The sequence below is a fragment of the Paramormyrops kingsleyae genome, chromosome 2 (genome assembly GCF_048594095.1).
Source record: "Paramormyrops kingsleyae isolate MSU_618 chromosome 2, PKINGS_0.4, whole genome shotgun sequence".
NCBI lineage: Eukaryota > Metazoa > Chordata > Actinopteri > Osteoglossiformes > Mormyridae > Paramormyrops > Paramormyrops kingsleyae.
The window spans coordinates 33021118-33165296 of NC_132798.1; the positions used below are offsets into that span (position 1 = coordinate 33021118).

A 144179-nucleotide genomic window follows, 5' to 3' on the forward strand; every position below is an offset into this window, starting at 1 on the left:
CTTAATGTTTGTTAAGCACATATATCTTATTGATCTTGGCAGTAACATCATGTTGAGCCTGTTTTGTGGTGATAAACCCGTGTTGTCGTTTAGGGCCGAATAAATAAATAATTTAGGAGATGTTAGAGGGCTGTATCAAATGTGGAAGGGCTATGTTTGTGAAGAAAAGCAGTAAAAATATAGGCTACGGATTTTCTAAAACGCAGAGCATTCACTGATATAAAATGCTCTAAACGGACATTCCAAAAGCTTTTCCGTCAGACAAATGTTGAAATGTACGACCGGAATTATAGGCATCCAAGATTTTTGTATCTTATCAGGCACTGCAAACGACTGCGCCACCTATGGATTAAGCTGAGAATTCCCCGTGGAATGTCACACTGGGTGCATGTGGCTATATGGGTTCGGCGGGGACTCGTTCGTTCGGCTCGCTGAATTATCTTTGCATGATTGTTTCACCCATATTCATGTATTTACTCATTTAAATATATTGAGGTCATGTAAGTAGCTCCTATACGAAAACAGACCATTGAAGATAGGAAAAGACGATACTTGAAGGCTAGTAGTTATTTCAGTCATTCATTGTCTGTCATTGTTATTTATGATAATTAGCAGAATTAGAGTATTTCAACAGATGTCTTGCCAGAAGTTAATTGAATTGGTCATGTTGTGGATTCCATTTTTGCATGTATAGAGAAAAGAGGCATAGGCTATGTGAATTTCACTGGTTTCAGCTGATACGATTCGGGGATGGGGCCCTACAGCTGACTGAATTCTCTTGGGGTTAAGCAGTGGCACTTACAGGTGTCCCTTTAAATGATCAGTAATTAGCCACAGGTGAATGAACAGACTGGTCGCTTTTAGGTGCCTGTTTCGGCTCTAAAAGTCATGCAGAGGAGGACCTACTCAGACGTACAAACTCCAAATGGGGGAGGTGTTACACTGTAATTCCTGGCTTGTTTCCAGGCAACAAAAGGTATTTTCTAGAAGCACTGCAGGGGACTCAGCAGAGCAGCCCTTTGTGGAGATCAGTAGCCGCTGCTTCCTTAAGCGTTCCTTCAGTCACTGCTTGCCCCTTAATGGTTCCTGCCCTCCGTTGTTTGTCTCCAGAGAGGAGATGAAATCTTGGAGTTGCATTTCAAACGACAGTTTTATCTGGAAAATCTTTGCTGCAGCAGATAGATCTTAAGGGTAGGTTACTGCTGAGTAACAGCTAGTGTCAATGTGTAAGGCAGGGATCAATGACTAAATGTTCTGACAAAACCTGGAAAAATGTAGCAAGAACGTGTTTCCCGTATAACAGGGTTTAACTTTCAATGTAAGCGATGCATAATGAAGATGACCATTCCCACCTGTTATGGCCTGGTTGATTGTTAGGTCAATAAATGCAGATTTCATAGAGATCACACTTGTCTGTTTTGTTTGCGCCATAATATAAAAAAAAAGAAAAATAAAGATCACACCTGAAAGTGTGGAAACCTTGAATCGTTTCACCAGAGTCAGCAGTCTACTTTGTATCGTATTTCTATGTTGTTGGGAAAACCAGGTTTTTTTTTCACGTCAAGGTGAAAGGCAGCTTTACCCAAGAGTGCTGGAGAGTGGGATTTGTGGGGTGCTTCAGTACCCCTTCTGGATATTTTTGGTAATGTGGTGCCAGAATACTGATTGGGCAGTGCCCATGGCTATAGTTTTTATCAAAGAAAAAAATAACGTTATATTAATTAATCTCACAGTGGTTCAGAGGTGACTTTCTGACTATTTTTCCAAAATGTCGACTGTTGATAACTCCCAATGATACAAGAGAACTTCTGACTTTCAACGCCCTGAGCTCAAACCGTCTTCCTTCGCCCGTGTCTTTACCCAGGAGCTCTTGCTCAGAAGCCGTCACCGGACCCGTCCATAATCGCCCGAGCACCTCTGCCAGAAACACTCTCCGTCCGCTGGCCGGCTGAACGCACCCACTGACATGTAACACCTCTTGACGCTCTCTTACATTTCATGCCCCGGTGTGAGATTCTGCGTTTCCTTATTCTTCACAAGAATGAGAGGCAGGGATGTGGTAGCCTCACCCCCCCCCCCCCCCCCCCCCCCCCCCCGCAGTCTGTCCTGATCGCCACCACAGAGTCAGCCATCCTACCTACAGATGAGTCCATTTTAAATATACCTTTAAATTAAGGGTCACTCTTCAGGACAAAATATTCAGAACCCTGTATTTTTCAGACTAAAGAGTCTGTTTTTATACATCATGAAAATAAGCGAGTTACTGTAGCCTGGAGCCAATCCCAGGAAGCACAGGGCATCGCCTTGGGCAGGGCGTCCTTCCTCTGCAGCCACACATATATACAAATAATCACACACTATGGGCAATTTAGGAATACCAGCACAAAACCTAGGTTTACTCACAACCCATTCATTCATCATAGCACTTTCAGGCTATTCAACTTAGCTAATAATAATTTTTAAAGTAGTAATTAAGTGTAACTGTTTGTGTAATGAGGGGCCCGCGAATAAGGATTTCTTCATTAGCCAGGTAACTTAAGTCAAATATGAAGGTTGTCCAATCGGAATGTCTCTTACCATTCATCCTATTGGACACATTTAGCTTAAGTTATCCAGCTAACTGGGAAACTCGGGTTTGCAGAATACCCCCCAAGTGATGGAGAAATTCACCAAATATTCCTCCATTTGTGTTTTAAAAAACAGCAAGAAAAAGCCATAATTCATAGATTTTTTTGTAGATCTGAAAGTAAGGGATTGCAGGTCCAAAAAGTTTAGACAGTTGTAATTTATCACTGCGGGAAAATTGTTCTGGGTATGAGTATGGTAAGAAATACAGTCACTGGCTGAATATTTTTTTGTTGCCAGAGAATTGACTTCAAAACATATTTCCTGTAGTCATGTAAACAAATAACAAATAGCTTTATTGTGAAAATTTGGGATACATGTCTTCGCAGCAGCAGTTATTAAATGAGGAGCTCAACATGTCAAGTGAGCTCTCACATCAAGTCACAAAAAGCTGAATTATTTTTATTTGTGTATTAAATGTGACACGACATAGCTTCAGGATTTGCTATATTATTAAATTACTTAGCAGGTGGTTTTGTTCATAACAGCATGCAAATATGGCAATTTTACACTCTATTTATAAAGCCGGATGTTTTCAGCTATTTCAGGTCAAATATATGGCTGAAGGGTACAACTGGAGACTGGTTTTAGACTTGGATACATGGCCTTCTGGTTAGTCTCCTCGATGTTCGTCAGTCATTTTCGCAAACAAACATACTGTGGCTCCATTTTTAAATAGGGGCTCAATACAATGAACTCTAAATAAATGTGCTAAAGACTGGCTGGAAGTCTCAGAAGGGGCACTGCTGTTGTACCTTTGTGTCTTCCAGTTTAACTGACCTGTGAAATACCCAGAAGTTTTAATGGGAAGTGCATGTAGGTTACTTCTGATGAATGTATTAGCTACTAAACACACAATATGGGGGGTGGGGGGGGGGGATCAGACTCCCCCCCCTTCCACTGTACTCAGGCAACTTTCCTGCATGATGAGCACATATATTCAATGCATGTTTTTACTTGGAGCATTTACACAGATACACAAACACACACCATATGGAGAAATGGTGTGTACTGAATAATAATCATTTCCATGCTAATTTCTCTCAGGTAATAAAATCTATGCTATAAAACCCTGTCCCGGGAAATCAATTACACCACAATGGTGTACTAAAAAACCCCACCATAAAACAGAGTGACGGTGGACATCTTCATGAGTCATGCCCAGGGTTGCTGTCTGTGCTCCCTTAGGCTCCCTACACCAAATCAGGCAGGAGTGGGGGCTTCTCCCGAGGTTTCATTTGTTTTTCCATAAAAAAAAAACAAATAATAATTACAGCAGTAGCAGGAATGGAGGTTAGACTCATTGTACCTTGTTATGATTGTCCTGTGCACATCGTTACTCTGTCATTACTCCATGGAAACAAAAATAAATTGAAATGACATTTTCTCCCCCCAGGATGGTCAAGGCTACAGTTCTCAAGACTTACGAGTATTAAAGGTCACAGCAAAGTCATCCTTATTAATCCCCAGCCATGTTAACATCCCAGTATGAAACGAAACAAGAGTAAACCAACTCTAATTGGTCCTGACTGACCAGCTGACCGAATGGTGATGTCAGCAGCTGTTCTCAGCCAATCCAGTCTCTCCCCATATACAGTACTGATGTCTCCTCGAAACTACTACATCTTGTCTTGAGACTGAGCAGAGTAAAGGGTGCTCCCCAAGTAAAGATGGAAAAGCTTAATAAAATCCTTCTCTCCCAGTACGCAATCTACTACCTGTTGCACAGAGAAGTACTACCACACTGAAAGGCCTGAAACTGATGTACACTAGAGACTTGTATCTGCTGAATTGGGTGCAGGTGCATTTTGGGTAAACTTGTCTGGAGCCGCAGGGGTTGACCAACGTCTAACAAAAAATAAACACAACAAAAGTTTCAATCTCCAAAAGATTGGAGAAATAAAAATCTGCTTCCAAAGAGGCTGACTAAACATATGGTGTGAGTTTACCTTTTTAATATTACAAGGGCTTTAAAAATATATATTTCAAAGGCATGAAATATACTGCCCTAAGCATCTGTTATGAGAATGAGGATGAAGAATGGCTGCTGAGAGCCACCAGAGAAAATAAGATCAGAATATGAAGAAGCATAGCAGTGACAGAGCTGATCTTTCATGGCGGCCTGTGGCAGACTCCCAGCCCTGCATCAGGCCTCCCTGTTCTGAACCTTCCTTTACACATAGCTGATGGATGATCTCATTTGCAGTAAATCTCTCCGTTGTTAAACCCAGTCATCGAGGCCTGTTGCCCCCACTGCGTAATACCTCAAAACCACGTCCTTGGAGTATTTGTTTTGTCCTCTGGACTCCTATGTGCACAGGGATCCAAGATCTTACAGGCACAGGATATGCACAAATCACAGGGCACAGTGTGGGGTAGAGCCAGGATACGATGCCAGTTTGTAGCAGCCACACGTTAATTCTAGGGTCACTGATGTGACCAGGAATTTTCAGCCAGTGGAAGAAAGCCAGAGTACCAAGAAGACCCCCCCCCCCCAGCTGAACCCAAATAAACCGTGGTTGGGCTTAACCCTAGAAACCCAGAGTAATGATGGAAATAACTGCTTGAAAACCAAAGATGGGTACAGTTTGCCTGTGCTGTCACGGAGTTAGGCAACTCCCCAGTGCTGGCTTTGCCTGCTTGCCCTCAGCTAAGCCAATCAGCCCACAGTGCACAGTAATCCTTCCCAGCACGGACTCTGAAGCCTCATTTTTCCCCCATCGCTAGTGACGGCTCCACCTGCTGAGCCACCGTGCCGCTCCATCGCAGTCAAAATGCAAAATAATGAATCTCTGCAGTGACTCCAGCGAAACCTTACAAACACCTGCGGCTGCGATGAATCAGCTAGGCTTGAAATTCATCATTTTTAAAGGAGAATGAGGTAAAGATATGTGGTAAATGGAGCGTTCAGTTCGATATAAATATCTCCAATGAGTCTCTCCACGGTTTCAATGGACAAAAGAATCATAAGCAGGGTGGAAAATCTACCCCTGTTTGTTTTACAAAAGATTTTTGACAGGGTATGAGCACGTTTAGAAAACTGAGCTGTTTCTCTTATTGTATAAGAAGTTTTAAAGTTTGGATTTTAGGTATAAAATTAACAATGACTGAGAAAGTTATTCTGTAGAAGTTCTTGCATTTAACACTTTTATTTGGGTCTATTACCCAGAAGGTTGATCTTCTGATGGAATCAAACCAAACTTCAAGTAAACATGTCAAATATCTGCAGCTGCCCACATTTTCACTACCCAGTTACCTGGACTTTTTTCAGTAAGCTTGCCTTGAAATTTAAGAATTGTGTGAATAATTACTTTCATCAGCTGAGTTGTAGTACATTGTAAGGGTGTGTGATAGGGACACTTGTGCAGATCAGGTTCAAGGGAACGGGTTTTCTTTGGGAAGCACAAATCAAAGTCGGCAGTCTGAGTCGGAACCAGAAGGATCAAAACAGAATCCAAATCGGTAGGCAAAGACGGTGGTTGGGGGGCTGGCGAGAGTCAGGCAATGCTGGCGGTCAGAGGGCTAAGTACTACTCCGCATTGAATGGCAAATCAAAGGTTGGGGGATGTACGTCTGGTTATCTGAGAGAGAAGCAAAAACCGGTGTCTAAAGGAGCAAAAATGAAATGAGAAAGACCAGACAAGCAGGATAGAAATCACAAGGAAACTGCTCACACTCTCAGTAAGCTAGAAAATCTCTGTGAAATAGAGAAGTCTATTAGAGACTCCCGATCACAGCTAGGAAGGGGCACGGGCCCAAATGAGAGCCACCGTTTAATTAGGGTGCAGGCAGGATGAGGCTTCCCTTAGTGGGTGGGTATTGTGGACAGGAATTCCCTGGGGTCGTGCTCGTTGAGACGTAGATGTTGGCAGGGCTCCTCCGGGCTGGTCTCTGACAGAAAATGGTCTAAGAAGTTTTTTTTCAATCAAGCCAACAGTCCGCTGGAAGCATGACATCATGGATGCGGCTTACAAACTGTGACACCGTGAGTGTGGCCTACGATCTTCCGGCTCGCAGGCCTGCTTGGAGAGCTGGCTCCCGGATGGACTCTGAGTATGACCACAGTTTACATCTTGCTTTTATTAAATCAGGGACATTTTCCTGTATCCTATAATGTTAGCATGGCCGTGGGGGGGTTCGGGCAGCCAGTCGACCTTGGACCCCAAGAGATTGTTTTTAGTTCCACTCCTGTTTTGTCCTGAAACAGTCTTCCCCTTTTCTATATTTCATACCCCACTTTGAATTACGAATGACGTAGTAAGATGGTTGGCCACACATTCCTGTCAGGTGCTTTGGGATGACTATTTTGTGAAAGGTGCTGTGTAAAAGTAAATAGAACTGAACAGACAATAGATGTGTGTGCTAAATACGCTTAACGTTAAAAACACGTACATCAACTGTTTTAACAAAAAAGATAATAATCATCCTGATTATTATATTCAATGACAGTAAGCTTTGTGACTGACAGAAAGCTAATAAAAAAAATCCACACTAACCATTATTTAAGGCGTATATCTATGCTGTCTGAGTAGTCAATGCAACCAAGTCACCTCTGTGTAATAACCTGGTACTGAGAACATGGGCATTTTGGCAAAACGGCCCCCTCTCACCACTGTGTCTGGTACCTCACAATGGCGAAAGCTGATTAAAAACACTGCAAGTTACATATGAATAAATGACATGAAAAACAATCGGCTGAATGAGTAAACGTATTGGACCAAAAGCTACCCCCCCCGGCACACGTGTTTCCACCGCGGTACCGGCTATCAGTGTCACATCCGCACTGCAGGGTGACGGAAATTTGATTTTCGACGTGTTGTTCATCATTTCAGCATCATAGTTCCGGGACCATTAAAAGTAAATCTAGCATCACCGCAAGAAGAAGACTGATCTCCGATTAGCTGAAGATAAAGAGCCAACGATGAAATGAAGGTCTTTAAGTGCACTGCATAAGGAGCCTGCGATTGGCAGGGTCCGGGAAGGGGGTGAGACATTGCACAGCAGACTGTAGCGGTCTGGAAAAACCCAACTACGTCTCCCCTGTAACATAGCGAATACACAGGAATTCATTAACCCTAAAGTTGCAGCATAACAAATACTGTAATTTACACTTAAAAGAACATGACAAGGCTTTCAATATGGAAGGAATTTAAAGAAGTTAACCACTGATTTCCAGCAATTACAAGCATCCTACATACTTCAACTTCAAAAATATACTAAAATGAAAGGCTTTTTTTCCTTGCCTTATGGGACTTCAGTCCTGCTTCTAGGACCCTGATACACACTGTCCCAGCAGAGCACTTCACACCTGCACTTAATGTCTCCCATTGTTTTTGAAGGTCACTTGAGGTCACCCTCCGATTTATGAGGCACTGCTGGATAAGTTAGCGGTCATCTCTGGCATTTGAAAGTTGCTTCCGCTCTAAGCCTGGCTGGTATTTGGTCTTTTCCAGTGTCTCCTGCTTCATCTTGTCCTTGTTTACTGCTGTCTTAGAAATTTTAAGCCTGGAAGCAACCTGCCGTGTAGCCTTCTGCCAGCAAGACCAGGATTAAAGCAGGATTTAAAAATGCTGATTTCTAAAAAATACGGAGTGGTCTTTTAATTTTTCCAGAGCTGTGTCTGAATATTATTTATATAACTTATTAGGTTTTGTAGCCTGTTTGAATGATCTGAGTCCATATTTCTGTTTATGTAGTTTCACTGTGAAGTGATCATTTTTACCCATACATTTCACTAGTTTCCTCAAACATGGGACAGCCAGCTTCTTAGGGTGCAAGGATCCATCACTTAATCACCCTTAATTTGGTGGGCCGGCATTGCAGCGTGGTGTCGGGGCTGTAGAGGCGCCTCCGGAATCTACCAGCGCAGCTCGACGCCATTAATACCCTGAAACTAATTAGAGGGAGAAAAGGTGGAAGAATCCCATCTGAAATCCTCGCATCCACCGAAGTGGATCTTTAGGTTTAATTAGGACAGAGCCCCGCTTGGGTGGCTTACAAAACTTCAACACTTATATAAAATTACCATCCCTTTGGCATCATCTTGCAGAAGGGCCACATTCTGTATGGTGCTGCAAATTAATTATGACTTTCGAAAATAGTTCTGGATGCATATGGGATGCTATGAGAAATCTGGATTTTTTGCAATCTTTTGCAATGTCACTGCTTCCAGTGGATCTTGACTTATCTGGTCACGCTGTTCATCTGTCACCTGCATATCGCTTCTGTCGCATCCCGTGGGCTTTAATACCAAGGACGAGCCCGTCATGATGAATGACTGAAAGAGCTGTTTAATCTGTTTTGCAGCGTGTTTTCCGAAGGGGGGGGGGGGACAGAGTACTTAGCCAAACACCTGTCAGCGTGGCGTTTCAGGATGATAAGTGCACCTGCACATTGCTGCTTGGAAAGAAACACAGTAAACCTTCATAATCTGTTTTGTCTGTGTCCCATTCAAAGAAATGATATAGCACATTTGTTCTCAAAACTAACGACACAATGTGATTTCAGAGTTAAGTAAGACATAAACTGAAACCTGTTTCCCTGGGGGAGTCTCCACATACCCCCATTTAAAACAGCGAATTTAATTAGCTTTATTTTTAAATATGTGTGTACATTTTGATACTTCTCGTTTGTGACCATGTTGCACCTCTCAATTGCATTTTAATGCTGTTTGCACAGAACCAAAAAATACTGGCCTTTCCTATTTCAACACAAAGCCATGAGGGGGCGCACTTCTGGGGAGAATACACAGACCACGGCCAGAGTCATCCACCAGCTATTTGCCATTTCACCTCCAGAGCTATAAATACAGATAATTAGTATCTCCTTCTCTATGGACCAGGCAGCTGAAAAGTTGGACCGTGTGTCTCTGTATCATCACCCGGTTTCGAAATTCTCATCGCATTGGATAACAGTTTGTGTTGCAGGAGTGTTAGTCTGGATGGGCAGGATATATAAATGGGAGGGCAGTTGTATCCTAGCTGAGTTCAGCATTTGTTCTTTTACTGTCATTACTCTCCCATATTACTTTGTAATTTTCTGTCAAAGAGCACTGAGAGGTGTTCTCTCCTCTAAGAACCTCCCTTCTTCTCCTTGCCTGACGATCTGTAGACCATGAGTGGCCGTGACCTGGTTCTCCCCAGCCCTCAGTTTTGTCGGGATGTGAGGTGGGATCCCTCTCAGCACTGGCTCTCCCCGAGCCTCGTTTTCGGCCAGGAATTCGCTTCACCCCCATTCTCTGACACGGGTGACCTCACCTGGACCCGGCGGTGCCTGGGCAGTTCCTCCTGGCCTGGGTACACACTCTCTCACTTCCTCACCCCGTCCACTCAGGCACTGCTCTACCCAAGCTTCAGACTGCTGAAGCAGTCCTGGGCTGGATTGTCCGAGGTTAGGAGCAGCCAGGGAATGTGGACCATCAGCCTGGACGTCAACCAGTTCTCGCCGGAGGAGATTACGGTCAGGATGAAAGAGGGCTGCTTGGAGATTACAGGTACAATTCATTTACACGCCTGCTTCACAATTCTGTCTTTATTAAAACCTTTCGCACACCTGCTCAGGCTTTTTTTGCTCTGTTTATGGGACGAGACAGATGGGCCAAGGTTATCGAGGCAGGGGAAGGATTAAAGCAAAAACATCTCTTAATTAAATGAGGCATCGTGTTTGCTTTTTTCACTTTCTGGGGGCGATTCCACAAAGCAAGATTTCTGACTTAGCTGCAAGTCATGATTATCCAATAAGAGTTTAGTTAAGGAGCATTCCTAAAGGACAACCATGATCCTATTGGGCAGTCATTGCTTCTAGGTTAAGTTAACCCAGCTAACTGAGAAGCCTAGCTTTGTGGAACACCTCCCTGATATGGACACTCGTTTGTTTGCAGGGAGCCACGACGAAAGACGGGACGAGCATGGGTCTGTGACCAGGTGTTTCACCAGAAAGTACAAGTAGGTTTTTACGTGTGCACCGCCATTCACGATACTGTACGCATGATCAGATAATCTTAACCCTTGTCTTCTGTAGCTCTTTTCTATTCATACTCACCTTTCCATTGAACGTTTGCTAACTGCAGCCTTCCAGACAGCACTGACCTTGAGCAGATGAGGTCCTATCTGTCCGGAGATGGCGTGCTGTCTGTGGAGATCACATTGGCTGCTTCAGGAGACCTGGCCCCCCAAAAGACTGTCATACCTGTCCAGGTGAAGGAATAAACGTCCCGGGAAGCTTTCGCATTCTCCATCGCTCTGGATGCTGCTTGTTTTTTTAAATATGACTAACAGCTACGTTTTTTAAAAAGGAGAAATATCACCCTTTTAAACTAATCTGCAAATTCCCCGTTTTAGATTTCTGTTTCACTTTGAGTATTTCTTATAAGCACTTGCTGTTGAGAAATCTGTTTATCATCAGTTCTCTAACAGGTTTGGAGTTATTTGTGTTGCAGTGTATAATTTTTATAAACTCTTAATAGTCTTTAGGGGATTTGTAATTATAAATACAGATATTGCCTTCAGATCTGTTGTATTATCCAGTTGTTTATGTTCAGGTTCATTAGTCTGTTTTAAATGCCGCATTTTTATCTCTGTCATTTATTTATTTACCTTCGAAATGTGCATATAATTGGCTTCAGAGAAATACTTGTGGAGGGATTTGGCCCTTTTCACAGTCGTCTTCAAGGCGGAACAAGATGAATGATTTAAAACGATGCCTTGAGGCCGCCTTCACGTGTTCCTGCTCGTTAGGCCTAATGAGATATGCATCTCGTTTCTCTGCAGGTAGGAGAGAGTCCTGCGCCTCTGAAAGAGGAGGGCGAAGAAAAAGTGGAGAAGAAGAAGGTGGAGGGGACAGTAGAGGGAAGTTCCAGTGAGGACAAAATGAGTGAGGTCACAGACTCACCCACCGCAGCTACACAGGCGTCCGGAGAGGAGCCAGGAGTCGAGGAACCCCAACCTCAGATTCCCGGCGTTATCTCAGCCGAATCTCCTGGGGGGCAGCAGGGCGAACAGCCAGCTGGCACTGGGGAGGGTGCAGCAGGGCCCAGTGACCAGCAGGTCCCCTCAGAGCAGGTAGCTGGGGACCAGGATGTGGGGGGTTCGATCCAGAGACAAGAGGAGCAGCGGTCCTTTGGTGTGGAGAAGGATGACACCCAGCAGGAGGCCTGGGGACAACCGGAGAGCCCGGAGCAACCAGGTTTAGCCCAGAGAGAGCAGGAGGGGATAATCCAGAAGGAGGCTGCTCTACAGGCCTCTGAGGAACCTCCAGCTGAGGGTGTGGAGCCAGTTCCCAGCCAATCAGACACATCCCAGCACCCTGAGCTGGACGTCCTGGAAAAACAGGACGCTGAGCCAGCAGTGGAGCAATTCACAAAGTCCTAACTGCACTCAGGGCTTGCCAATCCACCTGCCGCCTCCACCACTATGGTCTGCCCTGCTACAGCCAAATGTCTTAGACTAAACAGCCCCATAGGTTAAAAGCATGGAGCTCCAATGCTTCTCTGGAGCACTAATAAACTGATGCGAATCACACTCCAGCTACTGAAGTGTCATTCATTTCCTGCTGTGATCTCTTTGGCTTGTCAGCTTCAGATTCCCGCAGAACAGACAATTAAAATTGACTTCTCCCATTAGAAGTTTGTTCTTTGTGATTTATTGTCTCCCAAGTCAGCTTTGTTCATATGACAGTGTAGCACAGTGATCCCCTTTTGATATCTGATACAGCTCTGGGCTCATTTTAATGGAAGTATTCCAAGATCCTGTACAAATCCTATATAGAGGGACATTACTTAAGATATTGTGGGCAATCATTTACACATTTAAAAATCAAAACAAAATCATGCACAAGTTTATTATAACTGTAAATGTTACATATTTCTGAAAATTCAGTTTTGGGAAAAGCATCTGTTTTTGGCAAATTACATGTTAATCATGAAGGTTCCCTTCTCCTGTCACATGTTCGGGTGGTGATGCAGCCCCTATCACATGATCTGTTGCCCAGTAACTGCTTCCAGATGCCACTGAACAGAGGAGAAAAGCTGCAAATGTGATGGTGTGCAAGTGAAAAACATTTTATTGCATGAACTATACAGAAACATCTCTCACAAAAAAACAATCATTCACTCTGCACAGAAAACAACGTAATCACAGTCCAGTAAAAAAGAAAAACAAAGCCAAAAATCCAATTGTAAGACCTCCACAGTAACTTGAACCAAATGGTCCACCAATCTGATCAAGAATATACAGTGTGTAATAACCTGAGCTGGTACACTTAGATCACACACAGAAATAAGGCAGAATTGCAACCATTACCATAAGTAAGATATACCGTAATAAGTCATAATAAACCCCACTAAAATATGAGCTTATACAGTGCTGAACTGTGTGAATGCTGCATGAAATTTATTGAAATAGGGACAATAACACAGAGGCAGAGGCCTGAAGAGGAGTCTCAAGCAAATGAAGCCTTGGCAGATTTCACAGGGTTGTTGCAAAGGGAAGGTGTCCATCTCTATGCCTGCGTGGATTGAGCCCAGGACCCCCCAGCATGCCGTCCTGCCAGTAGGGGGTGCATCGATTGCTGGTACAGAAAACTGAGGAGCCGCGGGCGAGACTGTGGCGAAGTCCAGACAGACATGTACTCATCTACTCAGCTGGGAGTCTCTAAGTGGGGGCAGTGACCCCCCTGCTAGCCTGCAGGCCCCACCAGGGGGCCCACACCGGCCCCCCCATCCCGGAATCAAGCCACGGTCGTCTCCTTGCTTTTGAAATCGGCCTCCGCTCCTCCGTCACTGGGATACTCCTCACTGAAGCAGTAATACGGGGGGGTCGGGTGAGCTTCGATTATAAGGACGCCTTCGGGGGACAGGGAGGCGAAAACCGTCAGAGGGTCCACATCACTGGGAATTCTGGAAGGATGGAGGAGAAGGCGTGTAAGTGCGTGACGGTGCAGAGGCATGACGTCTGCAAATGTGCAGGAAAGCAAATAACATGTTATTAGGCTGGGTGCAGGAAGGCACACTATTCCTGGGACAGGACAATCTTCTGGGACATTCCCATTAGTCAGTGACTTTGATTGATAGCCGGACAAACCCAGAAAAGGTAGAGGAGACGGAATGATACATGACTCAATAGTGTTTCTCCAAGTACAGCTTCTGGGTTTGTAATCTAAAAAAATATATATATCTCCAGAGCTTTGGCATACATTTAAAATGTACGCTCTGGTTTTCATTTCATTGAAACGTCCTAAAAGCATCAGCTGCTGGAGAAAGGGCCTCACTTTGGGTGAAAGATGTTGGAATAAAGTCAGACTGCAGCTACAAACTACTTCCTGACGTAAAGTTTATCACCCGGAGTTTTTCTAGCATATTCTCACATTTCTTTCCTAATTGGCCTGTATCCTCTCTCAGGAGGGAAGGTAAAAGCCAGGCAAGCTGATTCACATCACGTTCCCCCATATTAATTGCTTACATAAATAGGTTATTAACGTAGCATATTACGTTCACAGCAAAGATTTTCACCTTATGACAAAGCACTTATAATAAGACATTTATACAGGTGGCCTTCAGAATAATAAAGCCTGTGATGGTTCTGCTTGCTGATTACCTTCACTAACCTAACTACTGCACGGTTGCTTCTACTAACAAAAACAGAGAACACCAATGGGACAGTCCTATTTACCTATTTTCCCTTTACAATAAGGAATGCATGCCAATGCAGAAAGCCACCAAGGTCTAAATTTGTGAATTTGATAAGCACTTTTAATTAACTCTGATATATAATAGTTTTAATTGCTGCCATAACATGTCGAGCCTTTTTCCTGCTTCTCCAGCTGACGAGGCTCCAGCGGAGGCCGAGTAGGAGCCCAAAGAGGGCGCTGGGAGAGCTCCTGTGCTGCCAAGCAGAGCGAGTAGCAGCCGTTAGCTCACCGCTAACAGGCCCTGCAACTCAGCCGGCCGCTGGCAGTGCTAATGTATTTTAATGCCAGCTGGGCAGAATGAGGGAGGTAGGTGAGAAATGCCATTGTGCTGGCAGTTTTATTGACGTTTTTGTGAGCATACATCCTCTGTGTTTGGGGGGGTGGGTGTGGTTATTAATATGACTTATATTTACATAAAGCTAACATTACCTTCACAGATAAGTCATATCACAGGATTTAAACAAATTGAGACAGCTTCATCTATTTCTAAAGTAAAATTTTTAATCAATAATGTTAACATAAAATACTAATATTCCCCGTTTGGCCAGCAGGCGGTGCTGGTCATCCTGTCCCTCCTGTTGTCAGTCTTTGTGTTTTCCTCTGCTCCTGTTGGCCACATGGCTCAACACATGCAGCTGCCTGTCATCTCCTCTGTCTTATGTTTGAATCCCACCTCCTCTCATTTTGTAGATTTTGTTCCCTTGTGTTTCAGTTGTATCAGTTTTCTAGTCCCTGTGTTTTCATTTGTATCCAGTTTTGGATTTTGCCCTTGATTGTGTTTTTACCTGTCAGTTTTCCCCATTGTTAGATTCTGTTTCTAGTTTGAGTTTCATATTGTAGTTTATTAGCTTCACCTGTAGCCTGCACCCCCCCGATTGATTAATTGACTGTTTCACTCCTGCTTGTCATTACCCCGTTCAGTTTTTGTATTTAAGTTCCTGCCTGAGTTTTAGTGGTTCATTGTTTGCGATAGTTGGATGTTAGTGAAGTTTTGAATATTCTGTTTGTAGGCTGTCTTGACCGTTTTGTAAATTTAGTCTTTGTTTATCCCCCTTTGTTTTTGATCCCTCTGGGTCCTTTTGGTTTTTGTAGTGCTCTTAGTGTTTTCTGTTTCGTTTAATAAACCCCCGTCTGGTGAGCCGCAAGTGGGTCGTCCACCTTTTCTGCCTGTATCATGCCACGTCCTTGCTCCAAACCTGCCCAGATCCATAACACTAATTTACCATTCTTGAGATTTAACTCCCACAAATACACGCATCCAAGTATTATCTTCTAAAACTTTACTGCTCAACATAGCATTTTTTTTTGAGGATTCACATAAAAACCTCGGATCGCCGAGCCCAGATACCCGTGGCACTGGAATCTTCCTATAAATACATTATGCTTCGGAAGAAAGGCCTCAGTTTGGGACAGACCTGGAGAGAGGGGGGTGTGTGACACTTCGTCAGGCACCTAATAAGGCCTAGTAAGCCCTAATAAGGTCTGGCTGCCCCTCCCTGGAAGAGGCCAAGTTACCAGGGCGCTTAAATAAACTCAGGAGCAGTTTTAGAATTGATGTTCTGTCTGTCTAATTACCACGAGCCCTCTAGAATTCGCACGCGGAGTCGAAGGCCACAAGGAGGTATTACCCCAGGGGAAGGATGGCATTATTTTTGGGATCATCTGGAAATGAAAGGTATGTGCTACAATCTCACCTAAATAAGGTTTCAGAAAGTCAACGTCAGATAGCAAAGTTATCATCTAAAGTCACGTCGCTCGTCTTCCTTATTATGCGGCAGGTGGCAGTGACCTTATCTGCCCGCTGTGGGATTTTGTTAACCCCTGGCTAATTTTTTTTTAATCACTCGCATTGATTCTGTACCATTGTGCTGCTTGACAGACAGGGGAAGCAGTCCTGCCCCGATAGAGAACAGGCCTCCTGGCACACCCACGGACTCAACAGCTGGGGCCACTACGATCACTCGCTCCGGACCTCAAAGCCAGCGGCATGATGACTTGCCGGACAAAAGAGTTTTATGCCTGTGATTCACTCCAAAAATGCAATTGCTGCTGGGGGAAGTATTAGGACACTGCTGTTGTACCATTGAACTAGGCCCTTAAGTCACTCCAGTGGTTCAACCTGACTAAAAGTGAAACTGTAAGTCACTGCAGAAAAACAGATATGAATTGTCAGGTAAATCATTTACCAATCAGATTCTTTAAACCAGTTCTGGCTACATCTCATACCAGTTTACATGTTATTCCTCCTCAACTGAAAGGTGTGGTTAACTGGATACTTCATGGCGTTTCAGCTGGCAACATTTTGGTTTTCTGCTAAATGTTCTTGCCAGCCTGTTGATGTTCTCACAACAAGTGACTGTCCCAGTGCTTTCATTTTGAAAGGAGGGGCCTGGCCCCTCGCACTGCTCTGGGATTGAAGGTCCCTGTTCAGTGCACCATGTGAAACACAGACAACCCCCCCAGAAACAAATTCATTTTGAGAGGCCAGTTAATTATTTCTATCCCTCTGGATGTTTTTTTTTTGTGACAGTACCTGGAAAAAGACTGTATCAGTTGAGATGAGCACAGACCAGGGGGTGTAGAGCAGATGCTCTATAATGATCAAACAGGAAATTACCAAAGTTGGAGAAATGGGCTCGAGATGACACCACCTACAGTGAGGATTAACAGCTCTGTTTGCTGTTCCAGTGCGATTAAAATTTAAAAACCGGCCACGTGGAAACGAGTCTGTGTCTGTGATCGACTGGGAGAGATACAGAAATCTCACTGCTGAGCTACAAGATGCTGTACATAATTAGATCATCACACTATCCTTCAGCTCCATTCCATTCATTTATGTACAGCATCTTTCCAACTCAGACACCCCATGGCTCTCAACAAAAAAGACTGGTTGTCTTAGGGAAACAAATTACATAGCATTTAGCATAAACAAAAAAAAAGCTGAAAGACTTCAAAGGAGAGGAATCAAAAACTTGAAAAGACAATCCAGAGAGTCCCACATCCACGCATCGGGGAAATTGCGGATTTGGACCCTAAAATTTGTTTACTCCTGACTGTTAAATGTCATGCCTGTCAACTAATTTTGAGTTTTCCCCAAAAAAAATTCACATCTTTGATTGGCTGAAGTGTCAGTCTCAGCAGGTTTGGCTGAAAGCACAAATTCACGTCAGTGTGCTTGGGCCACAAGCAATATGGAGCCAAAATCAAACTTTTGCAAATTAAACAAAACATGAAATATCAGTCACAAAAAACAAGATGAATACAACTACTTTTATGAAGTAAGACTCTTCATTATGTTTATCAGACTACCAGTGATCAAATGAATTATATCCAAATGGACTATATTTTAATATAAGCACAAATAATATTGTGACTTATTGATATGTAGATTTGCCGGACCCCACATGAAATTTATTTCAGGCTACTGCCCTGAGTCCACATGCTGGTCTGCCAGGCTGGGCAGTAGAACCTGACGTGTCATATTATAATGTAAGTAGGTTTTCCATCTAATAGTGCTTTGCCTCTGCTATCAAGAACCCAGCTGTACGCAAGGCAAAATACGAACTGATGGTTTTCCATTGTGAATTATGCGAGCCGTATCTGAGCCGTAACCATCTCGACATAGGCCTGATTAAAGGCTCGTTTATACTTCCAAAGTAAGTATAAGTACTGTGTAGCCGTGGACCCAACCCCATAGCCTGACACGCACCTCCCAAGAAATGCAACTACATGTTGCGGCGACACAAGAAGTGTGATTGGTCCGCTTGGTAGCATCCATTTTTTTTATGGGAGCAAACAAAGTGTACATCCCTGACTGACACTGAAACACTATTTGTATCTAGAATTAAATATCCCATCCTAGGCATCGTTGCAAAAGGTCTACAAAGCACTCAGAATGACCAGTTTCACTTACCTCCATTAAGTTAATTCATACTTTACACGGCTAAAAAAAAATATGAAGTAGTTCAGACATTAACTTTAGAAGGGAAAGTGCACTTTGTAGCAGTTCGACATATTTCCAAATTTGTGTATTAGAAGTTTGGAGCAGCACAAATGTAACCAGATAAATTGATACTTTGTTAAATGTTTGGTTTATTCTGTTTCAATTGCATGATTGAAAAGTTGAATATATTGCAGGGTGGCAAGACAATAAATGCAACATCCAAAACTAGCTGTATCGCCTAGTGTTTTAGCAGTGTAATTGCAGAGCAACACAGATACACTGACGCACAAGTATAAATGCTCACGATGGCATAGGCCATTTGCGTTTTACTAGCAGGGCCGAAATCGTGACTAATAGCTTTTTCCACTGACATGCAGGAACTGAGCTGTACCTGAGCTGTTCCGCAATGGGACTAGTTACAGCGAGATTCCAGATCCCTTCAGCTTTCTATTGCAGAAGAGTCAGCTTGGTAAAGGCGCTGCCGTGTTTGGAGAGCAACAGTTACATAAAAGCGAATGGAAGCTTATTTACTGTTCACGCAGTGTACATCATTATGATGTACTATGTGCTAATTTCCACTATCAAGTCTCTGAGAATCACCTTCTTGCGTTACCATCAAACAATAGTGAAATTACCATTTGCTTGCGTAAATTTGCATTACGAATCCATTCTGTTTAGCTGTTCTGCAGTACTTAGTTTGTGTAGGTTGCAAATTGGAATGCATCAATACATCACGATGTGTCATACTACTAATGATATATATGGTTGGTTGAAATACATGGAGACATCGGTTGTTATGCATAAATTATTTGAAGGGAAAAAGGACGTGTTCTATATATTATTAAATATTAGTAGTATCGCAAATCACAATGTATTTCTGCATTCCCGATAGCTCAAAACTTAAGGAAGTACAGTGGTACATCAGTTCTCAAACTCATTAGAACTCGAATTTCTTAAAAGTTTCCCTAACCCTAACCCTAACCAACCATGAGTCACGTGGCACGTCTCTCAGCGGAAACAAAGGGTAACGCTTCAGTCTCAGCCTCGCGTTCGCGGTGATAGCATAGACAAAGGTGCAGACGGGGAATACGGGGTTTAATTACAGGTAAGGCAGGCAAAACGCAGACGGAGAATACAATGACCGGACTGGGGAAACAAACTGAAACGCGGACGAAATACAAAGGACTAATAACAACAGCCAGAAACAGCTGATCACATGGGGATTCCACACAGGGTTAACGAGGGGGCGTGGCACACGGAAGGAGCGGACGATCGGGGCAGGACACATTGTTTTACACATTGTTTGGATACATTTATTTTCTTACTTTAAAAATTACTGTTTTGATAAATGTGCTTAGATGTGTTTAGTACAGTATATGCTTTTCTTGTTTTGTCCGGTTCATTTTGCGTTTAAATGCTAAAAAAAAAAAATATTTCGGTGTATTTTTTTGGGGCCAGGAACCAATTAATTGGTTTTCCATTATTTCTTATGGGGAAAATTCGATCAGAACTCGAACTTATTAGGATTCGGTCCGGAGTCCTGAACAGATTAAGTTCTGAGGTACCACTGTACTATAGAACAGCTGAACGGAAAGGATTCCTAATGCAAATTTGTGCAAATTAATGCTAATTCTATTAGCATTTGAAGCTAATATAAAATGGCGATTTTCATAGATGTGCTAGTGGAAATTAGCACATAAAAATCATAGGGTGTTTCTCAATACAAAGAACACAAAGATCCTATTTGCAGTATTGGCAAGACCAGTCTTGTTAACTTGCCTTCCAAGAAGAAACTTGTGGCTCAATGAATCATGGGATTGGTGTGCTTTGGTAAGGATGCAACTGATGTATTCTTAATATTTGGGGTGGGGCAAGAACAATATCTGGGGATTTTTACTGCCCTCTGTACTTCTGTTCTTGAGTATTGGAAATGGTCTTTGGCAATGGAAAAAGATGTCAAACAGCTGCACGAGAACACAAGTAAGGTCAAGTACGCATATTGAGATTCAATCTTAGTCCAAAAACTGAACCACTGTGTATGTCCTCATGAGCAGAAATCCCATCCTCTTCCGATAAATAAACAACCACTAACCAAGTTATTACAGCGAATGAGCTGGTGATAATTAGTGTCTTTGATCTTTCATTCTAGGAATGAATCATACTTACTGAATTTTTTTGGTGAAGTTCTTGGTTACAATGCTTCCCTCGTTTTGCTTTTCTTCATGTTTTCCTGCACAGAAATCAAAAAAGAAAGGAATGTGAACAGAAATCTAAATATTCAGTCTCTCTAGATAACAAGGGTGTAACGATTCTCCAAATCCACTGTTCGGTTCAGACCTCCATTTTTGTGTCATGATTCGGTTCATACCTCATTTTTTGTTGGGGGGGGGGCAAATAAGGGAACATGGAAAAATATGGAAAAACACTCAAGATCAACTTCATTTCAGGTTAGGGCTGTCATGATATCAAGTTCATTGTCATGGTACGATTATGGGCAAAAGGATTCACGATGACGATATTATCGCGATATCTCTAGAAAATCTGAACAAAATAATTCTAAAATTGACACCAATTAAATTCTTCTTTACCTTTGTTTTGGGAAATGAACTATCCTCAAAATAGTGAGTGTAGGGAGGTGGAAATTCTGCAATCATAAACGTATAAAAGTATAGGAAAACAACACTACTTAATGGACAGTGAAAGGACATCCAGGCTGAAGCCCCCGTTTGCGCTTACTGTTCATCGACAATTCCTGCAGACTGGGGTCTTTATCACCCCATCTTTTTCACAAAATCCTGTAGTGACACCATTGATTTTTATTTTAACATCAAGTTAATTTTATGGACTGTGTGTAAGAGATCTCCAACAGCCCACAGTGGGATATTCCACCAGATATTTTGAATTTGGATTCTTAGTGTTCTCTGACTGTTAATAGTTAAAAAAAAGTAAAATAAAATTACATAAAAGTTCTGCATTGCACTTTTTTCTGAGTGCTTGTTTATGGGTCTCGTTAGGTACCACAGTTATGCTGGGGTGACCATATGTCCGAGACGACTGTTATGCTGTAGCAAAGTGAGTACATTATGCCAATAGGACAAAATACTAGATTAATTCATGTTATTTATTTTTTCCCACTTATTTCTGATCACACTGATTTGGAGTGATATAAATATGAATCTAACAAAATACACCAAGCTTAATATTTTGTTCAGAGTGACAGTACTTTGTCCAAAGCTGACTGTACGCCAAAATACCCTGTCCCTGGACAGCAATTTAAACTGATGGAAATACACTGCTCGAAAAAAATTAAAGGAACGCTTATTAATCAGAGTATAGCATCAAGTAAACTAAACTTCTTGGATATTCATCTGATCAGTTAAGTAGCAGAGGGGGTTGTTAATCAGTTTCAGCTGCTTTGGTGTTAATGAAATTAACAAGAGGTGCACTAGAGGGGCAACAATGAGACGACCCCCAAAACAGGAATGGTTTAACAGGTGGGGACCACTGACATTTTTCCGTCCTAATCTCTTCTGACTGTTTTTTCACTACTGGTAGCATCAGGCGATACCTGGACCCTACAGAGGTTGCACAGGCAGTCCGACTCCTCCAGGATGGCGCATCAATACTTGCCATTGCCAGAAGGTTTGTGGTGTCTCCCAGCACAGTCTCAAGGGCATGGAGGAGATTCCAGGAGACAGGCAGTTACTCTAGGAGAGCTGGATAGGGCTGTAGAAGGTCTTTAACCCATCAGCAGGACCGGTATCAGCCGTTATTGTGCAAGAAGTAACAGGATGAGCACTGCCAGAGCCCTACAAAAGTTGGCCACTTGTGTGAATGTCTCTGACCAAACAATCAGAAACAGACTTCATGAGGGTGGCCTGAGGGCCCGACACCCTCTAGTGGGCCCTGTGCTCACTGCCCGGCACCGTGGAGCTCGATTGGCATTTGCCATAGAATACCAGAATTGGCAGGTCCGTCACTGGCGCCCTGTGCTTTTCACAGATGGGAGCAGGTTCACCCTGAGCACATGTGACAGACATGAAAGGAGAATCCGTGGAGAACATTATGCTACTTGTAACATTGTTCAGCATGACCGGTTTGGTGGGGGGTCAGTGATGGTCTGGGGAGGCATATCCATGGAGGGACACACAGACCTCTATAGGCTAGACAACGGTGCCTTTACTGCCATTAGGTATTGGGATGAAAGCCTTGGACCCATTGTCAGACCCTACACTGGTGTGGTGGGTCCTGGGTTCCTCCTGGTGCACGACAATGCCCAGCTTCATGTGGCGAGAGTATGCAGGCAGTTCCTGGAGGATGAAGGAATTGATACCATTGACTGGCCCCCACGCTCGCCTGACCTAAATCCAATAGAACACCTCTGGGACATTATGTTTCGGTCCATCTGATGCTGCCAGGTTGCACCTCAGACTGTCCAGGAGCTCAGTGATGCCCTGGTCCAGATCTGGATGGAGATCCTCCAGGACACCATCTGTTGTCTCATTAGGAGAATGCCCTGACAATGTCAGGTATGCATACAAGCATGTGGGGGCCACACAAACTACTGAGTATGATTTTTGAGTTGCTGCAATGAAATTTCGGCAAAATGGACTAGCCTGCTGCATAATTTTTTCCACTTTGATTTTTGGGGTGTCTTTGAATTCAGTCCTCTGTAGGTTGATCATGTTCATTTCCATCAAACGATGTGGCACCCTTTCATTCCTAACACAATAGTGACAATACTCAGTCCATATCAGCATAGATATCTAGTATGATTTTTTCCCCCATTGAGATCTGATGTGTTTTCAAAGTGTTCCTTTAATTTTTTTGAGCAGTGTATAAACTAATATTTATGATAAGGGATTTTTAATTAATACTGTTTATCCAAAACTGTAAACAGTATTTAAAATAACAAAGAAACAAAAAATCTTTTCAGTAAACGAAATCATTAACACCAGTTGTCGCTAAACAATAAAGGGACCCGTTTAATTTGTTGTAATTGTAAAGCAAGTGCTTTACCATAAAGTGGCAGGATATTTTTATAGGATGTTTCGCTTATTTGACTTTTGATTTGAGAGGGAATAACTGCACCCCACGCGCACAGAAAAATCCACTTTTTGGCCACTTTTTAGATGTTTCTGGCCCTTCTGGACCAATATGGCAAGTCTGTCTTTCAGTTTGATGCAATTAATAGGTGTCGAAAATACTGAATTGTTACATGTTTTCGTAATCAGCAGCTTATTATGGATGAGAGCAGCACATCTATTAGGAATCCAAATCATATGGCAAATCAATTACATACTTATGATACTACAATCGGCGTCGTATTCTAAAAAAATATCAGAAATACAGTAATTTCAAATTCGGTACAATTAATTATATCTCACTAGTGAATCACTTATATTACTGCACATTTTTTACTTAACAATTAAATTTATTGTTTAATTGAATCCACGACGATTCCACTCCCAGTAGTTTCATTAACATGGCATTAATGCAGCATTATGACACACTCTGAATTAGGATTATTACAACGATAATCACGGCAGAATTATCAATCTGGCGGGTTGAAGCTGTTTTATTCAGTACCTGTTTCAACAAACCAGTGCAAAGGCCAGTTTGCTGCAGGAAGTGCTGGTGAGCTATATAACCTTTTGTTACAGATTAACATTAATTTGGCGATTTCCTTAGATTTGCAGTACAGCATGTGACCCGCCTTTCGATGCAGCGTCAACATTCACTGCGTTTTACATTATAACTGTTTACTTAAACATTATTAACTTTTAACTGTATACCTTTTAATATTATATATATATACTGGAATGTGAATCAGATACTTGGCGCGGGATTGTTTATGACATCATATGTGTATTATCATCATGATATCGATATTTCATGTTTTTTTTATAACACAGTTTCCGTCATTACCAGCATATCATGACACCCCTACTTCATATAAAATAACTATGTACGTTTTTTAACACTTACAGCTGCGTGTGTTTTGTCTATGACACGAGTGCCATTCCTGCACTGCACTGGATAACCGAGATGTTCCCACACAGCTGACTTGCCTGTGCCTAGGCGCTCTGCGATCTCAAGGTCATTATCTATCTTGAGCTATGGAAACTAGCATAGCTTTTACCGCAGGCGCAATCGATCATGATTGGACCAAAATACACACGTGACACATGCAGTTGGAACAAAATAGATGTAATATGTAATATTTACAAAATATCCAGCTGGTCTTATCTTTAAGTAGATTAACAATTTCGTGATTTGCATGTGTTATAGTGTTAATTGTGACATGAAAAAAGGAGGGGGTGGTTCTTTAATTGGAGTTCTTAAATGGGCCAGCCCAACAACCAGCAACACACACGCACACATGGTGAGTAACTAGACATTACACGATCAGACAGGGACCAAGTACAAACAGGCACACATGACAATCGGGTCCACAGTTTAGGTATTTACTTAACAAGGACAAGGGGCTATTTACACCCCTCCTGGCTATTGACACCCCTCCTGGCTATTTACACCCCTCCTAGCTATTTACACCCCTCCTAGCTATTTACACCCCCACTATGCGGAGGCATCTAGCCGGTGCTACAATACATTTTGCAATCTTCAGAATAGTGCTGGGCGATATACTGGTTCTGATGCTGGCTTTAATTTACCATACAATACGAATTTTTGATATATCGTCATACAGTTGCATAGCTGGAACAATAGCTGTAATGCTTCAATACACAGCAAATTATATAACATTGTTCGCTGATAGTAATGCTACATGCAGAGTGTATTGAGAGGGGACCCCTTTTAACCATGCGTAACCTTCTTACTAACCGTTATAATATTACAACACAGCAATTCTCCATATATAATTGTTCAGCATTACAGTATTTATAGCTACTGCTTCAGTCTGTGCCTAAAAATGTGGATTACGTGTAATATACTTAGGTCTGCAGTTAAATACATATGGGTAAAGCAAAATCCCTAATGTTATCGATTAATCACAGTAAAAATTATTAGGTAGTCTCATTTGTATGATATTTGCAAGAAAATTGTGTGTCACTTATATTGTTACACGTACAAACAATGGGTGGAGTAGCTTTTTCAAGGTGATGTTGTGCTCTGCACCCATTGGCTTACAGATGTAGGGCGTTTCAAAACTCAAAACCACGCACGTGTGTGCACTCACGAGCAAAGAACCCAAGCTCACGTCTAAACAACACTGGCTCCCTCAATAGAATGAGTTTTGAGACTTTGGAGGCGGGAACAGTGGTTGATATCTCCATTTCTTTGATTGGTCCCTTTGAATCTTATGATTGGCTGAAGAAGAACAAGATGATAACTGACCAGTAGATGAGAGAACAGCCAGTTTCACGCTCTGTCATGATGTTGGAACAAGGAAGTCTTACACTAAGTTAACATCTTTCAGAGATCCTATTTTAATGTTACATATTGAAGATGGTAATTGGAATCATACGTGTGTGTACTTTAAGCAGCAATTGAAGGTTGGTGCAGGATTGCTGGAATTTCCAGCTTCATCTTACTGTATGTAAGTCACTGCAGAATGGGCCACTGTACAGTAAACTGCATTGTGAACAACAAGGCATCTTTCTTCCTACAACATCACAGAACCAGTTTAAATCCTGGGAGCAGCGATCCCCTGATACAAGTCATATCTCGGGCTATTGTTAGAACTGACAAGTTGGGTTAATATCGCACATTCAGTGCACATTCACAGGGTAATGTTGTCCAAAATGTACAGCATTGATATGTATTAATTTTTGTTTGGAGTATAAAGCATATGCACAGAACATGGAAATGGAATAAATCATAGGATTAAGCATGTTGTAACATGCTAAGTATTCAGATAAGTGATAGCTTTCCAGCATTTTTCATTGCCCATTGTACAGTTCTCCATTGCAGGCCTGATGACTTCTATTAGTCTAATAATTGAAATCAAGTTCTTTATTGTGGATGCAGTGGCAACACGATCAAATTCTTAGCGTGTTTACATCTGAATGGAGACACACTTAAAGCGATAGTAACTAGAAGTATAAAAATGCAAAATATACACGCTCGTAACAGTACACACATATACTGTATATTATCATACAGATATTACATTATTAAAGTTTGGCAAATGGTTGTCCCTTTGACTCAATAAATTTATGTTGTGAACATCAGCAATATCTTCTAATGTTTTTGTTTTGTCAAGTGCCTGTTTTGAAAGGCTATTTATTTATTAAAATGTGTGTGTATATATACAGTGCTTGAAGTGGGAAAAATGGTGCCAATACTCCCCTTATTCATGCTGGTGTGTTAATTGGCCAGTATCACCAAATCATTAAGTATTACATTCCGAATCATATATGTATGATTCCGATTACCACCTCGAACAAGCAATATTAAGAAAGGATTTCTGAAAGATGTTACCTTAGTGGCTGCTTGAACATGTAGAGAGGAAGTGATTTCTGCTCATGAGCACATACACAGAGGTTCAGTTTTTGGACTAAGGGTGAATCTCAATATGCGTACTTGACCTTACTCGTGTTCTCGTGTTCTCGTGTACCCGTTTTACATCACATTCCATTGGCGAAGACCAGTTCCCTGCTCGCGAGTGCGTAGAGAGGATGGGTTCCCTCGCGAGTGCGTAGAGAGGATGGGTTCCCTCGCGAGTGTGTAGAGAGGATGGGTTCCCTGCTCGCGAGTGCGTAGAGAGCATGGGTTCCCTGCTCGTGAGTGCATAGAGAGGATGGGTTCCCTGCTCGCGAGTGCGTAGAGGTGATGGGTTCCCTGCTCGCGAGTGCGTAGAGGTGATGGGTTCCCTGCTCGCGAGTGCATATGAACACATGGTTTTTGTGTGCGTGGGTTCTGAGACTAATTAAACTTGACACTAATTAGACTTGCCTGTCAAGTCTAGTAAATACACATGATTGTGTGCGTGTCTCGTGTTTTTCGTGGGCTCGGGGGTAGGGACAGAGTAGCGCTAGTTGTTGAGGGGGAGGCAGGTATGGGAGTGGGAAAAAGTAGGACAAACAGATTGAAAGAAGGATACCCAACAACTCGCCGGACACAGGGCTGGACAACAGGACTGTCCAGATGAAACCCAGAGGAGTGGTCACCCTAATCACAGTACTCAGATGCTACTCCTCACTTTAGTGCCAGCTGACCTGCTGTTTTCATACTTACATCAGTGGACAAAATTGTGGAAACGCTTCCAAGTTTTAGAGATTTCAGTGCTTTGTTCAACTGCTACTTATTTAATCATCTGATGTATGTGATGCCTGTAAACTGAATGAAGTTCTGCAATCTCTAAAAACTGGAAGTGTTTCCACAATTTTGGCCACTAGTGGACGTAGCGACGCCTTTAAGGTCAATGTTACAGAAAGTGCAGCTTCAGGCTTCTCTTCTTTGACAGAGGCTTAAGCTCAGCCACACATCTCCATACCTCAGCTGCTTGCCCCCCCCCCCCCCCCCCACCCCACCTGTTGCTTCTAAATGTCAGAAAGCCCCACCTCTATGCTGGCATGTGATTTGCAATACTAACTCACCATGTGACTTCTTGGAGAAGGTCCTAGAAAGTAGATCCACAGAGAATACAGGCGAGGAGCAAATAGGGTCTGTCTCCTTAGTCATTCAGAATACAGGTTTCAAATTGCAGAATGCATGTCTAACGTCTTACGCTTCCTTGCGGTTGCAAAACATGATTTCCCAGCTGCAATGTTCACCTAAACATTTTGTACTGTGGTTATTTTCAGATAATAAGCACTCTAAAAATAGGCACTGCAACACAAGTTTGCACATTCGGGACACATCTCACTGAATTTAATCTGATTGTATAAACATCCAAAAAACCTTAATGGTCCTATGTTGGCTGCTCATGGCATTCCATTCCCACCTCCACTTCCAGGCTTGGTAGATTCCAACCCAAAAAATATACATAACTGTTCATACTCTGGGTATAGACTTAGGTAAAAACAAAGAGGAGATATCACCCTATGAAAATATTGAGAGTATTAAAATGTACTACATACTGTATATTGTACTGTAGGGGTTGAAATAGGTACATCATCTAATTATCCATATTGCTAGTTGAATCTATCTATCTATCTATCTATCTATCTATCTATCTATCTATCTATCTATCTGTCTGTCTGTCTGTCTGTCTAAATTCGGTTCAGCTTTAGATAGTACCTTTCTAATAACATATTCCCACCCAGCAGTATGTAACAAATACTTAGAACAGGGGTAGCTAATCTTATCCAGAAAGGGCTGGTGTGTGTGCGGGTTTTCGCTGCAACTGCCTAATTAGATTACTAATTAGAGGACTGATTGGCTGAAAGAGTCCTCACACCTGGGTTTGAACAGCTGACCTACAGGTTATCCCAAAAACCTGCATACACACCGGCCCTTTGTGGATAAGATTGGGTACCCCGACTTAGAAGAAAGGCATCAGACAGACATACCTGTCCTTACAGTTATACAGTATTATAAGTCAGAGCAGGACCCAAACTCTCCCACGTTAGTTATAGCAGAAAAATACTGATCCAAAGAGGCTCGTCTACTTGGCTTTAAGCCTCCAAGTTTGTAGAATATTCTGAGCTTCTAGATTGTTCCCTTTGTGTCTCACTTAAGAAGTACACTCTGTGTAAAGGGCGCACTGGATTTACATGTGTAATATAAGGCTGAGTTAATCAGCAGCCGACCAGGCTCTGTAAAGACCTGTGGGCTCCTCCTGGTATGTATTAAAAGCACAGCGTGGGCCTCTCGCTCTCACTGCTGAACTGCAACCTACAACCTTTTTACTCAAATTGAAAACCCACTGGACAAAATCCAAAGTATTACGGATTCATCAGAAAATATAAACATGTATATAATCACATATAACTGTAAGAAACACATGCCGCTAACTACTGCTCTGAAGTTTTCTAATGCTTATGCAGCATAGTGCTGATCAGACAGTTACCTCTAATGAGCTCCACCTAAGACAAATAAAACCATTATAAGCACACTGTCTCTGAGATGCAAGTTATTTGATCCCCCAGTGTCTCAGGTCGGGTCTGAATGAAACATGACAGTAGAGCAAATGAGCAAAGCCAACATCACCCCAGCAGCTGATTTTAGAAATGACAAAGCTTAATTTTTATGATCTAGCCTCCCAGATTTTCATACAGGGACAGGGGCCTCTACTAAACGGCTAAGAGCCCAGCCAGGGAGTGCCTGCTATGACTCCGCCCCTCCATTTGGCTTCTGACAAATGAGATAGTCATGGTACTGTGCCTCTGAACAGGGATTTTGCCTTATAAAACATGCACGTTTGTGTGTGTGGCTACTACATTAACTGTTCTTAAATGACATACGAATATTTTAAACGTACAGGCAATTCACTGTCCAAATCCGTTCGAATGGAGTGTCAATAATAATAATACTAATAATACTAATAATACTAATAATAATAATAATAATAATAAGAAGAAGAAGAAGAAGAAGAAGAAGAAGAAGAAGAAGAAGAAGAAGAAGAAGAAGAAGAAGAAGAAGATGGAGGAGGAGGAGGAAGAAGAAGAATAGACATTTTTTTAAATAAAATATAACCAATTTAAGGAATTTATTTTTAGGAATTAAAATTTACTCACCAGAAACTTCCACAAAACCATCCTTAGTTTTGACGTTAAGCTCCTCCGGTTTGAAACTATGTACATTCACGCACACTTTCCAGGGGTCGCTAGGAAGGGCGACCTCCGCGCCGCGGGGCTCGCTGTGCGTGGCGCTGTACACGGGAGAGTGTTCCGCGTACGCGCGGGGAAAGCCGGAGCGCAAGGAGCCCGACCAGGGAGAGCCCAGGCGGCTGCCAAGCCGGGGACGAGCCCAGTCGGGCCAGTCCAGCGAGAAGTCGTCGGGAAAAGGTGACATGCCGAAATCGTCACCCATGAATCGGGTCTGATCCCTAAATGGATCTCTCGGTACACGCTGCCTGCTGCCCGTTGGATAAAAACCTCCTTCTTCCATTTTTCAGCGCTGGGGTTTGAGTTAGACTTGTAAACTTTATTTATTTTCTCTACAAAATAGACCCCGTGGATTGAGTTATAAATATTCTATTGTTGGATATTTCAATTAATAGTCAATAGAACTCATAAACTCAATAGAAAGGATCACCAACTTCTAAATACTCTCTGAACACGTTGGGAAGTTTCTTCCACGAATATACTGCACTCTCCCCGGCAGTTTCCCGGAATATATAAACTTGAAGCTGAATGTGCGCAACAGCTGATAGGTGAATCAGGACAGCCCCTGACCAATTTTAGCAATCTTCTCCGTGGCGGTCCGGGACAGCCCCCCCGCCCCCCAGTCTCTTTGGGATCCACCCCACCCCGATAACTCATTAGCTTTTTAATAGAAACCAGCTCAAGGCTTCAAGGCCACCCGTGAGGCAACGAGGGAAAGACGGAGAAATGACATCACCGTCCCGATAAATCAGGCTCTCTCATGTCCCGGACGCACGTTTTCTGACGTTGTGCATGTTTGCTGAAACAGCAATGCGTATTACCTTCAAGGCTTTATAAAAGGAAACGTCTTTTCAGCATAATCTGCTTATTTTTGGACATTAAATAAGCAATTGCAGACTGCGGTGATGTTGAAATAGCTTTTATTTTGGAAATTGTACAAGTTCACAAAATTGAAGAGGAAGACTATTAAAGGGGATTTGATGAGCATGTTGTAAACATGAGCGGAGTAACGTTAAAGCCGATTTGACACACTTAAAATGCACCAGTAATTAATCTAAATTCATATTCATCCCAGTTTTTACCATCTTGGTAGGCTGCTATCGCCTACTCGTACAATAAGTGACAGAATGTATATCTAATTGAATTATGCACTTAATTTTTCAGAGAGTTTATGTGCAGTGTAGCACTTTCTTTCAAAACAAAGTACCCACCAGCAGTTTCTTGGACCCAGACAGTATCTTATGGTTTTAATTAAGCATAATCGCTGGCGTAAGTTCACAATTTTAAGGGTTATTGCATTAGAGACGCAAAGCAGATCTATGAAGTCACCATCACTGGGCAGACGCTATTTACACAGGGAAAAAACCTTCACATTAATTCTGTAGTGCGCGTGACGTGGAAGGGATATTAAAACCCCCGTCTCCATTTTCACAGATGTGTATTTACACAACAAAAAATATGTATTCATATTTCCTTCATTGTATACATCATATCTAAAAAAGCAAATAACGTAGTCCACTTTAAAAGCATCGTTGTATTGTGCCATGAAATATTTTGTTTTTTTTTTTAAACCTCAGAATGAATTACTGGACAGACCATTAGTCAATATCTTACACATAATGTAGCAATCCTCCTATATACAATGCATAGGGAGTGCATTTTTTTTCCTCATCAACTTGGTTTAGTTGAAATTTTCCATACATGAAGAAATTACACGCACTGGGCAAACTATACTGTTTGAAAACATTCATGATCACTTGCCCGGTGTGAGGTCCGGGTAAGTTCGTGTTTAAAAGCTTCGAAAAAGAACAGTCTAATACGTACTTTCAACAACAGATCGCCACTTGACATCGATTGGCATCACCCCCAAGGATAATGACTCTTAATGCATTTTCAAAAAACCCTGAAAAAGCGGTAGAATCACTCTCACGTGCTGCAAGTCTTCGTTCAGTCTGCAGTTTGTCACGGTTCTTTCAAATACTACTTTTTTCAAAAATAAATATCGACATATATATATATATAAAAAAACACGACTGCATTCCATCACATATAAAAAGCCTGAATAAATTACGGAAAATAAATGTGAACCATAAAAAAAACTAATGTGCATTGAATAACTTCCTCACATAAATAAATTTAACCTTCATTTGCCTAGTAATCAACAGAAGGTCAGAATAAATAAAGTATATAAGTAGATTCAGGGCAAGATACACATCAGATAAACTCAGCAGCTTGAAACTGTATGGGCCAAGTTTCTCTGTTTTGATTTATCAGTTCCAGAATAGGCCGATAGGATTATACAAATAGAATTAATTAAGCAACAGCTAAATGAAACAATGAAAAACGGTACAAAACAAGTGGTTTTCATCTTTGAGCGACCAATAACTTCCATCCAATAAATAAATAAATAGAACCATAAATAAAATAAATATGAAATAAAAACTTATCTCAATTACTTAATGCTCAGTCTAAACTACAGTCTGGTGTGCTATTGATGAACACATTATCTTAGACACGATACTTCCGGACAGCAGTGGTCACCTCCAGGTGATAATGCACTGTAATTTGGCTGATGAACACCTCCAGAGTCAGGCAGTGGCTTACAGCCTCACTGTCTGACACCACCACTGAGCAGTGCCCTAAGAATTGCTCTCTTCTCTACAGCTTCCACTCACCGATCCTGCCCCAGAGTCCATCTGGACTATCCCCACACTGCTTTAGGATGTCTGGGTGGGGATTCTCCACCACCTACAGCTGCTGGACGCCTCGCCTTTACATCCTAACCAGTCCTTTTCACATTTAGCCGGTGTAGAGTGACATTTTGGTTCTCATGAATATAGAGCAGTGTTTTAAAGCTTTAATTCTGGCTTGGATGACCACAGTAGTTCATTTTTCTTTTATAAACCAGAATGTGCTGTAATGTAAATACTAATAAACTTAATTAAAATAAAAATATATATAAAAATATAAAACTGGAAATAAAATATATATGAGGCCCAAGGCACCTCAAACAACGGTCAAAGCTGGGGAACTCTGACAAATTCACAGCACAAGAAGTATCAAAATGCTAAATATTTTGGCCTGGAGAAAAGAAACAATATCAGTGTTCTAAGATCGTAATGAAATCATTCACACGTTTATAACGTCTCACCCTCCACTGCGTCTCCAGTCTTCAAAAGAGCCTGTTTCCCAGTTTCCCCTTCGAGCAAATATATTGAGTATCAGTTTGGTATGATATCGGTATCAGTCTGGCCATGGGTAGTGTTAGGCATCAAAACTACACAAAGAAATTCACCATGTAACTGCCTGGCTTAATAATTTAAGTGGTCGCACTAAATTTTAAGTTATGAGCCATAACCGAGGTTTTCCACCTTCCTTAAAGCAGCGAGCCTGACTTTGTTGTGCATCTGCACAATGACAATACAGTTGACTTTGACCCTCGATTACTAATGTGCAATCCCATAAGTAACGAAGAAATAAGGATGGCTTTAATATTTCTTAATATTTTTTGCAATGTATTAGCCAGTTCTTAATACAGCCATTCATCTAACGAAATGTCTCTGTGAACCCTCTAGAATTGCTACACAGACTCCATGCTGAAAGCCGCTCGGGTCTGGATCAACATTCCAGAAGGGTGTCATTTTAAGGGGGACAAAAGACCGACTGTACATCCTTGCTTCTTCATCAACAGCCAAAACATACACCACTGTCCTAATACGAGACACAATGACGGTTAAAACAAGGGACCAGAGAACACTGGCTAATATCTTCTACATCCGAAGCATACAAGCAGGAGAGTCAAAAGTTTGGTACCAGTTCTGATAGGGCCGGTGCCATTAACACTGCTCATTAGGCTGTGGATGAGGGCCCGGCTAGCGGAGGGCCCGGCTAGCGGCGAGCCCGGCTGTAGACGCCCACAGAGTCATAGCTGCTGCTGCGCACACTGATGGAGCTCCAGGACGGGCTGCGGCTGTAGCTCCTGTAGGTGGAGCAGCTCCGACTGGTGCTCCTGCTCCGGCTGCGTGTGAAGATGCTGCTCCAGGACGAGTAGCTGGTGGAGCGGCTGCTGGAGGAGGGGCTGGGCCGGTAGTAGGGGATCGGCCTCTTTCTGGCGCTGCGTGACACCACAAGAGCTCCTTAAGTCTCAAATCAGCACTGCTGTCTGTACTCATTTGTAAAATACCCCCCACCCTTCCCCATCAATGAACTCGACCGAATCTCCCCTCTAACTTCACTAGTCACTGACTGATTGAGGTCCCTGCCAATGTACTTTCTCATTCACCTAGAAGGCTCAAGGCGTTTTTCCACTGGCATGCAGGGACCGACCCGTACCCAAGCCGTACCGCAAAGAGAGACTAATGACAGCGCGGTTCCAGCTTGCTTCGGTTTCCCACTACAGAAGGGTCGGCTCAGTAAAGGTGTTACTGGAGAGTGTCAATGATGTAAAACTGAAGAGATTTACTGTTCACACGGTCTACATCATTATTTACTATGTGCAATTACTAGTATTTTTTTTTTTGTTTACTGTGTGCTAATTTCCACTGAGAATTGCAAATATAAAATGCTAAATTTACATTACTAATCCATTCTGTCCACCTGTTTTATGGTACTTTTTAAAGTAAGAGGTTGGAAATGTTCAAGTTTCGAGTTTTTGGGAATGCATCATGATATACTGCTAATAGTGAATGATATATGAAATATACGCTTTTTCCTTCAGATAATCCCTGCACAGAACACAGGAATCTCCGTGCATTTAGATCAGTCAGATGGTGGTGATGCAACCAGCTCGGTTTGGTCATGCTTTTGGCCCTGTAAGTACCAGATCGTGGGGAGGAGGTTTGCCACAAGAGTGGAACCCAGGTGCCACAAGACTGGCATAGCAAGACCAAAAATATAAGACCTAAATTATACTTTTGGCCCTTAACAGGCTAACAAAAAAAGCTGAAAAAGTTTCAGAAAAAAGGCCTAAACTCGAGGAAACAGGACATGAACACGCCGTCCTGTTCTCTGAGAGCACATCTCAAACTCCTAATCTCTCCAGAGTCAAACTTGCTGAACCATGTACGCCAGACCTGGGCAAAAGCTGCCTGTGGGCCATATCCGGCCAGCAGAGCTATTTTTAGTGGCCCCCACAATCATTAAAATGAAAGAAAGAAAAAAAAAGCGAATAATAATAATAATAATAATAAATACTGGTACAGATTCATGTTCAAATCTCATGAATAATTGCAAATACATGTGCTATTTCTGTACTGGCATGCGGAAATGCCCACTGCTGAAACAGTGAAGCTCAGACTTGGCGCGCCACAGAAAATAACTGTCCAGGCCTGATGGAAAATATAACAACCAGGCCAGTCAGGGTCTGCTGATCGGCACCGTAATACAGGAATTCACTTAAACCCCCTGTGGCTGACAAACAGCCAGCAGGCTTCTGCCTGCCTTCTGGGCATGTCTCCCCACCTGGTGATCCTCCGGGCCTCCAGGTGACTCGGCGAGTCCCTCCTTCGCTTCCTCATGGGAGAGTACGATCTCTTTCTCCGCCGTTCCCGTTTTGACCTCTTGTGGCCTCTCTGTGACCCTTGAGCCCTTTAATTGAATTGAGAATCAGGTTTCAAAACATGTATCCCTACTGTTCATCACATTTTCTGACATATATGTTATCAAGATCTCATCCTCATTATTATGTGCCTGAAGACCTGCGGTTTAAAACAACAAAGACCTTCTTCTGACATCTCGGCCAAGCCTTTTAAAATATATTTCATATACTGCACAATATCACTTTCCAAGTCATTGCCATTGATAGATAGTGGCATACGCAGGGTTTGCTGATATTCACAGATCCACAGACCTCCTTGGGCTGTATCTGGTGTAACTGGGACTCCGACGGAAACTTCCGCTCTCCACACTGCTCTGTCTGGATCTTCCCGAAGAACTGGGCGTCCGAGAGTATGACCTTGAGAGAGGCAAAGACATGCAATGTGTACCAAGGCGAGAATTTGGTCGCCCTCTGGAGACTGAAATGGCCACGTCATGGACGCACCTCCTTTCTGAAGATGGTGACCGACTGCGGGAATAGCGGGATGAGAAGCGGGAGCTCCGTGAGGACCTGCTCCGGCTCCGGCTGCTTCGGGATCGAGTCTCAGACCGCCTGCGAGGAGGAGTCACACTCTGACCAGGAGTGACTCTGGATGCCTTGGGCCTCCCACAGCCTCCCCCACAAACTGCAGGGGTCAACATGCTAAGGAAAGAAGAATGCCTTATGAACACCATTACGGACCCATAGGCTAGTGCATCAGCTGTATGTTTAGCTATACATCTGCTCAGAACAAACAGAGTTGTGCATGTGCTTTAGATGTTTACGATGCTCATGATTTTAGTTTAAAATTAGTGACTCACCCTCTGCTGCTCCCATTAATGAATGTCGTACCACTGTCCAGTGGCAGAGGTTTGCACGAGGAGGAGTAACTGGTCACAGAGTGTCCCGAATCAGAGGAGTTATCACCACCTGTGAACCTCGACTTCTCCGGGGAGCGTGACCCTATTTCACAAAGGCCGCTTTTGTCCTCGCTGACCTTTGACCTCGACAGGCAGGTTTTGGTTGACGGGGGAGAGGATGTGTCGTTGCCGGAGTCATAGTCCTGCTGTCCTTTGTTTTGAGTGGACAGAACATTGCGGCCGATCCCCTTTTGGGTAAAAACTCCGACTGCAGAGCCTGAGTGCACAATCTGGAAGCAGACAGAGGGGTCTGTCGCTTTACTACAGAAGATGGTTTCACCAAGTAAGAGCCTGCATGAACCACTGTTAATACTCTATAAAAGGCACACACTTCCTTACAGGACAAAGAGAAGAGAATCGTTTTGGGACAGGAGAATCAGAGAGATTAAGAGGTCATGCAAATTTATAGCATGCAAATAATGCGAAAGGAAAAACTAAAACAAAAGATAAACCAAAAAATATTAATTAATGAGTAAACTCAAGTTTCAGCTAAATAAATAGTGAACTAAAGAACATATAAAGGGAACAACCAAATGGGATCTTAAAAAGAAGAGATAAAATATGCAAGTTAAACTATTGACTGTCTTGAGAAATTTGAGAAAGAAATAAAAGAAAGAGAATAAGTCCCAATTAAAAAGTCATCTTAAAGGAACAGCAAACGAACATCACAAAATGGGTATTATGTAACAAATGAACAGTATTGCAGACAGAGATATTCCATCACTCTTAACTAAGAAAAACCCTCAGAAAAGTACAGAGTTTTTGTAATTCTTTTCTTATTTCCTGAAAGAAGAAATTAATCTGCCTCCAGCGACCTAAAATAAATCCCTGTGTCTACGAGTAGCATCGACTTACCAATCAAGATTTCCTCCTTAAGTAGGTAAGGTGTAAGAAAAGAGGGAGAGCGGGCAACATAAGTGCATCATTAGAGATGTAAATTACAAGAAAAGACAATTACCCTGTCTTCAGTCCCTGTGCCAGCTGGCTGGCTGGCACACTCCCTACTCCTGTGTCTTACTTTGCGACGATGTGCTTTGTGGGTACGTTTCATGGCCTGAGCCCAACCACGAGCTAGCAGAGTTCTGTGAATGCCTGAGACCGGTGACGCCAAGTGTCTCAGCCCCAAAGATACAAGCTAAGGTCACTTATTGTATTCGTTATGCAGCTTTAGATTTATCCGCATGCCTACGAATTACCAGCAAGAGGAAGGGTCATTTCAGACGCTTAAATGGGAGGTCAAAGGCACTGTCAACATTAGCATGTTTGTTTGACGCCTTGCATCGACATTATGCTCAGCGTCTTATCGATCGCTCTGATTGTACCGTTTGCCCGCACTGCATTCTGGAATGTTTAGTTCAATCATTCCAGTGTAAAATAACTCTGACAAGGTATCATGTCCCTAATGCTTTAAATAAAACCTAGAACCTTGATCATCAAGAATAGTTGTTGTCCTATTCTTCCTCACCTTAACTCAAGAAACATTTGTTAATGATATAAATTGCCATTTTCCTTTAAAATATATGCACCACCCTTCAATTTTCTGTCTTGTACTAGGCATCCTGTAGCATCCTCTCTAAGTCAGGAACACAGTGGCCCCCCGTAGCTACAGAGACTTCTGGCAGAAACCTAACCCATCACATGAAAGCAAGTCATGAAGATCATGTGAAGACTGAGAAGATCCTATTAAACACTGCCCTAGAATGAACCGCAAACAACAGTACATATTACAACTGCTCACATGCTCCTCTGAGGAAAACTGTCACTCAGAAACCACCCTCTTGATCAAGAATCCTTACTTATTTCACCAATACCCACCTTTCCTGTATTTGTGTGAGATGCTTTCTTAGAAAAGAAGTGTAAAGAAAATATCCAGTTTGGATTCAGTGAAGAAAAAAGCAGATTAACTGTCACCACTGCTAGGAAACAATTTGATACATAGCTACAAAAAATAAAAATAAATTAACATCTTTGGACATAATAAAACTCACCTCAAGTCAGCGTAATGATACCCTGCAGTTAATCCAGTGGCATTTACTGAACAGTTGGTGTTTAAAATCAATAAAAAGAAAATGATATTTATATTTTTGTTTATGTACTTTAAATGGATATTTAAACTATTTAAAAGTTTAATAGTATTATTAATTTAATAGAATTTATTATGAAGAGTACCTTTTTTGTACTAAAGACAGTGTAGGTAGACAATAATGATAATTTATTTAATACTGATATAAAGTGTAAATGTGTGCATTTTAGAATTACCTTAGCATAGGGAGGAAGTATATTACATGTACATCCTTGTGTTAATGGGAAAATGTTCTGTTTCTTAGTTCTGTAATAATTTAATGACTGAATATACCAACTGAAGCACACAAACGGATAACTTAAAGCAATAAAAACGTCAAAAGTCAGGAAATGTGAGGCAGGCCATGTAAAAGTAGTTTAAAGTGAGATAACGTAATTTTTGCCTTTTGAGAAAAGCAGCAATATCTTACATATTTGATGTTATAATTAAAGAGAAACAAAAAAATACATGTATTTCATAAATAAAACTTGTATATGCACATATATTACCTATACAATCCAAATATTTCAATAGAAAAATTCTCTCAGGAATTCAGATGTGATATTAATTAATTACTATTTTCCTTTAAGAATGTATTTGAAAGATTTGAGCCATACAGGTGCAAGTAGAGAGTGTACCCAGCCTGACCTGTAAGTGGCTGAATCACCATCAATTTCATAAGAATTACAGCTTTAAACCTTGGGGGGGGGGGGGGCTTTACATGGCCTGAGCAGCATCACAAGGAACAAGATCATCTGAGGGACCTAGAGAGCACTTACGGTGCCGTCGGAGGGGGCTGGGCGGTACATGGGTGGGGTATTACAGGCTGGAGTGGCCAGCGGCCCCAGCTTGAGCACCATCTGCTGGGTGGATGTGCGGTCCTTCCCTTTGTGGCCCGGCTGCCTGGCTGGACTTCCCGACCGAGACCTGTGCAGACGCCTGGGGTAACGGTACACAGGGTGAGAGTCAGGGTTAGGGTAACGGTACACAGGGTGAGAGTCAGGGTTAGGGTAACGGTACACAGGGTGAGAGTCAGGGTTAGGGTAACGGTACACAGGGTGAGAGTCAGGGTAAGGGTTAGGGTAATGGTACATGGGGTGAGAGTCAGGGTAAGGGTTAGGGTAATGGTACACGGGGTGAGAGTCAGGGTTAGGGTTAGGGTAACGGTACACAGAGTGAGAGTCAGGGTTAGGGTAACGGTACACAGGGTGAGAGTTAGGGTTAGGGTAACGGTACACAGGGTGAGAGTCAGGCTTAGGGTAATGGTACACAGGGTGAGAGTCAGGGTTAGCGTTAGGATAATGGTACACAGACTGAGTCAGGGTTAGGGTAACAGTACACAGGGTGAGAGTCAGGATTAATGGTATACAGGGTGAGAGTCAGGGTTAGCATTAGGGTAATGGTACAGAGGGTGAAACTTGCAGACAGTCTGCTTGTTCATGGAGGGCTTTTTGGGTAATTCTGGGTGGAGGGGGGGTAACACATTTAAACTGTCCCATGTATATGTAGTTAACAACACAAAGCTAAAAAAAGGATTTAAAATTTTTTTATGGCACATATTTTACATATTACACATTAGTTTTAGCAAATACTAGCACCTAGGTGACAAATCCTGTCTCCACTCACGCAGACAAAAACCAATATATCTTCAACAAAGCTACACTCAAGAGCTGCAATGTACTTGGATAAGGGGCATCTGCTCCCAGAATGATTCTGTACAATGGCTGCACACTGTTTATTATAGTGCGGAATTACTTTATCACAGTAATAATGGAATACGGGGCCAGCCGAAAGGTAATTCTGCTTGTTCTCGCTTCTCTCGTTTCAGTGGAACACACTGTAAAGGTTCAACTTTTACGATTTGGGCTATTGAATGTCCCACAGAAATTCCACATAATAGAGAGATCAAGAGGGATTTAAAAGCAATCATCTTCAGATCCAAACTATTTCAATTCTAAACCCTGGCTATTTTTTCATATGGTAAGAGGGGTCCGCCTTACGAGGCCTGACAAACAGTTGTGCCAGATCGCTTATGATTGAATCAGAAAGTGGGTGAAATTGCATGAGCTGTGACCCCCTGTACTGTGCTCCTGCACACCACCCAGACTGAGGACTTGCCAAAACATAACGTGGCCGGACATATACAGAAAACACACAGGTTTGAAGGGACAGATGAATCCGCAGAAATATCCTGGTGCCGGTGAGGAACTGGGGATATGATCCAACTCACAGTAAAACAATACAGACACAGTATTTGGCTCCCAGGACTTTCTACGGTTTGCAGCCCATCAAGCTGATATGGGCACAGGCCATATTGTCACTGCTGGACACACAGATGGACAAATAGGATTGGGTGGGAGGAGGTTGTCCCTTTACCTGCCATCAGGGCTGGAGGACCGGCAAGCAGAACTCTCTGAGTCTGACTTATGGGGGCGCTGGCGTCTCCTGTGTAAGCGGCTCCGAGATCTGCACAATGAAACAGGAAGGTGATAAAAATCTCAGCCACCAGCACCTCCCAACTCCCCCTTTATGGAGTCTCAGAAAACTCTGTCACGGTCACATTAACTTGGGCACAGGAAATTATTTCTTATTTGTCAACCGGCAAGTGTAATACCGAAGAATGTTCCAGAATGTTGGGAATAAACTTGTCTGCTGGAATGAGCTGCACAAAATATTGCCTCAAAAGTTTTGAGAAAGAAGGACTAAATTTAGCCTTATAATATATTGTTCTGCATTGAGGAAACCAGTGACAGAAATAATCATTGATTTATATAAGTACAGTGAAGGGAGTCTCCTGTTAATGGACACAAGGTCCTGGACACCTGTGGACCCCTAAAAATGTCCTTGAACCCCAGTGACTCAGAGATTCTTAGCAGTCAATGTCATAACTGGGGAAAACGGATTTTCTGAAGCACAGTTTGTTGGCAGGAGGCTGTGAGTCCCACCTCGAATTTAATCTCCTATCCCCCAGTGCACAGAAACGTAACCATATCCCCCTCTGCTTGACAGCTTACGGTGAAATGAACCTTGGAAAAAATCAGTCAGCTTAGGCTGCCTGACGATGGCATCCATGTATAGAGTGCAAGATACTGGCTTTGGAATGGAATGGGGGTGAGGAAATCAAAATGTACAGCGGGAACGTGATATCTGCTAGACATTCGACAGCTATCGCGATGCTCATTAGTAGCTGAGATGAGGTGAGGACACCCAGAACCCAGCAAAAATATAAGGGCAAGGCTCCATAATCCCTGCTGCCAAGGCAGAGAAGAATGGCTGCCAGCAAGCAGTTATTCATGCACATTTGTGAGAGAGCCTTGGCTTCGCCGACTTCCCTACAGGGCACTCACACCAGGGCTAAGGACAGGAACAGGAACCTGAAGGGTTAGACTGAACCTCTTAGTCTGCCATGAAGCCACGAGTATATCAGGCTGCAATTACCAGAGAACAAAGGTGTTCTAGGAAAGACTGAAACCATCATCCGCCTGTGCCAATATGAAGAACCCAATGAATAAATAGCCTAATTAGGTGCTGTGCATCACAATGAGAATAACTTGTAAGCACTATGATAACAGGAAATCACATCCAGATAGAGAAGTCTTAATCATCCTTGGATAATGAAGTCATAAGCATATCTAGAGCCTATCATATTTTGTTAAAGGAGTCATCGTACCACTCAGATAATGGAGTCTTAACCATACTCTGCTAAAGGAGGCAAAATCATACTCAGATAATAGAATCTTAACAATACTCTGCTAAAGGAGTTATAGTCATACTCAGATAATGGGGTCTTAATCCAATTCAGATAGGAGTCATAATCACACTCAGATAATTGAATCTTAATTATATGCAGGTAAGTGAGACATAATCCGACTCAGATAATTGAGTCTTAATCATATGCATATAAATGACTCATAATCAGACTCATAATGGAGTCTTAATCGTAGTCTGTTAAAGGAGTCATAATCACACTATCTTTATCTATCCTGAAGTTTGAAGAGTGCTGAATGTCACAGAGGTAAATATACAGCATGAGATCTTATAGTATTCACCCCTAAGAAAGGCAGAGCCACTTTTCCCTGATATAACGTGACAGAGGAGCTTCCTGTTTCACAGGAGGAAGCTGATGGAACAGGGGGCTGTGGATCATATTCAGTACGAAAGAAGCATGCAAGCTGAACGCAAGATAAATATTTAAAAACCCTGGAGCTTAATATGCGAAGAATATTAATGCATTCAAATCAGATGTACAGGCCTGGGAAGTTTACAATTTCAGGATGGAGAGCTAACATACATTATGACTTTATTAAAAATAAAGTTCAGGGACAGAATAACCAAGATACGAAAGAAATAAGACCTCCCAGTGGTAGCAATATTTTTGGTTGTGTTTGGAAAAATAATGTTGTTATTACTGTGTCCTGAGAACTCACATCAGGCATTACACTGAAGCTTTTTTGCAATAAAGGTTTGTGTTATTTTCACTGAGGAGCCACAATGCCGTTTGAATAGAGATGTTTTATTTTGAATGTCAGTGATGGAGTTTGGAGAGAGTTGCTTCCCTGTTTCCAGATCCCCATTCATAGGAGGCAAATTCCTGCATCTCTTTGGCTGTTGGGGTTGATCCAGCAGGAATGCTGTTTTTCACCCCGTTATCACACATCAGGATTTTTGGGCTGAGGCATTGACCAGCTGATGTTATGTTGCTGATCAACTACTTTGTCACCATGACATGAACACAGAAAATATTTTTTACACGCCTCCAAATGGGCTGCATTTATTAGCTACTAAACAGCCAGAGCAGTGGCTGAAAATAAAGTAAATTGATTGCATACCCTATGGCAGCAAGGTGACAGAAATGGACAAAGTTTACTTTGTTCTCGTTCTCACTGTGGAGCAAAGTAAGATATTAAGAGGTGAAAAATATCAGATGACACACTGTACAATGGCCCACAAGCTTGTCTGAGCTCCGAGAGGCGAAGGCAGCTTTGAAACCAAGGGGGGGTTGGTGGAGGGGGCACACCCTAACACAGCCTCTACAAGGTCACCAATATGCTTTAGCTCACCTAAAGGGATTATAAATGTACCAGCTACCCAGTGTAAAATTGCTTTCCCTCGCTCTCACTCCGCCCCCCACCCCCTTTCTCCCTCTCTCTCTGCATTACACACACCTGCCGTGAAGCACCTTGGAACAGACTTAATCTAAACCTGGCCCAACTTTCAGCTTCGAGGCAGGCAGACACTTCCTGTCTAGCGGTGTAGCGATTTTTCAAATCCGCAGTTCGGGTCATATCTCAGTGTTTTTGTGTTTGGCGGGGGTGGGGTAAAAAAAAGGGAGGGGGGGTTAAAATTCTGGGTTTTATTAATCACCAACACTTGGGAACACTAAACAAAGGAACACAAAAAGAACATGCTGGATTAACTTAACGTTACGCAAAATAACTATGTAAACAGAAATAAAAAGTATACTCTATTTAAAAAAAAGGACTATACCCTATTACATAACCAAAATGTTCCCTCACCGCTGACTTGATTGTCCCTGGGTGCTCTACAGTTTGAGGGTTATTAACCATCTTGAGTTAGCCTAGCTTTAACCGCAGGCGTGATCACTCGATCATGACGGGAGCAAAGTAGTCATGCAACACACACGGCTGGAAATATGTGCAATACTTACAAAATATACAGCTTGCCCTATCTTTAAATAGAATAGTATTTTTGTGATTTACACGTGCTATAGGGTTATTTGTGAAATGAAAAATAACATTTATAACATTAGTAATGTGATTGAGAGTTTAACAGGCTGCACCTGCAGTAGTGCGCTGGAGTTGGGGTTGGGGGGGGGTTATCGTGGTTCTGTCTTTCAGAACTGAGTCATAAGATTGTGAACATTTGCACTGAGGTTTTGGTCTCGGTTTCAGAACCATTACACCACTATAGTCTAGCCCACAGGGGGAACCTTCTCTGTGATAGATATATGGACTTTTACCTTTTCTTGTGCTTTTTGTCATCCTTTCGTTTGCTTTTCAGGCTTGATGAGCTGTTGGGTGGAAAGTAAACGTAGTGATTAATCCCACAGCCTATTGCCTGGCTCAGACTTGTTTAGCTTAGCAAGGCTGTCCTGCATACCTGTGCCTTCGCTTCTTGGAGTCTGACCTGCAAAAGATGAGGAGTGTCACTCATTTACTCATGGCAATGTCTAAAGGCCAGAGATGACACCAGCATTTGACAATATTTTATACAATTGGTATGCACCAGTAAAATAAATAAATAAATATATATATATATATATATATATATATATAAATAATTTATGCATTCAAATACACTTCATTATGGCTAGATTTGTTAGATTTTCCCGTTTTGTTAATTTCAATATCCATCTGTCTAATCATCTTACATGACTGCTTGTCCAGTGATATAAATACAAGCGCTGACACCTATCACAAACTATCGAAATACCTTGCAGAAATACAAGTTTTTGGGGTTTTTTTTGTATGGCTGATGCATTTCACAAAGATTCTTACAACAAAATATGAACATTTAAGAAAGCATCGACACAGACAAATTACGAGTATTCGGGGGATTACAGTACTCGCCTGTGCTACAGAAGTACTCAACATGCATATTTACCAGAGGGTTCCGTAATGACCGACCCGCGAGAAGTGGACGCTTGTTGGAATTGGTATATAGACTTGCAGTATAGTGTACCAACTTAAAACATAAACCATAGGCTCTCAGGCTTCAAAATGTTACTATTTATGTTATATGTAACATATATTTTAAAATTTTGTAATTAAAACTGTGAAAAACATTTCAGGATTAAACCATACCTGTCAAGTTTGGGATTTGAAAATAAGGGAAATTTTCCGGCACCCACCGCGAGTCATCCCACCACCCCAACCAAGCTCCAGTATCCCTTACATTTTAAGACAGGTGTACAAGAAATCTAAAATAACCACTTGTCATTTACATTTTATTTTCATTACACATTTTCTTTTAATTTCTCATGTTCACTCATGTGCCTCTCTGGCATTCACTAATGACTTACAACAAGGATACAAAGTCTGCAACAAATGTTGCAGACTTTGTATCCTTGTTGAAGTCGTCACAGAAGGTGAAAGTAACGTTGTTTTTGGCACACAGCATTGCCATTTTAACCTCCGCATTTATGACCTGTGGCCTGTACTACGAAGCGGGGTTACTGGCTTATCGGGGTAAATTATCGGACTTAAGGTAGTCTGGGCAAAATGAAAGTGAACGAATATGAAGCCGATTTAAACTGTGGTACCTTAAATCCGACAAGTTACCCCGATAAGCCAGTAACCCCGCTTCGTAGTACAGGCTACTGGTTAATGTTGTAAATGACCAGCAGACTACTGCAGGTGGCAGTTCTCGCGAGGCTACTGACAGTTAAGTTTGGAGAGGCAATTATTAATGATATTATAATACGGGAGATTTACGGGAAAATACTAATACGGGAGGACGGCGGGAAAGAGGGGTAAAATACGGTAGTTTCCCGGCCAAAACGGGAGACTTGACAGCTATGGATTAAACCTCATCAAAGTAGCGTAAAGCGTGTCTCTTATACAGTGTACGGCTGCCCGAAATTTATTTTAACATACATATACTTATTGTTTATTTTTATTTCGGTCATATGTGCGAGCGGTCGTAATTCGGGAATAGCCTGTACATGAAAATAGTACTAAATAAGCCTTTATCCTAACATTAATAGCCATGGAGAGAGCGAAAGTTCGTAACACTCCCACATTAAACAGCCTCCCTCCCACCACCGTATTGTCAGGCATGATACCTGTGTCGTTTTCTCTTTTTCGAGCTCTTCTTCTTCTTCTTTTTTCGGACAGGCGAGATGCTGTATGAGGGAGACCTGTGGAAGAAATGAGGCGACTTTAAAAAAAAAAAAACACACACCATAAGACAGGCAGCAACACGCGAACAAACGCCGCCCGTTTCCCGCGCGCTGACCTTTTCCTCCTGCGCTTTCGCTGTGACTTCTTCCTCTTCTTCTTTCCCTTCGGTGCAGGTCGAGGGGACAGATCGTTATCAAAAGACAAACTGCGAACGAGAGAGAGAGAGAAAAAAAAGTAAAAAGTTTACCGGAGATTATCTTTCACTAATGCCGCTGCGTCTTTGTGTCTTTCAGCGAATGAACTGCCATGAAATATTAATGACTGATACGGTTCAAATGGAGGATCCCTTATTCAGTCAGACAGATTCCCCTGAGCTCGTATTGATGCAGCAATATAACATGCAGTGGTGCAGGTTTATTGAAACGAGAGAAGTCCAAGTTCGAGTTGTTTAAAGTGCATTTGAAATATAAAGACGGCAGCCACTTTAAAAGTCCGAACAAAAGAAGATGTCAATTTGAAGTCATTTCTGCATTAGGAGAAATAGAGAAATCTGTCGTTTTTAGATAGCAATGGGAGTTAATCTGGGATTAGAGCTAGTTAATGCTCTTTGTAGACTGACGTTCTGACATGGTATGAAAGGACAGATGTAAACCTTGGGATTCGCTTCGCTTGAATGTCTGACGCAGAGTGGGAAGCTTGGAAAGGGGGGGGTGAGTGTGTGATAGATGCTGGTGCGTTACTGTTAGCTAAGGTGAGCGGTGTACAGCCCGCCGCCCCTCAAGTAATATGACTTGCTGTCGTTTGCTTAAATACATCAATATTGAAAAGAGACTCTTGTTGACTTGACCAGATCACAGTTTCTTTCAACTACATAGCGGACTTGAAAACCATCCCAGTTTATTAAACCGGGCTTTCAGGTAAAGTGTGTGGAGTGGCTTTTTAATGATGTTTATTTGGCCAGCATCGCTGTAGTAATAATGAGGTAGGAAATGAGAATTATCATGGTGACTGGAGAGAGTGTGAAAGAGATTAAATTAGATGTCAGGAATTAGGCAGGATGAAGTTGTCGGACGCTAGGAAAGACACGTCCAAGCAGGGAGATTGGTAAATGATGTGTTTTGACCGTGGGGGAAAGATGTACTCACATGCCCTGTCGATTCTGTTGTTGAGTAAGCCATAGTGAGGTGTGTGGTTGACAGATATGTGGCCTTCAGATACTCGGCTATGTCTAGGGTTCAAAAGACTCAGATACTATGCTGTGTAGAGCTCAGATACCTTGACATGCAGGGCTCAGATACACTACTGTGTAAGGCTCGATACCCTGCCATGTAGGGCTCAGACACCCTGTCGTGTAGGGCTCAGATACCTTGCCGTTTAGGGCTCAGATACCCTGTGTGTGCACACCAAATTAATTTAAGGATTCCTTAGGTAACTTTAAGTTTAGCATGAATATTGGATAGCTTCCGTTTTTACTTCTCCAATTTCACACACATCACTGTTTGGGAAATACCAAGGTAAGTGCTAGATGTCTTGAAGAGATCATGGGAGTTTTACTTGAGAATTCTTGAAGCTTCAGTAAGTGTATTTATACATAGGAATTTTATTAATGCTACTTAAGGTATTACTGCGTAATACATTTTCGCCCAGAACTAAGGGAGTTGGTACGATCCACGTAGCAATTTGTGGCAGGAATGAAGATGGATTTAGATTAAAGAATGTAGTTCCCATGGGGAAAAAAGGCAATCCACAAATTTTTTTTTCTTTGTTAAGCTTGTTCAAAAAAGGACTTTATCTCCCTTAATCTCTCGAATCTTACCAGCTATCAGAGCTGCAGTGTTCCTGCCTCACCTTCATGCAACCTTTATAGTGCCCGACAAACAGTGGGAGAGTCATTTCCTGCAGTTGTAGCAGAGACCTGCTTTGGGAATCTCCCATGGTTTTGTCAAAGCTCGTTTAGCAAAGTTCAAAAACACTTGAACTGGGGGGGGGGGGTAAGGATGAGCCAAATAGAAGATGACAGATGTCATATGTGAGGGAGGGGGATCGGGAGCAGCAAAGCAGAATCACACCTCCACTCTCCTGCCTCCAGGGTTTTGGGTTCGATCCCTGCTCTGGCTGTGCGAGCTGGCGTGAGTTTTCTCTGGCTGCTTCATATATATGTGATTCTGTTGGATCACTGTCTTTAAACTTGGCCTTAAATGTATAAAATGTATAAATAATGGATTGCCGACTGGCATCCCATCCAGCATGTATCCTGCCTCACGCTCTGGACTTCCTGATGGCCCCGTAAGCCTTTTCCATGGTTCTGCCGCCTTCGTTCTGAATTATAGTTCCAGATTTCTTAGTTTTAATCCCGAATTAGCCACAAATGCCAACACCAGTCTGTAAATGTCAACTAGCAGCTGAAAACCCCAAGTAAACCATGTTCCTGAGGAGACACTGTGGGGAAAAGTAGCACTATCTGGCCATGCCACAGAATCTGGCTCTATGAGAAGATCGAATGTGTCAGTAAACTATTAGATCACCCCTACAGGCAGGCAGGTCTTACACCCCACCCCACCCCCCCCCCCCCCAAATCACTGGGGCTTGTGTCATACAAATTTTATTTTGCCCCATTTTACAAATAAATTGTTATCTTTGTAATCTTGTTTTCACGGCTGACGCGATGTTTCTCTGCTTCACCGTCTTACATGCCGTGCCAAACAATCCGTCGCAGGGCGTGTTTAAGTCTGAGAAAAATGCTGCTCATAATTTCCACCTCTGTAGAATCCAATTTATCACCTCCACCACTTGCTACAACCAGATCGATGTGGGGAACAGGCTAATCATCAAATCTTTCAGATTACGGGAATGTGTCACAACGTCTCTACAGCAGGAAAGGTCATGCTATCTGTGTCACTGAAACTGGAGCCAGAAAATAAAACACAATTTAGAAATAAAAATAACAAAAAGGAGACCCTTACACAGAAAATGAAACCTTCAACCCCCCGATGACAGCAGTTCTACCCTTGATGCTGCATCTGTTGACCTTCAGAACCATTATGTCATCTTTATTCTGTCAAGGAGCTAAAGAAATCCAGTGTTACCATGGAGATATGAAGCTACAGCACTGATGAACATGACACTCTATACCTTAATTTCCCTACAATTACAGGAAGAAAGATTTTGTTTATCATTTGGGTGGTACTCCTGTAAACTGCTGTCTGGCAATTTTGTGCATGTTGGTGAGCTCGTTCCTTGTCTCACAGCCATCTTGCCATTCCTGAAGAGTTGGAGTTACGCCTGTCAATAAATTTTTAAAGATACCAAGTGCGGATTTACCACAGCTGGAATGAAAGGCGTGCCGATAGCAACTTTACACATGTTCATTTTCCCGCAGTCTGAAATGAACATTGATCAGGATTGAACATGGCCTTTGCAGCATAATTAATGACAACTGTGTCAGACAGGAGCTCCAGCAGTGGAAGAGCATCACGGCGACTGCCCTCCATGCCGATACGAAGCTTCACATCTCGTTAACTCCCCCTATACCAGTTGTGCATGTCTACGTTTTTAAATCCATGAGAGGAGAAAATAGTTTCTCCAGTTGTAGCTTTCAGCTGCAGAGTACAAGGTTAAAATATGATGTCAGTCTGATGTTTTTTGGAAAATACCCATCTTAGACACATCGGCGGGGGCATTGGGCATTGCACTGATGTGGTACAGTGTGTTTTTCTGCCAGCTGACCCTCAGTGCATCTTGTGCTGACTCCTTCCCTGCCAGGTCCTGCTGCTCCTGAGATGGGCACCCCTGCTGATCTTATCCTTCCTCGAGCAATGCCGGTATCACATGATCAATGTTGGTATCACATGATCAATGTCAGTATCACATGATCAATGCCAGTATCACATGATCTTGTTCACTATCACAAATCTCCAAATTTCATCTATTCATCCCACATTCCTATATATATTTATACATATAAAAGGGGAATTGTGTCTTTTTCAGTCATGCATTACAAAAACAGAAAAAAATATATGGTGGTGGAATTAATTTCATAGAGAAATAAATACTCAGTTCACTCTTCTGGTGACTGTGACGGATTTGCTTAATCTGCCGTTTGTAACATTCTGTTGACTCAGGAAACCTGTAATTTGTTGCTTGCAGGTGCAATTTAGCACAGTTCTAAGGTAAATTTGTGTCGAAACCCTCTTAGCGTAATGCTAGCGTTTCCGCACACATCTGGCATGAAATACTTATATTGCAGAAAATTTGGTTGTGTTGCTAGCTGGCTGTTACATGCCATAAAACCCTGTCGGCGCTCCCCACACATTAACTCTGTTACTGCAAGGGCTCTGTGTCATGACCGGCTCTGGCTGCTGTTCTCCACTTTGACCTTCAGTGTGACACTTTGGCAAGCGAATCTAATGACCGCCATCACTTTAGCTGTCAGCTGTTGACGCGTGGTCAAGGGAATTAATGGCCGCTGTTGGCATCTTGACGACAGATAGGTTGCGGGTGTGGGGTTTCCATCATTTCGCTATTTGCGGTGGCATTAAACGGAGCAGGGTTCGGCTAACATTCCCACACAAAAAACAAAGTCCGTCAGCAGCTCAGGCAGAAAGCTACGTTCTGCTCATGCTTGGAAAAACCTTTGAAGGACGTATCTTTTGTTGAGTGCCGAGCAGAGACTCCTTCCTTTGATGGTATCAGGGAAATCAGGGATGTTTTCCAGCTGTCAGCACCCATTTTGAGACATTTTAGAGCAGGTAAGCGGACACTTTTCACAGAGGGGAAGCGATCTGGCACTGGGCCTAATTCCCAGATACACACTTAAAATGGGGCTCTTAAGGTTTTGGCTCCAGCACATCACTTTGTCTTTTACGTGACTCTCCGAGGCCGCCAATGTAACCGAGGGTAACCTCGTGCATTCGGCTGAAGGTGTACGTATGTGGATCCCAGATAAACATCAATAGCTGTGGAGCAGCCGACCATTGTGGGTGACAGAATAACAAATTGAAGCTGCCTCCTGTGAAGGGGGGGGATGCTCAGATTGTGGCATGAGGGGCTTACTTACCTGCGCACCCGCCGGTGACCTCGGTGCTTGGTCTCCCTGCCTTTGACGTGTCCATTCTTCTCCACGGCATCCGCCTCCACATCTGCTGGCCTCCCCTTCTTTTCCACTGCATTGTCCACTTGGCAGGTCGACGGTTCAGAGCTGAAGGGAGATAAAACAGCCATTTATTTGCCTGCAGTGCCAAAGTATCCCTCACAATGCATCTCCCCTCTCGCAGATTTAAAAAATACAGTCTTTGTATAGCAGAATATCTTGAAATGACAAAAGTCTGCTGAAATATTCCAGCGGGAGAGAAAGGCACCCTGGGTATTGTCCTCGTCTTGCAAGAGTGTAATAGTGGAAAACAAAATCATTCATTTACTTTAGTGAGCCAGTTCGACATATACGGAGAAATGAAGCAGGATTACAAGTCGTAAGGAGTCCCTAAGGACACCTAGAGGCGCAATTAGCAACATCTTTAAGGGCTAGTTACAGCTAGCAGGTGCATGATAACAAAGTGAAACAAATAACCGTAGTCAGCCACATCCCCAAGAGTAACCTGTTATATATGATATGAGGGAAGTCACAGAGGGAGTCATGCCGTACCAAGATGGGGATCTGCGTGTTTATCGAAAAAATGTCAGCTGTAAGAAATCCACAAAGTTGCATGAAATGGGTACAGCTAGCTTTAGCATTAATTTACCTCAGTGGGAAAAAATGCTATAAAATGACAAACACATTTCACTCAGAAGCCAGTTATTTTTGTATTATTCAAGCTGGTAGCAGCAACACTGCTTGAGGACATGTCAAAGATGATTTCCGTAGATCCCTTACAGAAAGTACTTGATCAGAAATAACCGCCCTCAAAAATGAGTTAAATTTAAAGTTACATCACAGCACAAAGCCAACTGTTTTTCAAACCAAGCCTTTAATTTTCCACTAATCAACAGATTTATTTATAAAACCACCCAAGTGTGTCAAATGATGTTATGCTATTTTTACTATAGCAATTGACTTAAAATAACGTAACATTATTAGTTCAGTAATACAAGACTTTGACAGGAGCAACATTACGGTAGCGTTTCCATCATAAGTTATTTGTTTGATGTTCTAAGCAGGGAGTATACCCACACCTCTCATAAACAGTTTTTTTTCCCATAATCCCTTGCAGACCTCCATAAATTTGGAGGTCAAACACAGCAGCCATTGAAATGAGCTGTCAATTGAAAAGCATCTCTTTACATGCCTGAGTTCCTTTGACATTTCCAGAATTATTTTTGCAACTCTGGGTTGTCAGATATACCATGGTAGCTTGGCAAGGGCAGCCCGAGTGTTCAGAAGCAGTGGAGTCTGGCCGGATGAGGAAGCCCCCTCTTATGGTCAGATCACAGCTAAACTTATGAGTGTTTTATGTACATATACATTTATTGTACAGTATTGTGTATGTGTACTTGTATACTTTAGTACACAAATGATCAGAAATACAGAAATCACAAGGCTGCATTTCTCATTTCCGTGAGAGCCAACTAAATAATTAGGTCTTCTGTTTGAGAAAACTGCTAATCAACATGACGGTTACATTATTTACCGTTGGACATATAAATTGGCCGTATTTAGAACATGAATAAAATGCAGCCTTGCTTATCAAACTGTCAAAACAAATATATCAACAGCCAAGGTACCAATAAATTACATTCAGTTGAGGGCTGAAGGATATTAACTGATTGTAAGCAATGTCCATAATATCATGCTTGCTGTTCTTCAGGGTTTTGATTGGCATATAGTAAATATGGGTATTGCAGGTCTCATTTAATAATGACGTTTTTGGTTTGGTTCTTAGGGGGGGTATTAGGTTGAGTAAATATCTTTATTTTAATATACTAGAGGCCCTTATATTTTTTTATGATATATATCCACACTGGGGCGGCAGTGGTTAGCACTATTGCCTCATACCTCTGGGATTTGGCTTTGCGCCTCCACCATGATTCTGTGTGTGGAGTTTGCATGTTCTCCCCGTGTCGTCATGGGATTTTATCTGGGTTCTCTGGTTTCCCCCTCACAATCCAAAAACATGCTGAGGTTCATTGGGGGTGCTAAACTGCCCATAGGTGTGTGAGTAAATGGTGTGTGAATGTGCCCTGTGATGGGTTGGTGCCCCATCCTGTGTTGTTCCCTGCCTTGCGCCCATAGGATCCAGACCCCCCACCAACCCATCATATGACAAGTGGTTTCAGAAGATGGATGGATATGTCCACACCATTTTCATATGAGTCAGGTGTGACCTTGTTAAGGGTTAGGGGTTACAGGTTAGACAGTTGGAGAAAAGATCTCAAGAGCTATACCTGACACATCATTCATCTTATTTTAATTGGTTGATTATATATTGGTTATCTCATGGGTCCATTGACCATTGGGACCCCCATATTCAGCTGTGATTTGGAGTGTGGACAGATGTGGCCATTTGGGTTGAGGAACTGAGAGATCTGTCTGTGTAACAATGTTAGTATTGTGCAGACTGCTGGTGTAATCCTGGATCTGGAATAGCATCAGTGGCAGCAGTATTCATTAAGCAACAAAGAATATATCCATCCTTTAATTCATTCATTTTGTGATCCACTTATCCTATTCAGGATCACAGGGGGTCTGGAGCCTATCCCAGAAGCTATGGGTACAATACAGGGAACAACTCAGCATGGGACACCAACCCATGGCAGGGCACACACATCATTCATAGACACACATTCACACCTAAAAAAGGCCTCAGACTTCCCATGGAACCTCAGGTTCTGGCATACTGTTGTTGTTTTTTTATATACCTGCCTTGCATCCTGCCTCCCAGAGCCTGTTGTAGCAGAAATGTTTATGAGTTACTGCTGGATCAAACTAAGGTATGTAAGAAGCCAACAAGGGCACCGATTGCTAATTTGAAAACCCATTTGCAGGATTACTTTCACACCGTGGGGAATGAGTTCACATCTCACATCTGTCATAGGTGAAAGCACCCTTTAATTGTGTTCCCATCCCTTTGATGGCATCATTCTGGAATCTCTTTGTTCATGAGCGCAATCTTTTTAGTCTGTTTGCTTTTCAAATACAAACATGTCAAAACAACTGCAAGCATCACCCTTGTGTCATAATTAGCTTTCTCTCTTCTAATTAAGTACCTTGTGACCTCGCCTACGTTACACCTACATTTGCATATGCATTAAGGTTGTTTACATAGACAAGAGGGCTCTGGAGGACATCAGAGGGGTCCTCTCCAGCGGCGGCTAATTCTCATTGACGATGCTCCACATGATTTGTTAATATCCCGCTGCACATCTCCATGATCTCTAACAGCTTTTGTGAACTCCATCTGAGACTTTTGAGACATTCCGAATCTCGAGATATGTTTAGATGCTGCAGTCCGAGTACGTAATTTGCATGAAGTGCTAAGCATCCTTATATAAAAGCAGGTAGGTCGTCTTGGTAAATTACTGATCATCATGACAATATTTTCACATTGTGTGAAAAGAGCATGATAATCCGAACATTAGAATCTGTACTTATCAGGGATGGATCTCTGTTTCATTTAGCTCTAATATTAAATGTTTATTTCTATATCCACAAATAGAATGTCCTTCATATAGTACAATTTACAATTTAAAATGATTTCGATGGTGATGGGTTTGTGTGTTTCTTGTTGGTGGAGGGTAGGTCTTTAGTGTCCTGGAGGGCATGTGCCAGTCACAACAGGCCAAGAGTGACCCCATCCCACCACGAGAATGTCGACACAGTGATGAGCAGGCAGTGGGAGGCTATCAGGGAAGCAGACATGGGGATTTACACACCCATGGAGGGTCTGTGTGTTATTTGGGAGCATGCAGCCTGAAGATGCTTACTCTGCTGACATTTACACCTTTACTGGTGGAAAAACACTCACAGACACACAAATAAATAAACACAAAAGTCCAGACTTTCGAAAAGTGAATGCATCACGAAGGGTGAACAGTACCATGCTTTCCCATGTTATATACATCCATGTACACTACTGGAAACAGCACTATAGATTAATTAAATCCCAAACAATCTCATTCACAGCACAGATCTCTTGTTGCAGCTGACTTGTATCTGTGTGTGACTCTCTCCAGCCAAGAACCCTAAAACAATACATACACAGTATGCGGATTTTTATTTATTTATTTATTGGGGGGGGGGGTGTGGTTCATGTTTTGTTTTGAGCCTTTGTGGTGTCGCTGCTTTGGGCCGTCTGTCCACTCAGCAGATACCTCCCAGCTCTTTGTGAGTGTCTGGCAGCTTGAGAGCTTCCTTGATGAGAGCTCTAAATGAAATCGATTTCTCCATCACAGATGCACTTTCCTCAGATCAAACTGGGAATTTACGGCGGAAATTTTCAGGCCATGGCGGCCTGGATTTATCTCTCGGCTGTCTGTATCTACTGTGCCTGTGAAAGATTTTGGCCCACTGGGATTGTTGGGAAGACATCGGGAGAGTGTTTGTGAGAATTAAGCTAGCAATAAAAAAGAACAAACATCCGTGATGTAGGGGATAATAAAATGAGAATGTATGTGTCAATTATGCCAAACACTTCTGTAATCATACAATATGACAGAACTATGTAAGATAACTTATTTAGCCAGCATAACTGGATTGATTCAACAATATATGTTCTATACTGTAAACTTCTATTTGCAAGGTTGTAGAATGAGACATAGACACGCACACACACCCAGGAGCAGAGCAGTGGGAGGTGTGAGGCTATCATTCACTTCCTGAATTCATCCTGACAAAGTGAACTTGTAAATATTAGATCATACAAGCGATGGTGTGAGATGAAATGAAGATTTTCTTGTTTTGGTTTTGATCTGGATTCGGGTGAAGTAATTGCTGGCCCTATGTGAGGTTTTCTCCATCTGCTGCCTTCTAAATGGCCTGCTTACCCTGCCAATTACCCATTCTGTTTGACAAAATGTCCAGAGATGGGGTTTGTTTGCAGAGAGCCTTTTGAGGGGGAGGTAACCCATAAGTGGTCAAAAGAGTGAACTCTCCTTCAGATCCGCAATCTTACAAGACTCATTTTACCTCTGCAGAAGCTGGACAAAGATCTTGCTTTTCCTGAATCCCAAAATGTTCTCATTGTCCCTGGTCATGTGATAAAAATGTGGGTTTCGCCTGTATTCTGTATGATGGCTGGGGTTCACTGCTCTACAGCGACACACACTGTCAGCTGACTGCTTCTCAGCAAACAGTGCTTTCCGAAGAGGGATGGTACATCATCTGGTGAAGGCTATGGCTCACACATGAACTGAAGTCTCACTTAGTGGACATGGTGGAGGACCGTCATATACTGGGCTGATGTTGAAAGGGACGGTCCAAAGCCTAGCTCTGATCATATACCACAGAAAGAACCAAGCTAATGAACATGTTCTATCCACAGACAACATTACGGACCATATGATTCTGGATGTGCTTTCAGATAAAAGCAAGTCACAGGAGTATGGGGGGTCTCTTAAAAGACCAGATAAGGAATGAGAGGGGAAAAGCCAGCTGTCTGCCTTCATAAATAATAATAATAATAAATTTTATTTATATAGCGCTTTTCAAAAACTCAAAGACGCTTACATAGGACATAGCAGCGTAAATAGACCAAAGCTAGCATAGTAAATAGACAAAAAACACAGCTACCATAATCTCCTTACCAAAAATGCCTTCAGTTCTCGCATATGAGGTAAAATCATTTTTTAAAATGACATTTTCGACTAAAAGAGTCATCAAATAAACTGACAATTAACAGTGATTTACATGAATGCTTTTCCCCTCCTGCCCTGTGCCTCAAACAAGCCCATGAGGCATTTCCAATCTCCTTCTCACCCCCCGGGGCAAACAGAACAGGAGGGAGGGGGCTGAGGCTGCTGGGAGACGGCTAATTTCGGTTGCCATGCCAGCAGCACGTGAGACGGTTTATTTATACTCGTTTCAGGTGTCTCCCTGCGCCGTGTCTAATAAAGCTAATCAGGGATAAGGGGACAGGATATTGCTAGTAAACATCAATGAAGCCTTCCCTTTGAGACGCCTGTCATAAACAGCATACGCACAATCGATAAATTCGACAGGGCATTCAGAGCTAATCTCCTCCGTTTTTAATTTGCTGATCGCAGTGTGTTTTCTTTCAATGTGAAAAGTCGATTGTCTCTTAATTCTTTTGTTACTATGTAGAGCATCAACGGGATGCTTGCTTTGAGGGGGGGGGTGTAATTTTCCCTTTATGTGATTTTTGAAATGTGTGTGATTTTTCATTATTCACGACCACTTTGCACCGTAATTAAAATAATCTATCTGTCACTCCATAATGGGGGACAGTTCTAGATGCCATGGTAACCACTGAACATGGGAAATCCAGTATCTCTGAGAGGAATCGGGAGGGCGGGGGAGAGGAGATGGATCCTCTGGCCATAATGTGGGAAGCGGCATTCCACATCTGGGAACGAGGGCCCAAGCACCTGCATGACTCTCTGGAATGTGCGGGACATGGAGTCACTGCATGAGGATTGCTCTGTGAGCTTGGGTGAAGGAGGTGTGACAGGGGATGGGCCCCCCCCCCAGTCCACTCACGTCCCAAAAAACTGCCCCTACTCCATTACAAAGGGGGGTACATCACGCTTGTGCTTCTGATGCTCTGTTCTGAGCAACAGCGCCATCTGGTTGTATAAGATGTGATATATTCCTGGGGTGTTAAGGTGTGTTTCCATCCCTATTGCAGATCCTTCATTTCTGCTGTAAGCACTTTCTGTCTTGGGTCTCTTGTTCCAATTCTCCCAAAGTACTGAACAATTAGCCAGCATTAACAGTTTAGGGCACCTGTTATGGCTCTTTATGTCCTTTGCGATTTGAGTCACCTACAGTCATTAACAAAAGGGAGGAGCCGCAATTAAGCCAGGGGAGGAGGGACGCGCCTTTCGGGGGCCTTGGTGTGCTAACTAGTCGACACACGTTGCCCGTGGCGGAGAGGAGTGCTCGCCACACTTGGGGACGTGGGGAAGTGTTCTGTGAATAAACATGGCGGGAAAACACCGCAGATGCACAAATTACACAGTGAGAAGCACAGTCGAGTGTGAGAGGCGTCTGATGTCATGGTGGTGGAACGCTACTGGCCTGAAATGGCAGTAATGAGGGCGATGGGATTTTGTTCCCCGCACCGTGCTGCCAGTACAGACTGCTGTGACTGCTGACATGTTGCTAACTATTGATTTTCATGAGCCTGGACCGGAAGGTTGCTGGTTCATATCCCCTAGCCAGCTGAGTAGTTATCTCACTGCTGGACCCTTGAGCAAGGTCCTTAACCCCAAACACAGCCTAAATGGCTGACCCTGTGCTCTGACCCCAAGCTTGGTGTTCACCTGTATGCGTGTGTCTCTCGTAGGAGAGCAAAAAGGACAGGTGTTAAGGTGGCACATAAAACTATAATCATTATTATTATTTACAATTTTAATTTAATTACTTTACAATACTTGTACTTTAAAAGTATTTTACAAATTATTGACTGAATTCAGCTAATAAACTAGCAAAGGTATTCCTCTTTAAATTTCACACCAATTTACCTAAACCATCAAAATATAAGAGTATCCAGATTGAATACAGAAGGTTATTTGGCTGATTTTGGAAACTGTTTCTGGCAGTGGGTAATTTTTTTTTAAAGTTTTGACTGGTTCTGATTAATATAATTTTTAATTCAAACGTAAAGAAGTGCTTGTTAAGTTTCGGTTCTCACTAGTAAAGTGAGATACAAATAATGGATTTGCGATTAAATGAAATGGGGAATAATCGTCAAATGTACCTGAATGTATTAGGTGTGTGTTTGTATCGTTATAATGGGATCCTGCCGCTGTCGCTGTTCACCAATCAACCAGTCAGACCTGAAGCTCCCAGGATGGAGGAGGAAATCGGCTTGTCTCCCTGACACCACTCCTGCCTGGTAGTGCTTTAGGCTGATCAATAATAATTACCAATCTGCCGACAATCACCTCCGAGGAAATTACAAACATGTGTTGGGAGAACACAGACGATCCGAGGTTCATTAGATGTCTAGATCGAGAGGCAAAAAGGAAAAAAAAAAACAAAAAAACACAATCAGCCGCCTGCATGTTTGACTCCTGTCTGAATTAATGTGCAGCGCCACACAGCTATGCAATTTCAGTCTCACGCCATCACTGAGCATGACGGTCGTGTCTTTTTCGGGGTTTAGACATTGAAAGTTGAGCGCAAACCCCCAGCTCTGTGGCCGTGTGCTCCATCATAATCACAGTGATCATCAGCGAGGGGCGGCCACATGGATACCAGACCCAGGGGACCAGGTGGTCATTCATAGTCGCTGGTAAAACCCAGCAGAATACATCTGCTGTCACGCTAACTGACTTTTTTAGTGACACATCCCCCAAAGTAAATCATCCAAGAGGATGCAAATGCTGAAATTGACAATGTGAAATTGCACGCTATTCCCTTAGGCGAAGCTCCGGGACAAATGCGAGAAAGAAACAGGGACAGTAATGCAAGCCGGCGAGGTGGAAGGCTGCTCCTCCCAGAGAAAGAGATGGAAGAATACAGCTTTAAAATACTCCCAACCGAAGGAAATAAAGGGCACTGGGGTGTAAAAAGTAAAGGTTAAGTAAAAACATACAGTGGACATCGCAAACTCATTAACTCCATCGCACTATTAATTGGCGATGTCAGCCGCGCTGCTCGCCAGGGCTGTTAGAACTCGCAAAGTGAAGAACAAAACCAGAATATTTTAGATTCAATGTCTGTTCCTTCAGAAAAGAAAAAGAAGCTTGTTTAAATTCTGGTGCAAGTTCTCCTTTTAAGCGAATTAATACCCACCTGCCTGTTCTCACATCTGTTAAAGTGAATAAGGTAATTCATGTAAAGATTAGAGGGAAATCTGGGGGAAAATGGCTTTAGAACATGTTTGAGGATGGTTTTCATAATTATGGAAGTGTGGGGATAAAACGGATTAATATCTAATGTCAGGATTCATTCCTTTATCATGAAATGTGCAGCATATTTGCTGCCTTGCCTACGAGTCCAGCTGGACGCCTCCGCATCCTAAAACCACTTCTCTGTGGGATTGTTTGCATCTCCACTCTGCCCTGTTAAGGGCTGATGTGACGTTTCACATTTTATTGCAATTTGGGGAAAATGAATGCAGGATCGATGGCAACACTTGACTTGCTACTAGTTTCATAGCAACCACCAAACCTCGTTAGAGAGTTTCGGCCATAGCACACCACTTTACCCAGTTGCTGTAAAATCTCGGGGATCCTAAAAATGAATCTAGAACATTCCATGGTATGGCAGCGCACAGACATTCGACTGCAGATGGTGATGCAAAACACTTCCTTTCCTTTAGGTTTATTCACTTATCCAACAAATTTTTCTGAAAACTACTTAGTGTTATTGCCCATTAGGTGAATTGGGTTAAATACATCATTCAAGCGTACTGGTTCCCTTTGACCCGAATCAGAAACCTCCTGCTTTCAAATGAAGGACCTCATCTAACAGACTACCCGACTCTCCAAAAACTGTGGTCTAAGATATTAGCAGGGCACCACAGCAGCAACCCTCTTTGCCATCAAAGAAAGCAGTGGGTTGAGGATATGCTTGATGAGTATCCTCTGACTCTCACCACATTCTGATTATCAGAACTCACCCATCCAGATTCACTCTAAGAATTAAGTCATTCCATGGTTACCATCAATATGGTCTCGATTCTATTCAAATGCAGCCATAATGAAAGCTTGCGATGACTGTAGCCTATCTGCTTTCCAAAGGCATGAATACTCGCAGGACTCAAAGAGCACTCTGGGCAGGTGAATAGGGTGCCCTGCAGGAGTCCTTTGGTGTGGGACGTGATTGCATGTATAATCCCTCTCGGCCGCCTTCTTCTGCAGTACGTTACAGTCTGGTGATGATTCACCTCCAAGCATGGCTGTAACCGAGCGTCATTCGTTAAATCCGCTCAGCATCACTGGGGCTGTCATAGCCCTGCTCTCTGTCACATTAACTGCAGTGCTCTGTCTGGGACATTAGGGAGGAAAACCTGGCAGAATTCTTATGGTTAAAAGCATTTTGGAGAAGCACGGTGTCATTAGAGATCGGTTCATTGTAACATACTGTATATGAGACTATAAGTCAATATATAAAGTGACAAATATAGCACAATGGTTATGCGAAACACTGGCTTTTATGTAGCACTTGAACCGTCAGGGTGACACACTGTGACACCACAGCACTGGTTTGGGTGCGCTCTTGTGTTACCATGGTGATGGATCGTGAACCCTGTGCCAGCAGACTATTCAGGTTATGAAATACAGCTGATTTGGGTTGGACTAATTACTTTGCTGTGGGTAACAGGGTCAGCTGGGTGAACTCAGGGAGCATCAGAGAGTCTGACTGTCTTGACGAGTAGGGCTACAGCAACAGGGTTTGTGGGTCGTGCTCAACAATCTCCTGTAGATCACAGCCACCCCTATCCTGCCTCTGCTTTGATGGCCTGAAACACTATCTTCATAAAACGGTCTGAAACATCTTCATAAAATGTTGGATTAAGTACATAAAACAAAAGCCATTGCAAAAGTAAGGGGAACAGAATATACCTCATGTCACGCAACAGCCCTTCGATTCCAGAGCAGTGTGCCCCTGTCCCCCGTCATTAATATTAATACCCATAACTTGTGCACTAAAAATGGGCCGTTCCAGAGCGTATGCTTAAAACTGCCAAATAGACGCACTCACATCAAATTAATTATCTGTCAGGCTTCCATGGCCAACATAAGTTTGGTTCACTTCTATTACGCAGAATAAGGACTAACACACTGCTAGGAGCTGGGGGAGAATCTCACCCCAATACAGCCATCACACATTTGCTCCCCCCCCTCCCCCCCCCCCCCCCCGCCCCGCCCTGGAGGTGTTCTTGGGATGACAGCATGAAGGCAGAACAGATGGCACGGGAGAAACCGCACGGGCTGGTTTTCGGAGGTCTCCATGGCAGATCAAGGCACGGCTGGGTACTCTCCCCCCCCCCCCCCCCATCCCCCCAATTTATAGCCACCAAAACAGGCATAGCTAGCAGACATGCTTCGTCAGGTGCGTATCCCCCTTTGAGGAGTGTTACAATATGGACAAGCAGGAAATATAACAACACCAATAACTTCAAATCAGATTAAAGGCTGATAAGCTCTACATTGTTTTAAAGTTACCCATTTTGTGAGATTAAGAAATGCTAACACTACATTTGAGTTTATTGAATTGTCATTATATATGTTAATCTTATCTTGTATTCTAATTTTTCATTTTGTTGTTCTTAAAAGCAGCGGATTTGTTCTTCATGAAGGGTAATGTAAAAATGCCTTTACGAGTGCCAAGATGTGTTATTGTGACTTTGTGCATCCCAAGAGAGGTAAATTTAATTGGCTTGGTACATGTTTATGTTTGTCCCAGTTTTTCATACAATTTTTCTGTGGATGTTTCATCAGATTTTCTTTGAAATAACTGTCAGCACTTCTCAGATAGACCAGTGTAATTATACAACGCCTGGTGATGAGGAAATTCAGCAGGAACGAGGCAGGGAGCCCGGGGTGTCGAGGGCAAGGACATACTTCATCCACTGGGCTTCGAGTTGCTTCAGGAGACTTGAATTACCCAGAATCCTCAGCCCGACACCCTGAGTTCACAGGCTTCCTTTGTTCCCAAAGCCTGGCTGAGACGGATCTCACAGGCCCTTCCTAGTAAAATGGAACGGTTCTGTAAAGTCCGTTACAGCTACATGCTGCCATGAGCCAGGGCCAGAATTTTTTAAATACTGAGGTCAAAGTGTTAGCCATTCCTAGGTATGTTTCGCAATGGACTGTGGGTATTGGAGTTTCAGCAATAATGCTGAGGACATGACCATGGTGCCTTCAATGGTACATACGGGCAAGCCATGATTTATATGCAGGTTTACTGTCAAAGTCAGCTCCTAGTTCACCAAGACATAAGGGTATTCTCACATGAGTTACTTTCTGACAAAACAGCCGTTATAATGAAAACATGGTTCCTGAATGCATTAATAGTTAAGATTCAACTTGATTTTACGATAGCTTAAAACGTTTATGGTGTTTGGTTACATAGTGACAACAGTCTCAACATCCTTAATTTATTCTCAGTATATTCAGCTGCATTATCATTTGTAATTATTCATTATCTAATCCATGACATCATTTTCTTTGACTGCAAACTTAATCTGCATACAAGTCAAATTTCGTTACAAGTCTAGTTTAAACTAATTAACTGCTCTTTGTACCCCAGCAGCAAAATACTATCCATTTATGAGCCGGTATTAATATGCATTTCCTTGTGGCGCTTTGCTCAGTGCTTATGGTAATATATGTCAGGAATAACGAGATCCAATCAGTGTACACCCACACGCTAATCGCAAGGTTGAAAACATGGACACAGTCGACTAGAAGGAGACAGTTCCTAGGAGGAAGAAAAAAACGGTCACTTACTACTTTAAGAGAATCAGCCCTGATTTGCACAAATGAATCAACACTGTATCAGGTGAAAAATTGCAGCGTGGGCTTGTGGTCCTCAGGAAGACTCTGCATGGTTGAAACCACAGTTGTTTAAATGAAATAGGGTTTATTATGCTTTGTTGTTTGGCTCCTGCTACCAACACATCCCATCGTGACGGAATTCATTTACTTTCAGATGAAATAGAATTCCGAAGGGTGACTCGAAAAAAATGACATTTTTATGAAGAGAGCTACACTGCCTGCAACTCCTGCCCCCAGTTTACATTAAGGGGACTGTATCAGGGGAATAGGACGGCTCGACTTGACGAGTGGGGTGCTGAGAAATGTCAGCTATTAATCTGCTAGGCTGACCAAAGGCAGCCAATATACATCTTGCAATAAATGTGAAACGTGATGGTTTGGTCTTTCGTTTGCCCCCGCTCGATATCGGCAGTGACACTACGGGATATTAGTGAAGCCCGGGACGGGGGTCATCTTGTGGATGAATGCGTGTGACTGATTTCCCCCCCCCCATAATACCATCAAAGACACATGAAGAGGTGACGCGCGCTAAGCCCATGTTTTTCGTCGTATGATGCTCCGTCGTATGGACTGCCTGCTGTATTTCCACATGAAATGGACAGGAACTATTTTGGGGCAGCGAGGAGCTTCCTGGCATGATGGGTGAGGATAAAAGGGGTGTTTTTTTGGACGCCGCGGCCTGCTGGAGAGATTTAAAAAGGATCTCGGGAAGTGGCAGGTATTGTTCACGGTTCCTTGGGAGCACGGCAGGGCCAGAGCGATAGAGAGGCTTGGCTGGGATTGATGGAGAGCTGACAGAGAAGAGACTCGCTGTGGCTCCCGCAGCCGTTAGCTACCTGGTTAACAGTGATTTGTCTGTTAGCGAGTTCCAGGTTTCCTGTTCTCCTTTTTTTTTTGTAACATTCTCAATGGTTTGGATTCTCATTCCAACGCTGGTTGGAGAAAGTCCTCCTGAGAGAGACGGTGCTGATATTCTGATGGTCATTATCGTGCCCTTCGTGAGAGCAGTTAAGGATGGAGCAGGATGTTTACAATCCCTGGCCGGCCAAGTACACATTTTTCAGCCAACACAAGCTGAGGACAAAGATGACACTGAAACCTGCAACCTGATGTCACCTAGGACTCTCTCTGTGGCAAGATAATGAGTTATTAAGAGCTAATCAGCAGATTTTGTGAATCAAGTGTTTTTGCTTACACCCCATGCATTTGGGATCTTCTCTATTAGCTGCTCTCACATGAAATGTCAGGCTGTTTTTGTCACATGTTCAGAGGAGAACTGATTATCAGTGGGAGACTGGTATTGGACAGGGAGTTCCACATTATGATTGCCATGGGGTGAAGGACCGACCTGTCGTGTCTGGAATGGAACTGGGGAGAATCGACAGATCATTGGAAGCCAGAGGAGGTAAACTCCCAAGTTCCCTAACCTGCTCCAAGATTATTTGCCGTGGCTCTGAAGAAGATCTCACAAATTATAGCATGCTCTCATGGGGGAAACTGGATTATACATTCATGAGTATCCATGATTATGGTAATTATGAGAGGGGAGGGGCACGGCCATCTCGTGAGGGAAGGTCAGGTGTCTGGGGATGGTTGTGTCGAATCAGCTGGCCAGTTTCCTTCCTGCGGGCTCACCCTGCCATCGCTCTTGCTGGTGAGCAGGATGCTAATGTTGAATTTGCCAGAAAATTCCAGCGTGTTATAACAGGCGGGTGCGGTCATCGGCACGCCCACGCGAGCGGGCACTGCCAGCTCAGCGCCCGTCTGCCCTCCCAGCGGGTGCTGCCCGCATGCCTTAAGGTATGGCTGCATGTCCCCAGGTAGAGGCAGATGGCTGAGGTGGATCAACAAAGCCTCCTCCAGGCAGGGAGGGGGGAGCTTGGCCAGCAGGACAGGAACAGGACTTCCGCACCACCATCTTCAACCTTCTGTTAGCCCGCCCCCCCCCTCCCCCCCCCCTCCGCAAAGGCCATCTCCCTCTATGGTTGTCTCTGACATTAAAGATCTAAATTAATTTAACAAATGTGCATTGCCATGCACATCTCAGGACATACAATTTAAGCGAGATTAAAATTAATAGGTAAATAATAGCAATACTCTTACATGTACATGCATAAGGAGCGTGAAAGTGAATAAAATAAAGTGCCTGAAAACTTAATTGCTGAGTTCTGGTTTCTGGGTCGGGTCTCAAACTGGAATAATGAGCTGGGATTCTACCATCGACTGTCCGTACTTTTAAAAAAGTGGTGGTTTGAGTAATAGCTGTAGACTAGAAGCACTAGAGTTACTACCTTAAGAGCGGCTCGGAGAGAAAGGCAGCTATGTCAACACCCCCCCCCCCCCCCCCCCCCCCCCCCCCGCCGCCCCCCCCGAAACTCACCCGCTACTCACCCACTCAGTGTACAGAGAGACTTTGCCATTAAAAACAACTCGTTAAATTATTCATAATAAACTCATGACCACCACATCCCCTTTAGATGCAGGAGATGAAATACAAAAATGTATCTGTCGTTGTCTGTGTGTGTGTGTGTGTGTGTGTGCGCCTCTTCGTATCTTCATGTGGAGAAATGGAGAAAGAGGCAGTAATGCCAGTAAAACCGGGATTCCCCTAAGGACAAGTGCATTTTTCTTTTACCAAGATCTGTTTTCCATTGGTATCTGGCCCCGGCTGTAAGCACCAAAGGCAGGGAGCAGCTCGTCCTTTAAAGGGATCCTGGCAGCATGATTCAGAACAGCCTGGACGAACAGGTGAAACATCTCCGGGGTCTTTCATCTACTGCCTCTCAGGCTGTTGATAATCCTGCACCCCCCCCTCCCCCCCCCACCCTCAATCCCTTCTGACCACCTGTCCCGTGTAAGCGCCAGAAGAAGACACAGCTTTGTATTCTGGGCCACACCTGAGCAGCCCACAGGGGAGATCCAGGGTAACCGTGGAAGTCCAAGATCGCTGCTGGTGGGTGTGGCCTGAGGTGACCGCGAGTGATGTGACGACCAGTATGAACATCCACCTGCGTGACTTTACATACCAGTCCTGGAAGCAGCAAGCTCCCTCCACACCAGGTGGTGGCAGTAGATTAGACACGAGTGCCTGAAGAAATGCCTTGGCAGGTTGAAAGAAGCCGAGTGTGGAGCAATTTCAGTGGAACAAAAGGGGATTGGGGGCAGTTTTGATGCCAGGTCTTACAAAAGTAAACCCATATCTGATATGAAAAGCTGAAGACCAAGTATAGTACTCTCTGGATCAGAAACCCCACTGCCCTCAAGGGATTTGTAGAAATCATTTCCTCCAGAGATGATCATTCCTGCTTTAAAGCTAAGAGATTCTCTCCTCCTTCATCCCAAAGGGTCAAACCATCTGTGAGATCCCCGAGTCACCAGTCTCTTTGGACACAATGTTCACCAGTAGAGGATGACCAAGGTCAAAGCTCACCCATGTTCGTATCATTTCCCCTCCATCAAGAGAGACAGTGACTGTCCTCAAAGTCATAGGGAACAAAGCCTTCACCATGCCTAATAAATTGACAACCACTCCCTCCAAACTACCTTCCGTGATATTTAATGCCCTATCAAAGGAAATCCCATTACCTTTTTATAGGAAGGGAGGGTTTATTGAACTGGTCAGAGAGCCTCATGTTCTCCTGAGATGTGCTACACACTCAAGGTCAATTGTATTATTTGTTATTTATTAATACATTCCCCATGAACCTAAAGGCCGAGAAGAATATATCAGCTTCTGGGATCTTCCTTCGTTCTCTTAAAATCGTTCGATCTACCACTATAAGCCCTATCGTGTGTTTCCGTAGGGAATTTGATGACATTGTACAGATTATTGCGGTGGACCCTACAAACTCCTCATAGGATTCCTGTCAATTGTAGTGAAGAATTCAAAGTCGTTTCTCCCTCGTTTTTTAATATTGGATCCACAGGGAAAGGCGGGACATGGGCGGCTGATCGCGTCATTCAGGGCTTGTTTGAAGGGGTTGGTTATGTGCCAATCACAGGCCACGCAAGGCCAATGTTAAAATGGCAATGAAACCAGGGCACACTATAAGAAACTCAAGTTAAAATAATTTCCCAAGTTAAACTGTCATCTAAGCAGAGCTTAAACCTGATAATCCGCTAATCCGTTTAGCTGGCAGAGGTGGTTCTGTCTTGATTAATGGCCTTAAACACAGGCACATTCACACTGAGCTTTATACCTGCCACTACTCAGCCTCAGCTAATGAAGCTGATCTTTTCTCCTCCTCCGCTGAGGGTCATGAACTAAAGCGGATTCACTGGGGTGACACTTCGATCCGGAGCGAGACTTGCAGCGATTCCCTCGAATTTAAATAATTACGGTGTCACAGGAAGTCTCCCGGAAACATCGCCGGGCGCCTTGACCCCTGAAAATGAGCCAGACTCCTCATTCTGAAAGCGTCAGCGGCTGGGCTGTAAGCAGCCATGATGACGTGCCGGAGAAAAAGGCCGCCCAAACAGAAAGGGGAAATAGTCTCGGTGGGAGTCCTTTTCATGCAGGTAGTAAACAAGGGGAGTGTGGAGGTGATGCTGGTTTCTGAGGCAACGTCCCTCCGGGGACTCTGCATGTGGGCGGGAAGATGATATCTGAGGAAACATTCCTCCTCCTCACTATTCTCCTCGGTCTCCTCTGGCGTTCGGTGACCTTGAGGTCTCCACCTGCGTGTTGACGGATTTTTAGCGCGAGCAAACGGTGGCCTTCCTTCCATGCAGGTCTCTGGTGCAAAGCACCACATTAAACACGCAACCCACCAACTGAACATGAACCACAACAGCATGGAGAGGCAGCAGTGCTGATACTCGGGTTAGCTTGGCCACATCCCCAGATGTCAGTCAGGCACGGAAAAAGAGAGAAACATTTGTTCAATATGTATTCAGACCAAATCCAAAGGGAACTTTAAAAGAGCATGTAATAGTAATCCCACATCGTATGTGACCAGCGGTTATTATACTGCCAGTTGTGGCTACAGACCAGTTGTGAAGCCTTTCGATGAAAGACTACAGAGCGGGCGATCGCTCACGAGAGGAGTTTCGCTGGATATCGAGCAGGCTGCTCACACAAGCTCAGGTCTGGAGGAAAGATTCAGGTGTAACAAGAATCGGAATATCTTTGGGGCATAAACATCTCAGCTTTCTTGGCAGGAAGCTACTCCCTGCCGACACAGACAACCGTCACACTTGACGAAAAACCTGGCACACAAATGTATATCAATGAATGCTAGAGAAAGAATCAGCGGTGGCAACGACTGTGATGGAGGAAAGTAAAATTCCAGCACCGACGGCTGTCAGTGATAAGGAGTGGTAAGTAGAGGAAAGACTGAATATTCAGCACGGCGTAGAAAGCTTAACCGCTCCGAGGCTTGGGCGTCGAAACTCATTAAACCGGGACAAAGATGGCATGAACCTACTGCGCTCAGATCAAAGCCACCATAATTCATCCTAAGCTGCTCCTTCAACCCAAATCCACAGTGTTATAGGGGCTGAGTTTCAGACCCAAACATCTCATGCAAGAAGGGAGTAAAAAAAAAAAACAAAACTGTTCTGAAAAACTTCTGTAATGAAGCTTCTTTTAAGATGATTTAATTAACACTTTAAATGAACTGTTTGATTAAACGGCTATACTGAAATGCTTCAGACAGTCCAAGAAGGATGAAAACTGATAAATGATCCTTTAATATACACTATATGAAACAGATACTGAACATTGGTAAAAAATTGTTTCATTTTTGCTTTCATTCAGAGCTTCAAAGCAACTCAGAAATCCAAACTAATTAACTCTGGATGCATACATACAGAGTATTTTTACTGACTGGTATCCTAAGCTTATTGTAATTGATAATGACAAAATGCAATTACTCTTTCATTAAACTAACGATTTTAGTATCACTTTTGTTTAAATAGCTCAGTCTCTTGTGTAACATCCATGTCTCAACGTCTGTCGCGAAGCAGTGGAAAACAGAAGAGACTCACACTGCACATTAAATTCATTTAACATCTCCACCTGCAATTCTTTCTAATATACTGTAACAAGCATTAAACAAAAATCAGGCAATTATATTCAACCTGGCAGCAAAATTGCGAGAATTTAAACGCGATCCAAAAGGGTCACCATATTGGGATGTCAAGTGATCGGAATGAATGAGATAGAGTAATTCTTTGCTTGAATAAATTGTAACGCAGTAATAGAGTTTAATAGTTGCTCACTAAATCTCAGGGGACTTTTAATTTGGAAGAAAGAATGGTTTCCTATCAGCTATTGCAACAACAATCCACTACTGACAAATACATAAAGCAGGTGCCTAATGTTTAAGGACTGAACTCCATCCTCTGTGAAACATTTAAAAATGAAATGGGGCTGCAGAACACTGGTATGAATGACCGGCTCCTGGTCTAAATAGCAGCCAAGCTGGTCAGTGTGGGAAATATTTATGTTTAATGCACGTGGATGATGGAAGCAGGCTGTGGAGGGCTGGATGGAGGATGAGATCGGACTGAACTGTGACTGCGGGGACATGTCACAGATGTTAGAAATTAGCAGAGTCAGCCATGAGAAACATTCCATCCACTTCCAACAGAAATATTTTGTTTTCTGCCCAAATAAAAATAATCAAATCAGGAAATAAAATGATGCATTTCTTTAAAGGCTTTAATGTTTGTCCTGGGGGTGCTATTCAGGTAGTCAATATGTAGCAACGCAAAAAATCTGGCTCTGCTGCAAGAGAATGTTAGGGTTTGTGAATTAATTTACAATACGCCCACACTGTCCAAGGGTGCAAAAAAATGGAAAAAAGGAGTATTTCAAAATTAAATCAAAGAAAAAAAAACTTTAAGAAATGACAAGAGGTGGCTAACTTTGATACCCGTGTGCAGCCAGGAAACCAAGTCCATAAACATTGGGGGCTCTTATATGAATGTTCAAGGTTATTGTGGGCATATTGAACCAGGGCAGCGTCTGTCCATCATACGACTAGATTACAACAAGGCAGGAGAGAGAAGGCCGGGCTGTGATGATCAGTGTGGTGATCAGCGCATTACGGCCCCCTGTCCAAAAACGTGAGCCAGCAGAGTTACTCGGTGAATTCTGGGGCCATTCTGTTTGAGTGGTGAGAGGGGAGGGCAGGGCAGGGCAGGGCTGGGGTGGGGGGGATTGAGAGAAATGAAAAACGAAGAGGAGACTAAGATGAGGAAGTCGTCCAGGCTTGAAATGATTTAATTTCAGTGACGAGAGGCCGCCTTTGATACGTTTGCATTCTAACGACGCAGTGGTGTCACTTTGTGGGCTCAGCTACCCCAACAATGTAGCATGAACCCAGAAAACAAGCCTGGGGGGCAACTTTACATCCCGGTAAAGCACATGGACTAAATGACTACATGATTGTTAGCGAAGACAGTCCGATTATTTGCCATGTCTCTTAAAACATAAGCGATATGCTGCTGGTGGGAAGCTGTTTAACTCTGCTAAGATGTCTCTCAGCCCTCCTCCATTACACTAGGTTCATTTTCCCAGAATGCCCCCCAGAGGAGCATGCATGGTTAATGAGGCACAGGTCTTGGATCAGCCCTTGTGACGTCTTGACCTGTATGTATGATTGTTGTTCTCCACAGACCTCTGGAATCTGACAGGTCAATGTGTCTTCACCACTCTTCACCGCAGTGCTAGTCCTTCTCATAATGAGTATATCTCTTCCCATGTTGATCTGGGAGTCTGCCCTTCCCTCCACACTGAAATTGGGGTGATACAGAAGACTGCTCATACTCTACTTCCCTCCAGCTGATTTAACAGTGCCTCATCTCAAACTTGTGAGGTGAGAATTAAAGAAGCCAGTTCACTCTCAACATGTTGGTAACCGATCGTAGAATCACTTTCAGATTAATATTACATTCATATCACATTATTTTTATTTGTATGTACAGGGAAATAGCCATTAGCTAATCTGCGCTTGTATAGTAGCTTCCTACTTAGCCGCCAGCTGAAGGCCTTTTTCTAACGCTTCCCATAGCCTGAGGCCCTTCTTTCATTTTTTGTGTTCTTGTGCCCTTTTGCTCCTGTTGTTCCTCTCTGTTTTCTGAAGACCAGCTCCATTAAAACCCCTAAATGAAGCCCATTCCCCATTCTCCCATGCAGCAAGTGGCTTCAGTTTAATTTGTATGCTTGTTGCCTCATTTGTATACTTCCTCATTTGCATACACCTTTTCAGTTTCAAGCATCCTGGGTAGCAGTCTTCCAGGATTTGGGTGTCACCCCCCTGCAAAGAGTCCTATTTACTCCAAGGGCTTAAAGACGAAGGGCTGCGCAGAGACGGCGATACCATGGCCCCATCAGAAAGATTAGTTACCTCCAACACAATTATCATTACAGGAAGGAAAACTATTTCATCTCCTGTTTTCTCTTTTTTTTTTTTAATTGTTAAAGTTTTTGTGGAATGCCTTTCATCCTCAGACGTTCAGTTTTTTTAATTAACAGTGGCTGCTGGTGTCCCTTTCTACAAGACAATGTTTTGTTTTGGTCTCCAGGGGACAGCGATAGAGGACACAGCTCAGACAAAAGCCCTGATGATGTGCCAAGAAGCATTAGGTTCATCTAAATGCAGGATTTCATCCCTGAGAAGGCTTTGTTTTGGGCCTCATCGCATTATTCTCCTGAAGCCTTTGGTAGTCTATAAGGTTGACATTAAAGACATTGATTCTCAAACCAGGTCGAAATCTGCTGTGATTTTCCCTCCAGTCATCCACGGCTTTTCCATTTGAGCTTAATCTAACTGCACTCAAAGCAGAATAATATCCCCACACTTCAAATTACTACCTTAGTTTTTTATTGAACTGGTTACATATGCTGTACTTTGTTCATAATCAAAGAAGGTACAAATGACTTGTTTTAATAGCCTGCAGATAGCACAAACAGGATAGCATGAATGGGATTGCACAAACGAATCGTACAAATGCGATTGCACAAATGGGATAGCACAAATGGGATAGCACAAGTGGTATTGCACGAAATGGGATAGCATGAATGGAATAGCACAAATGGGGTAGCACAAATGGGATAGCAGGAATAGGGTAGCACGAATGGGATCGAACAAATGGGATAGCATGTATGGGATCACATATTGGGATAGCACAAATGGAATATCACAAATGGGATCGAACAAATGGGATCGCACAAATAAATAAATTCTACTGTATAAATATAAGGGGGCTACATGATAATGGTGTAAGTTTGTGTTTCTCAATGAAGCTGATATTATGCAGACAATAGGGGATCAACAATTTCTTTGATAACCTGGAATACATCTGGGCAGTGTTTCCTCTAGGAAATAACAAAGATCTGGAAATGTTAGTCTGGAGTTGGGGGTAAAGAAAAAGCGAGAACTCATTGAGAGGTTAAAGGTCTGGGAAGGTGCAGAGTGCCCGGGCGTTGCCTTCTCATTCAGTTGCTGATCCTTTATGTGGAAAGAAAGAGAAAAGAATACATCTGCTCTAGAAGACCTGTTTCACTTGGAGTAACTGAAACCCTACCACCCTCTCTGGAAGGCACTCCCTGTCTTCCATTTCACATTAAAAGTCCCCTCCCATATCTCCCTCCTCGAGCTCTCTGTGCCACCTTCACTTTTAAGAAGAAGATGGTCCAGCAAGTGACCCAAGCCACCTCTGACATCAGAACAATGATTCCACAGGAGGGATTGTGTTGCTGCATAGCCTTCCCAATGAATTCACTGACATACTGTATTACGCGGGGAGATTAGAGAGTGCTCACTGTGCATCAGATTCCAATTAAAAATGCATCAGAGGACATAATTGGAGCTGCTTAATGTTGACATTTGCAGCTAAGACCACAAGAGAGTAGATGTAGCTGTGATGTGAATCTTTTCGGCTCTCTGAAGTGTCCTGTCATCAAAGGTGAATCATGGGACCGCTGCCCAGGATTATAAACACCCCAGGTGAGGACTGGTTCCAGTGCTTGTAGACATCATTTCCACTTGAATCGCACTGCTGACACCCAAGATGCACTGGTGTCATCCATCATCATGCCCTTGCGGCACTCTCCGAAACCACTGGTGGGGCGTTCACTCGAAAACCAGACATTTTCAACTCTCAGAAGTTCACAGAAGAAAGACTTGCATCAGCGAGGAAACAATTTCACATCAACGACCGGAAACAAACCCAGAGATAAGATCTTAATTAGCAATCAACATCAGGGATGGAAAGCAAAAGAAGAAAAAACAAATGGCAGTACTAATAAGGGCTTTCATGCTGCTCTGCTAAGGATATACTGTGAAAGCACAGAGGCTTTTAAGGGACTCGGTGAAAATGACATGGCCCTGACGGTGGCATTTGAAACATAATGTCATTCGCGTTACTTTGTATTAACCAATGCCACACTCTGCTTTATTTCAGGAAAAAGAATAAGCACATCGACTAGTGTCTGTCTGTTTTATAAAAGCCTGGTGATCAAAAAAGCCTAGATTAGTATTCTGCATTTGTAACCGTGTCATAACGATGACAAATAAATTTACTTTATTACTCTATGATTCTCAGCATGACTTGCATACATAGGCAAACACAACATATTTTACACTAGACAAATTTATCAAAAAGACATGGGGCTTTCTAAAGAGAGACATCACACCTCCAGCACTGGGTTTTTGGATCCTGCCCCATCTGTCTGCCTGGCGTTTGCATGGTGGTTGATTATGAGTGTGTACATGCTCTATGATGGACTGACATCCCATTCTGGGTGTATCTACAATAGCCTCCAGGTTACACTGTCCAGGAGCGAGCGGTTAGAGGATGGGTGGCTTCCTTCTTAATTTTAACATACTTGTATTGAACACTAAATTGTGCACTAATTCAACCACCAGAACTTAATCTATTTTGTTTATGCACCCGGCCTAAAATGGCAAAGGGCGGTAACCAATGTGACCAATGACCATACTGTCAGCTAGATGCCAAGTAACCCACTGAACCGTCAACATGACACTCCTCCGAGCAGCCCTCATTCACCACCACACCCCGAGACACAGGGACGGTACCTAAAACAGTAAGGCAGGGGTGGCCAATCTTATTTGCAAAGGGCCGGTGTGTATGCAGGTTTTTGGGGTAACCTTTTGGTCAGCTGTTCAAACCCAGGTGTGAAAACTATTCAGTTCAAGTTATTTTTACATAGCGCCTTTCACAAGAGAGTCGCCCTAAAGCATTTTACATGGGTGTGTTGCATACATCACAACATCATTAAGACAGAATAGTACAAAAAGCAGGGAAGAGGGAGGACAAATAAATGAAAGAAAGAAAGCTAGATGACAGTGGAGGAGTGGGACCATAAACTCCGAAGTAGGCAGAAAAAAAATCTCTGGGGGTCCAAGACAGCCCAATCCCCCCCGGGCACTAACATTATAGAAAAAACTCTTCAGCCAATCAGTCCTCTAATTAGTAACCTACGTAATTTTTTAGTTGCAGCAAAAACCCGCACACACAGCGACCTCTTTCTGGATAAGATTAACTTCTTAAAAAAGAACAACAAAGCTTTATCGATTTACTAAATTTATAATTCTCTGATTGTATGTGCCCACATTCTACATAGCTCATTAAGTATTGGATGCATTATATTTGATAATATTCATAACTAACGTCTGTGGTTACACCTAAAACTACTTTTGCCTCTAATTAAGAGAAGATGATTTTTCGAAAGCAGTACACAGTATCGTCTGAACCTGTGCAGTGAGGGCACCAGGGGGTGCATGCGGCCCATTCTGTGGGACCCCCCCGCCCCCCTCTCCCAGGGCCAGGATGAGATCAGCCTCACGGCACTGTGGCGGACACTCTGTCGAAGCATCGTGAGAAGAAAGGGGCTTTTAAAGGGCAGAGCAGAGCACAGCTCAGCCGCAAACAGCCTCTCCCCCCCCACCCCACCCCCCGGCATTACAGGAGAACTCTCGGGAGCACTCATTCAGCTCACTGGTTCGCGTGGCCAGCCTCCTGCAGCAAAGTTCCATTTGCGTTCACAGTTAGGGTGTCGAGCCAGCCAAATGATGTCCTTCATGTTCACAAACATGAATTCATAGCTTTCACAAAGATACAAAGTAAAATTACGCATTCTTGCTTGATTCGGGTGATGAAAAGATAATTGCAGTGCCGGGGTGTAGAATAAAAGGCTAAATGTTGTTTTCCCCCAATACATATTTTCATACCTTATATAACGACCATGTGTCAGCTTTCATATTGCAGCTTTATAAGAGCGTGGTGGGTGGACCAGAATCACCTGGAGCAAATAAATTAGGAATGAAGGGCGTTCATCTTATCGCTTTTATTTAAACAGCTGTGTTACCAGACAGCATGCAATGTGCGGTCAGGTGGACTGTCTTTGTGATCCGGGTAAAAAAACATTCTGAAAGTAAGCAATCAGTTGTGGTTGTCAACAACACAGCGGCAACGATTGATTAAAAATGGGTTGGGGTTTTTTGTCCTCTGTGGCCAGTGATGCTCCAGGGGCAGAGGTCAGGTGCTCGTCGGGTACTCACAGCAGTGAAGTGTGACGTGGGATGACATGCCTCCCCGAATACACATCAGAAGGCTTCAGGATTATGAGAAGCTCATAGTCTGGTAAGGGAGCAACCCAAATGGAGAAAATAAAGAGGCATTTTGGCGTAAGAAAACACAGAATCAAACTAGGACTGATCCAGGGCGTGTTAGGGAAGAAATAAACCAAAGAGCACGCCTAGATCTTGGGACTGATGGGACTGACCCAGGTCGCTGTGTGTGAAACAGGACATCATACACCAAATCACAGAAACGCATCAAATCGACTCTGATCGGTCCCGAGGTCGCCAGCCTCTTATCGGTCCCGAGGCCGCCAGTCTCTGATCGGTCCCGAGGCCGCCAGCCTCTTATCGGTCCGGAGGCCGCCAGCCTCTGATCGGTCCCGAGGCCGCCAGCCTCTGATCGGTCCCGAGGCCGCCAGCCTCTGATCGGTCCCGAGGCCGCCAGCCTCTTATCGGTCCCGAGGCCGCCAGCAAGCTTCTCCTCCTCTACAACAGGCAGACACGGGTGACCTACTTCCATGCACGGTATCCATCTCTGTGAGTGTGTAATCTGGGCTGCCTTTGATGCTATGGCCCTAATCCTTTTACTCTCCTCCTTGTTAGGCAGCATCTGCTGGGCTACGGCCACGTTCAGGAGCCCCCCCCCCGCCTTTCCATACATCCTCTACCATGCCCCTTTCCACACATACAAGCCCCCCCCCCCACCCCCCTCCAGACCTCACTTCTCTGCTTACCATCTGCTTCATTTCTGTTCAAATCCCCCTGCCCCCACTACACCCCCCACCCCCAAAAACCGCCAGCATTTTTAATGAGGCACGCTGTGGAAGGGAACAGCTTGCAGGGTATATAATAGTCTGCATTGAGGCCCTCCAGCAGCAGGACTCGCCCTTATTCTCTTTACTCACGGACAGGGGGATGTAGGGGTGGTGGGGGGGGGGGTGTCTCTAATTACCCTGCTGTGGGCAGAAGGCTCCTACGAAGCCAGGGGGGGCGACAATAAGGAGTCTCTTACAGAGCTGCTCCTTACAGTCCCAGCGGATTTTACGTCGCTGTGGTGGCGTTATTGGTTGAGCAGTGACACTGCACACAGACGCGGGGACAGGCAGCGGGGGGGCTCTTTGTCCCTGTTTTGTCTGCCGCTGCCTATCACGTCCACGGGGGGGGCAGCCTGTCCCCTTCCCCTTGCTGGCGGATGCCTAGTGGATTGCGCGGGTGCCCAGCAAACGCACTGTGGCTCCTGTGTACTTCGTGCCCCCGTCAATGTCATCACGTCCCTCGAGGCAGAACAGCGTATGAAATATGCTGAATACGGCGAAGAAATATTTCTCTGGGACATTTTGAAAACAAGTCCGTTAAAAAAAATCCTAACAGTCAGAGCTGCTAATTCACTGCACTATGAAAATAGTGGATTTCTTCTTTCTTTCCATTTACTTATTTACTGATACAGGTTTCTATGCGCAAAGCCCTTTCCGTAATTAGACCATTTCTCAGGCATTGAAATTTGTTTCACATAGTTTTTCAACCTTAACCCCGCTACAGTCCTGCTGAACTGAACTATTTCATTTGATGTACATTTTAAATCGATTTGCTCATTTTTATCACGATTGTCAGAAAAACACAACCTTGGTAGTATCTTCCAGATACAGTGTCTTTTTTTTGACGATGCGTAGGGGGTCTGATTCTGACTCCCTTATCAAAAAAGAGTGCTATGGTTTGAGTGTTTTTCGCTGTGCGAGTTTAAGCCGTATCTATGAGTTTGTAGCCATTTACCGATACCTGTAAAACCACCTGCCGGAGACCCGAACGCAGGAAGATATAGCTGGGATTCGCCATCCATCGCAAATGCAGTAAGAGCCCCGATAAGGCGCAGAGGTGAGCAATGAGCAGCTGGGAAACAGAAAGGGAGCACAGACAGGCAGGTCATAGCGCTAGCACACTGACAGCAACAGGCGTAAGGCGACTTCTGAGCTGACAGCAGCGGGCCGGGGAGCTGCAGGGGTGATTCGGGAAGCCGTGACTCCCCCCAGTGCTTCACCCGGCTCCCTCACGGCCAGTCTCTCAGCTGCGGTCTGTTTTTTCATTCATCTAATCTGCTTGCAGTCGAGGCGACATCTGCCGTTTTTACGCGCAGTACTTAAGCAGAGATGCACCCGGAAAATATGTGTATATGAAAGTGCAAAAGTACCAGAAGTGAAAAGTATCTCGTTAAGAAGCATCTGTTTAAAAACTAAAGGAAAAGATACAAATTGTAGGAAAGAGGCAGACCATGGTCACGCATGCACTCTTACAGGTCGCTGGGCTGCAATCTACATGATGTTTGTCAGTCGTGAAGAGAGAAAGCAAACCAATGAACGGCTGAGTGTGAACAGGAGGAAGCTACGTGTCGTCCAGCTTCGCTCGCGTTTGGCCTGTCTGTGGAGACGGGGCGTCAGGGCTGTGGGACGGTGGTGGGACCCGGGGGCGAGACGCACGGAGTGGGGGGCGGCATGCGAGACAAACTCACTGTGTCACTGGCCTCCGGCACGCCGTGATGCTGGTGACGATGATGCTCTCGGGTCTCGGGCTGGCCACGGCTTTGAAGGTACCTCTCCAGAACTTTTCAAAGAGCAGTTTCTCGCCCTGCTGCACGCCGGCCATGGCGGGGGCTCCGCTCGGCTCCCCCACGGCTTCTCCTTTCTTCTGCAAACTGCTGCCGCACACACGCGCGCGCACACGCACGCACGCGCACTCTCGTGCCGGGGAGCTGTCCGGGTCCTGAAAAGCTCTTCAGCGCGGACAGGTGTGGCTCTCACACGCCTGCTCTTCCCATATTGTCAGCTGCCATTTGCGCTCCTCCCTTGCGATTTGCCGCCGTCCTCCCCTTCCTCCTCCACCCCCCTCCTGCCGGCCAGGTGAGCGCAGAGAGGGAGACCCTGCTGGACAGAGCGAACAGGCTCCGGGGGGAATGTGAGCGGCGTGTGCGTGAGGCTCTTGGCTGGCGTGCCCTACACGCTGGTAGGTGCAGGCGTGTGCGAGTGGGAGGCCGGCTGGAGATGGCTTGTTTTGTCTCTTCCAGGCAGTGACGTCGGAAGCAGGGCTGGATCTAAGGAGTCACCCTCCCCCCATCTCTCTCTCTCTCTCTCTCTCTTTCACTCTCTCACTGTCATGCTCCCCCACTCGTGTCACAAAGGCACACCCTGCTAGCAATATCAGCATAATAAAAGGAGGAGGAGGAGTGTCCTGATTGTGAGGAGTGGCCAGAGTGTGAGTGGGACACAATGCCCCCCTTCCCCCCCCCCCACTGAGTAAGCTCCGCTCCCTGTCCTGTCTCTGCACCAACCTGCCCACGGCTCCCAAACCCGATTCTATCTCAGAGCATCAGATCAGTCCAGTGCGTCAGGATTCCTGTCAAACCGCTGGTCACTTTCCATCAACCTCAAGCGCTGATAATATGAGCTGTTCTTATCCTACATGAACAGAAGGTTATGAGCTATAGTCTTATCTTAAAATCAGGCTAAGGAATAAGAAATTTCACAATATCAAAAAATGAGGGCTGGTTTAAATTACATATCTCAGTAAGATCTTGCCACATTATATGTATACACACTCATAATTATGCATTTATATATGCCCATGAATCAGTTTTAATATGCATTGATGAATAATTTCGGCAATTTTAATATCTGATCATGAATACTGTAAATGTTTTCATGAATTTTCCATGGATGCTGTTGCCACCACAAGCTAAATGTGAAAAGCACTTTAAAATCGAGCTCAGTGATTTTTTTAATCCCACTCTCATCCAGAGGGCTAATGGTTCTGCGGGCGGAGCGAGCCGACTCCAGCCTCCCTGATTAGCTGTGCGTATTTTACCGGCTAGGAGCTGCGGTAGGCATCACGCGTTTGGCAGGCAGGCAGGCGGAGCGCTCGGGCTTGGCCAGAAGGTGGCGAGATACGTGTGAGACGCACAGAACGGCTGGCATGTCCTATCGCCCCTGCGGAAGTACACAGGCGCACAGCTGTGGTTCTGGTGATGACACGGAGCCCCGTTTAATTGCCATTAACGGGCTGCAAACACAAATTTCATCCCTTTTCTGAAACAGAACCAGTCCGCACACAGGATTTATTCCCTTTCATTGCACTCATATCTACCAGCTTGCCTGAAGATTCGAATGCGAACATGCAGGTTTCAGCTCTGTATCTCTGTCTCTTTTCCAGCTAAATTAGGGCCTCCTCCCTCTCCATCACTCGCACGCCTCCTTAACCTCCATGACACTCATCCCGGAGTCCATTCAAAGCCTCATGACTGACCACCTGCTGTTTCTGTACAAGGACTAAGCACACTGGGCTCGCTTGGAAAGTACCTCAGTGCTCTGCTGTTCCTCACAATATGAGCGGCATTAATTACAAATGATAATGGCCGGGTTTAATGGATTAGGTAATGATGCAACGGAGATGTAACAATACGTCAGAACTCCACATCAGAGCAGGTTAAATGTATTTATTTAAGCATTGATGTACCGTCAGGGTTGCATGCAGAGAGAAACCCTCTTAGCAGCGAGCTCATCACACTAGTGGGGAAACTGGACAGCAAACTAGGGGCTTATTGGTGGCAACGAGTCTTTTTGCCTGCAAAGCTGGGTATGCAGGCCTTTTCCAGCATTTTACACGGAGATAGCCAATTATGTGAAATTAAGCAAAAGATCTTTTCAGAATCCAAGAAGGATTACCTTCCTTTTCATGTCTGAATACAATTAGATAATTATCTGCGCAGACATTATCACTCAATATGAGAATTTGGAGATAATTAAAATGAAACGAGATCTTAACAATGGCTTTGTCTACAACGGTTTAAGAACTAGACATAATTACAAAAAAGCTACTAACATCTAAAACTAGAATTTTTCACGTGTTTATTTTTAATCAGTGTCGGAAAAAGTGCAACAATTGAACTAAACACAAAGGACTGTAACATAAATTAACAGAATTAGTTTCCTTAAAGTGAGATGTGGAAGCTAATGGATATGAACAATAAGTATAGACAGCACAGAGAAAATAGAATCGCATGCAATACCATTACACATGTACAAGAGTACTGAGGGCTTTTCCAAGTTGGTGACATTTGAAACTAGAGGCGTGATTCGGGATAATTCAGGATAAGCACCAGTGATTCCTGTGCCGTGAGGCGCCTGTGGAAGCTGAAAGGCAGGTCTGGGTTCAGGAAGACCAGCAGTGTTTCTGAAGAGATGTGTCTTCAATTTGCGTCCTGAGATGGGAAGCGAATTCGAGGGCTGGGAGCTCATTGCATCACAGAGGAGCCAGGGATGAGTGGAAGGTGGAGGACTGGGGGGGGGGGAGGGGGGGGCTGCTCGGTCCCAATCCAGCATTGCTGCCCAGAGGGATAGCTGTGAATTTGCAGAATGGGGGCATTTAAATCTAACATGGGAAGCCTATGTAGGGAGCAACCTCTATGAGATTAAAAAAGTAAAATGGTAATGCAGTCTTTTTATGAGTTTAGTGAGTTTGAAGATTAAAGGACATCTGACAGAGGGTCGCTGTTCTTCATCACTGAGAGTGTCTTGCTGATGGTACGAAATCCCAGTTTCTCTTGTCTTGGCAGATGCTACACATGCAGCCCGGCCTCAGCAATCCCACAGGCACCTCTGACCTTCTGAGACATTTGCATATTTTGATGGATGCGTGCATGCAGTGTGTCAGGCAGGCAGGCAGGGGGTTTGCCATCAGTGAATTTACAGCGACTTCGTAATCTGAATTATCTCTGTCTCCGACTTGCATCCTCAATCAATCAAGAGGCCGCGATCCAGAGTAAAGGATTTGTCTTGCAAGCGGCTTGCGTGTTTCACTGCAACCCTTTCACTGGGATGCCAGCTTGTAGCAGGCAGTGACTCTGTGCTACGCTGATAAAATGTTCTGTTCCCATTTGCAGTTTCGGAATTGCATCCCAGTGCCACAATTCAATCTGCAGACATGCTGTTATGGGATCCAATCAGCTGCTCCATGGGCAAAAACAGGAAGCGGCCTACTACGGAGGGGTTGTTGAGTATGGGATAGCAATGAGCCTCCTCTCTCATCCCGAAATAAAGGAAAAGACATCAGATCTATAATAGCACATCAACAGCTAAAAAATAATTTCGTTCCCATGAGTGACAAGCTGTGAAGTCAACTAATATCAAAAGCCAGATTGCGAAAAAGAAGGGCGGATTCTACACTTAACCATTCTGCTTAATTAGTCACAGTTAATCAAGATAAAGCAAAAATTCACAAGACTTTCAAACTACAAAATCAAACAGATGTGCTGAGTCATCTGTGCTTTGGGAGCACAGAGATAATACGAGAATGTGAGATTACTGCATTATCTAACAGTCTGGGAAATGAGCAATGTACATTATCCAGTAGATTTTTGGTTCAAAATCTTCATCTTTCCGCGTCAGTTAAACTGCGCCTGAGTAGGTGAGCACAGGTGAGCTCTGGGGCATGACAGGAAATGACAGAGGAGAGATGGCCTTCAAAGACACGACGGGGTGTCTCCGAGGAAACGCTGCAGAGCGGATGTGGAGAAGCCTAATTACGACTCCGGCTGTAGAGCTCCCGCAATCCACATGTGCTGAAATATGGGAGAGACGCCTCCCCTTAGAACAGGCTCTCGCACTGTCAGCGCAGGCATTCCGTGCTCACAGCTGGGAAGACACCTAACACTCTCAGTCGACAGCAATTCTGGGTGACTTATGTGATGGTGACCAGCTTCATGTCCAGGATGTAGTCAATCCTGCTTGCTGAGCTTCAGGGATGGGCTCCGGTAGCCGTCTGATCCTAATTGGATAATCAGTAATTGTCAAGGGAATAACATATGGATTCAATGTGCAGTAACATTCTGACTGAAAGATGGGCTCTCTCATGTTTAATCTCCCTGTTTCTGAATCACTGCAGGTATGCAGGTAATCTCACACTATCCCTCAAAGTCACCTCAGCAGTTTTCATAGTCCCATGGATTCATGGGAAATTGGGTTTGTAAGACTTGCGCAGATGTCAAATAGATCTGTGTTATATAAGGATGTGGAATTTTTCTGGGATGGGATTTTCCTTTTCATGGCTCTTTCGGACTGGGAATGGGTAGGGCTAATATTGAATTTCAGAGGGCATAACTCTTCCAACAGAAATTACCACAGATTTGTCTCCTGCTGGCATCAGAGGATAAAATTTCACAGCTCATCTCCACGACAATCCAGACAGAACCACCAGACTGTGAAAGGCAAGTATCATTTAATATTATGCAGCAGGTAAAGACCAGCTGTTTTTCTTTAAACAGGCGACAGCTCACGAGTCACATGACCATAAATCTGCTGTGACATCATCAGTATGTGTGTGGCTTCCTGCAGCTGGAGGGAATCATGCATGCAGTACTGCATCCTGCCAGCATCCCAGGCATTTTGGGACAGTATCTGAAATCAATGCGCCTTATCCCCTCCCGACAAATAATGATTATTGCCAACGTGATCCAATTAAGCAGGGGCCAAAGCTTATTAAGCAAAAACCATCACAGGAATATTAAATTGATCATGTCTCTCCCTGACCTTGAGCTGGGATTCGTAGTGAGTTGATTTTGCAATACTCCACCCCCTCCCCCCAACCTGCTCATTGTGTCAGCTGTGCAGCTTATGGGATTCCTGGGGAGGGGAGACAGGAGTATTGTGCTGATTCTGGATCAGTGCAGATGCAGCACTTGGGAGATGCTGGCTGCATTGTGAACTGGAGCGCTGCTGATCTAAGTTGCCTAGAGGGCAGGAACTCCAGCTGTAAAGGCGTGTAGCTGTCATCCTTCCCCCAAAACAAGACACAATGAAACAGTTTCCCTCAGGGAGAAATATAATTTAAAATCCACCCATATGTGGAATTTTTCTTGATTTTCACCCCTCCCCCCTGTAATGGCTGCATATGTTTTCACAACAATGTAGAGCATTGTTTATTACAATCTAGTGATGGACCTGTTTACTCAGATCACGTAACTGACAGTTTCAACCACCTCCCCCCCCCCCCCATTACCTGCGTCTCCAATTATGTAACTCCTTCGCATTCATAAATACAGTCTGCAATTAAGAAAATGGTGAAAGACGAGCACCTGCATGATAGTTCATTTGTACACTTCCGTCTCTGTACAAATTGCTTTATTGAACATGAGAGACATGAGAGTTTCTCCCGGGAGGACAGAGGGAAGAGGAATAATTGACCCTGGACACTCTATTTATTTAGGCTAAATTGATTCTGTCTGTCATGGCACCTGCCGATGTCTTTGTGCTTTGTGGCGGGCTGCTTATGTTTGACTGGGATGTGTGAATGGAGACCAGGGAACAAAGGCACTCCTCAAAGCAAATATTTAAAGCGTGATGGACACATTGCCTCTCCCTAAAAACCGTAGCTCCTGGAAATGTCCATCCCTCTGGACCTTTCTGTTTTGTCCAAAATTTTGATTTATTAATGCGTCACATTTTCTCTAAAAACTCGTAACACCTTTCCAGAAGACAAGTTCTCATTGTCAGGCAAGAATTACTCGACAAACAAGCACCTGCACAGACATAGATGTGAATGATATTTACCTCCCTTTGCCCTGAAAGTTCTAGCAAGGTCAGGGTGCCTTCAGCTGCCTGCAGATATCAGACAGGATGCTGAATGGGGGCAGATCACCTGGCCTCAGCTTGCACTGCCTTGGTCCTTGAAAGGTGTCACAGCTGCCTGCTGGATTCAAAGCAGAGAGAACCACAACAGAGGGCTGGAGATGCTCTGAAAACATCACATTACAGGAGAGCACACATCACATGGTGTACAAAAGGGTTTCAAAGAGACCAAGAACCCAATAGAGCATAGTGAAGTTAATGAGGAAGTGAATGGTAGCACCTGTAATGTGCTTAGGGCAGGTCTTTCTCCAAAACAAAGGGGAGACCTTCGTGGCCTCATTAGTCAGAGAAACCACTGAGCAGCCAACGGCAAACCTGAAAGACCCACTGAGTTCAGTGACTGGAAAAATTGCCTCTTGCGTTAATATACTGCACAAATCTGGCCTATAGGTGCAACATGGAACCCATATCCAGCACGTAAAAAGCCTTGTCTGAAAAGGAATTTTGAAGAATCTGGACTTATCTAGAGAAATGTTGTACGGCCAGATCCACCAATGATCTCGGCCCAGCTTGACAAAACTGGGGATACTTAACTAAGAAAAATGGTCAAATATTTCTTCCAACACTGACAGCTGAAAAAACTTTTTTCCATTGATGGAAAATCCCACCAGGCTTATTCCTGAACACCCACACTTCTGCAGTTGAAGTTTTCACCCTCTCTCTTCCATCCACCTCCATCGCTGGTTTGTGTCCTGACTGGGATGGACGTCTCCACCTTAGACTAACAGACCCTCTTCTTCTTCGAATTGACACCAGGATTATCAAAGCCTTTTGCATAATTTGCTGTATTTGTCTATAATTTTCATTACTGTTTATTTTCAATGGTTGAATTGATTTCCTAGTCACTGCACAATTCATTAAATGTTCCTAAATAGCTTTGACTTCCAGACTGGCCTCAATGGTTGATAGTCCATGTATATAAAATTAAATGTATAATTGTAGTGTGGCTAATAAATAAATTAAAATATTACAACCAATCAGGGAAAACACATTGGCTAGACAAACAGCCTTCCACAAAGGGTGTCCCTTGTCCTGTACCCTCTGCTTCTACGGGTAGGTCCCAGACTCACATCAGCCCTGTGCCAGATGAAGAGGTTATGGAAAATGGATGCTTTCGCTAATGGATATGAGTGCACCTGACTATAATCATTAATTCAAATAATTGTTGCATTATTTTATTTATTCATCAGCTTTGATTTATTCAGATTTGATGTATTCTTTGGATATGTAATTTATTTTTGCTCCCAACTGGCAATCAGTTGTGACATTTCGCATTTTTTGAGCAACTGAAAATCTGGCAGTGAAATGTCAAAAATTACGTCTCATGATTTTTCAATTTTCGAGTGCTAAGGTGTTATTTGCTCATTTTTTTGTGACACCAACAATAACAGCTGAAGGTTATCTGTCCCCAAAGAGTCTGAAATACATGCATCGCATTAAATTACTCTATGTCTTCGAGAAATTACCCTTAGCCACTGTGCTGACTTGCTACGTAATGGGGGATATTCAATCATACTGGCAGTTAAGAAAAAGCCATAAATGACTTGTGCTGTTGTACCTTTGAATACTAAATGGAACACTGACTCATCCAAACTGATGGAAATAACGTATAGAAGGCAGGACAGTTGGACCCCGATGGATTTCATAAATTGTTAAAAATGTTGAATGGGATAGACAAGTAATGATTTAGAATTTACAATTTTCTGTTCTGTATACTTGTCTGCTGAAACTTTACAATAATGTAATAAAAACACAGGGATTCATACCAGACTCCATCAGTTTCAACAAAATTACTTAAAAACACCATATAGAAAATTACATGGGATATAAAAGGCAACGCCACCATTTTCTTTATTTAAAATTGGAAAACAAGCACAGTGCTGTTTGTCTTCTTTTTCAGTCCTGTGGGTTTTACTCGGATTTGATCCCTGTGCACAAAATCAAGTCTGGCTCTGTGTGGCTTTTCTCTGTGCTTAATGTGTACTGACATGTTCACCATAACCCACTATTTTCAGTAAACGGCTGAATTTCCAACACTTGTATAGACTTCAATGGATTTATTAGGCTTTAAAAAACAGAAAGAAGAGTGAGATTAGTCATATTGGTGAATAACACCAGGAGAGTGTGGGCCTGTATTGTTTATTCTCCAGTGTGCTGACCAAGAAAGCGACGTTTTTTGTTCTTTCATTTCCCAGTGGCTCTTTTCACACCCCCTGCACTCCTGTCCCTAAGTATAGCCCCTCCTCCTCCCATCTGCATGCACCCCTCCCCCGTCCCTGCACCACGGCAACAAGTCTTACACAGACCAAACCACGTCCCTGATGCCGGTTACCGTTAATCTGCCTCTAACTTGCTGTCATAAAGTACAACACAGGACAAATCACCAGCGACCTGCAGCTGAGGAAATGGCTTAAATCAGCAGAAAGAATAAATAAGAGTAGTAGTTTATTTGGGGGAAAATGCTTCTGGATTTCCCAGAATTCCCTACTATAGATACATCCAACAACAGTACTTTACTAACTGGAATACATCATTGACTCATGCAAACCAATTATCAGAGGTTTTAAATTGTGATATTTTATTTCACTGGGTCACTGTTCTAGAATTGCTGGGAAGCATTTTACAAAAATGCATTAACTCAAAACCTTGATTGGCTTCCATTAGCAAATCAATTAGCTAAACTCAAGTAAAAATTGAGGAGAAAATTAATTTCTAATTTCAGATGGTATCCTCCATTTAATTCTTAGGTACAAATGATATTTTCCCCCTTCGTACCCAGATAAGGTTTTTGCTTATCTGCTGTTGCCTGGTTACCTACTGCAATCTGAATTTAAAAGAGGACAGATAACAAACTGGTAAAGAGCTCCAGAATTGGTATAAAAATGCACCAGTGAACACAGTTCACATACCAAACACAATATCTGAGGTAAGGCCACTGTTCACCTGCCTCACAACGAGCTGTGGTATCAGCAGCACAAATATACCAACAATGCACCTATGTTGTAATTTAAATATTCAAATGTGCTTGGTGCTTTAGCTGGAATGAATTTCATATTTCTTTAAGTTTAAAGATACAGAGTTACATATTTATGGCTTATTCCACTGCACACAGCATGGTTTCCTCAAAGAGAATTTGGGATCAGCTCTTACTTCTGAAAGACTTGATAAACAATAGGTAGATATTGTCAGTTTTTGTCAAGTTAAAGTAGTAAAGCTGCAAAAACTGCATTATCCCCATGGAAATATTTCAAGTTAACACTTTCTAGGGTGTTGGGAAGACAGGAGAATCACACATAAAACCACCACCTGAATGACAGCACCAAGGCCTAGTGGATAGTTCACCTGCATCTTCCATCATTCACCAGATCAATCCAAAATCTTATTCCATGAAGCTGTCAAGACCGGCAGATGGTACTGAAATCCGGCAGCAAGAAAGCTCACCCTAAGCCAGCAGAGCTTGTAATGACAGGGATGCAAATGGAGTCTTTGTCCAAGCAAGGGCCATCCGCTGAAGAAGAATCCATACAGGTAAAACACAGACTGCTCTTCATAACAGTCACATTCATGTCTTACACTTAAAATGATAATCTTTAAACAGTCACGCCATTTCCCGCTCAGAACACCTGCCTTTTTATTTACATTCTCTGATTTCAACAAAGCGTTGAGGCCTTTTTGTTGGCAGAATGTGAACGAGCTTGTTGGGTGGTGGTAGTATTATTTCTGCCCTCGTACTTTTGACCTTGACTTGTTTCTTCTCCTTTTCTAACATCGCAGAGGAATCTCCCCCCATCCTTCTCCATAATTGTTCTGTATTCTCAAAGTGGAATAGCAATTACTGAATGTAGGGCACCAAGACACTGTAAAAGATGACAAAAAATGTACTAACCAGATGACAAGTTATCTCCAATTAAGAATATAAATGGTCATTCTAGGATTAATATTGTCATATGACAAAGCACAATCATGTTTTAAAATCCCAGAAAATACTTAAAACATTAATATGGCTATGTGTTAGACCCAAAAGAAATTAATTTAATTTGCCCATAAACAAATGACCAGAAATCATGGGGTCTGAGCCGAAACTGCGAGCGTAAAATGCACATAAACAACTGCATTCTTAATACCAAAGACATCCGAAATCAAACCACTCAAAGTCAGTCCTCATTTCTCCAAAAGTTACTCCACCAGTCCTCTAACAACTAAAGACGAGTGTCCTTAATCGCTTAAGGGTAGGCCGGCCGTGAGCCAAAAAGACAACATTTGTTATTGTGACAAGAAAATCAATGTGGAGACTGTGACCTGAAACTTCAGCTGCCCTCCGCTCCGCTCACTGAGCCTCAGGAAGCGGCCATCGCTGCCCTTGGGCGCTGGCCAAGAGGAACGGAGAGAGCAAGCGAGGGCAACGTGAGACCCTGCCTTCGCATGTGGCATGCTGTCACATTACACCCTCTGCTCTAACCTGCTTGGCGGAGTACAACTACTCAATGCATATCTACAGTATCTATGACAGACTTCCCATGAAGTCATTCTCTGCTGGACCATTTGGAAAGAATCTTATTTGCTTCATAGTTACACATAACAGGGCCTGGATAAGAATCTATTCCCACCCAGACTCTGGAAGCGGAGTCTTCATGGTCTACAATGACACTAAGACATACTGTTCAGGTGACTCAGAGTGTGTTTAGCTTAATAGTTAGAGTTTACTGCTCCTCAAGGCCACGAGGACAAAATTGCAAGGCAGTGGTTCACCCTGGACAGGATGCCAGTCCATCACATGGCACATACACAATCTCTCTCTCTTTCTCTGTCTGCCTCTCTCTCTCTCTTACACACACACACACACACACACACACACACAAGTTGGCGTACCTATCTAAATGGGAACCTTGCATTCATTTCTATTGTAAAAACCCTAATTCCAGTCGTGACACCCTTAACCCCTTAAGCTTAAGTAACCAAACAAATACAAGACCACTGACATTTTTACTTTTTTGATTCACATATTTTTACAAAATTGAAGTTTTCTAAATGGCGACCTGAAAAATGTCCCGAAAAGGAAGGAAGATTCAGGTTTTACCACACTTTGGGGACATTTTGCTCCCCAAATGTGATCTGTGCAAATCCCCCCCTCCCACAAACACACACACACAAACACGCACTTGTAGGGTAAACATATCCTTATGGGGACCGCTCATTCATGCAAACCCACACACACACACACACACACACACACACATACAGTACTAAGGTTGGTTTACAGTCACCTAAATCCATGTGTCTCTTCCAGGAAACTGAAGTCCTTGCAGGAAACCCACACAACACGGGCAGATCACACAAATTTCACCCCCAACCTTGGGGGTGTCATCAGTGCTATCCACTGGGCCGCTGAGCCACTCCATCTTACGACAGAAGTGCTTTGTGACACTGTCCCACAAATATATTTCAAAAGGTTGGATAAATGTATACATTTTCTCCATCCCTTCTGCAGTAACTTTTTTTTCCATTTTATACCTATATTGGAGATTTTTTGGATTTAACGCAACCTTCAGGATTCCAGGCAAAGGCCTTGACTATGAGACTACCCAGTTTGCAGTCTGCCTCTGCCTGAACCATATAACATGCAGAATTGCATTTAATGTCTTTTGAGAAAAGTATACACTGATAATCAGGCAGCACCCTGGTGACAGACTGATGTAAAATGTCATTTCACACTAATTGTTCCCTTTGTCTGGTACAACCATAACAATCTCTCCAACGGCAGCTTGCTTTTACACCTAGCAAAGGTATCACAATGTATTCCGAAAATTATGCAGACCAGAAAAATATCTCATAAAAAAAAAATATTCTGTCCTTTTCCTTCCCGGTGATGACCTCCACATGACAGAAGCTTCCAGAAGGGCTCTGATCCAAAAGGCTGCTCTGACTTGGTTTCCTTCCTTCTCAGTGACGCTTAAGACCCGGAAGACTGAAGAGATTCAAAGGAGTGCTCTAATTTGATGACACCCCCTCCCCAGGCTGAAGCAGCTCCTATTGTCCTGAGCTTTTCATACGTGCTTCTGAAGGGAAGCTCTCAGCTGAGAAGATGGTTTTCAGTTTCTTCTGAAATAGCAGCAGCTATTCACTGCTCCCATCTGGTGTCCTGAGTGAAATTGAATGTATTATTATTAACACAGTAGTGTCATACCTTTAAAATAGGAAAACCTTATGGTTAGCCATTATATTGCATTCGTTTTGCAAACACTTTTATCCAAAGCGACATACAAATGAGAACGCAGGGTCAGCCAGCCCCTTGACCGGTTGGATTTAAGGGCTCTTTCTCAAGATCCCAATGGTGAATTTACTTTGCCAGCTACATGATTTGAGCCAGCAACCTTCCAATTAGAGGTGCAGAGTCCTGACTTGCACACCTTCAGCACTGACTGAAGCTCACTCAGTGCCATAAAAATAATCTGATCATTACGATTCAATGAACGCTATAAATTTGAACTAAACGGCAACTTTCACTAAATGCTATCCGGACTTTCAATCCGCTTGTTAAGTCTGACGTAACACATGGTGTAAAGCTGATTCTGGGGGGCAAACTAACCGTAATGGGGAACCGGTATCATTATTCATTGTTTAATCATTTAGGGGGAAAGTGGGGTTAAATTCCTGTAATTCAAGTTTAAAAATGAAAAAAACTGATGAAGTAGGTGCTAAGCTGCGTTATTTCAAACAGAGTGGTGAGTGTAGGTCTCCTCCCAGGAGGAATCCTTGGTATGTCGGTACACACTTGGGTTCTGTACGCACAATGAAATTCAATTCAGTTTCAGTTCAGTTTCAATTTTATTTGTGTAGCACATTTTCACAACATTAAATTGTCTCAAAGTGCTTTACATTTACAAATACTAAACAAATTTCTTGACTTGTACTGAACCTAAATTAAAACATAGATGTCCAACACGGAAAACATGATGATAATTGTGTCTGTGAGTCTGTTATGGCTAATCCTGGTTACAGTCATTCGTAAATCGACGATTTGGTAATATTCTGGTCTCCCAATAGATTACACCAACACTGGAGAGAGAGTTGATAAACTCAAGACTGTCTGTCAGCTCTGTTATACCGAACTCAGTTATGATACTGAAAACACATTCAACGTGCGACCAGTTTGAGACGACATCATCTCAGGGCCGTGATATGCTTCATGTCTGGCGACGTGAGGATCCTCATTGCTAAGGACCTGAGGGACTGGACCAGGCCGAGGGGACGCCCACGTAATGCCTGGCGGCAGATGGATGGTCACTTCCGGAGGGTGGGACTGGACCGTGTGTCTGTCTTGGGGGTCGTCAACCAGGACCCCGAGGAGTTTCACCATGTGGTCGGTGTGACAATGTGCTTGCTCCCCAACCTGTCCTGACCTGACCTGAGCACAACGCAACCAGTGTACTGACTGTACTTGCGCACGTAGTTTACCTCTATCTGGAGGATTAAAGGTCATGTCCACCAGGGGGCAGTGTGAGAAAAACATCTTGGTCGGCTCCTTCCTTTCCAGTCTCACTTGTTTTGTATGAAGTTGTGAGATGAAATGATGTACACTCGCAGCCTCCACAGTGATCAAGTTGTTAATTTTTAAATACTGCGGCAATATTCTCTACATTCTAAGCACTGATCCACATCATACTTCGCTCTGCCACATATCAATTTGCTATCCATGAGTGAATGTTGCATTGTGTGTTGTTAGATCTCAAAGTAGTTAGTATTTCGTAATTAGGCTGCACGACACTGGAAAATATCAATTTCTGCAATAAGTATCGCATTATTTTATAAAGAAAAAATAGTTCAAACTAAAGCTATATCCCACAAACATGTTTATTCGTGAGTGATTTAAACAGCAAGGATGAAAATGATGAAGAATGGCTGGAAGGGCACAAGCATGCAGAGCTCATGCTAAAGTAGCAGCGCTAAACTTTAATGTTAAACATATACCAGATAATCCTGGAAAGGAGCGGTCATTAAAATTGCAAAGCTTGCTAAGGTTTGTTTAACAATATAAATGTTGTCGCGAAGCATAAACCCCACGCTCTTGGCGAATTTTATAACCAGGGTTTAAAAATACCGGAACCATATTGAAAAATAACGTTGCTTATGAAAGTAGGCAAGTAGAGTTTCATTGTACTTCGTACACATGATACTGCTTTCTTAGAAACTGAAACAGCCATTAAATTTGGACACAGGGGGACACAATAGTGCTCGCAATATTTTCTCTCTTGCCTCTGAAAATATACAGTTCTTCCGGCCATTCATTCTTAAAAAATCAGACATTACTTTAATACTAGTACCATATACAAACACATAGTCCCGTGACAAAAGGTGACCGTACTGCCAGCCCAATTTTTGGTGGTAGAGCACCACGTACAGTATGTGTTGCGTTAACTCTTCGCATAGTTGCACCTACGATGCATGGAATGAATGCAGAAAATGCGTGGCAGCCATGATGCGTACGCATACTGTATGTGTTGAGAGTGTCAATTATAAGTCCTAAGTGTGTGTATGACCAGAGTAAAGCATTTACACAAATTCAGCTACAGATCATTCTCGGTAGTGCAGAACATGGGATTTAGTTCATTGATTGTCATGATGTTATATTTTTCATTTTTTAATTTTACAACATGCATCGTTTGTTATTCATCTCATATTTTTTTTTTTACAAGAAGTGTCTCTTGTTATTCAGATATGTAGATGGATGCTTTACATTTTAATTTATAACTTTTCTTAATTGTGGTTGCGGTTTTATTAATAAATAATCTCGGAACAAATTCTGTTTCTCTGCTGCACCAAAATTGCACCAAACCGTCAACCTAAAACCAAGGTTTGTACCGAACCATACATTTTCTGTACCATATTACACCACTAATACTAAGCATGAAAAAATGGTAAAAACTTTCTTTGCCATTGCATGTAAATGTATGGAAGAGGATTAGGGGCACCATGAAAATATTATTTGAATTCTGACTTTAATCTCAGAATTCTGACTTTTTTTCTCAGAATTCTGTCTTTAATGTCAGAAATCTTACTTTTTTTCTCAGAATTCTGACTTTATTTTCAGAATTCTGAGTTTAGAAAAAAAAGTCAGAATTCTGAGATTAACGTCAGAATTCTGAGAAAGAATGTCAGAATTCAAATAATATTTTCATGGTGGCCCTAATCCTCTTCCGTAGAAATGGGCTTAAGGTAAATTCTTTAGATTTTTTTGTTTCAGATACTGAGGCACACAACACTGTGGCATATTGGCTAGCCCCAGGTTGACTGCGGAAACATTATTTCCACAAACTAAACCTACAGTAGCATATACCAGTTTCCAGAGCTTGTGCAACATTTAATAATAGACACTTTACAGTCCCCATGGGGAAAATGTTTGTTTGCCTCCCTCAGCTTGCTATTTGTAGAGTAAAGGGCAGCCACCTGCAGTAGTGTCCTGGGAGCTGGGGGTTAGGGGCCTTGCTCAAGGACCTGCAGAGGCTGGGTTTGAACTAATGACCTTCTGATTACAGGCACACAGGCTTAGTCCACTGAGCCACATGCTGCCCCCAAACCCAAGCTGTCTTACACTATCAAATTAGTAGAGCAAAGATTAGCAGATTAATAATGGCAAAATATACAAGACCTACATGTCTTTTTCTGTTTACTTCTGGATCATTCTTATTGTCCACCATTTGTTTCTGGCAAGCTGTAGAACTAATAGTTTAGGGAATGCTTTATGTATGCTGGGTTACCAGGCCTAAAACCTCACCCTGAGCTTGATCCCAGTTCTTCCAAGAATAGAGTACAGAATTTTGCCAAAGGCTAAAAGCACTCGGGGATTTTTTTGGTTTATTTCAGGGTTCAACTGATCCTGATATAAAGCAAACTGAAAAGTGTATGAAATTACTTTAAGTGCCACTCAACATTCCTCATATCTGACAACAGAAAGGACTTCAGACCACTTCTGTACTCTATAACAACTACTCTACAACCCTGATCATACTTTTTATTTAAGAAACAAGAATACCCTTTAAAAGTTACCAGTGTCAAATTTTTAATAATACCAACAACAGTGACACCTTTTCTTGTATCCTTGCAACTTCATTGTGTTTTGTTCACAGCTTTGATAATTAATCAACACTATCAGAAAAGCTTAACAAACAGGTGTGACAGAACTTAGTCAGTCGCTACTGTCAGTTAGCACTGTCGATACTCTTTAGCCAATGATCATGCAGTTGAATGCAGTTCTTCAATGGCTTGCCACAGTGCAGTTTCACAGTGCTGTCTTTCGTTTCTGATATTTTGATATCTTGTACTAATTGCGCAAACATAATTAAGGCTCCTGTGTACAGTACTGAAGAAATGCATTAAGTATTCTGTGTACTCATTTGCAGTTTTTTCTTTTCTTCCAATGCATTTCCTTGCAATTTTTTCTTTTCATCCAATGCACCTACACTACATTATATGGACAAAAGCACTGGGACACACCTCTAAATCATTGACTAAAGGTGTTTCATTCAGACCCATTACCACAGGTGTATAAAATGAAGCACCTAGGCCTGCAGGCAGGTTTACAAACATTTGTGAAACAATGGGTCATTCTTAAGAGCTCAGTGAATTCAAGCGTGGCACTGTCATAGGATGACACCTCTGCAATAAGTCAGTTTGTGAAATTTCTTTCCTGCTAAATATTCCAAAGTGTTATTATTGCAAAGTGGAAGCATTTAGAAACAAAAGAAACTCAGGTAAGAAGTGTCAGACCACATAAAGTATCAGAGCGGGGTCACTGAGTGCTGAGGTGCATAGTGCGTAAAAGTCACGAACACTCTGTTGAGCTCCAAACTTCCTCTGGCATTAATTCCAGCACAAAAACTGTGTGGCAGGAGCTTCATGGAATGGGCTTCCTTGGCTGAGCAGCTGCATGCAAGCTTCACATCACCTAGCACGATACCAAGCGTCAGATGGAGTGGTGTAAAGCACACTGCCACTGAACTCTAGAGCAGTTGAAACGTGTTCTGTGGTGTGACGAATTACGCTTCTCTGTCTGGCAGTCTGATGGATGAGTCCTGACTGCACTGCCAACGGTGGAATCCATGGTGCTGGAGGGATAATGGTATGGGGTTGTTTTTTAGAGGTTGGGCAAGTCCCGTTAGTTCCAGTGAAGGGAACTCTTTAATGCTTCAGCATACCAAGACATTTTGGACAATTCTATGCTTCCGATTTTGCGGGGACACTTTAAGGAAGGCCCTTTTCTGTTCCAGCATGACTGTGGCCTAGTTCACAAAGCAAGGTCCATAAAGACATGGTTGGGTGTCACGGTTTGCACGGGGCACGGACTGAGGAAGCAGAGGCAGGACACAAGGAGTTGGGGGTTTAATTCAAAGTAAGAACTTGATTGGCCCACACAGGGCCCTGACCTCAACTCCATCTAAAATAGAGACTGCAAGCCAGATCTTCACATCCAACATCAGCGCTTGACCTCACAAAGGCTCTTCTGGATTAATGGGCAAAAATTCCCACAGACATGCTCAAGAATCTTGGGGAAAGCCTTTCCAGAAGAGTGGCAGCTGTTATTGCTGCCTAGGGAGCACCAGCTCCCTATGGAAGCCTATGGATTTAGAATGGGGTGTCATAAAAGTTCCTGCGGCTGTAATGGCCAGGTGTCCCAATACTTTTTTCTGGAATATGAAGAATGCAACAAGGAAAAATAAAGTACCTGAGACATAAGCACGCCCTGGTGCTGCTACAGATTTTTGGCCCTGTGAGAGCATATCATAGTGGGCCCCCAACCCAGACTAATCCAATTATGATCCAAGTCTTTAAGGGCCCCTGTCACTCTGCCAAGATTAGTCCCTTCCCTGTTTCCCAATCTGGCCAGCAGGGGCCGCTAACCATTCCATTTGATCCTCTGTTTAGCACCTTCACTATCCCATGTGACTGAATCCCATGTGAGTGTGTGGCTCCATCAACCATAGTGGGTTGAGGCCCTCTATCTGTGCTAACTAGTTTTGTGCCTTTGTTCTGACTTATCTTTGCCTGTGTCTAGTTTGTTATGCCTTGTTACCTTTGTCCCTCTTCTCTGTGTTTATATCCTTATTGCTTTGTTATTGTTAACAGTGCACACCTGTCCCTCACTTAACCCTCATAATCATTGTGTGCATGTATGTTCCTGCCCTTGCCCTCTTCCTTTGTCAGTCATTGGGGATGCAGTAAGTGTTGTTCATGGCTCCTGTTCGTCATCCCTTTGTGTTCTAGCTCTTGTTGGTCCTTGGTGCACCTTCCTCCCTTTGTTTTGGTCCATTGTGCGCTTTTTTGTTTGTGTGTTTAATCCAGTTTTCAATAAAATTCCCTTCTGTTGTCCAAGTCGCATTGTGGATGGTTCCCACTTCCCATCGTGACAGAATGACCCAGTGTCCTCAGAGGCAGTCTAACCAGATCCTGTGTCCCCAGTGTCTTGTCCTGCTTGTTCCACTAGCATCTAGCTTTCTGTCTAGAGTTCGTCTGCCTGGCCACCTCACCAGCAAACTTGACCTACTGTAGCTAGATCCCACCACTCTAGGTCCAAAATTACCCCAGCTTAGTAATTTTCCTGAGGCAGCAGCCTGTCACCCTCAGGTTCTGGGTGTAATCACCCTGGTAGCCACACTCACGCACCAGGTACCGAACTATTAGTTCTTTGAGAAACCAAAAATATGGTATTTCAAGGTGTTGGTTTTCCACTGGCATAAAAATTGGTACCGGCACCGAATAACATCATAGCATGAGCTGGGGTATTTTGTACTGAATTCAAAAAATGTCTATAATATATTATAGGGCTTGACGATGTACAATATTACTACAAACATTGCATGTTATGCACATACACTTCTTACATCGCTAGTCAGCTATATTAAGGTTTTTTCTTACTTTTATTTCTGTACAAACATTATAGCACGGGGGTTAAAGTTTTGCTAAAATATTTTTACTCTGTCACTCTGTCATAGGAAAAAAACTTTGCAAGCTTTTCATTTTTAATTATTATTCCTTTTATCGATTCTAATATGTTTAGAAATCTGTTAAAATTTCACCTCCACTGCTTTTCCATGAACGCTGCATATGCTCTTTGAGACAATTGTAGTCATTTTCATCCTTGCCATTTAAATCACTTGAAGACGGGTTTGTGAAAAATGTATGAATTTCTTTTTTGTTTTATAAATATTCCAATATATATTACAACAAAATCACATTGCTATATTTATAACAAAATCACATCGCTAGGACAGCATGCTATATGAGTGTTCTATTAGTATATACAACAAAGTACTTTTTCATTTATTGTCGTGCCATCTTGATCTTTTTGTTGTACAGTAGGCTATATGTTGTTACGACCAAATAGAATTTTTTTTTACTTTGTTTATTGTTTTTTTCTGAGTTCGCAACTGTTTTCAAGGTGCTGTTTCTATTGTGTTTCAGCAGCAGGCTATTTGCATAACCAATCAACAAAGAAAGTGTTTCAAGTCCCACCCCAAAGTGCCGAAGTACCCCAGTTGGTTTGGAACTTTTGGTACTCATCAGGAGTTGAAAACGAAAATAAACGAAAATAAAGGGAAAAACGAAAGTACTTAAAATGGCGTGCCAAAATTACCGTACTTGGTGTAGTAGAAAAGCGCCCTAACAGAACCATACATATACCAGCGAAAGGAACTGGGCAAGCACAGGAACAGCACCAGGCAAAGTCAAAATACAACACACAGTAACATAAGCAGTAAGCACAATAAACACAATGACTCACTATGGAGTAAAAGCACTTAAATACATAAGAACACCAGAGCAAATAAGGAACAGCTGTACCTAATAATCAATTAACCAATCAAGAGAGGCACAGGAACAGTGAGAAAGGAGTGGAAACGGAAACACTAAATAACAACAACCAAGACAGGGAAGCACTAGAGGCTAGGGAACATAAGAGGGCTGACTACACTAGGAAAGACCAAGAAGAAAAAAAATCAAAAACAAACAGGACACGAGCAGCGCAAACCAAAACAGGGAAGCAAAGAACCAATAGCAAACACAAGGGACATCAGAAAAACAATAAACAAAGAAAAGAAGTGAGTCTGGTTTCTGAACCCAGAACTGGAGAATTAACAAGTGTGAGGTACACGCTCCACCCAGCCTCAATGAAGCTATGCAGTTGTCAGGGGGCAGGGAGAACACACTAGGGCTGCCACCAGCCACCTGCTAGTCAGAACAGGGAAGGAAACCAAAGGCACAGGGTCAGATGGGTGCCGACCCTGACAGTTTCTGCGTTTGTATCCCTGTGATTTCTAGTTTTGCGCCTTTGTTCTCACTTATCCTTGCCTTTGTCTACTTTCATAGTTATGCCCTGTTTTCTATGTTTCTCATCTCAGTATTTGTATCCTTAGTGCTTTTGTAATTAATAGTTCACCTGTCCCTCATTTAACCCTTGTCACCATTGTGTACAGTATATAGGTGCCTGACCTGACCCTTGCCCTTGTTCCTCTGTTGGACATTGTAGATGAAACAGGTGTTGTTCATAGCTCATGCTCATGCTTGTGCTCCCTTTTGTTAGTTACAGGCCATTGTTAGTTCTCGTCTCCAGTTTTCAATGAAAACCCTTTCTGATTTCCAAGCCCCAACGTGGATCGTTCCTTCTTCCCGGTGTGTCACACTCACAAACCCCCCCCCCCCACTTTACAGCATTCCTGCCCCAACTATCGGTAGAGCATAGATGGGGCAAAGCTAGCTGACAAGCTCCTTCACTGACATGCAGCACTTCCAAACCACATGAAGCAAACTCCTCTTTTTAACTCCTCAATATTCTACCCACCTGCAAATGCAACACCTGCCCAGTTTCCCGGCCTCATTCCCTCCCCGAGTCTCTCTGGTTAAAGCCCAATAGGCTGTCTCATCCCTATTTTCCTTCTTTCCTTACCACTTCCCGACCCCATTGTCCAACCCCTGAATCATGTTGCTGTCTCACCGTAGCAAGTCTGAAAGTATAATATAACTTTCCTAACTCTTAGCTCCGCGAAGACCACACCACAATGGTACAGTATCAGTGCTAAGGGGTGGAGTAGGTTGAACTTCCTTGGCAAGCTCACACGCACTTGCCGTAAGTTGTCGGGAGGATATGAATTTACAGCCATTGTACTTTTTCTATGAGAGTTTTCTAATTTGCATTCTAAGCCCGTATTGATTCCTGTCTCCCTAACAGGGCCTGACACGCTTCTGCGCACAGTGGAGATTGTTACTCAGGGCAATAACACGGCACACACACTACATCGGTGATGAACTCACAGCACACAGTTAGACTTACACCCAGTGCCCAGCGTTCACTGGAGGTCTGCGTTCAGCTTCAGCTTCGCGTTCTGGCTGGCGCGCTTTGCGAGCTGAAGCCAAAATGCCGACATCAAAGTTCACCCCATGAATACCGAATTACACCCAGGGGTAAAAGCCGACAATGCAGTGATGTGAGGACAAATGGAGCTCGAAGAAGGTTACGTAACTTAGCCTCTCATCAAATCACGTCAAAATACCCACTTACATCACACGTATAAATCTTACCAAGTGCTACTGCAAATTAGCAGCTTTCAAAATGCTTTCTTGGTAATGTTAATTTATAAACACAGAAATAATCACAGACGATCACATGCAGGTTATATTTTGTATTTTATCCAGAAGTTGGACTTATGTGGTATTCTTTAAATGTAATTTGACGTTGCTGGTTTTTCGGATTGTATACCAGAAAACAAGAGCAATCGATGGAGCATCCAGGACTTTGCTAAGACGCAATGAGTTCTATAAGTTAAAGCACTTCAGTTTTAGTAAGCAAAAACTATATAGAAAACTTTACAATTTACATTGATTTAAATATTTTATTATATTACTTTATGTAAAATGTTTATGGCAGCTTATAGCAGTTTAATCCCCCCCAAATAAATTTACACTTTGAGACCTAAAATGATTTAATTCTCATTAATTTTTACTAAAATTCTGTTAATATATTTTTATTAAAATCCTGGTAATATATTAATATGTCACTGTGGTTGTTGATCCTAGTTAAACGCTGTTCTCAGAGATTATAGTGAATTGAAAAAAAAACATAATTATATTAAATAACTAAATTACCCTTAGTGTTCATTATTTTAAAACTACATTGTTTTATATGTGTTGTGTATGTATCTTTTCAGCATGCATGGCATATTTCAAAATTCATTCATGAAGAATGGAGCTTTTTGTATAAAGTGTGGGACATTCCTGTACCTATCACCCATGGAAAAAAGCTCTATAGAAAATGTGGTGGGGAAAAAATTTCCTTTGCAGAATATAGACATTCAGTACTGGATTGTCATTGTAGCTGGATAGTGTGACTTTATTTGTTGAGATTTCACTCACCCAGGAGCTGCTGGATTACATTGGGATTTCGTTGGTTACACCTGGGTCACCCACAACTTAATTAAAAGCTTAATTAAGTCCCAGGCTCATATATACTGAGCTGTGAGGCTTTGTGTTCCAGTCTTATCTATCATGTGTCAGCGTTTCCGTTTATTGTTTTGCTTGCCTGTTCTTGAGTCCTCACCAAGCATCTGCCCCGGAGTTCTTCTCGAGGCCACTCATTCCGGAACCATCCGCCCAGTTAGCGGGTGCCTGTTTCCTGTAATGTCCCGTCCAATGGATTCAAGGGCTGTCAGGCAGAAAAGCTGGCTGTATGGGTGAGACGGTTTGGACGAGGATGCTTGGCTTTTGTGTCTTGTCCAATCTTACTACAAAAAGACCAGTTTTCACACAGCCGGAGTCTGTTGTGAGCTACATTACTGCAGAGGTGCTATGTTGAAAGAGATGACTGTATGCTTCTTCCTTTACTGGACATTTTACATGGTGATCCTAATCAATTTATTAAGCAATTAAGCAAATTATGGCAATCAATCTCATTGACAATGAAATACATGATACAAATAATACTGCTGACATGGTAGGCAATACGCATACAGCTCCTCTATCACTGTACAGCTTACCATACTGTTGTGCTGAGCTTAGTAACACAGTTATCACACTCCGGTTGCTATGGGATTAATAATAATCTAGCCAGAAGAAAAACAATGCAGTTACATGCTCTCATTATAACTGTGTCCCCGAAGATTCCCATCGCTGTAAAGGTTGATGTGAGAATTGCTGCAGTATCCTCTAGGCCTTCCTCATATTTCTATATCCTTGGGGGATGGGGGCATGGGGGGGTTCACTCTTGATAAAGGGCAGAGCCGAGGAATGTCAGTGAAAGATGCTGTAAGAAGATTGTAGTAATATCTTCGCTGACATACATTGACAACGCAGCACAAAACAGTTTGAAGGTGGTGCTTCAGAGGAACATAATGCACAGGGGCAAATATGACACGTACTGTGTTCCTGAAAGCGGGCCGATCTTCACTAAGAAAGTCCTGGCTCCCTGAGGATAGCCAGTTAGTGTGTCAGGCCCCTCCTGGGATCCTAACTCGGCACCTGATGACTCCCAGCAGTAACGCAGATCCCTCCACAAGACGAGGCTATTTATAAACCTCTACTGTGCCAAATGACGGCGGTTTTTAACAAAAGCATGTCCCATCAATTCTGCACCACCACTGAATTATGGCAGGGCCGGGCTGCGGATGAACGTGTGGGACGGCCCTAATGAGTCCCTTCATCAAAGCTTTCCTCGGGAACAGAAGGTGGGATTCGCCGATAAGTCTGAGGAGCAGATGTTAGAAGAAGCCCACCAGGAACAGAAGCATCAGTAGATGACGGAGGCGGATGTTTTAAGGGAAATACATTAAAAAACACCATTACAACAATTATTTTAAAAGTCCACAAAGGATGGAGACATCAGGTACCAATAATGAGAGTTTCAAACAAAGTGTCTGGTTCAAACAGGGAAAAAAGAAACAACTGCCGTCTTTCAGTGGGAGGTGTGGGTGCACTAAGGTATGAGGTTTCTCTGCATGGGTGAGAACAACATTCTAGTTCCTATTCACAGGAAACGAGTAAACATCAGGGCAGGTCTTTCAACTAAATACAGCAAAGGAACAACAGGTAGAACCCATCAACTCACGGCTCCACGTAACACCTGTCACATGACTTCCTGTAGGACAGATGGCAGTCACCCCTCCCCCACTGCACTATTAAGAGTGACACGCTCTTTGGCAGGATAAACAGACCCTTTTCATAACGTAACAGAAAATGGGCAGCGGCTGGGTGAATGACAAAAAGGACTGCCACAAAATGAAAAATGCCACCAAAAATATTTTGCAGTTATTTTTCTCAAATCAAAACCATGTATCTGCAATGCATCAGATTCTCAATTCTTATTTGTTTCACATTTATTAGTGGTCATATTAATTGCAATTGCTCCACATGACTTTTCAAGCTCATTTCAAATTAAACAAACAACTAATTGAACACCTGAACAAACTTTTGTCCTTGATATCAAGTTTAAACACCCAATTAAAAAAAATAATAAAGAGTTTTATCATATTAGAATATTTTTATGGTTTTCCATGGGTTGATCCACCTGACATGGAAACTGCAGAAGCCTAGCTACAAGTGAAAATTGTTATTTTACTATTACTAGTACTATTTTACTAACTCTTTCTCTGCACTATGAAGATCATTTTGGGTCTTCTTTAAGATGTAACATCTGGTCCACTGTTTTCTAAAATGACTTTTAAATAAAACCCCCCTTTTCCCATTTGTGCCGCCTGACATTTTGGGTCATGTAAATTTGCTGATAAATGTTTTCAATCATTTTAATTATTTTAAAACCATAGTGTTTTGTAACTTTTTATGAGGCTGAAGGTTTCAAACAGAATTATGGCTAACAAATTTTTTTAATTGCTTAAATACCAATTTCAGGAAACGTCTTACTCTTCTTATTTTTTCAGGTGGTTGCACCACCTGACATTATTGGACTTTGAGACACAAAAATGACAAAACTGTATATTATTTGAATGTATTCAAAATATATTTGCATCAAATAGGTTTTCATACAATAACATTAGGTATGTATTTATTATTTATAATGCAATTGGACACAAAATATGCATGTCATGTCATTAACATGACTGATTTTAGGACCCTGGAGAAAGACAGCTGTACAGCGCTACTGTAATGGCATCGGACTTCAAAAGTTGCAGGTATGACTCAATTATTGCCAAAGTTCGACACATTATGCACTGCTGTATCCTCTCTGTAAAGGTAATGCTGATTGGAAAATGTTCCTCAAAACTCCCAAGGGAGCATGAAGCACCCCAGAGATGTATGTGCTAAGTACCCCATCAGGGGCTTACAGCCACAGCTCTGTAGGTCCCTGATGGTAGGTCTATTAAACGTCTATGGCTGTACCTGTTTGCTGTGTTTGTTATACATACGTCAGTAAGCTTTGATGACATCAAAATTGCACTGATGACTCCAGGTTTGATGCTTGGATGTTAAAAGCATCTGCCAGTCTCCCCTTGATGGTCAAGGAAGGCATTTTTAGTCAAACTAATTAAGTTGTTCAGTGTTCTGCTGACCATGGTAATGGATATTGTTTTTTGCTCAAAATGGAGGAGAGGCTCTCTGTGTGCATTACTATGACAAGGCATCATTTTGGGCAATTTGAAGAGAAATGCATTGACACAGGTTTGACAGAAAGCCTTGTGCATTAGAATGAATGTACTGTTATGGAGGGGAACATTTTAGACAATTTAACGCACATGATGACTGCTTTTTTGACCAATTTCAGCTTGGCTGAATGCAACAGATTTGAGGAATGGTCAAAAGCAATCGACAATAAACACAACAACAAAGCAAAGATTCATGTTTTTTTTAATATGCTAAGTAAATTGTCCTGTAGCTCTTCTTGTCACACCGTGTGGTTCTCACATATGCGAAGGAACAAATCACTTAAACAGCATGAGCCAACACAAACGCACCCAAGGTGTGGAAAATTACCATAGTTACTCCTTGCCACATGACCCACAGCAACGAAGGGCGCCTCTCATTCTGTCTGAGTTTTCTATTTTAAAGCAGTGCTTCATTTAACATCATGGACATCTTTATTCAGAAGCATAGGATGAACACAGTGAGCCTTGGGAATACATATACACCCAGTAAATGTTGGGTAAACATATTAGCAGCTTATTAGAGAATTAATCAGTAAGAACCGAATCACAGCACACTATGCTTTTTACTATGGCCTGTTTCCAAGTTCCTGTTCTTATTCCCAAAGCAATAATAGGCTTCAGTTTAACTGGGGGATCAGATGAAAATAAGTTTCTTCTGAGTTGGTTTGTGGCCTTGCTGAGCTGAATGAATTACAGTCAGAGTCTGGGCCAAGTGTCCCAATCCTAATATAAGAAGTGAAAGCAGACTTAATGCATATCGCCCCAGCATTGATCGCTGGGATCTCCTTGTACGTTTCCAATTATGGAAGCACAGAATGGGAGGGGTGCTCTAGTGGAAGAATGTGAAGCTGTTATTGGGAGGAAGGAATGACTGACCAACCACAGAAATGGCAAGAATAGTCTGGGTGGGAAGCTGGGAGAGGCAAAGTATTTTCTTGCATGTAAGCAATGACTTCGAAGAATAAATATGCAAGTACAGTATGTGGTTAGCGTCTGGTGATAAGGTGCCCTACGCTGTAATGTTTGTGTTACAGAACCCTCACGTTTTCAGTGTGATGATACCCTGGGACTTTTAACACTCTTACCTTATCACACAACATTGCATTTGTGGAATACTAGAAATAAACCCTTTCCATTTGCATGTAATTTCATGTCACTGAAGCTTAATGACACCTTAATATCTCCATTGTTGCTTAAAAATAAAAAAATAAAATCTGAGTACAACCCACATACACCTACAACATCAGGAAAAAATGAATGTGTATCATTGTAAAGGTCACTGGGGATTGCATAATTGTTCAAGTTTTAATCACAGTTTTAGTTTCTTGTTAAAGTTGTTAAATAGCCAGACTATGGATTCATTCAAAAGTACGCTTTACATTAGCAAAAATCCCCAACTGTAATCAATAGTGTTTCTTTAAAACATTATATCTGTCAAAAGCCTTTCTAGGCTCAGCGGACAGCTTCCTGGCTGTGGATTTGAGTCCTACACCCACCCTATGTGTGTGGAATTTGCAAGTCTTCCCTGTGTTATGTTGGCATGTGGATAGGTGAACTGTCTCTAAGAAGGCGCTAGTCTCTGTGTCTATTCTGTGATGGATTGGAGCCCCTTGCCTCATGCCCTGTCTTTCCTGGGACAGGCTCCCACTCACTACAATTCCGTACTGCATAAGCTGCATGGAAAATGGATGGATGATTAGTAAATTTCCTATAAAATGTGTGGTTATATGGTAAAATTGATAGCTGTGTTGTGTTCACCACAGCCACATTTCTGGATGCATAAAAGTTGTCTGTCAAACTTCCTGCAATCCACAGACTCCTCCATTCCACTGTCACTCAAGACAGAGTGCCGTGACATTTTCTTTCCATCGACGCTCACGTAACTCTTCAGAATGGAGAAATACTCTGTGTCAGCTCGCCCCCGCTAATTTAAAGGATCCTGAAGTGCTGGACGAGGGCAGCTTGTCTTGCACTTCTCAAGTCATTTCTTCGCGCACACAAAAATTACATTTCCCCATGGCTGACCCCAGGAGTGGCTTTGGCAAATGGGAGAGAATGGGCCGATGCTGATGTGTCCTGAAGGTCACCCAGTAAGATTCTCCTGTACAATTTACATTATAATCACTATCCTGTGCTGGGAAACTCAATACATTTACATGCACAGCTAAGTTGAGCTACGGTTATAGCTTGACTACACCATTTAATCGGACTACTGTCCTTCTCCCAATATACATGGAAGGGAGGGGAATCGATTTATTGCCTGAAGTATGTCTGACTCCACTACAATAGATGGCGATATGGCTCCTTTCAGCTTGTTAGTATGGGGCTTTTTCTGGAGGACCTTTTATGTCACATACATAAAAAAATTATAAAATTAATAATAATGGGTTTGCGGACAAATGAAGTGGCACAAACTTTAATTCCGATCTGGTCGGAAGAACAGATACAAGAAGGATCAGGATAGCATAACAAGAAATTAAGTATTTTGTATAATATACTATGACAGCATGGTATGGTATTGGAAATTTTTTAAATATTGCAATGTGATTTTGTTGTAATAAATATTGGGGTATTTATGAAACAAAAAAGGGATTAACAAAAATTTCTCACTAACCAGTCTAGGAGATTTAAACAGCAAACGATTATGATTGTCTCAGAGAACACATTCAGCGCTCATGCAAAAGCAGCGGAGGTAAACTTTAAACTGATTTTTAAACATACTAGATAATCTTGAAAATGAATAATCATTAAAATTGCAAATCTTGCTAGTTTTTTTCCTATGACAGAATAAAAGCGAGACTTAAACTCCCTGCGCTATAATATTCATACCAAATTCAAAGTAAGATAAAGCTTGATCTTAATCTAGCTGGCTTGCGATATAAGAATTGAATGTGCATAACATGCGATGTTGGTATAAATATCGTCCAGCCCTACAATATACTGAATTTTGCAAATTCAGTACAAAATACCCTGCCTACGGTGGCCCTGAAGGTCAAAACACAACGACATTTCAGAAAACACATTTCAAAAATCACAACGACATTTCAAAAATCACAACGACATTACAGAAAACACAACAACATTTCAAAAAACACAACGACATTTCAAAAAACACAATGACATTACAGAAAAGTCTGTCTGCAGCTAACGTGGCGTGGAGCGAGATCTGCTGGCGGCTGCAGGGGTGGAGTATAAACTGACTGCAGCCAAGTCGGACAACTTCTGCTTGTAGTGTGAGACCTGACTGCAATGGCAGCACTGCCAGAAGGGTGTAGATAAATCTATACAAATATCACCTGCATGCACATTACTTCTTTTACCATAACCAACTCCTGATCCAAACTGTTAGCAGTGAAAATAAACTATTGTGTATAGTGGCCCTGTGTAAAACTGATAGCTGCCAGGAAAAAGATCAAATACATTTACTTCGAGGATTCAATGTTTTTATTGTCATGTACCGAGTACAATGCAATTTTTACTTGAATGTGACCTAAGCCCAAGTCGAACGCACCCATTAAATGAACTGTCGTGAGTGACAGGCACTCAGGAAAAGGGTAGGGCCACACTTCTTGTCCCTGATTGGACAGTAGCCATGTCACTCCAAGGGTACTGTCCAATTACAAACAAGAAGTGTGGTCCTACCCTTCCCGTTTTTTGAAATGTCGTTGTGTTTTCTGTAATGTCGTCGTTTTTATTGAAATGTCATTGTGTTTTCTGTAATGTCGTTGTGTTTTTTGAAATGTGTTTTCTGTAATGTTGTTTTGTTTTTTGAAATGTTGTTGTGTTTTCTGTAATTTCGTTGTGTTTTCTGAAATGTTTTTGTGTTTTGACCTTCAGGGCCACCGTACCTGCCTCTCATTGTGATGTCATTTGGCACCGGTACCAATGGAAAACCAACACATTCAAGTACCGTACTTTTGGTACCTATTTGAAGTACCAAAAGTACGGTACCTGGTCCAGTGGAAAAGCTCCGTTTAGTTGCTCGGTGAAGTGGACAGCGTTACAGCACTGTACATTCCATATGTGCTGTGCATCCTCTGCCATGCTCAAAACTACTTCTGTTTACCAGCTTCTTCTGTTACTTCCGGGTCAAAGCCCAGGAGGAAACTGCAGAACATACGCAGAGCGCCTAGGCCAGTTTGAGTCCGACTGAACGTATACATGCAGGAGTACATCGATTCCCAATCACATTATCTGGCTGTCTTTGTCCAACTAAGAGAAATTCAATTTAGTACGATTTCAATCAGACAAACATGTTTACATGTACTTTAAAAGTGACTCAGTATCAAGTTTTCCATGGATCAGTTTCAGCATCAATAGATTGCAATATGTTAACTATGTGTGGAGGTGCTGGGAGTAGAAACAGAGGGATGGAGGAGAGGTAGGCACACTGATTGCTGAATCTTTAGCTCACATTCAACCAACTTGTTGTTGATATTATTGATATGTCTGACCTTTATGATTCTGCATGATGTTTATGGGGCAATGAAGCTCGGATGCAGAAAAGCCCCAGAGTAAGTTAGCAAGCCAACACTGCAGACGCTTCTTAAGATGTGAGGTCTGAGATCATCCATCATCCTTGGCCTTTCCCGCTGTGTACAGAAACCTCAGCACTTTCATTTTTTACGTGTGGCCCTCATGTATAACTGTACACTCTCAGTGTGCACAATTACGAGGAGTGTACTGAAAACAAAGCCAAAGAAAAATGTCATCACCTTCTGTGCCGTAAAACTCCTAGGCAAAACCAGGTCTCCAGAACACAATAAGCTAAATGGAGTTATGTTACCAATGTTACTACAAATGCATACGGCTTCAGGTTAAATGAAGGTCTCTTAAAAGTCTCACGGCTGGGTGTTGAACTCAAAGCAAAGACAGAACTGTGAGGCCCACGGGTGCATTTAGCAAAGTTGGCATTACGCTGTGGAAAGAGGACAGATTGTAGAAGGCTCACAGAAAGGTATTTAATGCCAACAATAAAGCTGGTCATTAGGAAGTACTTAGAAGAGTTTTGGGGAGGCTGACTTTTCAAACTAAGCAGTTATGTAAGCGATTAGTTACAGAAGACCATTCAGGCAATGTAAATGTTTTGTTTCAGAAAAAAAATTATCTTGCTTCATCCAATATAATATAATGCAATATAATATGAAATACATTGTATTTCCCTTCTGAAGCTGATTGGCATAGTAAACTGGCATTTAAATGAATTTGTAGCAACATAGCAAAATGTGAAAGATAGGATGAGTACCTTTTACAGTTGGTAAGTCTGTCATTGAAGTTTTTATGTCCTCTGCATACATTAATGTACTATGAATTATGTGTATTACATTAATCATGTATAATAAGTTCTGTGAGATTAATTGTATGCAATTATCTGATGTTAATCCTGTAAGTGTAGCTGCTCACCCATATCTTATAGTCAGATTGTTTGGAGCAGAATACTCCATCGCCACCCAAATATAAAAGATGATAAGTGACGCTACTTCATTTTAGTCTTGGATAGAAGACGTCCACATTCTCCTCAAAATGTGACCTGGGTTTTTTTCTTAATGAAAATGTTCGCTGTGTCTAGGTCAAATCAGAAAATTACTGAAACATGATGCTGAAGAGATTAAAATAAATGCCTCCATTTATTTGTTACTTCTGTGACCAAATCGGTGTTCTCTGGACAAGATGGAGCTGGCTGTCCTGTGAGATTTCTAGTTTCCAGTTTGAAATCTTCCGGAGTATGTTTCCCAGTCCTTAATTCACTGGGGTCCAATCTCCTGTCTAATTCCAATGTCCTAGTTCTTGTTCCATGGTTCCTATGCCTTATTTGAATTCCTGGTTCTTCTCTTCTGGCTAATTTCCATCCTCTGGTCGAAAATCTGGTTCCAGTCTCCTGTGGTCACCTACCCTCTGTGCATAAGTCCTCCTGTTACACACATCAGTCTGGAGTCAACCATCTATTTAACATTTAAGTCCTGTTTGTTACTTTCTTCCTATGGCGTTCCATCTAGTGGACTCAATGATCATTTTCTGTGAGATGTTGGAGTAAGCAAAACCAGTTTTATCAAGCTCACTGAGTATGGTAAGGCACACCCTTGAAAACCAGCCATCCAACACAGTGCACAGACAGCCTGGACCCAACCTATCCCTGAAATCAAAGAGTAGGGGACAGTCAGGAAAGGATGGCAGTCCATCATAGATCAGAGGGACAAAAATACATACATAATGTACCCAACGGAAACCTGGAACAAAAGAGATAAACATGCAAATTCCACATAAACAGAGACAAAGCAGCAACCTAGACACTCCCCCAGAGTCACCTTGAAAAATAAAGAGGCACAATGCAAAGGAAGCCAATGATTTCTCATTTCTCAATAAATTCAGGAGCGTAGCAAATGCTAACAGAGGGACCTAGTTATGTAGAACGCTCTTTATGATGCAGCCAGGAAGCTGCAGAGTACCATTTTAAGTCGTAAAATAAAGCGACGGTGACAGGGCAGCTTATTCTATGTTTATGTAGCTATTAATAAAGCTTCGGCCCAAAACAGCAAAGTCACACCTTTTTTTGTTTCTACGAAATAAATTATTTAGTGACTGAATCCCAGTATCTGGAAAGTGTCAGAGTGCCATAAGTACCTATCCTGAGAACATAGCACCTGATTTAACAACACTGCTTGTGACCTGAGGAACAAGGCTTTTAGCTACAGTCTATAAATCGAATCAGACGTAAAATAACTCCTTTACAGCCCCATACATTTTCCATGACCGCTTACACAAATGCAGCGCGGGATGGGATCCCAGCCCAGGAAGCACAGGGAACGAGGCAAAAGTAACCTGGATGGGATGCCAGTCCATCGCAGGACAAACACACAGAAATAATCACAATAATCAGTGTTTAGAGACAACTTCTGTTAAACCCCATGACTTTGGGCTATGGAAGGAATCTAACACATACATGGACAGAACGTTGTAAGGCTGTTGGCTCCACAGGAAACTGTTGACTCCCTTGGGACTGTGCTGTTTTTCACCTTGGGGGGGGAGGGGGGGGACTGTCAAGTTTGCCCTGACGAGGAGAGACTCACACACACACTGTGGCATGTCAGACCCATCTCAACCCCACTGAATGAAAAGTGGGCCACAGTCAAGCTGTCATATACCTCCTGGTTATAGATGTATCCTTTCCTCTTCACCACCCTCGTCCTTTGCCCCCTGACTTAGGTCACACAAGGACCACACAGAATGTGAATACGTGAGAAACATTGTTTAATATGAATGCGAGTGGGTTACATATTCATACGGTCCGGTATGGTCTCGTGTGAACTGTTTCAATATGACTATCAGTTGACTGTCTTGTGTTCTGGGGTGAGTTTCCTGAAACCTCCTTAACACTAGGTCATTCGTAAGTTCTGTCTTTTAACATAGAACTTAGAATAGAATAGAACAGAATAGAATACAATAGAATAGAATATATCTTTATTTGCATTGTAGATACAATGAAATTTGAATGCCCAACTTCCAGTACAAAAAAAAAAAAAAGAGTGAACGATGTAGCATATAGAGGGTTTCGGGAAACTCACCCCTGATTGTTTATTAATGCATTGTCATATGTTGAAATAACAGTTGTAATATCTGGTAAATGATTGGTTTATTACATCACTCAATGGGAATACCAATTGCTCCGTTTGAGGTATAAAGAAGGCTCCACATGGGTCCCAAGCCAGAGAAATACTTTGTAGCTGCTCTCACACGGTAGGTGTGATTAGCACATTCGCCGTGTAGCCTTTACTGAGGAGACACTCTATAGCCAGAGCTCCCACATGCTACTGTGTGATTAGCATCCTTAGCCAGGTCTCTCTTACACTTACTCTTGGTATCTTCCACTGGGTATGTATTACTTTGCATTGTTTTTTACTTTTGTAATGCAGTTGTGTTGTAGCTAAGTGGTCACTTAGGTTGATCTCTGTATTTCTGATGGAATTTCAATTGATGTGTGTTGTTCCTACCCAGTGAAAATTATGTTTTGAGTAATTCTTGTTTGTCTAAAATTGCTAACTATTGAAAATTCCTAAATTGTGGTGTTACCACAATTTTTGGGCAGGATTATTACACACTTGAATGGTAGTGTAAGAGAATTGTGCATCACAGTCTACAGACTCTAGCTTTCTATTGACTTGGGTTGGGTAAACTGGATGTGAGTGGCTATATTATATGATATAGTGATTAACTGCTTTGCAGCCTGAGTCTATCAGACATACTGCAATTACATCAGTCCTTGAGCTGCATTGATCAAACATTCTGTCTCTTGGCTTGCAGACTCTAAATTGAATCAAACAGACACACTGAGCAGGTGTAAGTCCCTGAGCTGAATTGACCAAACACACTGACATTGTGCCAGCCTGCAGCTGCCCTACAGTCCCTGAACCAAGATGAAACTGGTTACGCATTGCAATCATAGGTATCTATTAATTCTGTGTGACATCATATTACACAGGATGAACAAACTTAGTGTCAGGACCTGCCCTGTCAGCCCATCAAGTTCCCATTTGGCCAGCAGAGGTCGCTGGCCATCCCAGAATCACCTCACGGGTTTTCAGCCTAATGTTCTAACGATCTACACCTGTCTTTAGTTTGATCTTTGTTAACTATGCTTATATGTATCTGCCCTCGCCTGATGCCCCAGCTTGGTCATTGTGGTTGTAGATGCTTCTGTATTAGGACGTTTTTCCACCGCACCAGGTTCAGTACTTTTGGTACTTTGTGAAAGTATCAAAAGTTTGGGACTGCAATGTGCTGGTTTTCCACTGGCATCAAAACTGGTTCTGGTGCCGAATGATAGCACAGTGTGAGGTGGGTTATTTTGTACTGATTTAGAAAAATGGCTGTAGTTTACCACATGGCTTGGCGACGTGCAATATTAATTCAAACATTGCATGTTATGCACATACAATTCTTACATCACTAATCAGCTATATTAAAATAAGGCTTTTTCTTACTTTAAATTCTGTACGGACATTACAGCGCAGGGGGTTAAAGTTTTGCTAAAATATTTTTACTCTGATACTCTGTCATAGGAAAAAAACTGGGCTTTGCAATTTTAATTATTATTCCTTTTATAGATTCTTATATGTTTAAAAATCTGTTTAAAGTTTTACCGCTGCTGCGTTTCATGTGTGCTGCATGTGATCTTTGAGATAATCATAATCATTTTCATCTATGCTGTTCAAATCACTTAAAGACGGGTTTGTGAGAAATTTATGAACTCCTTTTTTAATATTTATTACAACAAAATCACATCGCTTTATTTATAACAAAATCACATCGCTAGGACAGCATGCATTATGGGTGCTCTATTAGTATATTCAACAAAATACTTTTTAATTTCTTGTCTTGCCATCTGGATCTTTTTGTTGTATATGTTCTTACCACCAAATCACATTTTGTTTATCGTTATTTTCTGAGTTTGTTCTGTTTTCAAGGCAGTGTTATATTGTGTTTCAGCGGCAGGCTGTTGTCGACAAAGAAAGTGTTTCAAGTCCCATCCAAAGTACTGAAGTACCAAAGAAGTACCCCAGCTGGTCTGGCACTTTTGTTACTGGAACTTTTGGTACTGGTACTCAACTGGAAATCAATGGAAAAGCGAAAGTACCAAATGTACTGTACCAAAAGTCAGATAATCATAAATTAGCTAGTGATCATGACTAAAGTGCTCTAAAATAATTCTTGAAATAATCTGAAGTCAGATTTAATTCAGTTTAATTTGCAGTTTAAGCTCCCAGAAACACAGAGCCTTCCGTTGTCCCATAGGATTCCGTCCTTGAGCCAGTGAGCAGTTTCTAACAATGTGGAAGCTCCTCATACACACAGAACTGGAAGGTAGTCAAACAAGGCTGAAGATGCGATGCTACAAATGCTACCCACTGAGCCCCCGATTTTAAACAAACAAACAAACAAACGAATGAATGAACGAATGAATGTTCCTCTGGGCATGAGACAAGCTTATGTACAAAAGTTCTGCCCAAATTAAATTAAATTAACAGTTAAATGGATTAATTAAGCTTCAGGGGACCAGTACATCCTGACATGATGTAACATACCAAGCTGTGGTCTCAGACTGGGCCTTTGCTGGTATCATTTCTGAGGGTAAAAATGATTCAACTTCTCAACGCTTCATCCATTTTTGCCCATGGGAGAGCTGATGACCAGTGCTGTCCTCCGTAAACATTTTTGCCTCATTAGAATTGGCTTGATCATTAAGTAATGTTTCTTTTCTCCTTCTCAGTGGCTTTGCAAATGAGAAGGGGAGGTGATTCTGGATGAGGACACCCCAGAGAGTCTCCTCACCCAGCTAGAATGAAATTAATGAGCCTGATCTTTGGTATCCACTTTATTCTGCTCTTTCTAAAAGCCAAGCCTCAGGCTACAATGAAAGTTCTCCACTTAGAGAGGGTCACTGTTTATCATTACCTGAAGAAGAAAATGTATAGTGGTACACGTTTCATCTCCTTATCCTGGTCAGATCTTAAAATACAAATAATGTGTAACTTTATTAAGTTCAAACAATGAACACAAAAACTGGTGGACAGACACACGCCCAACTGCACAGACGCATGATACCAGGATTGCCTATCAGACCTTTCCTTCTTTGACAGGCTGGTCTCCAAGGATACTGTGGTAAAAGACCTAGGGCTGCTGACTACCACTCAGTGAGCTGAAACAGCAATAGCCATAGGCAGGTTTGGAGCACGGTCAAGATGGTAGCAAATCCAGTATCCAGCGTGTTGGGCTAAACCAGTGAACAACCCACAAGATAGGTCCATGTCACTAATTAGGAAGAACCAGGAACTAGCTTAAGGCTACAGACATCCAAGAGTATATGTCAACAAACTAAGCAAAGTAATCACTAGGCTCAGCTTAAACAGTCTGACAGATTGATAGATTAACAGCAAGCATGTTCAGGGTCATTAACTTGTAACATGAAGGCTGTTGCCTCAAATTCCCAGCATGACTTTGTTGCAGCTCCCCTTAAGTTGTGTGCTGGTCTGTAGCAAAATGGGTGCTCCTGAAGAAAATATGTAGAATGTCCTGTTGGCAGCCACATCATATTCCCAAGTGGAACCTGCACTGGTTCCTGTCTACAGATGGCATCTCCACATCCTCCTTATATGTTGTGCTTTGTGGTTCTCATATGTAACCTTGTGATGTCATCTCAATCATTATAGCGCTTCAAAATGTAGTGATTCCAGCTTGCAAGCCATTTATTAGGAACAGATTAGGCAGGTATGTAGGGGGTATACAGTATATAAATATATACATATTATAGGTAAAAGACATTAGATTTTTAAAGGTTTTAGTTCGACACAGCCAGGCTAAACAACATAATATTACCTCCTTTGCTTGTGAGGTCTGGTGATTGCTGATGGTCTACATCAGACTACACAGAGCAATCCTTCCTCATTAATGGCACTCTCTTCATTTTATCTTATTATAATTAGTTGCGGGAACATGGTATGAGCGAGGGCACCGAGGTTAATCAAACAACGTTTCATGTAACAAACCCACTTGACGAATATAAAACCTGCATTTAATGAACAAACATTTAAATGCATACAGTAGCTTTCTTACATGTTAATTTAAAAATCCTGGCAGGCAGGACAGCTGCTAGAAATTGTGGTGCAGTTTATGAAGGCTGTTAGTAAGTGCTGTGGCATCTGCATGCAACCCATGGGATGAACGTAACTTAAGTGGTTCAGTATAGTAGCATTAAAATACTATTGTGCACTAGTTTGAGAGGTGTTTCAGGTTATTTCATGTCCATTCTGCTACACACACTCAAACACACACAAGTCATAGAGAATACTACTGTATACAGACCAAATCCAAAGCCTGTGTTGTGCTTATACTGTATGAGGTTCATGCATATAGTAATGGTAGATAATTGTAACAAATTACAAGTAAAAGATAATGAACTGAAGTATGTACAGTAGCAAGTATAAGCATGGAAGACTTGCTCGTGGCAAGATGTTATACAGGGATGGGAAGAAGGAGCCGGGACTTTATTTATAGATGTGTGTGGAGCTGAGTTTGACAGATTGATGGAGAGGAAGAAAAGAGGGCCAACAAACAAATTACAAGCAAGAAGATCCCTAGGAGCGCAAGGCAAATCAGAGGCCCAAAGCCAACTGAACAGCATGTCTTCAGATTTGCAGTGGAATCCTGAAGGTGTTGTAGACACTCCTGCAGAGAACATTCTAACTCAGGGGTATAAATCATGTTAAGCCCAAGAATGTCAAATGTTTACCTTCAAGCTATAGTTTTTCACAAAGAGTATTATCTACTCCTCATTTTTCTACTTTCATTGCCTGCCCCAGTTAATGTGATCACATATTATAGCATAATTACACAGGAAAATCTAAACATTTATATGGTTTTACTTCAGATATCACTTTTGGACACATTGTTTCAGAAACTGGAAAGACCAAACAGGTTTCCGCATGACCCTGTTCATAAACGTGCTCATCAGGCACTTGTAGGCGATGTGTAGTGTGATATCCTTGGTTTTACTTCAAACTATCTGTAGTTTCTGTTCATGACACAGTCATGTTATGTTCACCGTGTGTGGTCCTGTCACGTCACAGGCAAGGATGGAGGCGAAACAGGGTAGGGAGGATCAGGCAAGAGCACAGGACACAAGGTACATTGAGAAGCACATGCAGGCAGCAACATCAATGACTGGACTGGGGAGCTGGAGACAGGGAGGCACTATATACATCACTGACGAGGGAGCAGATGAGAGGCACCTGGGGTGATCCACACAAGGGCTGTAATGAGAGGAAGGAGAGAATGAGGTCCCATGTATACATCACCGCTGTCCTTTTTTGTAAACCATGATCATGGAGGTACATACTGTATTCTAGTCCCACTATATGTTTGTAAATGTATGGGATGACAATGAAGTTAACGTGACTTGAAACACACATGCAAACTGAGGATTTATGATTGATATTTCATTATTTGTTTAGGTTATCTATTAGAAATTATCAGGTGTGGATGATCACAGTTTATTTAGTTTTTATTTCACTCATCAGGGTCACAGGGGAACCTGGAACCTATCACAGGCACCACAGAGCACAAGGCAGTCATACTGCCTGGATGGGTCACCAGTCCAACAGAGGCCTCAAACTCTCACATGCAACAGGCCATTTAGAGACACAAACTGCGGGAGGAAACTGAAATACCCTGAGGACATCCACACTATAAGGGGAGATGCAAACTCCACATGCAAGGCACAATTCCAGCCTTCATTCCTGGAGGTGTGAGGAAACAGTGCTCACAGAGCCACTGGGCCGCATTTTTAATTAATCCACGTGTCTAAAATGTCTTGTTAATGCTAGAAGTCCAAGCTGTCTCAGTTTTAGATTTGCCAGTGTGGTTGTTATGCAACCGACTGCAGTGTTTAATATGTCACTGTAAGCAGCAAGGGGGCTTGGCTGAATAATAAGACATTGTCTCCCTCTCCAAATCTATTGCACTTGGAGTCCTTATTAACCTTTGCCCAACAGAGGTTATAACACAGAGTCAAATGCAAATAGCACCATGATGGAGCGGCTACAGTAATTAACAGAAGTTCAGTGTCTCCTCACAGTCAGCGCTGTGGTGGTTTGGTACTGAATTCTACAGAATGCTAATTCACTATGGAATCTCCACTAATTGTGTCAGGCATGGAGAATAGCTGCCTAAATTTATAGTCTGTTGTTTCTTATATGTGTTGCACTTGGCTGTCCAGTATATAGTCTGCCCGACAATCAATGGAGGATTTAAATAAATACACTAAACAGGAGTGACTTCAGACGGCTTTGCCAAAGCAAGTTCATATGTAATGTGAAAGGAAAGTCAGCAGACCCAGACTTGATTGGAGTTACCTGAGCTCGCGGATGAGGGTTTACTGTGTCCAACACCTCGATCTGTCTGATGAACTGATTAAATCACTGATTACGGTTCCAAGAGCATCTATTACATGGATTTAATCAAGTCAACATAATTATTTTTTAAATCTTATTTATTTATTTGCAGGAACATGTTGATTGCATTAAAAGCATGCAAGATTCCATTCATTATAATGTTTGATTGACAACATGTACAAGAGTATTATTGTAAATTAAAATTACACTGCTTCATGTAAAAATGAAAATTGATAGTACATCTTTATAGAAAGAAAATTATAGAGTTATGTAATGGTAGGCATTGCATAGGTTGATTTTTTTAAAACAAAATGAAGCAAGTAACAATCATCCCTTACCTGCCCCCTCAGTCAGCACCCCCATGAGACACTAAATGACTGTTTGGATTTTAGCTGTGAATTCTGGGATCCAGGGCAAGATCACACCCAAAGCTCTCGTATTGTTTACAGCCAAGGAATACTTTCTGTCTCTATTAAAATCTCCGCTCATACTTTTTTTTAATGCAGAATAAAAGTATATCAATACAAACAGTATTGTGGCATCTCCTTGGAAAATATATGAAAAAATTCAATATACCGCCCAGTCCTATTGCAGGGTCAATACAGAGGAAAACACCAAATCCTTGGCACAGTCCCAAAACGTAGTGAGAATCCAGTTACTGTATCGCATGGTCAACACAGAGGAAAAGCTAAATCCCAAAACGCAGTTAGAACACAAGCAGTGTATTGCAGGGTCAACATGGTGGAAAACACCAATATGACACAGAGCAACAGGTCAGGCAGTTATACAGGGTTAGGGGTTAGGGTTACGAATTAGGGTTACTATTACAAAGCTGCTGGAGATGATATTGATCCCCATTCCCATCCGTCCCCACAAACCGTCTAAACCATCCGTACCCTGTCCCCACATTCACTAACGCACCAACAGTACAGTGTCAAATTAAACATGCTCATATTTGCCTTTAAATATCTTACTTATTACATTACTCACTTGACGCTGCCACCAAGTTGTGGCGGAATGATAACAGGAGGATTTATAATTAATAATGGAGGTATAAGAAAATGCATATATAAGCAATTTCAATACCATTACCGTGGTATCATGCATTTTATTAACATCCCCGCAGAAATAGCATAAACATCCTCTCCATTCCCAGTGTTCCCACAGGAATATTTTGATTTTTTTCCCCATTCCCACAGATTACCGCAGATATCCATGGTATTACCGCTATCCCCATTCCCACAAATTACCACAGAAATTCACAGTATTACCACTATCCCCATTCCCACGGATTACAGCAGAAATCCATGATATTACCGCTATCCCCTTTCCCGCAGATTACCACAGAAATCCACGGTATTACTGCTATCCCCATTCCCACGGATTACCTCAGATATCCATGGTATTACCGCTATCCCCATTCCCGCAGATTACCACAGAAATTCACAGTATTACCACTATCCCCATTCCCACGGATTACAGCAGAAATCCATGATATTACCGCTATCCCCTTTCCCGCAGATTACCACAGAAATCCACGGTATTACTGCTATCCCCATTCCCACGGATTACCTCAGATATCCATGGTATTACCGCTATCCCCATTCCCACAAATTACCACAGAAATTCACAGTATTACCACTATCCCCATTCCCACGGATTACAGCAGAAATCCATGATATTACCGCTATCCCCTTTCCCGCAGATTACCACAGAAATCCACGGTATTACTGCTATCCCCATTCCCACGGATTACCTCAGATATCCATGGTATTACCGCTATCCCCATTCCCGCAGATTACCACAGAAATTCACAGTATTACCACTATCCCCATTCCCACGGATTACAGCAGAAATCCATGATATTACCGCTATCCCCATTCCCGCAGATTACCACAGAAATCCACGGTATTACTGCTATCCCCATTCCCACGGATTACCTCAGATATCCATGGTATTACCGCTATCCCCATTCCCGCAGATTACCACAGAAATTCACAGTATTACCACTATCCCCATTCCCACGGATTACAGCAGAAATCCATGATATTACCGCTATCCCCTTTCCCGCAGATTACCACAGAAATCCACGGTATTACTGCTATCCCCATTCCCACGGATTACCTCAGATATCCATGGTATTACCGCTATCCCCATTCCCACAAATTACCACAGAAATTCACAGTATTACCACTATCCCCATTCCCACGGATTACAGCAGAAATCCATGATATTACCGCTATCCCCTTTCCCGCAGATTACCACAGAAATCCACGGTATTACTGCTATCCCCATTCCCACGGATTACCTCAGATATCCATGGTATTACCGCTATCCCCATTCCCGCAGATTACCACAGAAATTCACAGTATTACCACTATCCCCATTCCCACGGATTACAGCAGAAATCCATGATATTACCGCTATCCCCATTCCCGCAGATTACCACAGAAATCCACGGTATTACTGCTATCCCCATTCCCACGGATTACCTCAGATATCCATGGTATTACCGCTATCCCCATTCCCACGGATTACCTCAGATATCCATGGTATTACCGCTATCCCCATTCCCACGGATTACCTCAGATATCCATGGTATTACCGCTATCCCCATTCCCGCAGATTACCACAGAAATTCACAGTATTACCACTATCCCCATTCCCACGGATTACAGCAGAAATCCATGATATTACCGCTATCCCCATTCCCGCAGATTACCACAGAAATCCACGGTATTACTGCTATCCCCATTCCCACGGATTACCTCAGATATCCATGGTATTACCGCTATCCCCATTCCCACGGATTACCTCAGATATCCATGGTATTACCGCTATCCCCATTCCCACGGATTACCTCAGATATCCATGGTATTACTGCTATCCCCATTCCCACGGATTACCTCAGATATCCATGGTATTACCGCTATCCCCATTCCCACGGATTACCTCAGATATCCATGGTATTACCGCTATCCCCATTCCCACGGATTACCTCAGATATCCATGGTATTACCGCTATCCCCATTCCCACGGATTACCTCAGATATCCATGGTATTACCGCTATCCCCATTCCCATGCAGCCCTCTAGCTACTGTACTGTGTATGCTGTAAACACACTCACCAAGAGGTGACTGAGAGCTAGGACCTCATTTCTATGACTGTGAAACACTCAGATATATTTAGAATTGTGGCTTATGCTCTCATTAATGTTCAACAAAGGTTTGGTTCAACATTGCAGGCTTTCAAAAAATAGAGTCCCTCTACAGAAGCTTTTTAATGAATGCTGGACAACGACATGCCCATTTTTACCTTGCGCTGTGAGTGTTTTTTAACTGAAAATTCAAAAGGTCTGTTACAGTTTTTTTTTTTTTTTAGACTGAAGCTCCAGAGCCAGACAAAATAAATCAATTTCTATCAGCTACTGCTGTCCCTTGCGCGCTGGCATCTTAAAATTAAAACGAATGGTCACTTTGCCTGGCCCCTTTTCCCCTCTCCGCTGTATTAGACGGTGTAAAAAGTCTCAGCTCCCCACAGTATTTCAAAGTGCACTGTAAACATACAAGGCCCCATTATATTCCTATTAGTGACTTTTTCGACAAGGCTGAGATTCATAGACAATGCTTTTATTTTTTCATTTGTATGCTATATATTGAGGGGACGAGAACCATGGGAAATGAAACAGTCTGTAATTGCTCCAGGAGCAGCGTGTTTAGGAAAGAGGCCATATTACACCTTTACAATGAGCACACACACATATTCAGGATGTTTCTAGAAGCTGCCTGTCTAAAAATCCAAGGTAGGCCAATAAGATGTCAGGCACTTTACTTCATTGGAGTGTATGTTCATGCTTAAGAAGTTCCTTTTGAGAAATCCTTCTCGCTGGAAAATTCCCTGTGGGGAACTTGGAAGGCAAATTATCATTTGTACAAGCCAGAGTTGAGGCAAATTACTGAGAAATACTCAGAATTCTGTCGCCTTTGGTGGTTGAGAGGGGCACACGGCAGGTTGGCAATCATAGACTTGTCGGGGGGGGGGGGGCTGGAGAATGGTGGTGGGGGCTGAAGCCAACAAAAGGAAAAGAAACACACAGTGAATCACAGGAACACCCAGACACTGTAATCAGAGAGATACTGGCTTCCACCCCACTGGTTTCAAAGACCCATTAACAAATATTTTGGAAAAATAAAGCAGAAGATATTTTTGGATGGGCTGTTTTCTGCTAGGGATGAACTTAAGAGCACTTTTCTCTGGTTTAAAATGCCCAGGTATTGCCAGATGGATTCCTGGCAAGCCAAATAATTTAACTTTTAGCAAAAAATTTGAAAATAGCATCTAAAATATATTCTCCATATTAATCCATCCATCCATCCATCATCTGCCGCTTGTCCGGGGTTCGGGTCGCGGGGGTAGCAGCTTCAGTAGAGGCACCCAGACCTCCCTCTCCCCAGCTAACCCGACCAGCTCCTCGGGGGGGACACCGAGGCGTTCCCAGGCCAGCCGAGAGATATAATCCCTCCAGCGGGTCCTGGGCCTGCCCCGGGGCCTCCTCCCTGTAGGACATGCACGGAAAACCTCTCCGGGTAGCCGCCTAGGAGGCATCCGCACCAGATGTCCAAACCACCTCAACTGGCTCCTTTCGACGTGAAGAAGCAGCGGTTCTACTCTGAGGCCCTCCCGGATATCCGAACCTCTCACCCTATCCCTAAGGGAGAGACCAGACACCCTGCGAAGGAACCTCATTTCGGCCGCTTGTATTCGCGATCTCATTCTTTCGGTCATTACCCATAGCTCATGACCATAGGTGAGGGTAGGGACAAAGATGGACCAATAGATCGAGAGCTTGGCTTTTTGGCTCAGTTCTTTCTTAGCCACGACGGACCGGTTAAGCGCCTGCAGAACTGCAGACGCCGCTCCGATCCGTCGATCCAGCTCCCGATCTCGCCTACCCTCACTCGAGAACAAGACCCCGAGATACTTAAACTCCTTCACTTGAGGCAGTACGTCTTCCCCAACCCGAAGAGGGCAAACCACCCATTTCCGGCTGAGAACCATGGTCTCGGACTTGGAGGTGCTAATCCTCATCCCTGCCGCTTCGCACTCGGCTGCGAACCGCCCCAGTGCCTGCTGGAGATCCCCAGCAGATGAAGCCAGCAGGACGACATCGTCTGCAAAAAGCAGCGAGGCAATCCTGAGGTCACCAAACTAGACACCCTCGACGCCTTGGATGCGCCTAGAAATCCTGTCCATAAATATGATAAACAGGACCGATGACAAAGGGCAGCCCTGGCGGAGCCCAACACGCACCTGGAACACGTCCGACTTATTGCCGGCAATGCGGACCAAGCTTCTGCTCCGTTCGTACAGGGACCGGATCGCCCACAACAGTGGACCCCGGACCCCATACTCTCGAAGCACCCCCCACAGAGCACCTCGGGGAACCCGGTCGTAAGCCTTTTCCAAATCCACAAAACACATGTAGACTGGATAGGCAAACTCCCAGGCCCCCTCCAGTACCCTTGCAAGGGTATAAAACTGGTCCAGCGTTCCACGACCAGGACGAAAACCGCATTGTTCCTCCTGAATCCGAGATTCGACTATCGATCTCACCCTCCTCTCCAGTACCCCGGAATAGACTTTCCCAGGGAGGCTGAGAAGTGTGATCCCCCTGTAGTTGGAACACACCCTCCGGTCCCCTTTCTTAAATAAGGGGACCACCACCCCGGTCTGCCAATCCAGCGGTACTGTCCCTGACCTCCACGCACTGTTGAGAAGGCGTGTCAACCACGACAGCCCCACAACATCTAGAGCCTTCAGGTACTCCGGGCGGATCTCGTCCACCCCCGGGGCCCGGCCACCACGGAGTTGTTTAACCACCCCGGCCACCTCAGCCTCAGGGATGGGCAAGCCCCCCCAAGCACCCTCGGGCTCTATGCCCTCAGATGTCTCAAAGGCAATATGCGTAGATGTATCTGAGGCAGGGTTGAGGAGGTCCTCAAAGTATTCCTTCCACCTCCGGATGATGTCCCCAGGTGAGGTCAACAGCCCCCCCCCCCACTATAAATAGTAGGAACCAGGAGCTGCTTCCCCCTCCTGATACTCCGTATGGTTTGCCAGAACCTTTTTGAGGCCGACCGAAAGTCACTTTCCATGGCCTCACCGAACTCCTCCCACGTCCGGGTTTGCTCTTGACCCCCTGTAACACTGAACAGGACATGCAGCTCCGTACGGCCGCTTCCACAATGGAGTTCCTCTGCCAGACGTTCCCAACAGACCCTCACTATGCGCTTGGGCCTACCAGGTCTGACCGGCTTCCTCCCCCGCCACCTGAGCCAACTCATCACCAGGTGGTGATCAGTTGACAGTTCTGCCCCTCTCTTTACCCGAGTGTCCAAGACGGAGGGCCGCAGATCAGTTGATACGATTATAAAATCGATCATCGACCTGTAGCCCCGGGCATGTTCGTACCATGTCCACTTATGGACACCCTTATGCTCGAACATGGTGTTCGTTATGGACAAACCATGCATTGCACAGAAGTCCAATAACAGAACACCACTCGGATTCAGATCAGGGAGGCCGTTCCTCCCAATCACCCCCTTCCAGGTCACACTGTCATTGCCCACGTGAGCGTTGAAGTCCCCCAGCAAAACGATGGAATCCCCCCGTGGCACGCCAAATAGCATACCGCTAAGGGAATCCAAGAAGGCCGGGTACTCCGAACTGACATTCGGCGCATAAGCGCAGATGACAGTCAGAGACCTATCCCCGACCCGAAGGCGCAGGGAAACAGCCCTCTCGTTCACCGGGGTAAACTCCGGTGTTAATGCACCGAGCTGTGGGGCCACCAATAGCCCCACCCCAGCCCGGCGTCGCTCACCCGCCGCAACTCCAGAGTAAAAGAGCGTCCAGCCCCTCTCCAGGAGATTGGTTCCAGAACCCAAGCTATGCGTTGAGGTGAGCCCGACTATATCTAGTCGATACCTCTCAACCTCACGCACAAGCTCAGGCTCCTTCCCCACCAGGGAGGTGACATTCCATGTCCCAAAAGCCAGTTTTGTCAGCCGGGGATCGGACCGCCAGGGCCTCCCTTGGCCGCCACCCGATCCACAATGCACCGAACCCCTGACATTCCCCTTGTGGGTGGTGGGCCACGTGTCATTGTGGGGTTTCCCTCAATTTACTCCAGTTATCCCAAAATATGCTAATTACAGGTGTGTGCGTGTGCCCTGCGATGGATTGGTGGCCCATTCTGGGTTCCTGCTCCCTGCTTTACACACATAGGCTCTTGACCCCCTGTGACACTGAACAGGACATGCAGTTACAGAAAATGGATGGATGACTGCAGTCAATAATATTGACAGTGAAGTGAGGTACAGCAACTTCTATTGATACACTGGATGAGTAGGGGAAGGAATGGATTGTGATTCTGGTTAGATAACACATGAAAAGAGAGGGGAACTGGTTTTGGCGGTTTCATATAAACCCAGTATGCTGTTAGTCATGGCCTAGAACAGAAAAAAAAACTGATTTCTACCCTGCTAGATATTCCACAGTCAACTGTAAGTGGTATTATTGCAAAGTGGAAGTGTTTAGGAACAACAGAAACTCAGCTACGAAGTGGCAGCCCACGTAAAGTATCAGAGCGGGGTCGCCGAGTGCTGAGGTGCATAGTGAGTAAAAGTCACCAACGTACAGCAGAGTTCCAAACTTCCTCTGGCATTAATTCCAGCACAAAAACTGTGCACCTGGAGCTTCATTGAATGGACTTCCATGGCTGAGCAGCTGCATGCAAGCCTCACATCACCAAGTGCAATGGCATGCATCTGATGGAGTGGTGTAAAGCACAACGCCACTGGACTCTGGAGCTGTGGAAATGTGTTCTGTGGAGTGATGAATCAGGCTTCTCTCTGGCAGGCTGATGGAAGAGTCTTGGTTTGGTGGATGTCAGGAGAACGTTACCTGCCTGACTGCATTGTGCCATCTGTAAAGTCTGGTGGAGGAGGGATAATGGTATGAGGTTGGTTGGTTGGGCTTGGCCCCTTAGTTCCAGTGAAGGGAACTCTTAATGCTTCAACATACCAAGATGTTTCGGACAATTCTATGCTCCCAACTTTGTGGGGACACTTTGAGGAAGGCCCTTTTCTATGCCAGCATGACTGTGCCTCAGTGCACAAAACAAGGTTCATAAAGACATGGTTGGGTGAATTTGGTGTAGAAGAACATGACTGGCCCACACAGAGCCCTGACCTGAACACCTTTGGGATGAACTAGAATGGAGATTCACGTCCAACATCAGTGCCTGACCTCACAAATGCTCTTCGGGATGAATGGGTAAAAAATCCCACAGACACATTCCAGAATCTTGTGGAAAGCCTTAACAGAAGAGCGGCAGCTGTTATAGCTGCAAAGTGGGAACCAACTCCACATTGATGCCTATGGATTTAGAATGGGATGCCATAAACGTTCTTTTAGTTGTAATGGTCAGGTGAATTTTGTCCATATAGTGTATGTAAGTAACTAACTTAACTGACTATGATGCATGCACTTCAAGATAAAGAATCAGATTACAACATTAGGGTGCTATGAAGCTACCTAGTCAATCCCAATTGCCAGTAGCTTAAATAAGTTGATAGAAACTGGTAGAATTTATACATTATGCTGTTACTAACATGAACTGGTTACGTGTCACAAACACAAAATTGAGGTAAAGCTTTGCATAGCTTGTTTGAATATTAACATGATTTCATCCTGTGCCTTATTAAATTCATTCATTTGACACTCTTTTGATAAGGAAGAAATAAGGTATGCTTCAGTTACTTCACGCACAATGACTTTTTCATGACAAACTGTCTGAGGGTGTCTCATTTTCTAACACTCCAGTATTACAAACACATCTCCTTCGTGACATAGAGTGACATCATCTTCTACAAGTACACTTTTGTATGTGACCATTATGCATACATGCAATTTATATTTGTGCAATGTGCAGTGTAACTATGATATCACTTAATAAAATATTTCAAATGTATTTGTTAGGGGAAATGTTGAACTGATTTTATTAAATGATTTCTCCTGACCCTGCACATGTTTACGGGCTGTACATCATACAGGAGTATTTATGCTTTGTCATTGTCTGTGTTGATAGGCTAGTCCTTCATAGCTATACATCATATGAGCCAAACATACTTATACTGTAGTTCTTTTTTCAAAGGGCAAAGCAACTTAAACATCATTTGATCAATAGACTTTTAGTGACGTGTTTGGTTCCCCTGCAATGTAACCAGCCTTTTTAATGCTTTAATTGTATAGCCTGACTGATTTGCTAACATTAAAACACTTTAACACACTGAAGGGCTAGAGAGTAATTTAATAAAAGTCAGAACATGATTAATTATTCCTGATTTAGTGTGCAACTGAATGACATTCGAATTAGTAAAATTCCATAGGTTCACTGCCACTGATCCCCTCCCCCCCATCCTCCAGCCCCCACCAAAAAGATCTGGAATCATAAAACTTTAGTCCAATAAACCATTACTCAACAAACAACACAGCGCAGTGCTAGTGGGGGGTGGTCAGTGCTTGTCTGGCCACACTGCATAAAAAGAGTGATCATAGGGAACATTCCAGGAAGAGCAGTGAGATAAAAAAAAATGAGCTCTTAGACAGACAGGCAATACGCTCCTGGGAAACGTAAAATTGGTGAAATTAATGCAAAGTGAAAGGAGAAAATCAAAAATATTAAGAGGACATTTTTCTCTGGAAAGAAAATAGAAATGTCACAGGCCAATGGAATGTGTCATATTTGTGTTTGTAGGGGTCTGGAAGTAACTGAAATTAGATGGATTAGTGTGCCACGCATCACGTGGAAACTAAACGACAAGGTAGCCGGAGTGTAACAGAAGACATCATGCATAAATATAGAGGTGTAATGAGCATCAATCTGAAAAACATCAGACGATGGCATGCAAACCATGGGTCTAGTGTAACACTTTGCAATAATGAAAGTCATGCCTCATGTGGACTCCTTAGAAGACAAGAGTACTAACTGTCATACCAATAATAACTATAGAAGAAAACTCAAGGACCATCCACCTATCCATCCATCCACGCTATCCATCCATCCATCCATCCATATGTCTAACTTTCCTCTAGGGATCAATAAAGAGCTATTTCATCTCATGTCTCTTCCATCCCTTCCATTCGGCCAATAGTCACCCACCCAATCAGGATCATTGTAGAAAGAAGGATGCCAGCCAATCACAAGGAGGTGAAATGTTTAAGCACCGCACTCACACAAGTACTGACATTATACTTTCTGAAATGCCAGTATAGTTGTATAGGATTAAAGTGATAACCTGATTTACACACCTATGAGTGTGTATTAAAAGTGTCTTTTCTCTTGATTAAATGAAGGATGAGGGAAGCTGTATTCAATTCCAACTTCCCGTCTAGCACGTAATCTCTAAATTATTCTGTTCATTATGATTGAATGGTTATTTCCATCAGTCATCAATGGTACGGGCTTGATATAGAAATCCATCCATCTATCTATCCGTCTGTCCGTCCATCCATCCATCCATCCATCCATCCATCCATAAGCAGTGCCGGTGCAGAGTGCTGATTCTGGGGACTATCCTAGGAAACACAAGGCCTAAGGCAATGGACAGACTGAATGGGATGCCAGTCTCTTATTCAGGGACACTGTTTTTGAAATGTTGGACGAACCTGACAGGCCAGAGCAAACTCACACAATCCCAGGGAACCTGCACAAACTCCAAACACTTGGAGCCAGTGAGGAAATGAAGCCACAGCGATGTGAGGCCATATTTTGACCCATAGTACATGTTAATCAGCACTTCATCTGCATCAACAACTTCCTACACTGGGTCAGAGGTGGAGGAGTGGAGAAATGCTTTGTCAAACATGTTTTCAAGCTAACCTGAATGGGATATAGAAAAGCTCGCTTAAAGTCGATGAATTTGCGAGAGAGAAATACTGTAGAGAGACAGTATAACAGCTGGGGTGTAAGGCAGTATGGAAGGTTAAACTGAATCTTAATAAGGCCTGAACTCAGACCTCTGTCCAGAACTGCTTATCTGGTAGTGCTGGGTTACTGCAAGCCTGGAGTCTGTCCTGGTGAGTACAGGGCACAGGGCAGGCTGCACTCACCTACATTTGTACACAGACACACACACACACACACAGTAAACACGCACACACATACACACACGCACACACACATGCACTTGCACACACAGCAGTCATACACTTACACACACAGAGATGCACACACACGCACACACACACAGAGACACACACACACACAGCCAGACTGGAAGTAGTATCACACCTGCAGACTCCTGCATGTGAGGGCTCTAAGCTCAGTACATGACAGAGTGTGTGTAGAGTGCACATTACTATGCTAAAAAAGTATACAGCTAACCCTCAATTGACATGGATTTCAATAACGCGGATTCAATCATCAGATCAAAAATATTTTTTAAAAATCAACGAAAGCTCTAAAAATGGCTAAATTGAAGTCCATGCGAGTAAGTACTGTGAATCCATACCATGACTGCTCAAACATCCTCAGCGTCTCTCAGTTTTGTGCATCACAGGTGGGTCATGCGTCACTTATCGTGTGTTAGCTATTTGTGTCGTGTTCTTGTGTTCACAACAATTATAACTATTCACATAGCATTTATATTCTACTAGGATTATGAATAATCTAGACATGATTTAAAGTATATGAGGGGATGTCATAGGTTATATGCAAATGCAACGCCATTTTATAGATGAGACTTGAAAACGCACAGATTTTGGATAGCACAGGGGGTATGGGAACCAAATACACAAGCAAATCAAGGGCTTTTCTTTATAGCATGCAGAATATGAAATGGGTTTGGATATTATTGTCACGTCCTGCCTCTCGTTACCTCACTTGTTTGTTCTGGATTTACCTCCCCAGTCCAGTCAATGATGTCGAACCCTCGTGTTCCATGTGCCCTTCCTTGCTTCACTCCTTTCATTTTGATCCCTCACAATCTTGTTTATTTCCAATCATTGTTCTTTGGATTTCAATAAACCCACTTTTGCGTGGCCAAAATATCTGCCCTAGAGTCTTTCATCTCTATTTACATGACAAGTATGTATAGTATGAAAAGGACAGGAAATATAAAAATAGGAAATGCAGTATATTATATAAATAGTATGAAATTGATTACATTTACCATATTAAACATTTACTGCGAAAACAATTAGCACAAATCATCTTCACACTTATAAAAACAACATAAGAGGCGCATTGGCTCCAGGATTGCGTGTCCTACCTGGGTGACACCATGTCACACCATAGGAGGCTGGCCGTGATCACAGCACCAGCCTGGTCTACCCCCCAGGGGAAAACATTTGCTTGTAGAACACAACCAACTTCACATGATCTCTCAGATGAATATGCAATACAGGATGCAAATGAGATGTCGGAACCACAAGATATTATTAAATGCAACAGGCAATTGTTTTAAGTTGTTCAGTGAATAGACCATCCCTGCTCAAAAACTTGGCTAAAATTAACCTACAACGCTTGATATAAGAATACTGTATGGTTAGTAACAATTATAGTGCTGGATTCTTATTACTTTTTAACAGAATGTAATTACTGTATGACTCCATTTCCCACTTTCACTGCAATTACATTTACAAGGTGTTACCTGTTCTGGGTTATTAAATAAAGGGAAAGGAAATCATATTCTGTTCAAAATAGCATCTTATCCTCACCCCAGGTGGAGTTTAATTCAGTGAACTCTTTTCTTACCAAATGACCTTGGGTTTGAGCATGTCTGTATATTAACCCTATACTCCACAAAGACAGTGGCTCATGGTTGCTTCCTTAGGATCCAAGATAGGCTCCATTACAAAAAGTCCAGAAGCATAATTAATGTGAGGTGGTAGTGCCTTTTTAGTGCGTTTCCCAGCTCAAACGATGAAGTGCTGGTACAGGCCTCAGATGCAGGTCTTTACGGCCCTTGACCAGCAAATGGAGGAAGTTTGAGACTGTCAAAATCATCAGATTTGAAAGTGATTTCATTGGCTCAAAACACCTGCCTCTCGCCCGATGTCCAGCCAATTCAAATTCATCTGGCTTCCAGATCTACAGGCAAAAAGACTAAGAAGACCATAGGTTTGACAGCTAAGAGTGAGTGAAATTACCACACGGCCAACCACAGGTTAGTTAAACCCACTGCCCGTTTGTCTATTGGTGATTTCATCTTCTGACAACTGCAGTCCCTTAAAAACAATCAACATCTGAGTTACGCAAAAATCTTATTAAGTCTAGCAACAGCTGTGGTGATTTCTCACCTCTGTTGACCATCTGTTTTAAGAGCTTATTGATAACAGCTCTGTGTTGCCTCTGTGCTTTGTCAAATTTGACCTTTTGAACCATCCATGGAGTTGATTTTTCATCAACCCAACTTAAATCGAACTGTATTCAACCACTCAGTGGTTACCTACCCACCTCCTCCAAAATGCTTAAATGGAGCTGCACACCTAGTAATCTGCTTAACACTGCTCTGTTCTTCTCAACAGGGAATCGATGGCTGTTGTTTCTCGGTGTGCTATTTTTAGCTTTCCCGTTACACTCCGACAAACAGGCACAGGGCAACTCTGGACACCTAACTGCAGCCGTTTTTGCTCTGTTGGGCCTTTCCTCAAGCAAACATTTAGCAAATTACTGCTTCGATCAAAAGTGTGTGAGTTTGCTAAATGTCATGTGGCTAATGGGTTCTGCAGATGGATTGGCGTCCCCTTCTGCAGCTGCCTAGCGCTGGCGTGTCCTGAGTGCAGCAGAGTGGGAGACACGCAGTTGCAGAAACACCCTCTACCTGACCCAGGCTCTTTTTTATTCACATTCAATATGAAACACCATGATCCAGCCCCAGAAAGACGACAGCCAAATTGACTAGCTTGTTGCTAACACAATGTGTGTTGTATGCACCCGTCAGTTTTTCCATGTCCCTGAGGAGTGTTGCCTTAGTTCATACATTCACGATGGGGGGGTGGGATTTGAACCCATGACCCTGGAAATTTGGGGGTACAACGTTTCCCTCCAGTTTATTATTGCCCATTAAGCAGCTGAATTATGCATAATTCATACTTCAAATGACATTTAATTCATTCGATAATTTAGGACATAAACAAACGTTAAATTAGTATTGTATCTGAATTAATCGAGCACTTTGTTGATTTCTCAAGGGGCCAAGAACGGCTAAAGAGTCATGGTCGACACTCAGTTACGCATTCAGCTTAACATGCTTTGACTCTCGCATTCGTACAATCAACCATTCAATCAAGGCTAATTAATTAGAAGCGCAGGGGGAAGGAAGTTTAGCGTGTTTGGTGGGGAGCCAGGACAGTAATCGGAAATTCTGCTTTTACGGTGGTTGTTGTTGTTGTTTTGGATGCTGTAAACATTATGTGAATGTGAGAAGTATCACAGTAGTTTAACTGTCGCACAGCCTAAGGGCAGCTTGGACACTGATCCACACGAAGCCTACACACATATCCAGGAGAAGAATCAAAACCCTGTAAATCTACCTGATGATCCACTGTGCTATCCCTGTGAGAAGCTAATGTGATTTTTAAGGCGATAGACCTCTATCTGGCAGTTCACCCTGCTACCCGCGTGGAATTTCAGCACCCTTACCTTGATCTTATGGGAATGTCACGTGCACCTGCTCCCTTCTCCTCTCTTCTCATGAACCGTTTGGGGATTGAGAAATCACGGGCAGTTTGACGCGGGGAGATCTGTGTCTGCATGAAAGCATTGTCCTCGTACAGCACACCGTGCGGGGTCCCCTGGAAGGGCTCTCAGCATTCAGCAGCAACTTTACATAAGCATGGACTACTCTAACATTTATAATTTAAATGGCAAGTAAGTCCTGCACATGTGAACTGAATTACAGCCCAGTTATTGGCATGAAACAAAGTTATATATTTGTATATATATTTGTGTGTGTGTGACACTTCATCCACTTTCGTGGGGGGATCTTTTATTATTTCTGCAAACCAAAACTTGCTCACTCAAATGTCATCTTCATCAATCACACTGAAGGAGAAGCATAAGCACGGTGATCTGTGTTTAATTGTTAATTAGTATGGTAATAGATTCATTTTGATTTAGCCAAAATGCAAATTGCTTTTCATTCACTGAGCAACGTGTCAGGCTGTGAAGATGAGACCGGGGTGGCTGAGATAAATATAGAGTCAGTTCCTGGGAAAATGAAATGCCACTGACTGGGGTCTCATTTATGAGTTAAAATAATTTTATGCTGAAAAAGTTTTGATAAGGAAAAAGTCTTGACTTAAGGGCTGAGGTAAGATGTGTGCAATGGAGACTTAAAATTGCAGCCCCCGTGTTCAGACAGATTTCCTCTGAGGATTCTGAATTCCTCCTAAAATCTGAAAACATAGTATTCAGGTGGGTGGGTGGTTCTTTGTAGGATTATTGGAGCGCCTTGGTGGCCAACTAAAGACAGTTATAAGAAAAAAAGGCTGCCGGAACGTTGGAGGATATTCCCAGTTGGTGGTCATTTTGTAGTTACATGACGTTAACTATCATCTCATAGCACTATAATGAACACATGTCAGAAGCGTATCCGGATACCCATGTTGGTTACACTGGCACCTGTTATCTCTGGGAGTACGTGCCTGAAACCAGCTCCTGCAGTGAGTCTGATTAAATGTGCATGTGTCTGAGTGGGCTGGCGTCATACGCAGAATATAACCTGCCTTACACAGTCAGCTTCCTGGGAGACTCTCTACTTTACTGTAATCCAGACTGTGGAGACATCTACAAATTCACAGATTCACACAAACATTTTGTTTTTGGGTGTACGGAATAGGCTGTCTATCCTCGTTAGCTGGAAGGTTTGCCGGCATCCCGCCCAATCACGGGGCTGTGCCCCGGTCGGCACTGCCTGTTTACACGTTGTCTGATTTTTTGCCATCAGTCTATAAACTCCTCATGCGCCGATGATTAATCCCATGTGTTACCAAGTGGGCCGTCTGCCGAAGTGCTGAGATTTGCAGGTTTCGCAGCAGGAATCAGGAATGTTTGTGTCTTAGAGAGATGCTTGCAGCCTCTGTTTTGATACCTCTGACAGAAATGCGGCTGTATACACATGTGCCGACACATCACCGTCCCTCCCCCGTCCAACCTCATCCATCTCTATCTGCAGTTTTATAGATCTATTTGCCTTTTATGCAATGAGGGATATGTGGTAAATGTCATCGATCTGGTGAATCTGTGGACTTAATAAAGCGTAGTGTATAGGCTATGGTATGATGCAATAACAACATAAACGCCCTGGTCTGCCATGTTTATTTGTACCTAATTGGTAAATCCGTCTCTGGCATACTAAAGGCGATGAAACTTTCATTCAGACCGGGAGTGGGGGGTGGTTACTGTATGGAAATTGTTACCACGCCTCAGAGTGCCGGCACGAATTCCTGCACGTTTGATGAAGAGGTGAGATATTTACGCCTGCTGGAAGGACAACACGAGAACACATCCAGTACGGTGCCCCAGGGGAGATGTGGCGTGTGTGTTTTTTTATCTGAAATGCCACTGGAGTAGTATCTAAATCCAGCCAGAGATTTCTGGAGAATAAACAGCTTAGGCTCAAACGGCGTTCCTTCTGACAGCAGTATCACAGGAATTTCCCCCTCTGTTATTAACAGATACCTTTGGAAAAATTAATATCCCTGTCGCCTTTGGTATAAGTTATCATACACTCAGATGCAGAGAATTTAGAAACCCTTTTGGCTCTGAAACACCATAATCTGCTCTGAACCTGTCCTTAATGAGTTTTATACTCGTTTTTAATTATTTTTAGTAAACCCACAAGCTCAAGTGCTTTAGCCCCTCTTTGTGTGCCGTTCGCTATCTAAAGCACATTGAAAAAGTTCCATGACAGATTCGCTTCTCAGGGCTTTTTTTGTGCTTGTCATCACTGATAAACTGGATGGTGAATGGATAGATTGTGACCATTACCTCTGGTGAGTCCACCACTGACCATCAATGGACCAGTGTGGGGTGATGATGATGATGATGATGAAAACCCTTTATTGCTGTTATTTTATTGCTATTACATTCAACTATTTGAAAAACAAAGCTCTCCATTAATTGAGATCACTGGGGGAAGATAGAAAAGCGAACGTATGCAGCACTCTTATGTGCTAACAGCTGTGTAAGACTTTCTCAAGGAAAGTAGAACAAGAGTTTTAACTTTGGTTCAAACAGACACGGAGCAAAACGGGGTCCCACAAAATGTAGGAGCGGGGTGCGCGTGTGGAGTTACATATCACTCGATTGTCTGCGATGTTTATGGTTTATCGTCATTTTCACCAAACTACAATATCTGTCCTTTCTATCACTGGCTACAAATCAGATCTTTAGCAGCAGGGATTAGACATTAATGCCTGGCCAGAAATGCACCATTGACTTTCACAAACCACATCCAAGAAGTGGGAGAGTGAAATGGTCTGAAGACATGTAGTCCACATGTTTCAGGTTAAAGGCCAAATGTGCTTTGACTTCTGATACCAAGCTCCTAAATTAAAGCAGACACTCTGAGTGAAGCTCGTGGCTTGAATATGCGTTTTTTTCTTTTTCTTTGATTTTTGGTGTTTTCTTTTTTATCTGCCTGGCCCATATGCCTCTTGTCATTCTCAGTTTTTATCAATCCCAGCTCAGGATGTGCCTCATCTCCCCACGGGAGTGGGTGATCTTTTTGGTAAATTCAGTCCAGCTTGACTCCAGGGGGGCCAAGCAGACCTGTGGGCTGACTGGGAGGCAGCAGGTGCCGGGATACATGAACATTTCCGGGCGCGTCTCTCTGATGTGTCTCCATCAGCGTCACCTTCTGCCCCATAGGTCCTCTCTGCTGTCACTGAGATGTGATTTTTTTTCTTCATTGCAACACTGACCCCACAGCCCTTGGAGAATTTATTACCTCACGTTGTCAAGCAGCTGAGCAGTGAAGGACGTTTTCAGCATCCTTTGAAATACTGAAAATGAACAGAACCAAAGTCTGTGATGTGGTGTTAGATGTCATGACGTAGCTTATGACTGCGATTTCTGACCAAGAACATTTTAGCTTAATGAATTAGTAGGTTTTGGTGAGTATGTTTTTTTACATTATAATTAGGCCTGTCAAAATTAACGAGTTAATCACAGCAATTAATTTAAAATATTTAACACATTAAAATAAATTAACGCAATTAATGCACCTGCATTTTGTTTGCTTCTTTTTTTTGGGCTAACCGATGACATAGATGCCATGAAACTCATACTAGCCAGAGACTATAAAGCTTGCCAACTGATCATGCAGTGCATTATGGGGCAACCAATGTCATCGTGTAGTGCATTATGCCAACCGATCATGCAGTGCATTATGGGGCAACCAATGTCATCGTGTAGTGCATTATGCCAACCGATCATGCAGTGCATTAAGGGGCAACCAATGTCATCGTGTAGTGCATTATGTCAACCGATCATGCAGTGCATTATGGGGCAACCAATGTCATCGTGTAGTGCGTTATGGGGGGAACCGCCATATTGTGTAGCTACGAACCAAAATAAATCAGCAGACTTGTCTCACTGCTATTCATCGTGCTGTGCATATTTTTAAGCTTGTTTAAAATTTGTCAGAAATAAGACCAAATTAACTCTAAGCACACCTTACTAGTCCTGGCATATAGTCTGGATAATGTGTCATCTGAAAAAGTACCCACTACGAGTACCATATCAGGTTGTTTCTTCTAAAATTTGCACAAGGTTCTTTTTTAAATATACATCCTTTGTGATTATTCCACTGTAATTTGGTGATTGCTTTTACATTTAACTATGTATTAAGAAGAAAAACAAGTTTTTAATTGCAATTAATCATGATAAATTATTTGCAAAAGTGTGATTAATTGCTTAATTATGTTATAGATTCACAACCCTAATTATGATACTACTTAACATTTAGACAAATTTACTGCCAATATTTTACTCCAGTAATAAAAAAAAGACTATCCTTAACTGACATTTATATACAAAGGTAATATTAGAGGGAGGAAAACAGGACTTTTATTTAAAAGTTCTATGTAAAACTATAATAATGATAGGGGACAGAAATGGATTTCTGCGTTATTCATTTGAACTCATTTGAAGCTTGTAACTTTCCAAAGAAATATAACTCACAATGCAAAAACTGCAGTCACAGCATCTCTACTATTTATTTGTTTGTTTGTTATTCAGAAACCAGTAAACTCATCAATATGCGAGGGCTGCTGCAGCATGTATTGCGCAGGACGCATCATTTATTTTCAATTACAACGCAGGCTGTAGGGAATAAACACGAGCAGCCAATTTTACGTTTGATAAATGTTAACCCCTTCGTAAAGACCACAGCCAGACTCCGTATCGATAATCAATATACCATCTCAAATATCGTGAACAAGGGGAACCTGCAGCTGGTTTGTCTCTAGTGATGAAAAGTAGGCATATAGAAACACTGTTATAAGGCTCTCCTCACAAAGCAGCCACGAACTGAATCAAATAAATTCATGGGGATCCGCGGCATCTTATTCCCCAACTTTCAGCCGTGCTTATCTCCATAGCTGGTGTGTCACCTTCGGAGAGGCTATTAACTCGCAGACAAGGTGGGGAAGAGGAGCTAGACACCGCCATCAGGATGAAAGGGATCGGCTGAGTATGTCTGATACTGTGTGGAAGGATTAGAACCACTTACTGCTACAAATAAAATATAAAATACATTGTAAATTAAATAAAGACATGGAAGAAGAGCACTGCTCATGCGTTTGGAGAATTTTCTCTGAAGAAAATCCTGTTACCCTTTGCTTTAAAAATGCATACCATTTTGGTTTTTTTTGTTCACAAAATGTTTTGCACCCTGTCATTTTGGTGTATTTCCCAAATTCTTTTGCTAAATCTGCTGGCAGTTACACTGAATTTGCATTCTGATCTGTTTCACTAGCAGACTTTCCCTCCATCAATCCATCTTCTGTAATTTTTCGCTCATCCTATTTAAGGCCACAGGGGGTCTGGAGCCTATCCGAGAGGCTATGAGCCACCCAGGATGGGGCACCAACCCATCACAGGGCACACCCACACACCATTCACACCTATGGGTAACCTGGTAACTCCAATCAGCTTTTGGACCATGGGGTGGGGAACCTAGAGGAAACCCCATGACAACAGAGGGAGAATATGCATGCTCCACACAAAGAAGACTAGCAGAAACTCAAACCCGGGTCTCCGAGATGTGAGACAATAGAGCTAACCACAGCACCACCATACCACCCCTACAAGACAATCATTCACCTCTTATCTGTTCACTTATGGAGGAAATCCCTTTCGCAAACAAATGTGACAAGTGTCTGGCCCGATTGAACTCCCTGCGTGTTTAATCTTCCCAAGCTTTGACACGGCTCCTGCTGTAACATGTGTCATGAGGACCATGGATTCTTATTCTTGTCCTCCCACCAAGCTCACTTGAAAAACCCAACACTGATCACATATAACCCTAATACGAATACTTCAGGGGATCGTGGGTAATTCCTGCACAATTATGACACTGCATCTGTTGTCACTTTAGCTAAATACTAAAACAAAGTCAAGACCCGGATGACTTAGAACTATTTATCACTAAATGCTCAGAAACCCTACGTTCTGTTGTCTGGCGGCAAGTCCGTGGATAGGAACGCGATCATCTCCACACTCCACTCCAAAGGGCTGAACTTCCCTCAACAGCTCAGCTCATATCACATGTGGATGCTTCCTACAGCTACGCCAAATCGCCAAACTGTGACGATTTCTTACTATTGAAGACATAAAGAAATTGATACATGCCTTTGTATACAGTAGGTTAGACTGCAATGCTATGTTATCTGGGAGCACACACTGCACACTAAATACCTTGCAGCGTATTCAAAATGCAGCAGCTCAAATTGTCACCAGGAGCAGGAAGTTTGAACACATAACCCCTGTTCTTAGTTCCCTGCATTGGCTTCCTGTTAGGTTTAGAGCTGACTTCAAAGTGCTCTTACTTACATATAAAGCACTTAAAGGTCTAGCTCCTGCCTACCTGACAGAATTACTTCAATTTAACAAGCCGCATCGTCGGTTCAGATCACAGAATGCAGGTTTCCATGTTGTTTCATATATAAATAAAATGACAGTGGGCGGTAAAACATTCTGCTACAGGGACCCTATATTGTGGAATGGTTTACCAGCTTATGTTCGGGATGCCAATAAGGTCTCAATCTTTTAATCTCCACTGAAAACCTATTAGATCAGTTTAACTTTCCCACAACACATCCTAACTATGGCTGTTGGTGTTGCTGTACATGTCATTTTTTTCTACTATGCTTGTCCATTTATGTGTCAACGCATGTTCCCTGCTCTCTGCCTTCCTTCTCACATGTCTGGATGGTGCCCTGGGTGGGAAACATCTGAGGTGGAGTCTTGGTTCAGTCCCATGGAAGGGTGACATTATGGATGTGACCTACGAACTGTAACATCATGGGTGCAGACTTCAATCTGCCACCCTACACAAGCCGGCATGGAGAACAGACTCATTGATGAACTTTGGTTTGACCTGAATCGCAGCTTACAGCGTGCTTTTAGCAAGCAAGTGAATACTTTTCAATAATGTTAACATGGCCGGGGGGGTGGCGGGGGTGTCAGGGTCAGCCCCGGTTGTCCCACTCTGTGTCCCTTCCCCGTTTGACCAGCAGGTGTTGCTGGTCATCCCGTCCTTCATGTTAGTCTTTGTTCTCTCCTGTTAGCTGGCTGGTCATGTGGCTCAATGCATTGAGCATGTGGTTGTCTGTGATCTTTGTCCTGTGTTTGAATCCAGCCTCCTCTGTTTTTGTATTTTGCTCCCTAGTGTTTCATTTGAGTTTTTCTAGTTCTTGTATCTGGTGATTTTGTATTTGGTTTTTGGTTTTGTTCCCTGTGCCCCTGCTTGTGTCTTTACCTGTTCTGTAATTCCTCAGTGTTAGTTCCTGTTTCCTTGGTTAGTTCTTAGTTTCCCTGTTTTTAGTCCCTTTGAGTTATTAGTTTCACCTGTGCCCTGTTTCCCTGGTCTTTGTTAATTAGCCTCACCTGTCCTGTGTTAGTCTCGTTACCCCTTAGTATTTTAGTTCCTGCTGTTCAGTTCCCCAGTGGTTCGTTGTTGTTGTTTGATGGTTGTGATGTTAGATGTATATTTGGTTTTTTGACCCCTCATGGTCCTTTGATTTTGCTGTGTCCGTAGTGTTTTCTGTTCTGTTTAATAAACCCCATTTTTGTTCTTGGAGCCTGGAGCCGCCAGTGGGTTGTCCACCTTTTTGTGCCTGTGTCATGCCACGTTCCCGCGCCAAACCCGTCCGGGTCCATGACGGGGGGGGGGGGGATTGAGCAGCCAGTTGACCTTGGATCCCCAGTTTTTCTTTTTCTCTCTACTTGGGATTTTTTGGTTCCTTTCCTCAGTTTAATCTGGCTTTCATTCATTCATTTCTTTGTCCTCACTTTTCCCTGTTTTCGTATTATTCTGTCTTAATGATGTAATGTCCCCTCCTGGAGCCGACACCTTATCGTGGTGGAGGGGTTTGCATGTTCCAGTGATCCCAGGAGCTAAGTTGCCTGGGGCTTTATGCCCCTGGTAGGGTCACCCAAGGCAAACAGGTCCTGGGTGAGAAACCAGACGAAGTGTGGCTCAAAGGACCCCTTATGAAGAAAAACAATATGGAAACATGTTTTCCCTTGCCTGGACGTGGGTCACCGGGGCCCCCCCCCTGGAGCCAGGCCTGGGGGTGGGGCTTGATGGCGAGCGCCTGGTGGCCAGGCCTATACCCATGGGGCCTGGTCGGGTACAGCCCGAACAAGGCACGTGGGACCCTCTTCCAATGGGCTCACCACCCATAGGAGGGGCCATAGGGGTCGGGTGCGTTGTGAGTTGGGCAGTGGCCGAAGGCGGGGACCTTGGTGGTCTGATCCTCGGCTGCAGAAGCTAGCTCTAGGGACATGGAATGTCACATCTCTGATGGGGAAGGAGCCTGAGCTGGTGCGCGAGGTTGTGAAGTTCCGGCTAGACATAGTCGGGCTCACCTTGACGCACAGCTTGGGCTCTGGAACCAGTCTCCTCGAAGGGAGTTTGACCCTCTTCCACTCTGGAGTTGCCTGCGGGGAGAGGCGCCGAGCGGGGGTGGGTGTACTTATTGTCCCCTGGCTGGGTGCCTGTACATTGGGGTTTACCGAAGTGGATGAGAGGGTAGCCTCCCTTCGCCTTCGGGTGGGGGGACGGGTTCTGACTGTTTGCGCTTATGTGCCGAGCGGCAGTTCAGAGTACCCACCCTTTTTAGAGTCCCTGGAAGGGGTGTTGGAGAGCACTTATTCTGGGGACTCTCTTGTTCTGCTGGGGGACTTCAATGCTCACGTGGGCAATGACAGTGAGACCTGGAGTGGCGTGATTGGGAGGAACGGCCCCCCCAATCTGAACCCGAGTGGTGTTCTGTTGTTGTCTTCTGTGCTCGTCACGGATTGTCCATAATGAACACCATGTTCAGGCATAAGGGTGTTCATATGTGCACTTGGCACCAGGACACCCTAGGCCGCAGTTTGATGATCGACTTTGTAGGCCGTGGTTAAAAAGCTCCTCAGTGGCCGAGCCCCGGGGGTGGATGAGATCCGCCCGGAGGTCCTTAAGGCTCTTGATGCTGTGGGGCTGTCCTGGTTGACACGCATCTGCAGCATCACGTGGACATCGGGGGCAGTGCCTCTGGACTGGCAGACCGGGGTGGTGGTCCCCCTCTTTAAGAAGGGAGACCAGTGGGTGTGCTCCAACTATAGGGGGATCACACTCCTCAGCCTCCCTGGTAAGGTCTATTCGGGGGTTCTGGAGAAGAGGGTCCGCCGGATTGTCGAACCTTGGATTCAGGAGGAGCAGTGTGGTTTTCGCCCCGGCCGTAGAACAGTGGACCAGCTCTATACTCTCCGCAGGGTTCTGGAGGGTTCATGGGAGTTTGCCCAACCAGTCTACATGTGTTTTGTGGACTTGTCCCTCGGGGAGTCCTGTGGGGGGTGCTCCGGGAATATGGGGTGCCGGGCTTCCTTTTAAGGGCTGTTCAGTCCCTGTATGACCAGTGCCAGAGCCTGGTCCGCATGGGCGGCAATAAGTCGGACTTGTTTCCGGTGAGGGTTGGACTCTGTCAGGGCTGCCCTTTGTCACCGATTCTGTTCATAGTTTTTAGGGACAGAATTTCTAGGCGCAGCCAGGGCATTGAGAGTGTCTGGTTTTGTGACCTCAGGATTAGGTCTCTGCTTTTTGCAGATGATGTGGTCCTGTTGGCCTCATCGGACCGTGACCTTCAGCTCTCGCTGGGACAGTTCGCAGCCGAGTGTGAAGCGGCTGGGATGAGAATCAGCACCTCCAAATCCGAGACCATGGTCCTCAGCCAGAAAAGGGTAGAATGCTCTCTCCGGGTCGGGGATGGGGTCCTTCCCCAAGTGGAGGAGTTTAAGTATCTCGGGGTCTTGTTCACGAGTGGGGGAACGATGGAGCGGGAGATCGATAGGCGGATCGGTGCGGCGTCCGCAGTGATGCGGGCACTGCATCGGTCTGTCATGGTAAAGAAGGAGCTGAGCCAAAAGGCGAAGCTCTCAATTTACCAGTCGATCTACGTTCCTACCCTCACCTATGGTCACGAGCTGTGGGTAGTGACCGAAAGAACAAGATCGCAAGTGCAAGCGGCCGAAATGAGTTTCCTCCGCAGGGTGGCTGGGCTCTCCCTTAGAGATAGGGTAAGGAGCTCGGTCATTTGGGAGGGACTCAGAGTAGATCCGCTGCTCCTCCGTATTCAGAGGAGTCAGATGAGGTGGCTCGGGCATCTGATCCGGGCATGTCCCACTGGAAGGAGGCCCCGGGGAAGACCCAGGACACGCTGGAGGGACTATGTCTCTCAGCTGGCCTGGGAACGCCTCAGGATTCCCCCAGAGGAGCTGGATGAAGTGGCCGGGGAGAGGGAAGTCTGGGTTTCCCTGCTGAGACTGCTGCCCCCGCGACCCGACCTCGGATAAGCGGAAGATAATGGATGGATGGATGATAGAATGTATCACAACGCACCCATGTAAAGTGCCTTAAGGCAACTGTTGTGAAAGGTGCTATATAAAAATGAATTGAATTGGATTGAATTATGCTACATAACTTTATTAAATTCAGTCTTTTCCATAATTGCAGCATGCCAGGCAGCTTTACATGTAAGAGATCCTTGAAAAACATACCTTTTGTTTG

The 144179-nt window shown here is 43.2% G+C and overlaps 3 protein-coding genes and 1 long non-coding RNA gene across 4 annotated transcripts; 2 read left to right on the top strand and 2 right to left on the bottom strand.

The window, feature by feature from the left end:
- Positions 1-9541: 9541 nt before the first annotated feature.
- On the top strand, positions 9542-12247 carry LOC111844158 (uncharacterized). Its single transcript, XM_023812372.2, has 4 exons — positions 9542-10117; positions 10505-10568; positions 10694-10820; positions 11394-12247. Exons 1-4 carry the CDS (start codon positions 9739-9741, stop codon positions 11991-11993), a joined length of 1170 nt encoding a protein of 389 aa, XP_023668140.1. The 5' UTR covers positions 9542-9738; the 3' UTR covers positions 11994-12247.
- Positions 12248-12661: 414 nt separating this feature from the next.
- Positions 12662-30503, bottom strand: LOC111844159 (heat shock protein b8). Its single transcript, XM_023812373.2, has 3 exons — positions 29896-30503; positions 20420-20483; positions 12662-13519 (listed from the first exon to the last, which is right to left on the bottom strand). The coding sequence occupies exons 1-3, from the start codon at positions 30266-30268 to the stop codon at positions 13351-13353; spliced, it is 606 nt and encodes a 201-aa protein (XP_023668141.1). The 5' UTR covers positions 30269-30503; the 3' UTR covers positions 12662-13350.
- Positions 30504-30888: 385 nt separating this feature from the next.
- On the bottom strand, positions 30889-79845 carry srrm4 (serine/arginine repetitive matrix 4). Its single transcript, XM_023812381.2, has 13 exons — positions 79084-79845; positions 51461-51601; positions 46520-46609; positions 46347-46421; positions 44663-44689; positions 44523-44573; positions 40919-41008; positions 39322-39481; positions 36382-36710; positions 36026-36223; positions 35834-35938; positions 35446-35571; positions 30889-34099 (listed from the first exon to the last, which is right to left on the bottom strand). Exons 1-13 carry the CDS (start codon positions 79215-79217, stop codon positions 33874-33876), a joined length of 1752 nt encoding a protein of 583 aa, XP_023668149.1. The 5' UTR covers positions 79218-79845; the 3' UTR covers positions 30889-33873.
- On the top strand, positions 50979-92745 carry LOC111844164 (uncharacterized). The gene is made up of 3 exons (XR_002838323.2): positions 50979-51152; positions 88615-88777; positions 91194-92745. It is a non-coding gene; the product is annotated as an uncharacterized lncRNA (long non-coding RNA).
- Positions 92746-144179: the final 51434 nt, after the last annotated feature.

Excerpts from the sequence above, each read along its gene's own strand:
- LOC111844158 (XM_023812372.2), top strand. The coding sequence starts at position 9,739 with ATGAGTGGCCGTGACCTGGTTCTCCCCAGCCCTCAGTTTTGTCGGGAT. Across the intron at positions 10,118-10,504 it reads GGGCTGCTTGGAGATTACAG|GGAGCCACGACGAAAGACGG; the intron begins GTACAATTCATT and ends GTTTGTTTGCAG. Across the intron at positions 10,569-10,693 it reads TGTTTCACCAGAAAGTACAA|CCTTCCAGACAGCACTGACC; the intron begins GTAGGTTTTTAC and ends TGCTAACTGCAG.
- LOC111844159 (XM_023812373.2), bottom strand. The coding sequence starts at position 30,268 with ATGGAAGAAGGAGGTTTTTATCCAACGGGCAGCAGGCAGCGTGTACCG. Across the intron at positions 20,484-29,895 it reads TGGTTTTGTGGAAGTTTCTG|GAAAACATGAAGAAAAGCAA; the intron begins GTGAGTAAATTT and ends ATTTCTGTGCAG. Across the intron at positions 13,520-20,419 it reads AACTTCACCAAAAAAATTCA|AATTCCCAGTGATGTGGACC; the intron begins GTAAGTATGATT and ends CCATCCTTCCAG.
- srrm4 (XM_023812381.2), bottom strand. The coding sequence starts at position 79,217 with ATGGCCGGCGTGCAGCAGGGCGAGAAACTGCTCTTTGAAAAGTTCTGG. Across the intron at positions 46,422-46,519 it reads CGAAAGCGCAGGAGGAAAAG|GTCTCCCTCATACAGCATCT; the intron begins GTCAGCGCGCGG and ends TTTCTTCCACAG. Across the intron at positions 36,711-39,321 it reads CAGCCCCCTCCGACGGCACC|ATTGTGCACTCAGGCTCTGC; the intron begins GTAAGTGCTCTC and ends GTCTGCTTCCAG.